General features: G+C 38.9%; 1 long non-coding RNA gene across 3 annotated transcripts; it reads left to right on the top strand.

Moving 5' to 3' along the window:
- Positions 1–23,166: 23,166 nt before the first annotated feature.
- Positions 23,167–127,339, top strand: LOC147995126 (uncharacterized). Of its 3 annotated transcripts, none has more exons than XR_015687129.1 (5): positions 23,167–23,380; positions 28,893–29,038; positions 55,802–55,862; positions 118,391–118,551; positions 126,408–127,339. It is a non-coding gene; the product is annotated as an uncharacterized LOC147995126 (long non-coding RNA). The 3 variants fall into 3 exon arrangements; XR_015687128.1 differs by lacking the exon at positions 55,802–55,862 and adding an exon at positions 26,700–26,845 and having other exon boundaries at positions 23,245–23,380; XR_015687127.1 differs by lacking the exon at positions 55,802–55,862 and having other exon boundaries at positions 23,270–23,380.
- The last annotated feature ends 16,840 nt before the right edge of the window (positions 127,340–144,179 follow it).

Below are 144,179 nucleotides of genomic sequence, written 5' to 3'. Positions count from 1 at the left end.
AGTCATGTAGGAGCCTGAGTGGCCCCAAGAGGGCTGCCTGACTGGGTCTGGGGCAGCAAAGAGGGAATAAGATTTTAGTGAGTGATGACTTGGGAATATCAGAGGGAGGTGGATTAGCCATCTGGAGGTTAGTAAGTGGCCCAACCATTGAGCTGTCCAAGGCATGTACAAATATAAAGCTAGTGGGTATGTGTCTTTCACTTAGGAATCCAGAACATTGGGGCAGGTAGTAAGGAATGCAGTGCTGCTGCCAGAATCAATTAAGTATTTAATAGGGTATAAATAAAAATTCAAGTAATAAAGAGTTATTGCTAAGTGTACACAGTCAATATATTTGGAGTATGGTTCTTTAGCAATCCAAATTGGAGACGATTCAGAGTGAGTGGACAGAACAGGCAATGCTGGTCAGAAAAGCGATGTGCATAAGCTTCTTATTAAATAATCGTGTTGACCAGCAAAGCAGACATTTTCCAGTCAAGGAGTCTGAATCCTGTCACAGGGTATGAGAATAAAATCTCTCAGAGTAACATAGGCACCGAAGGCAACAAAGGCAACAGCACACTTCAGGAATATGAGGAGGCATCTCCATGCCTGCTCTCAACAGGATAAGTCGACAGACAGATGCCTGATGCAATAGTTGAACATTAAACCAGGCCAGGTGTGGTGCAGCTGCAATTAGGGCATTAGAGGAGCTACAGCAGAAGCATTGCTAGGAGAATTGTTTTCTGAAGCCAACCTGGACCATGTAGTGAGTTCCAGGCCTGACTGGGATCCAGAGTAAAACCCTCCAAAGAATAAACAAACAAAGAAACAACAAACAAACAAAACCATAATCACAGCAGCATGGATGAATTTCAGAAACACCAAGTAGAAAACAATAGAGAAATCATTGAAATCGTCCCAGACAGTTGGATTTCATTATATAAGTTTCAGATAAAGGCTAACCTTACCTGTTTAGGAGAATAAAAGAATGGACTTCTATATACTACAAAATATTTGAAATAAACAGATGGACCAGAGTTGCTTCTGGTTTGCAATAAGCCAGCGTCACTGGAATAAATGAAATTCTTCACTTAACACTTGCTACGACCTGATCTTTTAAAGTTGTTTTCAGTACGTTAAGTTGTTTGACCCCGTCAAGCAATATGATACAAGTTGATTAAAAACACCACGTAACACTAACAGATAAAGGACCCAAGTTTGAGCAACTCAGGTTTCAGTCACACATCATCCAGAAGTGAGCAAGCGCCTGGATCCATATCTGCCTGGTGTTACAACAATGAAGCGTTGTATTAATTTAGCTCCTTGTTGTGATAGAGCACTGACTAAAACCAATTTGTGGAGGAAAGGGCTTATTTCATCTTATAATTCCAGGTTACTGTCCAACACTGAGGTATGTCAGGATGGGGCAGGAAGCAGGATTCTGGGTGCAAGGACTGAAACAGTGACCATGGAGAAATGCTCTTCCTTGGACTGTGACCCGATAGCTCAAGAGACCATTCTTACGTGGGTAAGCCCCACCTGTCCCGGAAGAGAACTACAAAGTGGGCTGGGCACTCCTCATACCATCAGTCAGTCATCAAGACAATACATGCCCCTGATCTAACCTTATGAAGGCAATTCCTCACTCGAGGGTCCAACTTTCCAGGTCTCCCTAGTTTGTGTCAAGCTGACCAAAACTAATCAGGGCAGGTTCCTTGCAGAAACACATTGCGGAAATCAGGTGACCTCCCCACACATTCAATTCAAGGACCATTGTATGTGGTGTGGTAATATTCTCCTCTGTGGTGATTAAGCAAGGAAGAAAATGAAACACTTGAATGAGTTAGTTGCATATGACCTCAGCAATGTACTTACTACTAAGTATCATGCTTCACAGCATGCTGCTGTGCCAGCCATGACGACAGCCCCAGTATCTCCCTATTAGCTGAAGTTAAACCTTTAGCTGGCGATAGAAACAAACATAATTTTCTATGCCAATGGAAGATGGTCATGGACCGAAATAATTATATGTAAATTTTATTCCAGTTTGCATATGTATCACTCACTCGTGTATGTGGCATACATGTGCATGCCACAAGTGTGTGGTGGTCAGAGGACAAGAGTCTTTTTTTTCCTTTTCCACCGTGCAGATCCATTGGACCATTGGATGTGGCAATTTAGCACCTACCTTCTGAGCCATCCATCCCCTCAGGCCTTAGATTTCTGTCTAGTGTCTTAGCGTCTGTCTATTCCCCTTCTCTCAATTCTGGATGTAACTGTGTCAACACACATTGTTTTAGCTTCGTATTTTGACCTCAAAATGCTTGATTTTCTTTTGAGGAGTTTAAACTCCTCGGCCTGTTATAAGTGAGTTACAAAAGATTCCTAATTCACTTTTAAGTTCCCCATGATTCCTAGCATGATAAAATACGAATAATTTGGAACTAAGCATAAAGAGCTGGGATAAGTAATCAAATTATTCAGGACTAAGAGACTGGACGTTAAACCGATGCTTAAAAACTTCAGTCATAAAGGGAAGTCTCTGCTATAGTTTTCAAAGTCAGCGTGACAACCACGGGGAAGGCAATGCAGAGGAATTTGAAGACCATCCGCAGTAGTTGGCTTGCAAGCAGGATTCCAGAAAAACTTTCAAACTTCTCAAAGGCCTAAGCTTGAAACGATGCAGATTGAGGGTTTGTTTTCACATAGACTATAATATCAATGGCTCATTATCATAACATTAATATAGATTGAAAGATATATTTATACTGTTTCATGTATTGATGAAAGTCCAAGTAGAACATTTCTTCAGCCTTAGTCTAATAAGGTGGGGCTCTCTGAATCATTTTACATTCATGAAAAAGCTCTTACTGCCTTCTTTAAAATGGCAGTGTCTTTTCTAAGGTCAGACTGAATACCAAATGCATATTCAAAGCTCTCTCATTGTTGTCTTTTATAAAACAGTTGACATTGCACCTTAGAGAAGAAATGATAAGGAAAGATTAAAAAAAAAAAACCGGACATCCTGTGTATTGAAAAGTAGGTGTGCTTTTAAAAAACAACTCCCTAGGTATCATGCTGAAATCTGTGCAGTTAAATATCATTCATGATATTTTAATGAGAAAACAGATTATTGGCACAAAAATATACCAAATATATAGTTAACAGAGAATACTTATAGGCTTCAGGATACCCCTGAGACACAGATAGGGAACTGATCTTGTAGGATTTGACAAAATAGTCAAAACCACAGGACATAATTAAAGTCTCATTATGTAAAGGGAAACTATGCTGTATATAGAACATTAACTGTAAAAGCTATCCCCACAGTTTTTGAGGACAGAGAGAGCATAACAAGCATTTATTTCCAAATGCTGTACTTCAGAGAAAACCTTTAAAATCAGACATTCTGACAATTCTTGTTCTGAGTCACCAGAATCATTGAGATTATGAAACAAACCAAAACAAACAGCCACAATCAATACCTGATGACAGAAATATTTTTTCTCAGATTCTTTATGTGTTATTTATGAGTTGACCCAATGAGACCCAGATGCAAGAGAGTTTACGATGGTTCATGGACTGTTTTAAATCTAGAATTAAAGAAAATTGCCACTTAACAATGAAGCTTCTCACATTTTTGTTTCAAATTTGTTAACATAGAAACTTAAACAAAAAAGCCAGCATTAAACTAAATCAGATAGCAAGGAAAAGGAGAAAAATAAGAAAAAAAGTAGCAGGAGAATCTATAAGAAACAACATTTTCAGAGATGAATAACAACAGTCTTGATGTTTTAGTTTATTTGAAAGTTAGGCAATCTTTTTTTACTGTTCAATTCCAGAGGTTTGTGCTGCCTCATTTAGCACTTCTGTCAATTTAGTCTATATTTTTATAATCTTATTATATGACAGTAGAAATAAATGTGATTAGAAATTTCTACATTGCTTGTTGTCGAGTCCCAAAGCTCGTAATCTCAGCACTCAGGAGGTAGAAGCAGCAGATCAAGGTCAGCCTGGTCTAGAGAGTGAGTTCCAGAACACCTAGTGCAACTAAGAGGAAACCATATATATATATATATATATATATATATATATATATATATATATATATATATATATATATATGGAAAAAACAGTACAAAATGACACCAAGTGATAAGTACAAGGGCAGAAGACCATTCACTTTGTACTTACTACATAATAACATAAACTTTGGGTGGCCAGGAAACTTTGTACCTGCTGGGTGTGTTGCATTGGGCCAGAAGGCATTATATAAGATACTAGGAAAAATGTTCTCAATGGTCTGACCCAGCACTGAACTCTGCATGCTACAATGTTGCCTCCTGGCTCTAGGTATCAACTGGTTCAGTAGTAGCAGAGGGGATATGGACGTTATGGACGTAACCAATCATGCCCTGATTGGATATGAAGCCTGTTCTGCAGAAGAGATTCCATGCCTGGTGCTGCAAACCTGGTCAAAAAGCCATGATGGTCAGTGCCCTCGATATTAAATGACCAGGTTGGTTGCCACATTATCTGTATTTGTGTAGCTTTCAACTTTGATCAGGGAAGCTTCTTTTTGCAGGGAGTAGATGTAAATGCAGAGACTCATAACAGGTCGAAGATCTGTACATAGGAAAGAGTGAGTGCTCAGATCTGGGTGAGTCATTTGTACTAACCTGCAGCTCCATCCAAAGCCCATGGACCATCTGGGAAGACTGCCATGCTGAGAGAATGTAAGAGCTGGCTGAGAATGAGGAAACCTGTGAAACCCTGACTTTTGGCTTTGACAGTGCTGAAATATCAAATAACCCAAGTGTTTGTGGTTCCCTGTACAAGAATAAATCAGTCCAAATTAGAGCATGAATGGAGAGGAGAATCCCGAGGACCCACACTTGTTTGTGTCATTGGTAGTTGATGGCTGGTGAAGGATAGAGTATCAGTCTTTTGAGGTCTTGATTGCTGGTACCCACCCCCCGCCCATTAGATGGGCACAAAACCCATGTGCATCTGAGTAGTGCTGATCAGTCCCAGGCTCTATAACAACAAATCAGAAAAGACATGGATTTTGGAGTGATAGGGAGTAGGAGGCACTATTGTTTTGTGTTTAAAATTTATGAAGCAAAATTCTGTAACTCAATGAGAAATAGAAAGGTGAAACATAAGAAGGGATGAAGACACAAAACAATTGACCAAAATGGATGTGGAAAAGGCCAGTGAGCCCCCAAAATGTGAGCTACATCACAGAGATGAGACCTTACTAAGCAGACTCATGCTGGACGCTTTTGAATTTGCTGATGACAAGATTAGCAAGAAAGCAGAGAAGATGGATCCTCGCTGGCTACACTGGGAGGAAAAGAACCAGATTTGTCTTTTCAGTGGTTGCATTGGGAGGTAAAGGACCAGGTTTGTTTAAAAGATTTTCCGGCACTGTCTACTAATATGGGTCTATGTGTATCCTCTGCTTGAAGAGCACTAACGGTAATATTCTAAAATTCAAAGGGATCCAAATGCACAATACCAATATTATGAGTACCTAAGTGTTTGAATATTTGATCGGAGGACTGCTGAGAGGGGATGAAAATTGATGGAATAGTGGCAAGAAAGGCTATCACACACAGGGCGTGGTTGCAAGCATAAAGAACTGAGACAAAGAACACTCAATAAATATGCCTAACATATAATATTTCTTTTTAATTTTATTTAAAAATATATAAGATAAAAAATCAACACATTGAAGTTGGGCAAGGCAAACCAACAGAAGAAAGTAAGTCCAAAGAGATTTACAGATTCAGGAGTCCCATAAAAAAATACTAAACTGACGTATATTGTGTGTGTGTGTGCATGCATATGCGTGAGCTTGTGCATGTGCATGTGCGTGTGCGTGTGTATTTATGCAGAGGACCTGGTGCTTGCTCCTTCAGTCTTGCTGACTTCTCACGAGCTTTACTCGACTCATCTAAAGGGACTCGTTCTCCTGTTGTCCTCCATTGTCTCCGACTCTTTCAGCCTCCTCTTCAAGGGGGTTGCCCGAGCTCTGAGGGGAGGGATTTGGCAGAGACATGTTATTTAGAGACGTGAGTTCCAATGTCTCCCTCTAATACCTGGCTGTGGGTCTTTGTGTTGGTTTCCATTTCAAGCAGGAGGAAGCTTCTCTGCTGATGGCCGAAGAAGCACTGATCCCCGAGTACAGCACACTGTATTATTCGTGCTTTCAAATTATCATTACCTTTAGACGAGTATTTGGATTACTGTAGGTCTCTGGGCGAAGTGCTCTCTGCGGTGATGGGTGTTCGTGGTTTGATGCCCCTTCCCTGTACTTGATGTCCAGTCTAGCTGTAGAAGGTGGCCACTTCAGTCTCCACATCCCCAGCCGCTAGGGGTCTCAGCAGTTTCACTCCCATAGGCTCCCTGAGCCTCTCCTGTTCTGTCTCTAGCTAGTCCCAGAGATGCCCACCACCACTCTCCGTTCTCGTTCCCAGCCCTCCCATCACCCTCTCCTCACACCTGATCACCATCCTTGTTCTCCTCATTACCCCATCTCGATCCAAGTTCTCCCTCTCTGCTCAATTCCAATGATCTTCTTTTCCTTTCTGAGTGAGGTTCCGGAGTCCTCCCTTGGGTCCTCCCCCAGACCCAGAAAAACGCTCGTAGACTGTACAAGCTTGTAAGTGATCATTAGCCTTTAAGTACAGGAGACCCTTGCTACCACCATCAGACCTAAAGAAACCAACTACTGAGGAGGGCCCAGGGGAGGACGCTTGAATCACTGTGATTCTTAGAAAGAAACTTTTACTCCACAGCTTGGGCTAGCTTCAAACTTACTGTCCTGCCTCCCTCCTCAGAGTGCTGTAATTACATCACCACAGTGGGCTTTGAGATCTGGCTGCCTTAGACTAAGCCCCTTCCTCTGTCACTTCGGACCCAGTTCCTTACACTTCATTCATCCAATAAGAAATTATAGATCGTGTTAGGATGAGTCTTCTACTAGAATATTCTTTAGAGTAGTCCACTTTAATCGATGACTATGGAAAAAAAAACAGATGCAATACCCACTGTATGGTTGGAATATAATCAACTTTTCTTAAACGATTCCCTGGAGTCTTACTACTGAAGAAAATAAGGTAATTGTGGTGAATGCTCCCAGAATTTTTTTTAGGTCGTGTGCTCTCTCATTCACTGATAAGAACAAGAAAACCAGCAAGAGGTAGTTCCAGTAAAAGTCAATGTCACCACAAAGACGTAATATGAGAGATTTAAGAATAAATTTTTTCCAAAATATGGTCCAGGGTCATTTGTTTCTTTGTTTATATGTGTGGAAATATGTTTTGTGTATAGAAATATTTTTACAAAACTATCACTCCTGTGGGGAATATAGATTAATCCTGGAATTGGTCTCTTGTTCTTCCACTGAATTCCTCAGACTTTTATCTATTGCCTCCTCTCTCTCTCTCTCTCTCTCTCTCTCTCTCTCTCTCTCTCTCTCTCTCTCTCTCTATCTGTGTGTGTGTGTGTGTGTGTGTTCTATGTATGTATGGATATACAGGAATACAGGAGTACCCCCCTGTGTATGTGTTCATGTGCAAAAGCCAGAAATTGATATCAGGACTCTTTCTGTATTACTCTCTACCTTGTTTCTCAGTGAAACTGAAGTACACCAGTTTGTCTAGATCAGCTGATCTGCAAGCCCCCAGAATCTCCTTGTATCCACCTCAAGAGAATTGGGGTTGCAGATTCATAGTTTTGTGTTGAGTAGAACGTGGGTACTGGGATTACAAACCCAGGACCTTCTGCTTGCACAACCAGCACCTTCCAGACCCACTTTACTCACTTTGCATTTTTTAACTATCTTTTCTGTTTTTCTTTTTATTTATTTTTTAATCTGTTTTTACAGTCCAGACTTTATCCCCCTTCCGACCCACCTTCCAACTGTTCCACATCCCACACCTCCTCCCCCTCCTCTGTCTCACATCTCCAAGAGGATGACCCACCCACACTCATACCTTACTAGACCTCCCCACTCCCTGGGGCAGCAAGTCTCTCGAGGGTTAGGTGCATCCTCTCTCACTGAGGCTAGACTCGGCAGTCCTCTGCTGTATATGTGTTGGGGGCCTCATATCAGCTGGTGTATGCTGCCTGGTTGGTGGCTCAGTGTCTTAGAGATCTCAGGGGTCCAGGTTAGTTGAGACTGCTGGTCTTCCCATAGGGTTGCCCTTCTCAGCTTCTTCCAGCTTTCCCCTAATTCAGCCACAGCGATCACCACCTTCTGTCCATTGGTTGGGTGTAAACATCTGCATCTGACTCTTTCAGCTGCGTGTTGGGACTTTCAGAGGTAAGTCATGAAAGGCCCCTGTTTGCAAGTAACCTATAGCATCAGTAATGGTGTCAGGCCTTGGAGCCTCCCCTTGAGCTGGATCCCACTTTGGGCCTGTCACTGGACCTCCTTTTCCTCAGGGTCTTCTCCACTTTTGTCCCTGCAGTTCTTTCAGACAGGAACAATTCTGAGTCAGAGGTTTTGACTGTGGGATGCCCACCCCTCCCTCTACATGATGCCCTGTCTTTCTGCTGGAGATGGGCTCTAAAAGTTCCTTCTCCCCACTGTTGGACATTTCATCTAGGGTCCCTCCCTTTGAGTTCTGAGAGTCTATCGCCTACCAGGTCTGTTTCCATTCTTTCTGCTGGCCCTCAGGGCTTCAATCCTGTTCCTCAGCCCACCCCCATACCTAATCATGTTCCCCTTTCCCTCCCTGTTGCCTTACCCACCTAGATCCCTCCCTCTCATGTTTTGATTTTGCAATTCTCTTGCCTCAGCTTCTGAGTGGTTTGACTACAGGACTGCACCACCAAAGAGACCTAGCTATAAATAACATTGATTTATGCTCCCTCCATTGCCCTGTGCTGGGATCAAATCCAGAGCCAGATGGATGCTAGGTAAATGCTGTGTCCCGATCTCTTCACTATTTGGGAAGTACTTCTTTATCAACTGCAGAATATATTTCATCTTTTGAAGTATATGCATTTCTACAGAAGAAACAAGTATGTCCACAAATGTTTAGAATGCATGCTGGGAACCGTCGGACATCCTTCACTGAAACAATGCTGGACAGCCAAAACCTCAATAGCGAAACCAATTTTTCTGTTCTTCTCTCTGCAATACCTTGCCCTATCTCAATGATAATCATATTACCATATTTACATGGTAATTGACTAAAAACTGCTGGTATGCTAATAAAAAGATGAACATTAAAATTAAAAGATGATCACATCCTCTTGTTAATGGTCTTGTAATATTCAGCAACTGTGCTTTCTAGGGTAAATATCAATTTTTGCTTTTAATTATATCATAACCAGTAGTGATTGCGATGGTTCTTTCCCCTGAAAAATAAGTGACTTGAATTGACCTACTTTAATTTTATTCATTATCTCTGATATTGAAACCTGTATTTGACATATTATTTGATCTTTTTAAACCACATTCATCCCCAGAAAGAAAGCCCCAAGACATTTTGTTTTAGAATATTTTAAAACATTCTGAGGTTTTGCTAGTTAGGTAAAATGTGACAGTAATTTCGAATTCTTTATTATGGCTTCCTTCTGCAGCAAGAATCAATTATTTCATGCATATTAGTGCCTGGTTTTCAACTTAGTATTTAAGCAATTAGTATCTGTATCTATAAATTAATACATTTATATTTCTAATGGGACTTTAATCATACAAAATGAGTAGAAACTGTCTTTGGGGTTTATTAATGTTGAAGGTAAAAGCTGTTTATTTGATATTAAAGCTCAATTAAATTTTAGCGTCAGAGAGGGAAGGGGAGTTTTTGACACTTTCCTGGTTGATTCTAGTTTTGAATTCTCCCTGAATGAAGGCAAATAAAGAAGCATTTACAGTACCTTTCAGAGGAAGACTGTCTGTTTCAGACAAATTATACTTGTTTTCATATTTTTATACTCAGTAATTGCTGACATCAATGTTCACATGATGACATCTAACCCACTAAAATTATTTGAAACTTAGTATCAACTCTTTAACTTTGAGTTAGATAATGTATTTGCCTCTAAAAATGTTTATAACCACTGACAAATATTTTATATCTTCCAGTATGGACAGATTCATAATTTCAGATTATGCTGTGGCTGATGTAAAGGTTAACATTTAAAAATGAATTTGTCTGATGTTTTATCAAGATAAGGAAAGTACTTTTGCTGTGCCTTGAGCTATCCATGCTGGTTGAAAAGTAAATGCTTTTCAATTTTAAGTCTATGAAATGATTTTAGCTGAATAATTCATATTCTATACACTTAACCTCTTCTCTGCCTACAGTCCGTGTTTTGGTATGTTCTATAAATATATGCAATGTTCGCCATAGCCAACCATAGAAATATTTTATCTACTCAAAGGTCATCCCCAGTTTATTTCCTTTCTGTACCATGTCATATGCATGAAACACTGTCAATCATCAATGGCATCCTGCCCCTGTCAATTTTCCCACTTAACATATTCATATGGAAAAAATCATATAAGGGTCTTTCTATGATCACTTCACTTCATTTTCTGTAATGTTTTCAAGGCCCAACGTGTATCAATGCATAGTAAAACTTCATTTACTTCTAGAGATGAAAGTGTGGCATAGGTCCATGACAATTGTTATACTCATTTCTTTTCACTGATCAAAATTCAGTCCAACAGAGTGTGGTGGTCATCACTTCTGATCTTAGCATCTAGAGGCAGATACAGTCACATCTTTTGAGTTCGAAGTCAACCCTGTATGCATAGGAAGTTCCAACACAGCAAGGGATGTATAGTGAGTCCCTGCCTTAAAAGTCAAATAAAATATTTACAAAGTTGCTTCTATCTTTTCTTCATCATAAATAATGTCACTATAAACATTTGTGTGCATGTTTCTATATGGCCATATTTTGTTCATATTCATCATATAGGCAGGAAAAAAACTGCTTTTGTAATTTTTTTTTCATTTCAGATTTCAGATTTTTAATTGTATTTGTATATATACATACACACAAAGACATATATCATATATATGATGTATACGTGATATATAAAATATATAATATACATATATCATATATATGTATATATAATCATATATATATAATCATATATATATATATATAATCATAGAAATTGTGAAGAGCTGAAGAGCTGCCTTTTGGGTGTCTGGGTCCTTCTTTTTACTTTTTTGGATTTTTTTTTGATTGTGAATTTTGCCCATAGACTGGAACTCACCAAAGGGTTATATGTGGAACATAGCTTCCAACTCTTACCACCTATTATGTAGGACTATTGGTCATCCTGTGGGGTTTCCATCCCCTTCAGTTCCTCAGTCTTTCCCCTAACTCTTTCATAGTGGTCCCTGACCTCAGTCCAATGATTGGCTGTATGTGTATCTGTCACAGTCAGCTGCTGATAGAGCCTCTCTGAGGACAGACTTGGTAGGCTCCTATCTGCAAGCACAACATAGTGTCAGTAATACTGTCAAGGAATGCTGCCTCCCATGGGATAGATCCCAAGTTGGGCTTGTCACTGGACAGCCATTCCTTCAGTCTCTCCTCCATTTTTGTCCCTGCATTTCTTTTAAACAGGATTAATGTGGGCACAGTTTTTGTAGGTGGGTTGATGTCCCCATTCCTTGACTTGGCGGAGGGATATCTGAGTACTGGAGGTGGTCTCTTCAGGTTCTGTATCTCTACTATTGGACATTTCTGCTAGGGTCACTCGCATTGTGTTCTGGGAGCATCCCGGGTCTCCTGGGACATTCTAGAATGCTCCATTATCAGCAGCTGCATGTTTGCATTCATTCTCCTGGCCCATGGGGCCACTATTTCATCTCTCAGACCCTGGACCTCTTTTCCCTTGCCCAAACCAAATCTCCTTTCCTGCCTCCCATGTTCCCCCTTCTGAGTGGGATTTAAGTGTCTTCTCTTTGGCATTTCTTCTCGTTTAACTTCTTAGAGTTTGTGGGGTATACCATGGGTATTCTATACATTTGACTAAAATCCACTTACCAGTGAATACATCCCATGCATATCGATTTGGGTCTAGGTACCTCACTGAACATGGTATTTTTTTAGTTCCATCCATTTGCCTACAAAATACATGTCTTTGTTTTTAATAGTTGTATAGTATTCCATTGTGTAAATGAACAACATACTCTGTATCCATTCTTCAGTTGATGGACAGCCAAGTTTCTTCCAGTTTCTGGCTGCTATAAATGCAGTGGATCATGTGACCTTGTGATATGGAGGAACATCTGTTGGATATAAGCCCAGGAGTGGGTCTTCGGGTAGAACTATTTCTAGTTTTCTGAGGAACTGTCTGATTTCCAGAGTGTTTGTGCCAGTTTGCAATCCCACCAGCAATGGAGGAGTGTTTTCCTTTCTCCACATCCTCACTAGCATGTGCTGTTGCTTGAGGTTTTGTCTTAGCCATTTTGATTGGTATAAGGTGGAATCTCAGGGTCATTTTGATTCACACTCCCCTGGTGACTAAAGATGTAGAACATTTCTTCAAGTGTTTCTTGGCCATTCAAGATTCTCCTGTTGAGATTTCTCTACCTAGAAGTATATCCTGTTTTTAAATTGGGTGATTTTATTTTGGGGGGGGCTAACTTCTTGAGTTCTTTATATATTTTGGATGTTAGACCTCGATTGGATGTAGGTTAAGGTCTTTCCCCAATCTGTAGGATGTTGTTTTGTGTTTTACTTGTTTTACAGAAGCTTTGCCGTTTCAAAAAGGTCTATTAATCATTTTTTTTATTTTAGATCCTGAGCCATTAGTGTTCTGTTCAGGAATTTTTCTCTTATGCCAGTGCATTTCAGAGTACTTCCCACTTTTTCTCCTGTTAATCTCAGTGGATCTGGTCTGATGTTGATGTCACTGATACAATTGGACTTGAGCTTTGTGCAGAATGATAAATAGGAACCAATCTGCCATCTTCTACATGTAGAGTGCCAGTTAGAGTAGCACCATTAGTTGAAGAAGCTTTCTTATTTCTAGTTTTTTTTTTGCTTTCTTTGTCAAAGTTGAAATCTGTACTAATAACATGCATATTTTTATATCCTTATTTCTCTGTAGTACAGCTTGAGGTCAGGGATGGTGATTCCCTCAGAACTTTTCTTATTGTTAAGAATAGTTTTCATCATGCTGGGTTTTCTGTTTTTCCACATGAAGTTGAGAATTGCTCTTTTCAGGTCTGTGAAGAGTTGTATTGGTATTTTGATGGTAATTGCATTGAATTTCTAGTTTGCTTTTGGTAAGATGGTTATTTTTCACTGTTAATCCTACTGATCCATGAATATGGGAGATCTTTCCATCTGCTGAGGTCTTCAAATACTTTCTTCAACTTGAAGTTCTTGTCATACAGACTTTTTTCTTACTTGATTAGAATTACACCATAGTAATACAATAGTTTATATTATATGTAGCTATTGAGAAGGTGTCATTTCTCCAATTTCTTTCTCAGCCCATTTATCATTTGTGTAAAGGAAGGCTACTGATTTCTTTCAGTTAGTTTTATATCCAGCCAGTTTGCTGAAGTTGTTTATTAGCTGTAGGAGTTCTCAAGTTGAATTCTGGGGGTTGCTTATGTATACTATCTATCATCCCTGAATAGATAAACCTTGGATTCTTCCTTCCAAACCTATATCTCCTTGATCTTCTTTGGCTTTGTTATTTATCTACCTAAAACTTCAAATACCATATTGAACAGATAGGGAAAGAGTGGAAAACTTTGTCTTGCAACCAATTTTAGTGGGATTTCTCCTATTTTCTTTCCATTTATTTTGATGTTGGCTATTGATTTCTTTCATATTGCTTTTTTATTATGTTTAGGTATGGACCTTGAATTTCTGATCTCTGCAAGACTTTTTACATGAAGTGGTGTTGATTTTTGTCAAATGATTTTTCAGAATCTAATGGGATGCTCGTGTGATTTTTTCTCTGAGTTTGTTTATATAGTGTACTGTGTTGGTAGATTTTTATACATTGAGCCATTCCTTCATCCCTGGGATGAAGTCTACTTGATTCTGGTGAATGATGCTTTTGATGTGTTCTCGTATTTGGTTTGCAAGTATTTTATTGAGTACTTTTACATTGATGTTCATAAGTGAAATTTGTCTTATATTCTCTTTCATTGTAGTATCTGTGTGTGACCACAGAGTAACTGTAACCTCATAGACTGACTTAAGTAGTATTCCTTCCATTTCTATTCTGTGGAATGGTTTGAGGAGTAATGGTATTATCTCTTCTTTGAATGTCTGGTAAAATTCTGCAACAAAACCATCTGATCCTGGAAATTTTTTTGGTTGAGAGATTTTTAACAAGTCCTTCTATATCCTTAGGGTTTATGGGATTGTTTAGATGGCTTATCTGATCACAATTTAATTTTGGTACATGTTATCTATCTAGAAAATTATATATTTCATCTAGATTTTCCAGTTTTGTTGAGTATATGCTTGTGTAGTGCCATTTTATAATTTTTTTAATGTCTTCAGTTTCTGTTGTTATGTCTCCCTTTTCTGATTTCATTAATTTGACTACTATATCTGATCCTATTAGTTAGATTGTCTAGCTAAGGATTTTTCTATTTTTTTGATTTTTTCAAAGAACCAGCTCTTGGTTTTGTCGATGTTTTTGTATTTTTCTCTTTGTGTCTAATTGTTTGAATTCAGTCTGGAGTTTGTCTATTTCCTTCTATCTATTCCTCTTAGGTATTCTTGCATCTTTATGTTCTAGAGCTTTCAGGTGTACTGTTAAGTTGTTAGTGTAGAATCTCTCTAATTTCCTTATGAACACACTTAGTGCTACGAATTTTCTTCTTAACAATGCTTTCATTGTTTTTTCTAAATTTGGGTATGATATGCTTTTGTTTTCATTTAATTCTAGAAAGTCTTTCATTTCTTTCTTATTTTCTTCCCTGACCAAATTATCATTGAGTAGAGAGTTGTTCAGTTTCCATGAGTATGTGTACTTGCTGTTGTTTTTGCTTTAATCATGGTCCAGTCTTAGTCCGTGGTGATCCTGATATAATGCAGGGGGTTATTTGAGACTTATTTTTTTATTACCTTTTTTTATTAACTTAAGTATTTCTTATTTACATTTCGAGTGTTATTCCCTTTCTCGGTTTCCGGGCCAACATCCCCCTAACCCCTCCCCCTCCCCTTCTTTATGGGTGTTCCCCTCCCCATCCTCCCCCCATTGCCGCCCTCCCCCCAACAATCACGTTCACTGGGGGTTCAGTCTTAGCAGGACCAAGGGCTTCCCCTTCCACTGGTGATCTTACTAGGATATTCATTGGTACCTATGAGGTCAGAGTCCAGGGTCAGTCCATGTATAGTCTTTAGGTAGTGGCTTAGTCCCTGGAAGCTCTGGTTGCTTGGCATTGTTGTTCATATGGGGTCTCGAGCCCCTTCAAGCTCTTCTATTTGAGACTTATTGTACCTGTTTAGGCATGTTTTGTGTCTGATTACACGGCCAAATTTGGAGAAGGGTCTGTGAGGTGCTGAGAAGAAGGCATATTATTTTGTTTTGGGGTGAAATATTCTCTAGATATCATTGAATGCATTTGGTTCATAACTTCTGTTAGGTTTACTGTGTTCCTGTTTAGTTTCTGTTTTGATAACTTGTCCATTGGTAAGAGTGGGGTGTTGAAGTCTCTTACTATTGTTGTATGGGGTTCAATGCATGTTTTGAGCTTTAGTAAAGTTTCTTTTGTGAATGTGGGTCCCCTTGCATTTTGGGGCATAGATATTAATAACTGAGACTTCATTTTGGTGGAGTTTTTCCTTTGGTAAGTATTTTTTTTTCATTTTTTCGGAGCTGGGGACTGCACCAAGGGCCTTGCGCTTGCAAGGCAAGCACTCTACCACTGAGCTAAATTCCCAACCCCTTGATAAGTTTTAAGTATCCTTCTCTGTGGAGAGCCACAATAACATTCGCCACCACAAGATGGCGCTGGCTTCCACCGCGCCCCACGTGGAAAGCTGGGATAGCTTTTAGCATTACAGGATGGCGCTGGCCTCCGCCGCGCCAGCCAACTTCCTTTCAGGAAGTTAACTGTGTGCGCATGTGCAAGAGTATCTTCGTGCCAGGTCTTTGCCCACTCCGGGGCATGCCTATGAGATCATGGGTGAGTGACCAATCAGGTGTGGATGCGCCGCGCTAGGGTGTATATAAGCTGCGCCATGCTGGCGCCGCGGCGTGCCCTCTCTTTAAAATACAATAAAAACGTTTTGCTACAGAAGGATTCGTGTGTCCGCGCGTGCGTTTCCTGCTGGCGGGACGTTGGGCGCGCGATATCTGGTGCTGAAACCCGGGATAAAAACGCCACACCATCGCCAGGCGCCAAGAGGGGGTCCTCTGCCCGCGGAGAGAATCCAGAACTGCAGTGTTTAGGGTAAGCTCTGAGAGATATGTTTGGTCTTGACTTCTTTCTATTCTCTCCCCCGCTAGAAGATGCTGCGGAGGCTTTTGTTATCGTATTAGCAGCCTTCATGCTTTCTCTTTTGGTTTTTGATTTTATGGCTGCTGCTAGGCACCATCAGAGGTCGTGCCTAGAAGATGGGAGCCGCCCAACTGTAATAGCAGGACAGAGAGTTCTAGGGGAGGTACAAGACAGCATGTCAGAAACAGATCGGGGTAAAAGATTAAAGAGCTCAAAGAGAAAAGGTAAATATAAGGAAACAGACCCTTCCAATGACTTCAGATCTGAGGGAGCGAGAGATTGGGGAAAGAACGCCCGGGGAGAGGAAACAGAGAAAGGAGAAGAAAGCTTTGAAAAGGAGAAGCCTTTATCCGGTAAAGGAGTTAGAGGTTTTGGAGCTTGATAGTTCAGAAACAGACGAGCTTAGCTCCTCTGAAGAAGAGGATTTAGAAGATGAGGCAGCTCACTATGAAGAAGAAAGATATGGGCCTAGGTGGAGAGCCACTGTGAAGAAACCGAAAGTTATAGATCCTTTGTGGGCAAGGCTGGTAAATTTGTTTAAACTTCACAGAGTCATACTGATCAGATTTGATAGAGGTAGACTGCCTGAAAAATTTATTCAGGAGAATCAAACAAAAGGACATCTCAGTGCCCATACACAGCTTGATGGAGTTAATGTAATTGGGTTGTGAGTGGAAATATTCAGGACTGTGTTTCACTTCCATACCATTTGTGAATGTCAGTTGTGCTGCTCAGATATCCCGTAATATATCTCAGTATCTTACAGGAATTTGGTTTCAACACGTTGATAGACTAGTCCAGGAATTGAGACAATCCATCGTCCATATCCACTCCACTCGAGTGGATGGTCACCGTGGAAGTGGTGGGAAAGGGGAAATCCTACCTCTCTGCTGACTCCTATTGGAATCTGGGTTCCTTTCGTGGAACACCATCTAGTTTTTCCTCTTTGTCTATTGTCTGTCCTTGGTGCACCAAGCTCTCCATGTATGTCACTTTATGTCTGTGGTTTTTGTTTCTTGTTGCTTAAATGTTTTATGTTTCATGTTCAAAAGGGAAAATGGTAAAAACTTTATCTGCCAGTCGTTCACACCTTGATTTGGTTTTAACTCGTTTCAAAAAAGGAACAAATGAATAAAAAACAGTTTCAATCAGTCCTTGGAGCCCTGTACCTGTAGCCAGGTGTCTAGGTCAGCTGGAGAAGCTGCCCAGGGGTGAGCGTCTGCATGAGCTGATTATTAGACTCAACAGGTGACAAGGTGCTTCTCTTAAAATCATAGCTAAAAAGGTAAAAATGGTGCTTGGTCTAAATATTAAAGATATGTTTCTGATTGGTTTTAAATGTATAAATATGCTCTACATGCCTTGGTTATGGACTATTGGCTTTTAAGTTATTGGATATGGTTAAAAAGGTATAATATTGGTAACAGAAAGTTGACATAAAACTGGTAATTTGGATAAAGTCATTCTAGACAACATGTGGCATGAGCCAACCTAGGGAAACAGGTCTAAATTGAGATAATATTTTTATAGAATTCTTACTCTAGAAACCAGGCTTCTAAAAGAATTTAGGACAGTGTCTCTTTGTTGAGGTATTGGAGACTACACCATCGTGCGTTCATATGTAGGAATTGGCAGTCAAACTTTGTAACATGAAGGATAGACTTGGTGTTTTAGAGACTGGATTTTGGAGACTAGATCGTTTGTTGGAGGTTGAGTTTTGCTTTCCAAAGTTGTGGTTTTCCCTGAAATTACTGTATTTTAATGCTAATTCTACTGCCCCAAAGACAGTAGTCAGAACTCAGGTGACTTTCCAAAGTTGTGGCTGGGTTCTGGTGTTACAAGGAGAACTTAAAGATTGTGATTAAGGATTGCCAGTGTTACATTGACTAACTCAAACTTATTTGTAATTAAAAAAAATCAAACAGGTAGAGATTGTTACAGGATTTACAAAGGATTGATGAGGTTTTAGAACTTGTGAGAACACTACAGCCAGTTTGTTTACTCCAACTGCCATTTCAAGATAGATTTAGAGGATTGATTTTGAGTTTTCATTTCGTGAGCTTGCTTATAATTTTAGAGAGCCCATAAAGTGATATTATTAAAAATGTTTTACAAAAGAATGGCTAATAGCCTTGTATTATGTAATTTTGTTGCTTCTTCATGTAAGAAATTAGAACTTAAATCTTTCAGTGTATATGGAAATTTTTACTACAAACCTTTGCTCTCAAAATGAGCTTTAATATTTGGGGAGTAGCTGTTGCACTACTCCAAAAAAAAGAATATTTGAAACTAATTTTAAACTTCTAAGGATATGTTAATTGGCTAAGTACCTCACCTTACCAGAGGACTTAGGTCTTTGTTTGTTATCCTCATTGGAGATAAAGCTTCAGTTGTGTTAATACAGAATTGTAGGCTAGAATCATAGAAGTATTTTAGAAAGAAACCTGGTAAAACATATCTTATTCCAAACAACAGTAAATTGGTTATTACAAAATACTGATATTTGATCTATTACATATACAAATTTTTCAGACAAAATTGATAATTTTACTCTTTACATGCTTTTGTACTTCCTGTATATTTGTGCATACAACCCATAGGAAATGTGCTTACTGTATTTATAGGTGGTTCATCTAATGGAAAGGCTACATGTATGATTGGATCACTTGTTTATTCTCTTGAGTTTCTGTTGCTTCAACACAGATTATTAAATTCCATGCTTTAGCCACTGTTTTTAAATCAAGCTTTCAATTCACATACTGATAGCCAATGTGTGGCTTGTGGTTTACAATTGATTTCAATTACTTAATGCTTTACTAGAGACAAGTTTTCTACATGAAATCAGTGAGTGATGATTTCAGTGTGAATTGTCTGACAACTCACTGTCCTTTCAGTGCTCTGGCTCAAACAACTAAACAAAACCATAGACCCAGCTCTTTGAAAATGGTAATAGAGTTAATATAAAAAGAGGAAGACTCCATTTGCTTACTTTCAATTCCCAGCCTCACCCTGCCAGCTCAGGGATTTCTAGTACAACTGAATCTAGACAATATTTACAAGATTTGACATTTCTAATTAATGCTTATGTTTAGGTAAATAAAGTTTGTGAGGTGCTAGAGAGATGGCTTAGTGGTTAAGAACACTAAGTACTGTTCCTTTATAGGACATTTAAGAACTCAAACTAGATTGCCTGGGCTCCTTAACAAGGGAGGACAATGATACCAGACAGATTATAGGCCTTACATAGGAACAGTTAGTCAAAAAATCTCATTCTTTATATATCCAAAACAATAATGCTGGAGACGACAATTTGGTATAAAAGTCAATTTACAAATACAAGGGCTCAGTGTCCTCAATTTAATCCTCAAGGACCTATCTTAATAAATAATATTTTAATATATTTAATTTAATTTATTTAATTTAATAATAATTTAATATATATAAATAATATTTAACAATATTTTAATAAATAAAAAGGGGAGTTATCCCTGTATGCTAAAATATGCTCCTTTTATTTCAATTTTAAAATTTGTATGTCAAGGAAAACTCTGAGTTTATGGCATCCTACAACTAGGCATACTTCTGCCTAGGTGAAATAGAAAGATCCACATATTGATATGATCCTGTCCAGGTATTTTTATGGGGAAGAGGGAATCTTTGTGTTTTTTCTACAGGATGCTGCAGGAGTGTGCCAGCTGCCTGAGTGGCTGGTGAGACTTGCTGATCCTGGGAGCGTGAAGATTCAGCTCTTGTGGTTCGGGTCCCTGGAGTCATTCCTCTGCCCTGAGAGGAAGATGGAAGATTCCCCCTCAAATTTTGTCATCACAGAGATTTTGGTGTTGCTGCAGTCAGTGTTACCGCTGCGTGTGTTCTGTCCCACTGTGGCCTGCTTTCCCACCCTCTGTGCACTGCTGCTTTCTGGAGAAGACTAGACTCCAGCCGTTGCTGCCCCCTTCATTCCCCTGGTGACTCTTGCTGCCTTAACTGGTGTTGTCATTTTACAGTCTATAGCTTCACAGGAATGCCACCTGTGTGAAGCTGCTGTGGACTGGGGAACTCTGCCCTGGTTATGCAGATCTCAGACATAGTTCCATTGCCTGCTGGTTGTTTCAGAGAAGAATGGCTGATCCTGAACTGTCCTGGGAAAGACCTTGTTATTTTCACTGCTATTGTAGCAGCCATTTACTGCTACAGCCATTGGCTCTACAGTGTCTGGAGTTACCCTCCCCCCAATCTATTGTTAGGCAAACACAGTGGGTGAACTTTCTGGAGTAGTTGCTAGAACCAGATGAGGTGCCCACTACTTATCGAGAGTGGCTCTGTTTGGTGCAGCCCTATGCTGTGGATTAGTGTTCATGCTATGGTTGGTTTACAAACTCAGATCTCAACAGAAACGTGACAAGGTTGTTATCACTCAAACATTCGTGGCCATTGAACAAGGGGCCTCCCCTGGAATTTGATTATCTATGCTCAAAAATTAGTCAGTATCTGAGTTCTCTGCTCTTGCACCCCATGGATCTGTGGATCCATTACACTGGGATGAGAGAGACTCAATGATTCTTTGATCAGCCCTTCTACATCGCTGAGGTTTCCTCATTACACATGATAGGGTGATCATGATTTCCCCACTAACTCATTTTCTGGCTGGCCTCTTTTTAGAGTTCGCTCTAGGTCGTTTAACAGTTACTGTCACACAACACTGCGGTATCCAGAGACGGACAACTTTCCTCATGCACAGACCAATCTAAGACACGGGGCCCAGTGGCGATAGGGTTACCCTACGACAGATAAGGCTGTGACATAGAGGAACGACCTAAGACAGGAGCCACAACAGATGGACGTAACTACAGGGACCTAGACCAGCCTCATATTAGTAAAACAATAAGGGGGAGATGTGGAGAGCCGCAATAACATTTGCCACCACAAGATGGCGCTGGCTTTCACTGCGCCCCATGTGGAAAGCCGGGATAGCTTTTGCCATTACAAGATGGCGCTGGCCTCCGCCGCGCCAGCCAACTTCCTTTCAGGAAGTTAACTTTGTGTGCATGTGCAAGAGTATCTTCGTGCCAGGTCTTTGCCCACTCCGGGGCGTGCCTATGAGATCATGGGTAAGTGACCAATCAGGTGTGGATGCACCGCGCTAGGGTGTATATAAGCCACGCCATGCTGGCACCGCGGTGTGCCCTCTCTTTAAGATACAATAAAAACATTTTGCTGCAGAAGGATTCGTGTGTCCGTGCGTGCGTTTCCTGCTGGCGGGAAGTTGGGCGCGCAACACTTCTCCATTTCTTTTGATTACTTTTTGCTGAAAGTCTATTTTATTGGATATTAGAATGTCTCCTCCAGCTTGTTTCTTTGGACCATTTACTTGGAAAAAAATTTCCAGCCCTGTACTCTTAAGTAGCATCTTTGTTACTGAGGTGTGTTTCTTGTATACAGAGAAATGATGGATCCTGTTTATGGTGCAGTCTGTTAGCCTGTGTCTTTTTATTAGGGAACTGAGTCCATTGATGCTAAGAAATATTAATGACCCATAATTGTTAGTTCCTGTTATTTTGTTGTTGGAAGTGGTATTATGTGTGATTCTTTTCTTTGGGGTTTGTTGTGAGATGACTAATTTCTTGTCTTTTCTTGGGTGTAGTTACTCCCCTTTGTTAGAGTTTTTCTTTTTAGTAGAAAGATACCGTTTAAATTTGGTTTGTTTCTCCATTTAAGGTGATTAAGAGTTTTGCTGGGGATAGTAGTATAGTCTTTTATGCATCTGTACAGGATAATCTGGCTTTTAGAGTCTATGTTGATAAGTCAGGTGTGATTCTGATAGGTCTCTCATTGTATGTCACTTGACTATTTTCCCTTACAGCTTTAATATTCCTTCTTTTTTATGCATATTTAGACTTTTGATTATTTTATGGCAGGAGTATTTTCTTTTCTGAACCAATCTATCTGGTAGTCTGTGGGCTTCTTGTATATTCATGGCCATCTCTTTCTTTAAGTTGGGGATATTTACTTCTGTGACTTTGTTAAAGATATTTTCTGGTTCTTTGAACTGGAAAGCTTCATCCTCTTCTATTTCTATTATTCTTAAGTTTATTCCTTTCAGTGTGTCCCAAATTTTCCTAAATGTTTAGGCTAAGGAGGTTTTTACAATTCGTATTTTCATTGACAGATGTATCCATATCTTATATGGTATCTTCTATTCCTGAGTTCCTTGCTTCTATCTCTTGTATTCTGTTGGCGATGCTTTCGTTTGTAGCTCCTGTTCTCTTTCCTAGGTCTTCCATCTTCATTGTTGCCTTTATTAATGATTTCTTTATGTTTTTATTTTCATTCTTAAGTCTTGGATTATTTTGTTCAGTTCCTTCACTTGTTTCATTGTATTTTCTTATATTTCTTTGAGGGATTTTTTTTGTTTCCTCTTTAAGTGCTTCTAACTGTTTGCCTGTGTTTTCCTGTGTGGTGTGTGTGTGTGTGTGTGTGTGTGTGTGTGTGTGTGTGTGTGTGTTTAAGGAAGTTATTTATATCCTCCTTAAAAGCCTCTATTATCTTCATAAGGGGATTTAAGGTCAGAATCTCACTCTTCAGTTGTGTTATGTTATCTAAGCCTTGCTGTAGTAGGAGAGTTAAGTTCTGATGATGCCAAATTGCATTGGCTTTTGTTTACTTTTTTGTGCTTGCCTTTCTCCATCTGTTTGTGTCTGGTATTAACTGGTTTGGGTGTCTAGAATTACAGCAGGCCTCCTGAGGTCAAGTAGAGCTATGTGTTCTGGGTTAGAACAGGCCTCCTGTGTCCCTGTTTAGAGCGGTCCTCCTGGGAGACAGGCAGAGTTGTAGAGTTGTAGAGTGGGTGCTCTGATCTGCCGCAGATGCAGGTGAAGGTGCAGACAAGAAGGGTGATGGAGCTTCAGGAGGACTCTGTGGAAGTCTCAGCTGGTGTGAGTATTGGGGCAGGCATCTCATCTGTGTCCCTGGTTAGAGCACTTCTTCTAGCAGACAGCCAGAGCTACAGGGTCAGGTGCAGGCATAAATATCGGTTACAGGTACAGATGGAGGTTCAGGCATGAAGGGCTTAATTTATTTTTTAGAAGAGGATTTTCTCTGACCCCTGGGAAAGTACTCCAGGCCTTTTCCATATGAGATCATGACACCATGAACACTGTGTCTGGGTAGACAGACTCTCTTTAAACAATCAATTCACTGGGGATTCATCTTGGACATCTCACCCTTCAAAGATGTGAAAAAGAAAACCCAAATAGATGTTGCTTATGAACTGGACGGAGATGTCTGATGTTCTGTCACAGTACCCCAAATGCATGAATGCAGATAACATCTGATACTAAAAAAATGCCTTGAGGAACACTTGATTGTGGAAAGAATATGTGATATATGGCAGCATCATTTTCTAAGTACCAAAACACGGTAGAAAGGGGGAGGGAAACAGAAATAAAATGAAAAGAAAACCTTGGAGATGTTGAGAGTCAAGATGAAGACTGCTGTGACAACCAAACTGCATCCCAGGATAGAGGGGTCTCTCTAAATGCATATTCTACAATTTCTTCTGCATTTTGATTAAAATCCGCTAAGAATGTGGGATAGTCCATCATTCTTACTGTTTTGACTACCCTTTTTCATTCAACATAATCTGTACTACATAATAATATCAGGAATATAGATTTGTATCTCATTTTTCTTTCTTTCTTTTTTTTTTTCCGGAGCTGGGGACCGAACCCAGGGCCTTGCACTTGCTAGGCAAGCGCTCTACCGCTGAGCTAAATCCCCAACCCCTCATTTTTCTTTTTTAAACTGTTGTTATTATATTTAATCTTTTTACTGTCCAGATGCCATCCCCCTCCTGCTCCATCCTTTGAAAGTTCCTTAACCCATTCCTCCTTCCTCTATCCAAGAGGATGTCCCCACCCCTACCCTCACTCTCCTCCACCCCACCAGGCCTTCCCACTCCCTGGGACCTCAAGTCTTTCAAGGGTCAGGTGCATCTTCTCTTACTGAAGCCAGACTAGGCAGTCCTCTGCTGTATATGTGTCAGGGGTCTCGGGTCAGCCAGTGTATGCTGCCTGGTTGTTGGCTCGGTATCTGAGAGACCTCAGGGGTGCAGATTAGTTGAGACTGCTCGTCTTCCTATGGGGTCGCCCTCCTTCTCAACTTCTTCCACCCTTTCCCTAGTTCAACCACAGGAGTCCCCAGCTTCTGCCTATTGGCTCGGTGTAAGTATCTGCTTCTATCTTAGTCAGCTGCTTGTTGGGCCTCTCAGAGACCAGCCATTCTAGGTTCCTTTCTGTAAGCACACCATAGCATCAGTGATAGTGGGGCCTCCCCTTGGGCTGAATCCCAATTTAGGCCAGTTACTGAACCTCCTTTCCCCCAGTCCCTTCTCCATTTTTGTCCCTGCAGTTCTTTTAGACAGGATCAATTCTGGATCAGAGATTTTAACTGTGGGATGGCAACCCCATCTCTCCCCTCTATGCCCTGTTTTTTTAATGGAACTGGATTCTACAACTTCCCTCTCCCTACTACTGGGCATTTCATCTAAGGTCCCCTTCTTTGAGTCCTGAAAGTCTCTCACCTCCCAGATCTCTGCTACATTCTAGAGAGTCTCCCTCACCTTTCACCTCCCAAGTTTGCCTGTTTCCATTCTTTTGACTGGTCCCCAGGGCTTCACTCCTACACCCCAATACCTGATCATGTTCTTCTTTCCCCCTCCATATCACCTCTCCCTCCCAAGTGCCTCCCTCTCCCCACTGAGATTGCTTTCTTCTCCCATCCAAATGGGACTGAGGCTTCCTTACTTGGGTCATGCAGCTTGTTGGCCTTTGTGCGTTCTGTGGACTGTATTCTCTATTTTTTCCTTTCCACTTATTAGTGATAACATATCATACATGTCCTTTTGGGGCCTAATTACCTCACTCTGGATGACATTTTCTAGTTCCATCCATTTGCCTGCAAAACCCATGACAATGTTCTTGCTCTGAATATTAGTCCATCTTGTAAATGAACCACATTTTCTGCATCCATTCTTCCATTATGGGACATCTGGGTTGGTTCTAGCTTCTGACTATTACAAATAAGGCTGCTAAGAACATAGTGGATCAGTGACCCTATGGCCTGGTAGGGCATTTTGGGGTATATGCCCAAGAGTGGCATAACTGGGTCTTTTGGTAGATCTCGTTCCAATTCTCTGAGGAACCTCCACATTGATTTCCAGAATGGTTATACCAGTTTGCAATCCCATTGGCAATGGAAGAGTGTTTGTTTTGTTTCCACATTCTTACCAACATGTGCCATCACCTGTTTTTTGTTTTTTTTTTTGTTTTTTTGTTTGTTTGTTTGTTTTTTTATCTTAGCCATTCTAATTGGTCTAAGGTGCGATCTCTGGGTCATTTTGATTTGCATTCCCCTGATCACAAAAACCTTTGAACATTTCTTTAAGTGCTGCTGGGTCATTTGAGATTCCTGCATTATAAATTTTTTGTTTACTTCTATACCCCATATTTTGATTGGGTTGTTTTGTGTTTTGGAAGTTAGCTAGTGGATCAAGGACCTCAGCATAAAACCAGATACACTGAACCTAATAGTAAAGAAAGTGGGAAAGCCTCAAACTCATTGACATGGAGGGAAGAGGGGTTCCTAAACAGAACTCCATTGGCTCAGGCTGAATAATCAAGAATTGACAAATGGGACCTCAAGAAACTGAAAAGCTTCTGTAAGTCTAAGGACATAGGCATTAGGACAAATCAGCAAACTGCGGTTTGGGATAAAAACACTTCATTAACACCACATCAGGTAGAGGGTTAATATCTAAAATATATAAAGAACTTATTTGTGTTTTTAGAAGAGGATGTTTTCTTGCTTCTTTCCCTTCCCAAACAGCCTGCTAATTTGGCTAAAGGCACGGAAAATGCTCTTGTCACTCATCCCATTTTTGAAGCTTTCATGACAGATTACATGAATGTTAGACAAAATGATCCTTATTGCCCCCTTGCCATTCTCCATTATTAATTCTATTCTCCACCTGTACGACTCCCACCACATTATAATTTCCCTGGGTTTGTGAGTGGAATCATCAAAGGTAATCTGAAAGCGCAGGTGCATAGACTACCTAAAAAGTCAGAACATAAGTGAGATGGTTGGTTTCATTGCCTTCTGCTTCCTAAGTTTTACCAAATAGAGCTTCTGATTGAGGAACTTCCCTCAAAGATCATGGCTTGATCCAAGATAATCGCATGTTCTATTTTTCAGAACTGATTGTTGAAGCTATTCTTATAAGAACATCCTTTCTCCTCCCTTGCAAGTACATGAAGCCTAACAGTAATGAGTAAGGATTCTGAAGTCAACCTGACATACACATAATATTCTCTTCTAAGGCCCAGTATTCATCTACTAATGTAAGGACTTTCTTACTCATGAACAGTTATATTTTCCAGTTAAATTCTTAGTCTCATCCTACTTTTTACTAGGTTACATCAGCCAGGCCCACAAACAGAAAGAAGCACAAAGAAATAAAAGATAAATGGTTCTCAACTTCTCAACAAACTAGTGAAAAGCTTTCAATTTTCTGAAAATAACATCATTTATACACCCACAGAGCTCAAGTCATGTACCTAAAAGGTGTTAGTGACAAGTCAGAACACACGTTTTGTGTGAGGGTTTTGACTTCTGTTTGTACTTTTTAACAAAAATTACCCTAAATACCCTGCATGGCGAGCCTATTCAACTTCCTGACGTTATTCACTCATTTTCATGCTTGACGGGACAAAACAAAAACAAAATCTGATTTTCATGATTTCTTATAAACTGTGGATATTTTACCATGATGGAAATTTCTACTCAACTGTTTGAAAATTGTTTAAAACCTTCTTAGGGGGCATCCACAGTCCAGTATATCAGAACCACTTGGGAGGCACATGAATGCCCACATCAAACAGTGAGACTTCCAGTGTGGAGATGTGGGGTTTAAACCATTCCAAGTGTGGCTAAATCAAGACACTCAACACATGTACTAACTTACAAAAATGTGTTTTCACAACAACTTACAGCATTAGAATTAATAATATAACACTTTGCATGTATAAAATTCAGTGCAAACTAAGTGTTGCTTTTGCACACTAACAACCATTTTAATTTTATTCAAGTGACTCATTTAGATCATCTCAAAATATCCAGAATTAATTTGATTATGAAAACAAAGCATATACATCCAATTAAAAGTGCAATGTGCAGATAAAAGATGTTAACACAATAAATGGAGACAAACCATTTGTTATTCAAATAGAACAAGTTGTATTGCCAAAATGTTCACCATTCACAAACTGTTTAGATTCAAGGCACTAGTACCCAAATGCCGATAGCAATTAATTTATAAGCAAATGTTATAATTCAGTTTGAATTCATGAAATTCAGTGCATTCATTGTATCTTTTATGAATCATGTTTTTGTATAAAACTTAAGAAGGCTTTATTTTGCTCTAGAGCCTTAAATATTTTGTATGCTCTGTTCAAAATATTTTATAGTTTTTCATCTATTTTTTAAGTGTCTGATTTATTTTGAGACAAATGTTGCATCAAATTGAGTTTTAGATCAAATATAATTTTACCACAATGCATAACTACTACCTTTTATTAAATTCTTCTGCAAGGTATTATTTTGGATTTTATGAAAACAGAGTTGGACCCACATGTGTGGCATACCTGTAGTATTTCACTTCCGTGTAATTGTACCCAGCAACAATACTTGGTTATACTTCTGCATGGAAATATATTTTCTTCCTATCTTTTTTCTCTTTTCCAGATTTTTTACCATTATAGTATTTTTTGGACTTTTAAGATAATTCTAAGAATATAATTTTTAATGATTTGTTTGGATAACTATGTGCATATGTGATGCCGACGGTAATGTGCACGAGTGCAGGATTAGCCAAGGCCAGAAGCTGATGAGAGATCCTGTGAAACTGAAGTTCCAAGTGGGTGGGAGACCCTTGAGTTGGAATTTGGGAACCAAACTGGAGTCCTCTTAACAACAATACTCATTCCTAACCAAGGGATCAGCTCGACGACTAGAAATACTTTATCTTGACAAAACTGTTTATCGATGTTTAATTTTCCTCATCTACATAGCTCTCAAGTAGCCAGGAATTAACAGAGATCTTAGCTTTCAGCACCCTGCTCTTTTGCAGGATGCATCTGTATTGACATTATACCTGGCCCAGTTTTTAGTGGTTACGATGGCATAACATTTTAATGATGCCATTTCCGTGTTTACCAGTAGGTTATAAAAACGTTTTTATAATGTTTTTAGTTTTTATGCATCGTGTTTGTCTTGACCTTGCTGAACTGGGTTGGTGTTTAATTCTGTTGGTAGATTCTTTGGGATTTTATGGACGTGTAATCCTGTCACCTGTTCATAAAGAGACCTGTTTTTATTTCCCTTTTCTAGGGTTCGCCTGTTATTCCTTTGTCTCGCATTGCCGGGTTGACTAGAGTTTTCAGGACGATATTAAATAACAGTGATGACTGCTGGTGACCTTTCTTAGTTCCCACTTCTACTGGAGAAGCAGAAAGCATTCAGTCCCTCGTCATCAGGTACATTCTATGCTAGCCATCCCTTGCATTTAGTCATTCTCTATGTGGTTGATGATGTCCTTCCGTTTTCTGCTCTTCTCTCCTTGTTCATTTTTGCCACATGACTTTTCATTGTTTCTTGTGATTCAGTGACTTTTTTTCTCTTATTTAGCCTGTCAATAGATTGGATTGCACTGATCAATCCTTAGCTGTGTAAAGCCTGGGATTCTTTGATAAAGCTGAGCTGTTCAGCTCAACAATTGCTCTTTGCATATTATGGTCTTTCCTGATACTGATACCTACTGATTTTATTTCAGACTCTTTTAGTAATTTCTTCTTCTTATTGATATGTGTAGTAACTCTCTACTAAAGGGTAGATGTTTTCACGGTCTATTTTGAGAATAGAATTTTAATATAAATTTACGAAACAGTAGTTACGAAACAGTAGCTAGTGGCATCATATCAGACTATCAGTGTAGGTGACATTCCAGCTGCCAGGCCCTATCAACAGGAGTGCTGGGGATTGCCTCTCCATGAAGAGATTGTGTAAGAAACGTGGTTCCTGTGGTTAAATGGCTTGTAGTCTGTTTGCTAAAGAGTAATAGCTAACATCCCAAAATAACCAAATACATATCACATTTGTCTTTTGGGGTCTCAGTTACTTCATTCAGGATGTCCTTTTTGTTTGTTTAGTTTATTGGTTGCTTTTGTTTTGTCTTCCTATGTCCATACATTTACCTGTGAATTTCATAATTTAATTTTTTCCCTCCCCCCTAGTTTAATTTTTAACTGCTGAATATATTTCATTGTACAAATGTAACACATTCTCTTTATACGCTCATCTATTGATGGATATCTAGGTTGTTTCTATTTTTTGCCTACTATGAATAGTATAGCAATTAACATGGTGGAGCAAGTTTCTTTATAGAAGAATGTATTTTCCTTCGAGTTATATGAGTGGTATTTCTATAACTTTAGGTAGATCCTAATGATGTCCATATGGCTTGTGGGGTGGCAGGCAATGAAAGGTATCCTGATTCCTGGTCAAGATAGTTTGAATCCCCAGGAGACCCTAAAAGGGACAGCAGGTGCATTCCTATTCTCCCAGGATATCAGGGCCTCATGTAGCTATGCGCCTTACGGACCCCTGTAGAGAGGTTTGAGACAGACAAGTCAAATAGGGCGATGCTCCAAGCCCCTCCTCCATAGGTGAGGACATGACCAAAGGGTCATGTAGGCTCAAGACAGATCAGACAAGGAAGCAGGACCACACCCCCAATTACGTAGATAAGGTCTTCCCAGGCTCTCAGACCAAACCTATAGGAAGTACCTGCTGTCAGACACTGACTCATCCAAAACTGTATTGAAGAGTTGTGTTCAGAATTAAAGGTGCACAGGAATTATTCCATCATCTGAGAGCTTCTGTCATAAGAGCTGTAACACCGCCACTTGGGGAAGAGATCTGCTCTCTCAAAAGCTTCCCTGGACCCTTCACCGGCTAGTCTGTCCCCTAATGGCTCAGCCCAGTAGGCAGCACAAAGGAGGACTAGCAGTGGAGTAGGTAAAGCTGTTCCCTCTCCCTGTCTGAGTTCTCTTCCCATCGCCTGAACCTGAACATGTAGCCAGGTGGGCAAGAGATTGCTGTGGAGAGCCCCATAGTGACTGACAACTTTGTACTCTTCCAAGAAATTGATGACTAATCCCTGAACTCCATATCCTCACCAACACAAGCAGTCGCTTGTTTCAGTGATACTGTCAATTCTGATAGGTGTATGATAGAATCTCAAAGTAGTTTTGACTTGCATTTCCCTGATGACTAAGGATGCTAAGTAATACCTTAGGTGCTTCTCAAAAATTTGTGTTTCCTGTTTGGGGGGGGGGAATTCATTGTTTAAATCTACATCCTATTTTAAATGATTTTCTTTTGGTGTACAGGCCTTCGAGTTCTTTATATATTTTAGATAATAGTCCTCTATTAGAATTATACTTGGTGAAAACCTTTTCCCCATTCTATAGCCCAGATCTTTGTCTGAATGGTGGTGTTCTTTGCCATACAGAATCTTTTTTATTGTATGAGGGCATTTATTAATTGTTGTTTTGGTCTTCGTTGAATGGTCTGTTCAGGAGGTCCTTTCCTGTGTCAATAAATTCCAAACCATTCTTCACTTTCTCTTCTATCAGATTCAGTGCATCTGGCCTTTCATTTATGTCTTTAAGATTTTTAAAATTGAGTTTTGTGCAAGGTGGTAAGTATGGATCATTCTTTTGTCCAGTGTGTATTTTGGGTACTTTATCAAAAAGTGTGCCTAGGCACATGTGGATCTGGTCTGCGTCTTCAGTTAGATTCTATTCATTGACTTATTTGCTGTATTTCAGTACTATACTGTTTTTATTACTATAGCTTTGGTAGTACAATTTGGATAATGATAACTCCATAACTTCGTTTATTATCCAGGACTGCATAAGTTAGTCATTCTCAAAATGTGGATCACAATCTCTTTACATTCAAAGGACCTTTCCACTAGGTTACCTAAGTGACATCCCAGAACACAGATATTCTCCTTACAATTCGTAGTAGTATCAAATTTACAGTTATGAAGCAGCAAAGAAAATTATCTTGTGATTGGAAGTCATCACAATATGAAGAAACTTACCAAGTTGCCCTAACATTAAGAAGATTGACCACCACTGGTTTAAATTATTCTGTCTTTGTTTGTTGTTGTTGTTGTTGTTGTTGTTGTGTGTGAGTTTCCACATGAAGCTGAAAATTGACCTTTCAATTTCTGTGAAGAATTGTGTTAATGTTGATGAAGATTATAGTCAATCTCTATCTGTATATTGCAGTGTATGATAGCATGGTAGAAATGTTGGGCCTCCCTTGGAAAGGAAAATTGAATAGATTGTTTTGTATCAGAGGGAGTGTTATTGGAATGAGAGGATTAAATGGAGAGGGGGATTTATTTGGGTGTTATGGGAACACAGACAGGGAGGGACATCTAAAGCTAAGGACCATTTGAGGGATCATAAGGAAAAGCTCTCTATCTATCTATCTATCTATCTATCTATCTATCTATCTGTATATATATGCATATGTGTGTGACATCACAAAACACAGGTAGTCTCCTTACAATTCATAAGAGTATCAATATTACAGCTATGAAGCAGCAAAGAAAATTATCTTGTGTTTGGGACTCATCACAACATGAAGAAACATAAAATTTCCCTAACATTAAGAAGGTTGATGTGTGTGTGTGTGTGTGTGTGTGTGTGTGTGTGTGTGTGTGTGTGTGTTTATGTGAAGATAATCTAAGTGGACTCAACAAATAATAGGAGACAGAGTCCCAGTTGAACAACTCTTTCTGGGTATGGGTTACATATAACCAAGCTTCTGTCCAAAGGGTCTCGTGTGAACCACAAAACAACCCAGGCTATTTGTTGCTCTATGTAAAGTGATGGTAAATCCTTAAAAAGTAACTTCACCAAACATTGAGCACAAAATGCTTGGGCTGGTGCCCACCTAGAGCTTTTACTACTACTGATTATTATTCTTGGTACTGGAAGATGTTCCACATCCTACCAAGGGAGAAGTGAGTATCAACCCAGCTATCAACCCTGAATCTCCAGCAGTGACCTGCTTTCGAGGAGTGTTAGTGCAGTAGTGGCACAAGACTTTTGGGCATAACCAACTCTTCTTTGATAGCTTATATTTAAGGCCCAGTTTGTGAAATAGACCCCTTTCCAAACACTGGTCAAGTGGCCAAGTGAGACAATAGGGCAGGGATTTAGTGTAAAGGCAAACACTACTCTTTTGATAAAGGAACATAGCAATAAAATGACTCTTATGACACAACCTTGCCAAATCCTATCAAACTTTAGATTCTCCCCCAAAACCTATTCATGCCACCAAAATCATGACCATGTGGGAGATTCTTACACACTGTCTTCCAGGTTCGTCTGCAAGCTTCATGTGTAGGTGTGCCTCCATTTTCTCATTGATTCCATGCACTAACAGTAATAAAATACTTCTTAGAATAATTTTATCTTAAATGGATGGATTGTGATCACACCAAGCATAACTCATTTTCAGTCCCAGCTGATTTTCATTTATTGCTACATGAAGCACACAAATTTTCATTATCGTAGATTCTTAACTCAAATATTTCACAAGTACGGCCTTGACTTGGAGACACTTGCCAACAGTGCTATTAATCTGATAAACCAAATCTCTACTCTTCATTTTCATCAAGCATTTTTATCTTCTATGCTATCACATAACAGACCATTAAACTCTAAGTATTCAGTATGTTTTCAAGTCAAAAGTTCAGAAAGTTTCTCTAATCTTTTCCCAAAGCAGCATGGCCAAGTCCATCACAGAAATGAATCCATTCTTCCAGTACCAATCCCTTCTCAAGTTTGTTTCTCTATTGATCTATAAATACCATAACCAAAGGCAAATTGTGGAGGTAAGGATTTATTAGGCATATACAGCTAAGCCAAGATGCATCATTGGAAGAAGCTAGAGTTAAGAGTTTAAGCGTGAATTGAAACAGAAACCACAGAGTAATACTGCTTAGTGGCTTGGTATCCACCTTTATCTTAGGGTCAGCTAGCTTCTTTTTTTACAGCACAGACCATTTCTTAAGGATGATACTGTGTGTACTAAACCAAACCTCCCTACATCAATTTACAGTCAAGAAAGTGTCTCTACAAATGTGCAGGTACACCACTCTAATGGTGGCAATTCTTCAACTAAGATTCCGTCTTTCCATGTGTGTCAGGTTAACAATCAAGGTTAGACGTTACTATGTGAGTGTTGACGCTCTGACATCAGACTTATGCTTATACCTGAAGACACATTCATAGCTCCCATCCTTTCTATAATTCTTAAAATCTAATTTTATTTATTCTTGATAATTCCATTCATGCCAACAGCTCTCTACTACATGTGAAGTATCTCTCCATCTACTTTAGATTTTTGCTACCTTGGTTGTGTGCAAGTCCTGTATATGCTACCATAGTTCTATGTGTTTATTTATGTAACAGTATTGTCATGCCCCAAGGCCTGGCTGTCATAGAACTTTTTCTACAACTTTGTCTCTTCAATTACTTCTACCTCTCTTCCTTAAAGCTCTTAGAGCATTGCTGGGATGGTTTTGTGTATGTGAAAAAGATGCCATTTATGGTTGGACAGTTACATTGCCTATTAATCTGGTCACTATCTTTGACCAGTAGTGAGTCTCTGCATAAGCCACTAACATTTATAACATGAAACTTCTTTAACTAATCTCCATATCAGCACAAATATATAGATACAACATAAATATTTAGAAGAGAGTTTGATAATATAAACATTTAACAAACACTAATAGGTTTTTAAATAAGATCTATGCTTTTTCTAGCCATGGATTTTGACCTTATTTACAATACCAGACATGAAATATCAGCACTGAAAAATGCTCTTTTTTTTTTCCTGGGTTGTGGTTAGGGAAAAAGTGAATCCCAACACTGGCCAAATTGAACAGTGTCTATACATACAGAAGTAAATATCCTACAGTACGGCAACATTTTTAGATGAGAAGTAGACCATTCAGTTTCCAGTTCTTCTTAGGTATTTACTCTTAATTCTTCACTTTCAACTATTAGGTGAACGTGTGCATGCCGACTCTCCCTTGAAAGTGGCAAAACCCCTACTAATACGCTGAAGCAAATATGGATCATGTTGGTCGAAATAACTGGAAGCTAATGTGATACCACTGATTAATAAATTAAAATTGAAAAGTTGCAAATAACAACTTTTTAATTGTTAATTAATTATAAAGTGCTCCGTACTGTATTTGTTGCTTGAGTTCCTTGCATTAGCCCATCAGATAAATATAAACAGACAAACACACATGCACGCGCGCGCGCGCACACACACACACACACACACACACACACACACACACAGAGCTTGTCTATATCAACAACTGAGCCCTGACATCTTCACATCCTTGTAAGAAACTGGATGAAATACGTTTTGTGTTTAACAGTGATGTTACAGGGTAGGCGAGATTAGTCTGATTCTGTTTTCAGGAGCCCAGGTGAAACTATTCCAGAAGATAGACATGGAGATGGTGATCGTCACAGCAGATCTGTGTAATTAGTGAAGACACTTTCAACAATAAAAATGCTGGGCGTGAGAAGAAATGAACTTTACACTGCACGTTTTATCACCAAGTTCATGCCTTAGTAAATGTAACCAACATTTTTCATTAAAATGAGGTATTTACTCTTTTGTAAATCACTATATATAAACATGCAAATATGTATTGAATTATGAAATCATTTGTAGAACCCTTTAATAACATGAAATGTCAGAACTGACTACATACCTATGTGCACTTATTCATATTCAAGTGGCCGGTCATTATTATCATTATTGAATCAGAATGTCAGCAATGATAACTATGCAAACAACAATGAAACAGAATTACATTTTTGTTTCCAAGATGCTTGATTTTTGAAAACACATTTTAGACACATATTTTCAAGAAATAACTTTTTGTGCAACTTATTCTGTAGTTCTATTAATTTAAAACAGTTACCACCTCCAGAAATTTACACGGAATGAGATGTGTACACTATATACAAAATCACCCACTTATTTGGATCAATATTAAAACCTAAATACAAGATTCATTTTTAACAATTCCAATAGTGCTAAATTAGTATTTTCTCATCGGTTACATATGGGCTATAAAATGCTAATGATGCCAGCAAACTATGTATCACTTTAACTATTCTAATAACTCAAAGAGGTGAGCTAACGCATTCAATTTCTTTCAAAGTACTTTGAATCTAGTCAACATATTTTTCAGTTCTATGCCACGCAGGAAAAAGAATGATGGGCCTTACTTTCAATTCACTCCCTCCATTAAGTCAATCATTTGGACAACACAATATCATTAAAAGTGTGGAAACCCAAATCTCAGCCATAAACCCCAGAAAAGCCTCAGGTGCTGGCAGATTTCCCATCAATTCTTATAAAACCTGATTGTGGCAATTATCTCTAACATCAAAGAGTCTTTTCAGAATTTTTTAAGACCAGAATTATGTCTCAGGACATGAAAACTCCCTTGATCCCATAATCCTTAAAAAAGATGACAAGGTAAGGAACAATTGGGGGATTTTCAATGTCTTTTACTCTTCTGAATAGAGAGTACAAGCTTGTTTCCAAGGTTTCAGTAAGCACCTCGGCAGCGTTATCCTTACTGCCCCCCAGAAACAAAGATTATGAAGGATTCACCTTGGTACTTCTGAGAAGATAATACCTGAAAAATAGTACTATTTAATCTACCAGCCATATCTATCCCAAATCATCATATCAGTGAGTCAGAAACTTCTTTATAAAGAGATAAATAAACTCGATATACACTCATTGGGTGATCCTGTCCAGACCATTAGGTTGATCTGCTCGGAGAAAATATTTAAATCTCTAATTTGCTCATAATGCTTCAATGCTCATCTTACTTCCAGCCAAATTACCGCAGCTCTCTTGCCATCTGGTCATCATTCAACTGTTGTTTTTCTGGTGTCAGGAAAATTTTAAACACATCAGAAAAAGGCCCTAAGGGACCCTGGAATGGCTAGCGTTCATGCTAAACTCATAATTCTTCATGGAAAAGAAAAGGAGGGGGGAGTCTCAGAGTGCTGACCACTGTAATCCTTTTTATCGTGATTATTCACACTACCCTAACAGCATTTGGGGCAAGGTTGTTTACACAGCAGAACCTACATAATAAATGGAAATGATTGATTCAAACTAACGGTGATATATCCGGTGTTCACCCATGTACTTGTTGTTTAATAAGAATTGTGTATTGTCCAATGTGACACAGAGTAAAGCAATAGATCTACACAAGCAAATGCAATGTACTTATGCGTAAGAATTAGGGACTCTCAAGGCCAGTGGGATCACGTGGTTAAAGGATTGCCTGCTCTACATGCCTGGCAATCTGATTTTCATCACTGTAGCCCAAAAAGAAGAATAAAAACAATTTACAAATGCGATTACTGACCTGCACTTGTATTCTGTAACACAGGCTTGGCTGCCTCAAAACATTGTAAGGACACATTCAATAAACAATGAATAAAATAAAATTAAATCAAAGAAAAGGGAGATGAGCTGACTTAAGCCATTATAATAAAATCACAGTAGGTGTTAATAAAAGCCACCATAAGCTAGAGAGGGTTCTTTTAGATTTTCAACCTCAAAACTGAAAGAAGTTGATACTTTGTATCTCGGGGAAAGGTTGAGTTGTCAAACCATACTCTGGTTTCTATGAAGAACATACCTCATGAGCTTAGATGCTGCTAAAATGGTCTCAGCTACAATGTGTTTGCACATTACTTACATTTTAAAATTATTCTTTTTTGTGCTTCCTGTTCACCACTATCTTCTATAACATCTCCCAAAGAAGATATCACTTCCAATGAAGACCAATATTTGCAGAGTCTACTTGGGAAATTTGAGTCTGTGCTCTAAGATGCAGACGTCAAAATTGAAATGCAGTAGCAGTAGCAGTCAACTGGCTGGTGATTACAGAGTTGGTGACAGGAACACTGATGGTGGTCTATGGAATAGCTGAAGTCCTGAAATGAGCCCATAATGATTCAAAGACTCAATTCAATGGTTTGCTTTGTGTTACATATAAGGAGAGGATGTTTCTATACAATAAAAAATATTCCCTAGAATTTGTAGCCTGCAACCAATCAGCAACACATCAAATACTCCAATTATACTCGCTACCCACTTATTCTTTTCCTGAATTATTACTTCCTGAATTTTCCTATATTGTATTTCCTTAAGCCTCCTTTATATTCTTCCCACTCAACATGCTGAATATTTTAGTATGGCTTCTGCTTTTATTTATAATCATGTATGTTGACTCTTGTTATTCTACTTCTTCACTGTAACCTAACAAAACTTTTGGAATGGGCCCTGTGTCTTTGAGATATATCAATTTCCTAATTGTGTGTGTGTGTGTGTGTGTGTGTGTGTGTGTATGTGTGTGTGTGTGTGTTTGTGTGTGTGTGTGTATGTATGTATGTATGTATATATGAAGTTTAGTTAACATCACTTTTTTAAGCATGATAATTAAACTGGGCATTATGGCGAATGCTTTTAATCCCAGCACTTTGGAGGCAAAGACTAGTTGATCTCTGAGTTCAAGGCCATCCTGGTCTACAAAGCTGTTCTAGGATAGATAGGCTCACACATAAAAACTCTGCCTTGACAGGAAAAGAAGCATGGTAATCAAACAGTTGCAGATTTAGAAATCAAAAGATAACCTGAAGATAATAACATTTTTAAAAACATATAAGAAAATAAATAAGTATTTGAGAAGCAACAAAACCAGGAAGTTAAAAAAATATAGCAAATGAAAGAATCTTAAAGTAATTTGAGTTACAGTAAAGTGTAAAAAGTGATAAAATTGATTTTATATAATGAAATATTTATTTAAATAGTTTTTATCATAAGAAGAATAAATTTTTAAGAAGAGTAACTTTTAGCTGATTATCAATGTAAGACAACAGGAGATGCCTGAACTTGAAGCAGGAAGACACTGGGCTTCTATTTTTCCTTTGGAATTAAAACTTATAAAGGCATTTATGGCCAGGTAAGCAATCGGAAGCACATGTATGCATAATAGATCAGTTGACTTTGACAATTCCTTAATTGCAAAGTCAGGGAGAATATAGACAGGAATGGCACTGTGTGACATCAATAGGAGGAAAAGCCCTTGGTCCTGTGAAGGCTTGTTTCCATTATAGGGGAATGCCAGGGCATTGAGGTGGGAGTGGTTGGGTGGGAGGGTGGCATCCTCACAGAAGCAGGGTAGGGGGATAGTAGAGGGAGGGAAGGGGGATAACATTTGAAGTGTAAATTCATAAAATATCTAACAAGAAAATATGTACAAAATAGTTGTTGATTCTAAAGAGTAAAACAGAAGTATGGAGGAAAACTATAAAGAATAATCAATTGGAGACCAACATTGTTTAAGGCTCAACTATCAGGTCTATGCTACTCAAATGTAAATCTTGGGTACATGGGAAGTTTAAGTCATAATGGTTCTTAATAAAAATAATGATGTTCAAATCGGTTTTGTTCTAGAACACTGTGGACTAATTATCAGAAGAAAGACTAGAGTAGAGACTCATTCTTTAGAAGGCAATGAACTCTAAAGTGCCTGGCATAGTGATACTGTGTGGCCAAGATTGGCCAAATCTCAGGAGCAGAGAAAAAATACAATCCAAGGGAAATTGATGAAGATGAAGCTAATGGAGACATTCAGGGATAACCAGTGTATAGGATAAGACATATGTGCTCTTGGAAACTGTCAGCGGAGACATTAGATTGGAAGCCAACCTGTAATACATAATCAATCAGTAAGAACAATACCTTATGTGGTATTTCTCTGGGATAAGCTTAAGTGAGGAAAATTTCAGGCCCATGAATCTTTGCTTTGCAGATTATCTATTCCTCTCGCTCGCTCAGAAAAAAATGCATCCGTTGTACCTTAGAATAATGTTTTGAACTGTAAATTTAGCCAGGTCAATCTTCCTGTCTAAAATCTTTTAATTAATGTCTATTGGGTCACACAAATATGTACAGTCTTTGTAACAGAGTAAAAGAAAGTATTTATTTTCTAATAATCTGAACTTTTTACCATTTGTCACCTGGGAATGTTGTTTAGCCTTGAAGAGCTGTTGATAGTTTCCAAGGCTACCCATGTCCCATTACATTTTGTCTCAGGGCCTTGCCGATGTGAATCCAGATGTGGCTACCATTTTCAGAGTTTTACCTGAAAAACTATAAACCAACCCTCAGTATTCTGTTACAATGTGGTCTTTCAGCAAAACTTTCTGTCTTGACCAAGATGAACCTCTCATATGAGAACAAGCTTGTTGGATACACTTTATATAATAGTTTCTATTTGATGTTCCAAGGTCACCATAGTTTTGTTCCTATATTCATTTGTTATCCCAACAGCATTAGACAACTATTGAATAAGTGAAAGAATACTGAAGATGGACTTCAGATATAAATATAAATTTCAATTCATGATTGCCCTCCAAGGAATCTGAGACATAATAATTAAATATCATGGATATAAAAATTCAGTGCTTATAAGACTATTATAATAACTAACTCAGATTAATAATTACCTATTTAATAATTACTTAACCTCTTAAATATATTTGCATTGAGTTTAGTTATTTTATATTATAAGGTATGTGCCCAACACTGTATTTTTGACACATAAAGTGTAAATACATAAATTTCATGTGTTTACATAAACATTTATAATTATGTTTACAATTCTCTTTCATGGTAATTCTATGACCTGTAAAGCTTTGTGGTATATTTATAATACTTATCTTTCTCTCTCTATTTTTATTTTCATTATTTTTATTTATTTACACTCCAGTTGTTGTCCCCCCCCTTCCCTATTCCCCCTTCCAGAGTTCCTCCTCCCTTTCCTTCTCCCCCTTGACTCTGAGAATGTGCTCCCACCTACCATGCCTCCCCCTACCCTGGGGAGTTAAGTTTCTCAAAGATTAAGCCCATCTTCTCTGAGAGGCCAAACCAGGAAGACATCTGCTATACATGTGCCAGGGACCTCAGACCAACCCCTCTATGCTCCTGGTTGTTGACTCAGTCTCTGGGAACTCGATGGGGTCTGGGTCAGTTGAGACTGCTGGTCTGTCTATGGGGTGGCTCTTCCCTTTGGTTTCTTCAATCCTTCCCCTACTTCAACCATAGTGGTCACCAGCCAATGGTTTGGAATGTCTGCATCTGTCTCAGTGTGCTGCTGGTAGAGCCTCTCAGGGGACAGCCATGCCAGGCTCCTTACTATAAGCACACCACAGTATCAGTAATAGTGTCAGGCCTGGGTGACCCATTGCCGCATAAGATGGATCCCAAGTTGGGCCAGTCATTGGAATACCTTAACCTCAGTCTGTTCTCCATTTTTGTCCTCACAATTATTTTAGAGAGGGACAATTCTGGGACAGAAAATTTGACTGTGGGTTACTAACCATGTCCCTCTGCTTGAGGCTCTATCTACTGGTGGTGGAGTCTTTGATTTACTTCTCCCCAGTGTTGGTAATTTTGGCTAAGGTCGTACCCATTGAGTCCTGAAAATCACCCACTACCCAGGTCTCTGGTACTTTCTAGAGAAACCATCCCCACCTCCCACCCCACCTGAGGCTGCATATTTCATTCACTCTCCTAGTCCTCTTCGCTTCTCTCCTGTTCCTGTCCCATACATGATCCTAGTCTCCTTTCCCCCTCTCCCCCCTTCTCACACAGAGGTCCCTTGCTTTCTATGCCTCTCAGGATTTTTTTCTTCTCCATTCTAAGTGGGATTGAACCATCCTCACTTGGCCTTTTCTGCTTGCTACACTTCTTAAGGTCTGTGGGTTGTGTTCTAGGTCTTCTGTGCATTTTGGCTAATATCCACACATCAGTCAGTGCATACTATTCTTGTCCTTTTGCGGCTGAGATATCACACTCAGGGTGATATTTTCTACTTCCACCCATTTGCCCGCAAATTCAAGATGTCCTCATTTTTAATAGCCGAATAGTATTCCATTGTGTAAAGGAATCACATTTTTTCTTGTATCTACTCTTTGGTTGGGGAACATCTGGTTGCTTCTAGTTTCTGGCTATTATGAATAAGGCTGCTTTGAACATAGTGGAACACATGTCCTCATGGTATGGTGGGGCATCTTTTGGTACATTCCCAAGAGTGGTTTACCAGGGTCCTCAGATAGAACTATTTCCAATTTTATAAGGAACCTTCAGATTGATTCCCAGAGTGATTATACCAGTTTGCAATCCCACCAGCAATGCAAGACTGTTCTTCTTTCTCCACGTCCTCACCAGCATGTCCCATCCCTTGAGTTTTTGATCTTAGCCATGCTGATTGGTTTTCCTGTAGATTTTTCAGTTTGTAGAGTATTGGCTTTTGTAGTATGTTCTGATGACTTTTAAAATTTTTCCTCAGTTTTTCTTGTTATGTCTCCCTCTTCATTTCTGAATCTCAGGGTTGGTTTGATTTGCATTTTTCCCTGATGACTAAGGACTTTGAACATTTCTTTAAATGCTTTGAAATTCTTCCTTTGTGAATTCTCTGTTTAGCTCTGTACCCAATTTTTAATTGGGTTATTTGTTTTTGGAGGGCTTAACTTGTGTTCTTTATATATTTTGGATATTAGCCCTCAATCTGATGTAGTGGTAGTAAAGACATTTTCCCAATCTGTATGTTCCTGATTTCTCCTATTGACTATCCTGGCCTGAAGGAATATCAATGGAGACCCTGGAGAGGGGAGTGGGAATGGATGAGACGAGAGGCATGAGAAATGGAGACAAGACAGTATGCTGATCAAGTCTCATTTAATAAAGCAAAATGCCCTTGCTTATAAGCAGAAAAATCACACAACACACACTGGTTGTCAGGGTAACAATATGTCATATCAAAAACCAATGGCATAAATTTTAGTTTCCCCAAAACTTCTAACCTACAATAAGTTTCAATTTTCCTGAAACTTCTAATTAAAAATAGAGTGAAACTCATTCTAGTGCAGAAGCAAGCTACCAGGAAGTTCCCAGTATTCTTAGCCGGTGGTAACCACCATGTATGTTACTTGGAAACAAGGGCCCGTGAAGTAGAAAACACCTAGCTCAGTCAAAGAAAGGCATAAGTAGGCCAGTGGCCATGGAAAACTGACAATGTCTTTTGCCTTACAGAAGCTTTTCAACTTCATGAGGTCCCATTTATCAATTCTTGATCTTAAAGCCTGAGACTTTAGAGTTCTGGTTAGGAAATCCCTGCCCTTCCCCCTCCATGCCACGTGACAATGAGTTTGAGGCTCTTTCCTAATTTCTCTTCTATTAGATTCAGTGTATCTGGTTTTATGTTGAGGTCTTTGATCTACTTGGACATGAGCTTTGTGCAACGTGATACATATGGATATATTTTCATTCTTCTACATAACAGACTGCCAGTTGAACCAGCACCATTTATTGAAGATGCTTTCTGTTTTTCACTATGTGTTTTTGGCTTCTTTGTCAAAGATCAAGCATCCATAGGTGTGTGGGTTTACTTGTGGATCCTCAATTCAATTCTATCGATTGACCTGTCTGTCTCTGTCCAATATCATGTGGTTTCAAGTCACTATTGCTTTGTAATACAGGTTGAGGTCAAGGATGGTGATTCCCTCAGAAGTTCATCTACTGTTGAGAAGTGTTTTTGGCGATCCTGGGTTTTTTGTTTTACCATATAAAGTTGAGAATTGCCTTTTCCATTTTTGTGAAGGATCATGTTGGAATTTTGTTGGGATTGCACTGAATCTGTAGATCAGTTTTTGGTAAGATAGCCATTTTCACTATGTTAATCCTACCAATCCTTGAGCATGGGAGATTTTCTCATCTTTTAAGGTATTTGTTTTTTCAGGGATTTAAAGTTCTTTTCATACAGATCTTTCACTGTTTGGTAAGACTTACTCCAAGAGATTTTATACTATCTGTGGCTATTGTGAAGGGTGTTTTCCCCCTAATTTCTTTCTCAGCTATCATTTGTATAAAGAAAGGCTACTGATTTGTTTGAGTGAATTTTATATTCTGCCACTTTTCTGAAGTTGTTTATCAGCTCTAGGAGTTCATTGGTAGAATTTTGGGAGTCACATGTATACTGTAATGTCATCTCCAAATAATGATATTTTGACTTTGTCCTAGCCAAATTGTATCCACTTGACTTCCTTTTGTTGTCTAATTACCCTAGCTAGAACTCAGAGTGTTATATTGAATAAATTGTGAGAGAGTAGGCAACTTTGTCTTGTCCCAGATCTTAGTGGGATTACTTCTAGCTTCTCTTCACTTAATTTGATGTGGGTTGTTGGTTTGTTTTATATTGCTTTTATTATGTTTAGTTATGTGCCTTGAATTCCTGATCTGTCTAAGACTTTTAAAATAAAGGGATATTGTATTTTCTTGAATGCTTTTTCAACTTCTAATAAGATAATTATGTCACTTTTTTCCTTGAGTTTATTTATATAATGGATTACATTGATGGATTTTCATATAGTGAACAATCCTTGCATCTTTGGGATGAAGCTTTCTTGATCTTCGGTGAATGATGGTTTTGATGTGTTCTTGGATTCTGTTTATGAGAATTTTATTTATTATTTTTGCATCAATATTCATAAGTGAAATTGGTCTGATGGTTTGTTTCTTTGTTGAGTCTTTGTGTGGTTTAGGTATCAGAGTAACTCTGGCTTAGGAAAATGAATTAGACAATGTTTCTTTTGTTTCTATTTTATTGAATAGTTTGAGGAGTGTTGACATTAGCTCTTCTTGGAAGTCCTGCTAGAATTCTGCACTAAAAAAATCTGGCCCTGGGCTTTTCTTGTTGGGAGGTTTTTAATGATCATTTGTATTCCCTTAGGGATTATGGGACTGTTTTGATAGTTTATCTGATCCTGATTTAACTTTGGTAAGTGGTATCTATCTAGAAAGTCATCCATTTAAACTAGTTTGTAGAGTGTAGGCTTTTGTAGCATGTTTTGATGATTGTTTAAAAATTCCCTTTGTTTCTCTTGTTATATCTGTATCTTCATTCTGATTTTTGTTAATTTAGATACTTTCTGTGTGTCATTTAGTTAGTTTTTCTTGGTTTTTATCTATCTTGTTGATTTTCTCAAAGCTTTTGTTTTGGTGATTCTTTGTATCATGTGCTTTGTTTCTACTTGATTGATTTCTGCCCTGGTGTTTGACTATTTCCTGCCTTCTACTCCTCTTGGGTGTGTTTGCCTCTTTCTGTTCTAGAGCTTTCATGTGCTATTAAGTTGCTTGAATGGATTCTCTCTAATTTTTTATGAAGGCACTTAATTCTATGAATTTTCCTCTTAACACTGCTTTTATTGTGTCCCATAAGTTTGGGTATGATGTGTCTTCATTTTCAGTGAATTCTATAAAGTCTTTGACTTTTTTCTTTATTTCCTCCCTGACCAAGTTATCATTGAGCCAAGAGTTGTTCAGCTTTCATGAGTATGTGAACTTTCTCTTGCTTTTGTTGTTATATAAATAGCTGTAGCCCATGGTGATTTGATAGGATGCATGGGATTATTTCAGTCCTCTTATATCTGTTAAGGGTTGTTCTATGTCCAATTATGTTAGGTTGATGTCTATATGCAAGTGAGCGCTGGCATCAGTTAAGTCAAAGCTATGATTAGATAGTAAAAAAATGTTTGTGTAAGGTGCGAGAGAGGGAGAATCAAGGAGAATCAAGAAATCAAGATTCAGATGGAGAAAGATGACCCAGATCTGCGTGGTCTTCAATCGCCAAGGTAGTTGGGATGGATTTCTATAGGCAAATTTATCTTATCTGGGTGGGTGGTTTATATCCTTATCAATTGGTTATAAGTTTATTGTATAGATGTGTTGTGGATTGGGAATTTAACATATAAATCTGATTGTTGGGTTACAGTTTGTTGTACCTTGATTTTAACAGGTTGTTGGGAGTTTATACCATAAATATTTGGGATCAGATGTTGGGAATATAAACAGAGCAGCTGCAGAGAGTTAAGAGAGGGTAGCTGCCTCTGTGATCAAGGGTGGATGTCGGAAATGTGAACAGAATCCACAGTAAGAGAGCTATGAGATAGGCAGTCTTTGTATGAAACTGGCGTCCAGTGACCTACCTGGGTCAAGAAGTACTTTGAGGGTAGCATGAAGCCACTGAGATAAATTAGTGCTAATTCCAATGGCCCCCTGGAGCCAGAACTAGCAAGAGCACAACCACCAGGGTATGTGTGGGAACCAGTCCGCCCATTTTTTAATTTTACTGCAACACAATTATATGGTCAGTTTTGGAGAAGGTTCTATGAGGTGCCGAGAAGAAGATTTATTCTCTTATTTTAGGGTGAAATATTCTGTAGATATCTGTGAAATCCATTTGGTTTATAACTTCTGTTGGTTTCACTGTGTCTCTGTTTCTATGACCTGTCTATTGGTGAAAGTGGAGTGTTAAAGTCTCCCACTAGTGTTTGGTGAGGTTTAAAGTCTATTTTGAGCATTAGTAAATTTTTTTTATGAATGTGAGTACCCTTGAATTTGGAGCATTGATGTTCAGAATTGAGACTTCTTCCTGGTGAAATTTTCCTTTGATAAATATGAAGTGTCCTTCCCCATCTTGTTTGATAACTTTTGGTTAAAAGTCTATTTTATTGAATATTAGAGTGGCAACTCCATCTTGTTTCTTGTGACCACTTGCTTCAAAAAGGTTTTCCCTGCATTTTACAACTGAGGTATTGTCTGTCTTTTTGTGTGTTTCTTGTATGCAGCAAACCGGTGGATCCTATTTTCATATCCAGTCTGTTAGCCTGTGTGATTTTGTTGTGGAACTGAGGCCATTGATGTTGAGAGATATTCAAGACCAATGATTGTTAGTTCCTGTTACTTTTGTTGTTAGAGGTGGTATTATATGTATATGATTCTCTTCTTTTGGGTTTGTTGTAAAATGTTTAATTTCTTTTGTTTTCTTGTGTATAGTTACACTCCTTGCATTGGAGATTTTCTTGCAGTATTCTCTGCTGGGCTGATCAGCAGAAAGATATTGTTTAGATATGGTTTTGTTATAGAATATCTTGGTTTCTCCATCTACAGTGATTGAGAGTTTTGCTGGTTATAGTATCCAGGTCTGGAATTTGCGTTCTTTCAGGGTCTGGATGACATTTGCTAAGGATCTTCTGGCTTTCACAGTTTCTGGTGAGAAGTTTGGTGTGATTCTGATAGGTCTGCCTTTATATCTTACTTGGGATTTCCCCTTACAGTTTTAAATATTCTTTCTCTCTTGTGTGGGTTTAGTGTTTTGATTATTATGTGGCTAGAAGATTTTCTTTTCTTGTCCAATCTATTTGGTATTCTGTAGGCTTCTTTTACATTTAGAGCCTTCTCTTTCTTTGGGTTAGGGAAGTTTTCTTCTATGATTTTGCTGAAGATGTTTTCCTGGCCCTTTGCATTGGGGATCTTCTATCTCTTCTATTCCTATTATTCTTAAGTATGACTTTTTCATTGAGGTTTGAATTTCCTGGATAATTTGGGTTAAAAGCATTTTATCCTTTGTATTTTTCTTTGACTAATGTGTCTATATTTTCTATGTTATCTTCTATGCCTGATATTTTCTCATCTATCTCTTGTATTCTTTTGGTGATGCTTGCATCTGTACCTCCTGATTTTTTCCTAAGTTGTCAATGTCCAGGGTTGCCTCTTTTTGTGTTTTCTTGGAGAGATATGTTTAGTGCCGGTTTCCTTGGAGGCAACTGGTGTTGTCTCTTGTTAGGATGGGCCTCCTGTGTCCCTTGTAACTGAGGACCTCCTGGGAGGGAGACAGGCTGTAGATTGTTGGGGGATGTCAGTATCAGTCATGATCATCTGGCTCTGTTGGAAAGAGCACTGCAGAGTGGGTAGGTCCCGTGTCAGCTTGACTCTGTAGGTGTCTCAGCTGCTGTGGGTGTTGGACAGATTCTCACCTGTATTCTTAGTTACTGTGGACCTCCTGTGAGGCATGCAGGCTGGAGGGTGTGGGTGGGTATTAGAATCTTTCTCAATGTTTTAAATATAATTTTTCTACTTTTCTTGCAAGTTTTGGAAAGATACAAAGTATTATTTTTATTATTTTTAGAGGTCTGGATTTTATTAGCTCCAGTTAAAATTTTGAAATTTTTTTTTTGTCACACAATGTTGATTTTTAGATTTCTTTTTTTTTTTGGAGAGTGATTTTAAACTCACTTGGAAGTATTCCTAATAATTTTAATCCAGGACTTATTTTTACCTCTCCCTATGCTTAAGTCATATACTAAGGCTTCCCATGGACAGTGTACCTATTAGCAGATGCTTACTCTCCCACTGATGAGCACATTAAACTTGTCTTTTCCCCTCTCATCATAGGAGTCTCTTAGCATAGGGCTCAAGGGAAACATTTCATATTTCTAGAGACCTCTCTTGCTGTTTCCCTTTCTCTGTCTTGTCTGTCTGTCTGTCTCTGTGCATATGTATGAGTGTGCATGCATATTTGCCTGTGTGTGTGTGTGTGTGTGTGTGTGTGTGTGTGTGTGTGTGTGTGTGTGTGTTTTGTTCCTAAGACTGGACCTTGTTGTGCAGCCTTGGCTGTTCTGCAGCTCACTCGGCAGTGGACAGTGTGGTTGGACTGAAGAAAGGCACCCCTAGTCTTAGTCAATGGTCAGTCCACATAGGCCTAACAGGCTTGAGCACTCTGTTTTCACAGCTCTATGACATTCAGGACAACAATCCCAAATTCCAAATCTGGCTATCTGGCAACAGTTGATAGGATGTATTTGGAATCCCTCCTCATCTGTCTTAGCTCATGCCATCTTTCAATTTGGGCCTCTCTAGGACTTAGATCACATAACGCTCTCTCCAATGGATCACTGCTCTGCATTGTCAATATCTATAAGTTTGTGTGTAATAAACAGTATCCATCCAAAAAAGTAAAATTAATACAGTAATATTTAAAAAATACAACAGAACGCATACACACATTAAATCAAAATAAAGTGAGATGTTAATAAATAAAAGTTAAATAGAAAATTCCCGAATGTCTGAAATAAAATTTTTATAATTTATGGCTCAAAATAAATATATATGTAAGTAAAATTATGTGAACTGAATTTGCTAATATCTCTGATACTGCTGTCGTGCTGCCTATGAAGAACCACAGGAGAAATAGACCATGGGTAAACACTTTCCCAATCTATATAGGGCCTGGCTTTCATACCAAGCACTGAAAAAGAAAACAATTTAAATATAGGTTCTAAAAGATTTTCATAAAATATTTGGAAATTTTTAACTTAAAAATTAGGTTTATAAAGCCAGTTGTGGTTGCCACATTCCTTCCTTCAGACCCAGCACTCAGAAGGCAGTGGAAGTGATTCTGTGAGTTCTAGTACAACCTTGTCTACCTAGAAAGACTTCATCAAAAGAAAAAACCACCCATGAAACATTGGAGTGTCTTCCACAATGTTCAAAACAAAGTCAGCAATTTAAGCAAAAGATGAGGTGAATAAAAATAATTCTCTCAGTATAAGGTACTAATAAATACATAGTGGTGATGATAAGATCATGTTTTGTAAAGGTAAGTAAACCTAACAAAATTTTAATACCTACCAGTAAAATGAAAAATAATGGAAAAGATAAAATGAGAAACAATTTTATCACCATCAGAATTGGGAGAAATACAAGATTTATAGATAGCAAACGAACAATCATAAGAAAACAGATTTTATGACTATTAAGCTAGGAAACTTAGAGAATGCTCTAAACTGTGGTCAAAACAACAAAGACTGCTGGGAAAAGGGACCTTTGAGTGTCTACACACAAAAGTGAATGGGGAAAGTGTAATTTTCCATTCATATAGTCCTCAGGGCAAATTCATTTTCTAGAGATTTCACTTAAACATGTAATTGAGAAATAGCATTACTGTGCCTTAACTTTTTCAAGATAACGCTCAGTTTGGAAGATCAGGATTACCTTGATTTAAAAAAAAAGTGACCAGTATATTAGCCATTAAAAATTTTATGTAGCCTTTCCTATTCGTCAAAAAATAATATGCCATAATCAACTTAAGTTTATTTCAGAAATTCTTTACTTTAATTATTGAAATAGAATTATATTTAGTTGTAATTTTAAAGGTAAGATAAGAGGTATGATTATCCTTATTTAAAATAAAAATGCAAATTAAAATGTTAATATCTATTTGCATTAATGAAGAAAAAAGAAATAAAATAAACATATTCAAATCTACTATTGTTACAGTTTTATAACACATATATTATTATTATTATTATTATTATTACTATTATTATTTCTTTTTTACGGTCCACTCATTATTGCCCCCCCTCCTCAATCTTCCTTCATCCCATTCTTCCTGCTCTGTCTCCAAGAGGATGACCCCAGGTCCCGGCCCAATCCCAGGAGACTTCAGCACTCCATGGGTCCTCAAGTCTCTTAAGGGTTAGGTGCCTTTTTCCTCACTGAGGCCAGACTAGGCAGTCCTCTACTGTATATGTGTCAGGGGCCTCAGAATGGCTAGTGTATGCTGCCTGAGACAGTGGCTCACTGTCTGAGAGATCTCAGGTTCGTTGGGACTTTTGGTCTTCCTATGGGGTCACCCTCCTCTTCCTCAGCTTCTTCAGTTCAATGGTTGGATGTAAGTATCTGCTTCTGATGCTTTCAGGTGCTTGTTGGGCCTCTCCTAGGGCAGCCTTGCTAGGCTCCTGTCTATAAGCACACCATAGCATCAGTAATGGTGTCAGGCCTTGGAGCCTCCCCTTAAGCTAGATCCCAATAATTTGGGCCAGTCACTGGACCTCCTTTTTCTCAGTCTCTTTTCTTCTTTTGTCCCCGCAGTTCTTTCTTTCTTTTTTTTTCTATTAACAACATTTTATTGAATATTTTTTATTTACATTTCAAATGTTATTCCCGTTCCCGGTTTCTCATCCATAACCCCCTATCACATCCCCCACCCCTTCTCCTATAAGGATATTCTCCCTCCCCAGCCACCCTCTTCCTACCTCCCACCCTATATCTCCCTACAGTTCGTTTAGGCAGAAACAATTCTGGGTCATAGTTTTTGACGGTGGGATGGCAATCTCATCCCTCCACTTCATGCCCTATTTTTCTATGAGTTGAACTCTACAAGTTTCCCTTCCCCACTATTGGGTATATCATCCAAGGTCCCTCTCTTTGAATCCTAGAGTTTCTCACCGCCCAAGTTTCTGGTAATCCTAGAGGGTGCCCCCATCTTCTTCCTCCTGAGATTGCCTGTTTCCATTCTTTCTACCGGCCCTCAGGGCTTCACTCTCTTCCCCCCATACCTGACCATGTTTCCCCTTTTCCCATCCCTCTCCCCTCTCCCAACCAGGCCCCTCCCTCCCTCTACCCCCTATGATTGCTTTCTTTTCCCTCTCAATTGAGATTAAAGTATCCTAATGGATTAGTAGAATATAAAAAGTATTTTTAATGAAAAATACATTTTATTATAAAATCAAAATATTTATAAAATTATCAACATATTATATACATTGCAGATTTATAATCAGATTGTTATATCATGTTATGTTATGATTCAGTTATTAAAATATTATAGATTTTCGAAATAAATTTTTGGTTCTTATTTTCTCAATTTTTCTATTTCATTCATAAAAGTTGAATGTAAATACAAATCTTTAATCATCCTTTTATAGCTACCACTTTTTCTACTCACTGGATCTATTTTATTATTTGGATAAAAAAGAGAATTGGTGAACAATTAGAAATACATAATTTCAGCAAGAGGAGTGAGGCCAGTTCCCTGCATCCTACCCAGAGCCCTAGTCCTTCACATACTCTTGGTTTAATTAGGCGCCTTTGTTGATCCAAGACAACTGAAACCCATGTGCCTATATGTGGGACACAGTCTTGTTGAGAGTTTGGGATGACTCAAAGTTTCCAAAAAAATTCTTGAGGATCCTCAGCAACATCTCATCACCACAGATCCCAAAACGGTTTGACCAATGTTCTGACCTTCTTACTTACTGGTTGTGCTCATTCATTATATCTCTTAGATTCATATCCCTATGATGGTTTCAGTAAGAAATACAATCCATATTCCACAGTGTTTGGACACTTGCCTTCCAGTTGGTGGTACTCATTGGGGATGTTTATGTAGTACAGCCTTACTAGAGGAAGTATGTTCTATGAGATAAGTTTTGATATTAAAAAGTCTCATGACACTTCTAATTTCTTCTTTCTGTTTTTTCCTTTTTTTATTAGATATATGTCTTTATTTACATTTCAAATGTTATTCCCTTTCCTGGTTTCCTGTCCATAAGCCCCCCCATCCCAATCCCCTCCTTCATACAGATGTTCCCCCCATCCAACCCCCTTACTGCCTCCTCCCCAACATTCCACTTCACTGGGGGTCCAACTTTGACGGGACCAAGGGCTTCCCCTTCCACTGGTGCCCCAACAAGGCTATTCTCTGCTACATACGCAGTTGGAGCCCTGGGTCAGTCCAAGTATAGTCTTTTGGTAGTGGTTTAGTCCCTGGGAGTTCTGGTTGGTTGGCATTGTTGTTCTTATGGGGTAGCAAGCCCCTTCAGCTCTTTCAGTCCTTCCTCTAATTCCCCCAAGGGGGTCCTGTTCTCAGTTTGGTGATTTGCTGCTAGCATTGCCCTCTGTATTGGACATGCTCTGGATGTGTCTCTCAGGAGAGATCTATAGCTGGTCCCTTTCAGCATGCACTTTTTAGCTTCATCAATCTTATTTAGTTTTGGTGGCTGTATAGATATGGGCCACATGAGGGTCAGGCTCTGAATGGCCATTCCTTCAGTTGCTGCTCTAAACTTTGCCTCCATATCCCCTCCTATGGATATTTCCCCCCTTTTAAGAAAAAGTGGGAGCATCTGCATTTTGGTCCTGTGGCCTGTGGATTGCATCTTGGGTAATTTGAGCTTTTGGGCTAATATCCACTTATCAATGAGTGCATACCAAGTGTGTTTTTCTGTGATTGGGTTACGTCACTCAGGATGATATTTTCTAGTTCATTCCATGAAGGCATTGTTTTTGATAGCTGAGTAGTACTCCATTGTGTAGATGTACCACATTTTTTAATCTATTCCTCTGTTGAAGGGCACCTGGGTTCTTTTTTTTTTCTTTTTTCCGGAGCTGGGGACCGAACCCAGGGCCTTGCGCTTGCTAGGCAAGCGCTCTACCACTGAGCTAAATCCCCAACCGGCACCTGGGTTCTTTCCAGCTTCTTTCTGTTTTACATTTTCCCCCGAGGATGTAAATGCTGTGTGCTCTGGCTTCTCTGCTTGTCTGGTTTGAAGGACTCATATGTCTCTGTAAGGGGCCAAGTATATCCTTTCTTCTATAAATTGTTTGGTTGTGGTGTCTTGTCATAGCAATACAAAAGTAACTAAGACACCCTCAATCCCATCTAACTTTCAGTCAGGCCTTCTGCTTCCTGTTCAGGTAGATGGGAAAGATAAAAATTGCCAGCAGAATCTTGGTACCAAGTGGCGCAGTTACGGGTACATCAGGGGAAACTGATGTATTTAGTTCTGGAAATAAAGGGATGGGAGAAACCATTAGAGAGTTTGTGTTAGGGGTGTGTACTTGGCCCATCTGTGGATTCCTAAGACCATCAAATCTCTGAGTATGAATCTGTTCTCTATCCTATATATTTCAATATTTCAGAGCATAAGACTTGGTGAAGAAATGTCCAGTTCTTTGCTCTTCTCTTTGGTCCCCTGCTCTTTCCCTCTTCCCCTTTGTCCCTTCTCCTCCCATTCCCCTCCCCCTTCCCTCCATGTGATCGTGGTCAGCCACTACTCCTCTCCTCTTCTACTCTTCTTCTCTCATTAAACTTCTCCACATGGAACCATGAAAAAAAATAAAAGAAAGAAACTTCTAGATTTTATGAACAAATGATTCCAAAATGATGCTGATCATTCAAACTTAATCTTTTGTGATGCTTATTAACTCTTTTTTAAACTTCAGTGAATTAGAATTTGGTATGTTGGAAGTCCCAAGTCCAATAATCTTGGACCATATTTATTCCCCATAGTTTTCATATACTGCCTTCCACTGTACCTGACAAAACAGCCTTAAGACCAATAGTTAACTCATTTGGAATGCACAAGCAGACAATTAGTATTTCTTTGGGATGAATCAACATAGCAGACAACTGGCTTCAACACAGATGCTAAGGGTGTCATCAGAAGCCATCTGAAGCCTCTAGCAGGTTCCTCTGTGTGCTTTGTTGTAATCAACCTCTCTTCCATGTTTCTATCAATGTCTTCCAAAAGTGTCTTGACTTATGACTTCCTTTTTCTATTATTATTATGTTTTTCTTATTAATTTAATATTTTTACAGTCTACTCATTACTGCATGCCTGGGCTGCCCTCCCACAATTTGTCATCCCATTTCTCCTCCCCCATGTCAAGAAGAGGATACCCCACACACCCATCCCCACCCCCACCAGGCATCCCCACTTCCTAGGGCCTCAAGTCTCACAAGGGTTACATGCATCTTCTCTTACTAAGACTAGACCAGCCAGTCTTCTTCTATATATGTGTTGGGGGCCTCAGACCAGCTAGTATATGCTGCCCAGTGGGTAGCTCCGTATCTGAGAGATCTCAGGGGTCTTAGTTAGTTGAGACTTCTGGTCTTCCAATGGGGTCGCTCAGGGTTCCTTGGGCAGAGCAATGTATATTATGGACCAACATTTAGAAGTTTCAGATCACCTGTAATAAGGACTATATCTGCTTTGGCCTCCCTGTGATGATGAAGAATGACCTCAACAAGACTGTGTGACTCAGGAACTAGACTGAGTTGACACTTCTATGACATGATCATCTCATTTACTCAAGAAAGGAGGAGAGAAGCAGCAGGGACTGTGAAGCACTAAGATACAATCTGCGATAAAAGAGTATTGAGTGATAAGTAATTTTCCACAGCACTTCTCTTCATCTTCTGCCTAAGAAGGCCCTAAATTTCTGACAACTGTTTTCTTGGAGGAGCTCCCCATAAAAGAAGAAGCTGGTGAGAAGCTTTGGAAGGCAGCTGCTAATGTCTGCCTTACATGTACAATTCAGACTAACAATTCATTACTATCCTTCTATATAAGCATTGATAGTCCAGAACTGTGATGTTCTTTATTTTGGATTCTGTTTTGGGGGTTCCTAATACTATTTAATACAGAATTTAAGGATGGACAAAAAAGAAATGTATACTTTCTCTATTTTAAAATTTAAGTATGATTTATATTTGATTTACACGTATGAAAATAAGAGAATTTGTTAGGAATATACTAGAATCAAATTAAATGTTACATAAAAACATGCTGGATAATATATATATATATATATATATATATATATATATATCCATAACTTACATATTTTACAACAGATCTCTTCAATAAAATAGGGTGTGAGATTTTGGCATGGGCTATTATCTCTATCAAAAAGGGTGAGAGAATATTCCAAAAAAATGTCTATTTTTTAGAAGATGAAAGTCCAAAACCCAGCTTCAGTATCTTCTGGACTTCTGTACTAATCAGGTAAACACATGACAGTTTATTTTAGGAAAAAATATCTATGTTTTTACTTTATTCAATTTTGAGTTGGAGAATGGGTCAATGTAAGACTATGTACATAGCCTTTTTAGAGTGTAGCATATAGCAAGATTGCAGAAAAGAAACAAACAAAAACAATAGCAACAACAGCAAAACAAATAGTTCTTGTTACTATTTGTTACTACTATTAAATACACCTCTGAATGGGTCTACTATGGCTTTTGGTAATAAGATCTCTGGTCTTAATTCCTCCATTGACAAGGAAGTGAGTTATGTAATAACATACGTCTAGAAAACATAGTCCATGTTTATACTATACTTGAGATGAAAAGGCATGCCACAGTTTTATGGTAAAGGTAGATTAATACTCTTCCACAGAAGGTCACGTTGAGGAGCATGTCTACAGCTCTACAATAAGGAAGTGGAAGCATACAATGTTACAAAGGACAGAGGGTCAAAGGTTCAAGGCCATTAGCATTCCACTTTGATTTATGACACTAATTTTTCTTGATTCTTGTAAAGATTACCGTCCTATCAAGAAAAAGCTTTAGAGGTTGTAATTCAAGGTCTGAGCCTGCCTTTTCTTTTTTAACCAAGAAGAGCCTTCAAGGATATATTTCCTAGGAGTACGGAAGACTCTTGGAGAGGCAACATCTGAGTGAGTATTGACCGGCTGTTAGCATTGCTTTCTAAGAGCCTTTCCCCCATTTAGCCCTTGTATAGGTCCTTTCTTGCATTTCCTCTCCATCTCTCTTTAATTAAACATTCACACCCTTCAATCGCCATACTTATAAAAATGTAGCTTATGATTTGGCAGGATGATATTATGGTATTGAGCACTGTGTGAATTGGTTTGAAAGTAGCCAGTGTGGAATCACCCATCAATCACGAGTGCAAACACGGGTCACCGAGGCTGTCAATTTCCATCAGTTCTGTAATTAAATACATCACCAATATGGATTTTATGTAAGAATGTCACTTGTTCCTCACATGTCTGCTGTGGGGACAAACCATGTTTTCCTGTCTCTGTGGTGGCATTCTAAATATAGCACTTTTAAGCACAGAACATCTTCATTTATCTTCCTCTGATTTCCTAAAGAGAAATCCATTTACTAATGCTCAGTCTAAAAGCTATGTTGTTAAATATATATTTGAGCTGTTTTCCATTTAATTAAAATGTTGCAGCCTCTCAGTTGGCATTTTAAACTCATCTTTAACACCGTCTGTGTCATTTGTTACGAAATAAATAGATAATGGGTAATAATCACCTTTTAAAAGCCCGAACAATTTGTAATTATGGAAAATTTGTAATTAGAGATCCTTTATTGTGTGTTTCGAAAGCAGAAGATGCTTCTGGATAAGGAGAAATAAATCATTCACTCTCATTTCAGGATAGTACCAAACTATTTCACATTTAGAAAAAAAATCTTTTATTTTTTTTGAAAGAGCTATGAAGTGTCATTGCCGGCTATTACACTTACACTATGTGAAAAAAACTGCATCGAAGCTCTATTACCAAATATATCTCGCCTGCCATTTGATTTAATCTTCAAATAAGCTCCAGGAAGCAGGTCCCTGGACAGTTAATCTTTAGTTTTGTAGCCCATGCACATTTTCAATATATTTACTAGGGAATTAGGTCCAGTAAGGAGAGAAAGCATATTGTCTTATTCTAGACGTAAGCGTTGTGAACCTTGTTAGAAAAGTATAAATTTCTCAATCATTAAATAGCTGACCAGTGAAATGTTAGCATGTCAGTTGTCTTCCAAGCGTAATAGTTTTCTTTATCAGAGAGTTGAATGTTTACAAAGACTGCATTCATTAAAGCTACCTATTTCTGTTTTAAACCATCATCACACAACAAAGGCCTATAGGCCTTTTTACATAATAAAAATATTTCGGGGGACATGATGGAGTAGACTTAAATATTTAAGGATTGAGGAAGAGGAAGCACTGGGGCAGCCACAATTAAGACTGTATGAGTGAGATTCATGAAGAATGAGCTTTTTCCATTTTAGATTACATCTTTGCCCCCTTTAATATTAGCCCCCTATTTATAACTTCTTCACTTGTCGTATTTGCACAGTAACACCAAGAAATAATTTATACTGGTAGATGGATTACATCGGTAATCTGCAGAAAATTCAGAAGCCCTGATATCACCCTGAAATGCATCCGTAAACGAAAGAAAACAAAGGTCAGAAGTAAATGAAGCCAAGGCTTTTTACACTAACTTGTTCAATTGTGTAACGTTTTCAGAGTGTGTTTTTCTTTTTTTATTGGATTTTTAAAATTTACATTTTAAATGTTATCTCCTTTCCCCGACCCCCACCCACCCCTTCCCACCCCCCTGACATTCCCCTACAATGGGGGGTCCAGCCTTGGCAGGACCAAGAGCTTCTCCTCCCATTGGTGCCCAACAAGGCCATTCTTTGCTACATATGCAGTTGGAGCCATGGGTCTGCCCAGGTATACTCTTTGGGTGGCAGTTAAGTCCCTGGGAGTTCTGGTTGTTGGTATTGTTGTTCTTATGGGGTTGAAAACCCCTTCAGCTCCAATGGTCAGCATTGCATGTATTATTTCAGGAGTAGGCTTCAAGGAATTATTATACTTAATTTATTTTGGAGCCATCTTTATAAATTAAGGCAGTTTATGTAAGTACACAAGTTGACGTAGGATAGTCTACGAATAGCGGAAGAACGCTCACTTTTGATTTGTTTCAGTTTCTCAGAGATTTGAGTTTAGTTTGATCGGTTGATCCAGAAATGCGTGACTTCTCATGGAGTCCTTCATTACTGCCTGACTCTAAGTGTAAAGGAGAAAAAGGCTACACTGAGTTTTAAAAGTGGAAAGAGGAAACTAATCAAATTTGCACTGACTTCACGAAAGTGGTACAGCCTACTGGTGTTGTGATAAAGTTTCTACTCTCTCTTTTGAAACAGAAATACGGCCCATACTCTGCGCCCCTCTGTTCTGCATATACACACACACAATAAGTGGCAATACAGGAAGATAAGAAAAGCTGCTGTGTATTGAACATGTGTGCCTGTGTCACTATGCCCTCAACAAAACTGTAATTTTTTTATATAGCACTTAGACTGTAATACATACTTTAAATAATCTGGGATGATTTCAAATATGCAGGACGGCATGCATAGGGGAACAGACAAACACCATGTCATGTGGCATAAGGGAATTTGATGTGTGCAGAAATTTGGAGGTTCTGGACCCCGTCAGAGAGATTCTGAGACAGATCTGAGAAGCCACTCCTTTGATGCTGGCTTTTGAGCTTTGGTTAAGTGCTACCGGTACATGTAACGTCTGCTGTTTCAATTCTCTCGGCAGCTTTGTGCCTTGAGCATCCCAAAGCAGCAGCCCTCAGCTCATATTGTACAGCAAACGGCAGTAAGTAAGTAAGGTGAGCAGTACACCAACCTCATCTCATAAGTAAGGTGAGCAGTAACACCGATCTCATCTCAAACTGTGAGCATCGATAATTCTGTACAGTTCCAATGGAGTAACTCGATGTCTTGTGTATGTATGTGAACATTTCTACCATTGCTGGGTGAGCCAAACTACCAAGTTCTAAAATTATATATATATATATATATATATATATATATATATATATATATATATACTGCAAATTTTTTTGATTGCAGAATGGAGCATTTCACTAGAAATCGAACATTGCTGATCTGAGCTTCAGTGGTTACTTCTCAGAAGACATTGTAATTTCTGTTTAGCACTTCTTTGGGGTTACGAGGGCCATTGTACTAAGAATAACTTATGAATGAACTGCATCAATAGCACTAAGTTGATAATTGTTTGTGGTTCTTGTTCTTTGGAAGCCAGGGAATGTTCTGGAGTCACAGACAGAAATCCAACCCCCATTCTTCAAGTTAACTCATTGTGCAAATGTTAACAATGCGTTTAATTCCAGTACTCTGCAGTTTCAGGTTCAAATTTAGCAATCAAGGAAGATAATATAAACCCAGAGGCATGAAGATTGCCTGCACAGAATAATAGGTAGGGAGAGTGGATCTTACCCTGTAGTATTTGATTGATGTCCAATAACAATTCCTTGTTTTTCCTTAATTTAATAAATTTCTCTGCACTATCGATCATATAAACAAAAATTACCTCACTTTATTTTCCAACAAACTCTAGCAACACACTGGGTTTTGAACCAGGTTCTTGTATAGCCCAGACTAGTGTTAAACTTAGTATACAGCCAAAACTAGACTAGAATTCAGAACCCATTGCTTTAGTTTCCTAATGCTGGGGTGACAGACATGTGCCATTATGTCTAAAACATACATGTCATGTCTGGGTCTCTGGTTTTTCAAATATCGCACATGTTAGAAAAATACTGGTTGGTTTTGAGGACTGTGAAGATTGAGTTCAGTCTTTGTTGTAAGCCAAACTTAGTGCAAGAAAGCATTGCCTCTCTAGGGCACCATCTGGGCAGTTCAAAACTGAATGCAGCAGACTGCAGAGGGGCCTAATGCTCAGCGAGTCTCCTCATAGTCATTTCAATCAAGTTTAAGACTAGGTTTTATATACACCCATGGTATCACTTAACCCCAAAAAGAGAAATCTTTTCTATGAAGTCAGGGACCTAGAGAACCAATACAAATAACACTTTGCTTTTTTCCCTAACTAGGAAGAGGTAAGCAGATAAGAACCCAATGACGGCATGAAAGAAACTAGGATATTTTTATTTTTGATTTGGGTTCTTTTAAAAAATATTTACTTATGGGACATGTACAGGTGTTTATGTGGATGGCACTCATGTGACTGGTGGGATTCTGAGATAGAACACAGGCCTTCACGTCAGTTTGCCATGGTCTCTATTCATTGGGCAACCTTGCCTGGCTGAAATAAACGCTCATTGTTTGTAGCAGGTTTTAAACCGTGCTTTTAACTTCTGGGTTACCACGTCAGATATAAGGCAGCCAACATGTGTGGTGGTGACTGTTACGAAGCTAACTTTCTCTTGTTGGTGAACTCTGCTGCAAGTGGTAGCATTTATTGTTCTTAATGCCATCAAGGGACATCAGGGCAGCTGCTGCCCAAGTCTGCCTAAGTCTCACACAGGAACATTAAGCAAAACCGGAACACCAGTGGAAAAGCAGCCTGGTGACGTACCACATTCAAATTATGGGTGTAAAATCATTATTTTATTTTTCAACTCATTCTTGAATTGGCTTGCTTCTCAGAGTAATAATGTTCTGTGAAAAGAATTAACGATTTGCTTTTATAATTTCACTCAATTATTTAGTAAATACCAGACAATAGTAATGACTTAATTGTAAATTAAAGGCAATAATATATGCTAAAGCAAAAATTAAATTTTATATCACATGCTAGAAAGTAATGTAGATTAGGACCAACATTTGAAAGCATTTATTCACAAATTGTTTAGCATTTTTCATTCTTTTGTTCCAGGATCTTTGTAAAAATACGATGTCTTTATTCTTTTAAAATAGTTTTGAGATCTTAAATGTTAAATAAAAAAATTATTTCATTGGGTATATGGGGACATCCTCATGGAGACAGTGGTGAGAGGAGGTATTGGATATGGAACAGTCAGAGGGTAGGCCGTGAGGGCGATAAAATCTGGACTGTAAAAAAAATGATTAAATAAAATTAAAAAAATTCTAAAGCATTTTAAAATTAAAAAACAGTTACATGGGGTTTTATTTGTAAAGAACCAGGCATAAAAATCTAAATTCTTGAATACTATTGTCAACGCTAATTTTGTTGGTACATTTTAAAAATAATGAAAAATTTAAATACAAAAAATGGGTTTTGAAGCATTTCAAATGCTTTGAGAGACTAACAAAATCCAACCATGTCACAATAGAGTAGATAGAAGAAACGCTGTGGCATGGAGCCGATTGTGACCTTAATACGTTGTATACGGGTAAGATACAGTTGCAGGCTTGAAAAGAAGCGACTGTTTCGTTTGCTTGTAGAGCTCTGTGCTCCTGCATGAGTCTCTCAACTGATCAAGTTGTCTGCTGGGACAAGAAGGAGGCCTCGGCCAAGCGCTCACCTTACCATGTAAAACCCATTCTTAACAAAACTCGGCAGAGAACGAGTCGCACTACACTCAGGCCGCTTTTGTTTTCTCTTCTTTATCTTTTCTGTTTCGAACTCAAGAAGCAAGGTTGCAAGAAAGCATCAAGGTGATTTCATTTGTGGTTTGAAGAACATCCGTATCACGGATGATTAAATTAATGGCAACCTCACCTTGAGAGCCCCTCTATCGGCGGAAAGAGCCGCACTTCATCACCTGTTTTGATTCGTTAGTGTATCATTTAACTTGCTATGACACATGCCCAGCGGTTATAATTGCATTACGGCCTTCCTGTTACATCAGCTCTGCTCCAAGATTCTGCCACTGCTGGCCCAATTTTCAACCCAGAGCACTCCACGGCACTCTTTCCTTTTTACTGTCAACTTTAATGTAGCAGAGAGGCTGAACCATCACTTGGCACTGAGAGTTTAACAGCAATTAACCCCTGCTCTGTCTCCAGGGAGAAGTACATCAGCGACTTGCCAAAACACTGTAAACAAGCTGGTCAGGATCAATGCGCAACCAGGCTGGGGGTAGAGCACCTATGGTATTAATTTAGGGTTGATATATGGGGAAAAGGAGGAAGCCGTCTGCATGAAGTTAGTGGGAGTTACTCCTCCACCCTACATGAGAAATATTGCTTCCTGAAGATGGACACATGATTTAAAACATAAATAAAGGTAAAGGAGGATTTTCATTATTAGCAAGCAGCCTGGATGTTTATTCAGCTGTACTGCCAAAACAAAATAATTAGTTCTTAAATTTATTTTAATTTATTCCATTTAAGATGGCATTATACACTTTAATAGTTCATTCATGGTTTGAAGGTACAAATGGCAAACAACGGAACAAATTCGATTTTGAGATATTCTTTAGAGTTCTAACATACAAATAATTACTTCGAGATTATCTGTAAATTCCAATGTTAGACATGTGGAGCAGGACAGAGGCCAGTCTTCCTAAGGGTATAAGGCAAAAATGTGTAGAGGGGCCGCATATGCCTCCTAAAAGCATAGCTCCATTTTCTGCAGTAATTTGAAAGTGTAGAGAGCCTCAGCCCACTGCTGGACATTTAACTACTACAGTCATGTAAGAGTGGATTGTGACAATGTTGAGAGGGTAAGTGTCTACTATGTGTACATGCAAAGAACTCAAAACAGAGTGAAAATGAGTACATCGACCAAAATGTAGCCAGCCCTATTGAATTTTTTGAAAAAGGAGAGAAAGACATAAGACAGAAGTGCCCTAGTTGACATAGAATTGTTATAAATTCCACATTACATAGAATTGTTATACCAAGAATAATTTCAGGTGAATGGGATGGCCCAGGAGGTAAAGACACTTGATGACACTTGATGCCTGGTGATCAGAGCGTTTCGTCCCTAGCACCCACATGATAGGAGGAGAGAACTGACACCCACAGGTTGTCCCTGGACCTCTACTCATATTACATGGCATATTTGTACACACCCTCACACAAGCATGTGTGCATTTGCATGCATGTACATACATGTGTGCATGCCACACACACAGAGTCAGAGAGATAGAGGAAGAGAGACAGAAACAGATAGACAGAGAGAGAAACAGAGGGAAACAAAGACAGTGAGAGAGATATAAGTAGGATGAAAAGAGATTGTTCTTAAAGAATCAAATTAATTTGCTTACAGTGTATATTTTCATATGACTGTGCTTCCCGTGGAATGGCAACTTGAACATCACCCAAGAGTGAAAGGGGCTCTTGAAGAGACAGTGTGCTTTGCCTATTAATGTCTTCGTTTGCATTTCTTCCTCTCCGGGCTTCTCTGTAGAGAGGGTAGCTTCTAATGCTAATGTCTTATTTCTATTTTTTCTTATGTATTTAGAGACTCGCTTCTCTTGATCAGAAGAAGTTGTAGACTCAAAACATCTGGAACACACAGGAATAAAAATAATTTTACTTAGGGGTGATTTATTTCTGGCATGCTTGAGATATGTCAGAATAAAGGGAGATGACTGCTAAGTTTTATTTCATTGAGCACCTATCTGGATTAAATACAACTTAAGATTCTTGGCACTTGATGCAGTTCCTGGTACATGAAAAGATGTCTACCCCAGCATGCCATTATCTGGAACTGGGGATATGTGGGAACAGCTGATATAAGACAGTTGGATTTATTTTTATTTGTTTGACTAATTGTGTAATAGAAGGACAATAGATATAAGAAGACAATACCTTCTTTGACAAGTTAGAATTGAAGCCCAAAGCCCAGAACAAACACTGCCTAGAACTGAAGTGATGGTGAGTGCCCGTGAGCCTAGCACGTGGGAGTGGAGAAAAGAAGACCAGAAGTTCACGGTCATACTCATCTGTAGTCACATAGTAGTAGCTTACCAGCATGCAAAACATGACACTGTCATTTTTTTAAAAAAATAAATAAAACAAACTACAGCAACAAAAAAAGGAAGGAAGAAGAAAGGAAGACCAGGAAGGAAGGAAGCAAGCAAGGAAGGAAGGAAGGAAGGGAGGGAGGGAGGGAGGGAGGGAGGGAGGGAGGGAGGGAGGGAGAGAGAGAGAGAGAGAAAGAAAGAAAGAAAGAAAGAAAGAAAGAAAGAAAGAAAGAAAGAGAGGGAAGAGAAAATCAGGGTCTAGAGATGTGAATCCGCAGTTGAGAGTAGCTGTCAGTCTTGTAGAGAATTTGAGTTCAGTTCCAAGGGAATTCTGGGTTAAATACAACTTAAGTTTCTTGGCACTTGATGCAGTTCCTGGTACATGAAAAGATGTCTACCCCAGCATGCCATTATCTGGAACTGGGGATATCAGTCCAAGGGAATCCAACCTGGGTGACCCATTGCTATCTTCTGACTTCAGGGAGCACCAGTCCTGGCTGTGGTGTACAGACAGATGCAGGTAGACACGTATAAACAGAAAATAATACTGCCTGAGATTACAGTGCAAGTCAAAGAGACTTAGATCTGATAAATAGATGCAGTTAAACCGTCTTAATGCATCACTTGGAGCTTTCGCCAATTCGTGATAACTTAGAGCATAAAGGACAACGTATTATCTAACAATGAATATATTTTTCCTAGCTTATCCAATGAAAGTAAAACATCACTGCAATGCAACAGCTAGAGAAACTTGGAGACATAGCTGTGCACCTTGAAAGGGTCCTCCCCTTCTTAAAGGGAAAGGGAAGCTGGAATGGAGGGAGATTTGTGTGAAGGGGAGGAGAGGAGGTACAGATATTGGCATGGGAAGTGAATAAATAAATAATTTTAAGCAAAATAAAAATAATAAAATCGGGTATGATATAGTCCTTATGACTTGAGAGAATAGATGAGGCAAGATTTTAAAAGATGGATTCCAAATAAGGATGGACTTGAATTTTCCTTGTAAACACAAAACTTCTTATACTTAGAAAATTCAGGCTCCTAACATTGAAAGGCACACTAATGAGAATTGTAAGATACAAACAACCAGACAGATATGAATTTAATAAAAGCCTTTAGTCCTCTTTATCCAATAGTGTGACTAAAGAGAGTAAAGTCAAGGAAAGTTTCAATTTCTAAACACTATATCTATACCCACAGAGCGTTGCCCAGTATGAGATTCTATTGTGAAGACGTTGCATTATTTACCTTTTGTTTTTGTGATAAAATGACATGCCCTGAAGCAACTAAAGGAAGAATTCATTATTTTGTCTTCTGGTTCCAGAGGACAAAAATCCATGATTTCAGGGAATGCATGGTATGACTTCATGAGCAGGAGCCGGCTTGCACCATTTCACTGAAATAGAGAAAGCAAGGTAAGATCACAAAGTGGAGTGAGGCTGTGAACCCCAAACGCTTTCTCATTAGGGGGTACTCCCTCCAGCAGTGCTGCACATCTTACAGGGCCCATGATTTTCCCTAAGCAGCGCCAGTAACCAGGTCCAAGCCTTCAAAAGAGATCCAAGGATAGACAATTCTCATTTAAGCCATCACAGGTACCTTACTCTTGAAGGAGTTCATTTTCCCAGAGAGTTACTTCAAGTATGGAACCTGGAGCATGTACAAGGAAGAACAGGAGACTCAGGAGTGTTAGGACAGGCAAAGTGTAGAGATTGGAAACGGTATCTTCCAATGTGCCTGCTCTTTCTTAAGTTCTTAACAGAGGCTGAGAAATAAGATGACCCCCAGCCTAAGGTCCCAGGTAGACACCTGCAAACGAAGGATAGGGAATCAGGATTATGAGTCTGTGAAAGTGATCTTCAGAAACCATGTAACACTGACATCAACGGTATGGTTGAGATGCCAAGATTCTCGTTAAAGCTGGCAAAATAAAGCCCTTGTAATGGCTTGTACTGAGTCTGACAAATTACATACTGCTATCAAGGCCAAGTGCTGGGCACCGCAATTGAAACGAGGGCATTAAATACTGAAGAAGCAGCAGGAGAGATATCCCACAGGGGCAAGCATGGATAGGCTATTAAAAAGCCAGCGAGGAGGTGGGAGAGATCATTTGAAGGATATTAGATGATAAAATCAGAAGAGTATTGAAGTGGATACAGCCTTGGGAACCCTGGTGAGGACTCTGGCTCTGGGGCTGAAAATGATTGGATGATTCTGATAAGATGGATGGCATAAATTAGGTTTTCCAAAATGCATTCAGCGTTCTAAGCATTGCAGATCACAGAGCAGAGGAATATACAGTAAGATTATACAGGAAGAGAAATGGTGGTCAACGGAACTGCTCTGATGAAGTCAGAGTCAGCGAAAAGCAATGGATGGAATCAACACTTTGAAGACCGAAATGGAAATTTTGCTTATAGATTCTATCCTGGGTGTGGGGAAAAGGAGTCACAACTCATACTGAGGAGTTCTTGTTCGTTAACTAGAAAATTAAAGCGGCTAGTGACATCACCGGGAAGGTTGCTGGTAAAGTGTGTGTGGATACATTGAAAAATCTACATTTTTTCTAATCCTTAGCTATCTCATGGTAGCTTAGTAATTATATGATATTCTATGGTGCAGCAAAATGACTCCGCGGGGTTACATAAATCTGGGAATTATCAGTTCATGGTTGAAAATTAATGCAATGATATGCATAAGGATGAATATTATATGAGCATAAAGAGTGAACAGAGACAATGATTGAGTGAGCTGTGGTGCACATCTACACAATAGGAAAAAGTCAGGAGAAGAGCGTAGAAAGAGAGACTGGTAGGGGCCAAAAGACACCAGTGAGGACCTAACCTACAAAGGGATGGGGTATGTTCTGTGACTGTGAAAAATCACATGACAAGGAAGAGGGAGTGAAGGAGGGTGAGAGAGAGACAGAGAGACAGAGCCAGAAAGAGACAGGGAGAGAGATACACAGAGAGAAACAGAGAGAGAGAGAGAGAGAGACAGAGAGAGACAGAGACAGAGACAGAGAAACAGAGAAAGAGAGAGCCACACAGAGAGATATAGAGTGAAAGACAGACAGTGAAAGACAGAGAGGGAGAGGGAAGGAATGGAGCAAACAAAGAAACAAAGAAGCAAACCAAGATGGCAGGAATTCATGCTTGAGAGATAGATCTCTTGCCATACACTCAATCCCATGAATTCATTAAACAAACTATGACAATGATGAGAACAATGATGATGACGATGACGACGACGACGACGATGATGATAGACAGTAAGCACAGTGGGACATGATAATTACACGAGCATTAGAGAAGTATAGATAAACAGCCAACCAGCATAGCCTGCTTGAGAATTCCAGGCCAGTGAGACAACATGCCTCACCCAAACGTACAAACAAACAATAAATAAAATAATAAATAAATAAGATGATACCTGATGAGGGACTCCGAAGGGCTCCCTCTACTCTTCAGATGTGCATGCACCCAACTGCAAACACATGAAGCTTTATACAAGCCTGCACCTTCACAGACAGACAAGTAAATGAGAGAGAACAATTGTCTCATGCACTGCCAAGGCATGAGGTGCCCGAGAAGAGTTCATCATGTTAGGAGGACATCTGATTATACTTGGTGCTTTCCTATGTGCTCATGTGCTAGATTATGTAGATGATTCCTCTCAACTGAATGTTGTCTCTGACATCTTGATTGAGATAACATGGTCATTTGTTATAGCAAATTAACATCCCTCTTTATCACTTCATACTGAAAGGGATGAGCCAGTAACATTCAAGATTCTCATGTGGCCCTCCTCCTGCCCAACAGTGTAGAAGTAGATAGCAAACACTGAGGAGAGCAGACTCTGGCGTTGTAGCTTCCCTAAAGTCAACCAAGACTGGTGATAATAGCATTTTCTAAGTACCTTCTGCACATGAGCGTCTTGGTGTAGCTGACCAAAAGTCTCCCAGGGAGCTTTCCTTGTGATACATTTACACTTGAGTCATACCTGTCCCTCTGTTTAAGCTCAATTAAGCTCAATTAAACATTGGTTCACCAAGACATGCTTGACAGAAACTTTTCTTTACCCTTTTATCCTAGGAAGGGGGCATTTTCTGTCGTCTTTCCCCAGAAAAGTCATGAGACATTTAGAGAAAGTTGGTGCTTAGAGTGGACCTCTTATTTAACAATATTTTTTCCAGTAAGTTAAACACAGGAATCAAATACTGAAATCTAGACTCATGTGTCTCCTATGTGGTCCTATCCTTTGTGCGTTGATGAAGAAAATTAAATCGATTTTTCAAGTGATGGTTGGAAGAAGGTCAGCATAACAGGTGAATTTTTGGTACAGATAGGGAGAGGCATTTTTTTTAGATGCAAAGGCTCTCTCTTCTGAATTTACAGGAGAGAAGTAAACTTTGAAGGCAAAGAGACCATTGTGGGTATGTTCACAGTAATGAGAGCTGGAGTAGCCATCTGGTTTCTGACTGCTTAGTTTCTCAGTGACATGGAGATAAAAAGGGTGCCAGGACAAGTCACCAGGATATTGTATGTCTTTAAAAGGATCTGAGGATAGAAGACTTCAAGAGTCATCGATGATTCCAACTTGGAATCTCTTTCCTAAGAATATCTGTTGACACTACAGACTTGCCAAAATGCTATGCTTATGGATTGTAAGTACAATGAACTAAGGGAAGTACAGAACTGATTTTTTTGCTAGGGGCACTACTGGGCTGGTGCAGGCAAGGCCTGGCCTAGACCTGCATTTAACAGCATAAATCCCTGTGACAAAATGAGAATGTTTTGGCTATCTGTTTCTGACACATACTCTATTCTGTCTCACCTACATTCTTTATAGAACTTAAAATTTAGTGCATTTCAAATAAATTTTGTTGTAAAATGTAGATTAATTGACTAGTACATGAATCCATGTTATTCTATTTAAATCAACATAAGAGAAGAAAATTACATATGCTTTAGTGAAGAAAGTTCTCCATATCTAATTTGAAACTTAGGAATAAGAATTGTTATTCTGCCTTCATTTAAGATTTATATTCCAATGTTCAGATACTAAAACCTCTATGGCTTTCCCAAGTAGAGTTACCATTCAAATTACTGCCATTGTATCCATCACTGACCAAAGAAATTAACCCACAGAAGGAAAGTACACATCGTTGAGCTTTGTTTACACATACACAGTCACAAGTTGACAGTGAATTAAATCTCTGTCCTGGGCTCTAGATAAATATCCTCAAGTCAAGAACTATATATAGTTGGGGCGGCATGATGCTGACTTAATTTCTTATTGAACTTGAATTTTCACCAAAAAGAGCTTCATTAGCATGGTACAATACTGACCCAGGAAGAAGCAAAGATCAGAAGAGGGGAGACAGAAAGAAAGAAGTGAAAAGTAGACAAAAAACCATATACACTTAGTTCTTCAGTCACCCTGTCTGTCACCTTGAAAAACAATAGTAGTTTTGCCAATGAAAAATGAAAACATCCTTTGTAATCCTCCATGCTGGCATTGGCCCATCTCTCCAGGGTCTTACAGTCACTGTCAGAGGGAAGGCCAAATTCCAATAGATAGATAGATAGATAGATAGATAGATAGATAGATAGATAGATAGATAGAGAGAGAGAGAGAGAGAGAGAGAGAGTCATATAACAGAATTGCTTCAAGGGAAAATCTCATGGAAAGAAAGAAATGTTGTTAATATGTTTTTTTTGGATGAATTTTTCCTCCATCTTTATTAAATTGGATATTCTTATTTACATTTCAATTGTTATTATCTTTCCCAGTTTCCAGGCCAACATCACTCTAAACCCTCCCCCTACCCTTGTACATGGGTGTTCTCCTCCCCAGCCTCCCACCATTACCACCCTCCCCTCAACAATCCCATTCACTGGGGGTTCAGTCTTGGCAGGACCAAGGGCTTCCCCTTCTAGTGGTGCCCTTCCTAGGCTATTCATTGCTACCTATGAGGTTGGAGCCCAGGGTCAGTCTTTGGGTAGTGGCTTAGTCCCTGGAAGCTCTGGTTGGTTGGCATTGTTGTTCATATGGGGTCTCAAGCCCCTTCAAGCTCTTTCAGTCCTTTCTCTGATTCCTTCAATGGGGGTCCCGTTCTCAATTCAGTGGTTTGCTGCTGGCATTCACCTATGTATTTGCTGTATTCTGTCTGTGTCTCTCAGGAGAGATCTACATCCAGTTCTTGTCAGCCTGCACTTCTTTGCTTCATCCATCTTATCTAGTTGGGTGGCTGTATAAGTATGGGCCACATGTGGGGCAGGTTCTGAATGGGGCATTCCCTTCAGCCTCTGTTCTAAACTTTGCCTCCCTATTTCCGCCCAAGGGTATTCTTTGTCCCCTTTTAAAGAAGGAGTGAAGCATTCGCATTTTGGTCATCCTTCTTGAGTTTCATGTGTTCTGTGCATCTAGGGTAATTCGGGCATTTGGGCTAATATTCACTTGTCAATGAATGCATACCATGTGCGTTTTTCTGATTGGGTTACCTCACTCAGGATGATATTTTCCAGTTTCTTCCATTTGCCTATGAATTTCATAAAGTCATTGTTTTTGATAGCTGAGTAGTATTCCATTGTGTAGATGTACAACATTTTCTGTATCCATTCCTCTGTTGAAGGGCATCTGGGTTCTTTCCAGCTTCTCCTAATATAAATAAGGCTGCTGTAAACATAGTGGAGCATGTGTCTTTGTTATTTGTTGGAGCATCTTTTGTGTATATGCCCAAGAGAGGTATAGCTGGGTCCTCAGGTCGTGCAATGTCTAATTTTCTGAGGAACCTCCAGATTGATTTCCAGAATGGTTGTACCAATCTGCAATCCCACCAACAATGGAGGAGTGTTCCTTTCTCCACATCCTTGCCACCATCTGCTGTCTCCAGAGTTTTTGATTTTAGCCATTCTGACTGGTGTGAGGTGGAATCTCAGGGTTGTTTTGATTTGTATTTCCCTTATGACTAAAGATGTTGAACATTTCTTTAGGTGCTTCTCAGTTATTCAGCATTCCTCAACTATGAATTCTTTGTTTAGCTCTGAACCCTAAAACTATCCTCAATAATAAAAGGACTTCCAGGGGAATCACTATCCCTGAACTCAAGCAGTATTACAGAGCAATAGTGCTAAAAACTGTATGGTATTGGTACAGAGACAGGAAGGTAGACCAGTGGTATAGAATTGAAGACCCAGAAATGAACCCACACACCTATGGTCACTTGATTTTTGACAAAGGAGCCAAAACCATCCAATGGAAAAGAGATAGCATTTTCAGCAAATGGTGCTGGCTCAACTGGAGGTCAGCATGTAGAAGAATGCAGATTGATCCATGCTTATCACCCTGTACAAAGCTTAAGTCCACGTGGATCAAGGACCTCCACATCAAACCAGGTACACTCAAACTAATAGAAGAAAAAGTGGGGAAGCATCTCGAACACATGGGCACTGGAGAAAATTTCCTGAACAAAACACCAATGTCTTATGCTCTAAGATCAAGAATAGACAAATGGGATCTTATAAAACTACAAAGCTTCTCTAAGGCAAAGGACACTGTGGTTAGGACAAAACGGCAACCAACAGATTGGGAAAAGATCTTTACCCATCCTACAACTGATAGAGGACTTATATCAAAAATATACAAAGAACTCAACAAGTTAGACTGCAGGGAGACAAATAATCCTGTTAATATGTTAATATCAGGTAAACACCATTGCTATTGTAGCAAATAGTAGAGCAGAGACTGTTAAATTGGTGTCAAAGTAACATTGCTGAGTATTAACATATATCTCTTTCTTTTAGCTCCAACTTTTAAAGTTTAGCTGCACTGTACATATGTATAAATATTTGTATATGTGAGAATGTTTGGATACAAAACAAAAAAGTAAAATTTTCTTAAAATTCCCTCTTTAACATTTTTGAAATAAGAGGTTGGGGGCTTTCTTTCAGTGTAGCAAAAATAAAGACACAAAAAAAGAAAACATAGATATTGCTGCCAAATGGGTCATCCCTTAATAACTTATTTCAGATCCTTGTTCCTAGGAGAGTCTTTTTAAAGAAAGTGATGTCCCAAAGATGAATTACTGCAATAATATAATACATTATAGTTTCAAAGTATAGAAAGAAATGATTTCTAAATGAAAACTGAAATCTTGCCACTCACTAAAATTTATAGTAAGCACACCTGGGACAGTGTCACCTTAGGTTTTTTTTAATTAAGTTAATTTAATTTTTTACTTCTTCACTTTACAACCTGCTAACTGCTCCCATCCTGGTCACCTTCCCCAACAATCCTTCCCCCATTCCCCTTTCCTTTCTCCTCTGAATGAGTGGGGATGCCCTGGGTATCCCCCTACCTTGGCACTTCAAACTTTTCTGCAAGACTTGATGCTTCCTCTCCTACTGAGACCAGACAAGGCTGTCCAGCTAGAAAAACATATCCCACCTACAGACAAGAGTTTTTGGGATAGCCCCCATTCCAGTTGCTCAGGGCCACATAAAATAAACTCACAGACCTATGGATATTTGATTTTGGATAAAGAGGCCAAAACCATACAATGGGAAAATGAAAGCATCTTCAACAAATGGTGCTGGTCTAACTGGGTATCTACATGTAAAAGAATGAAAATGGATCCATATTTATAACTATTTATAACTGTGTACAAAACTCAAGTCCAAGTAAATCACGGACCTCAACATAAAATCAGGTACACTAAATCTCATAGAAGAGAAAGTGGCAGATAGCATTGGTACAGAAGACAATTTCCTGAACAGAGCACCGATGGATCTGGCTCTATAAAAGATCAACTATTGATATACGGGGCCTCATGGAGCTGCAAAGCTTCTGTAAGACGTAAAACACTGATACCTTAGTTCTTCTTTACTAGAGAACTTAAACCAACTTTGCCTCTTCAAAAGCCATTGGTGTTGTTGAGAATGAAGTCAATTTATAAAACAGAAGAAAATAAATTATGGTCAAGACCCTAAGTATAAAATCTGACTGTCACAAGAAACCTTAAAAAATGCAATTGAAAACATTATAATTCTATTATTATTTCATGGAGCATGTAGTTACAAATCATAAGGAATTATAATTACACCAAGGCATTTCCCCCTCTTTTCTTCTAGACTATAGTACAATATTAAAAGGGAAACTGATGTCTCCTGAGTTTACTGTCTTCACAGTCCCCATGGTGGAGTACAGGGGCCACAGAGAGAAGAGTAAGCTAACAGCCCCTACCTCCCTCTTGGGTTCAGGACTGCCTCAAACTTTTAAAAAAATGATTTAATCTCCTTGTGATTTCTAGCTCCAAGTGATCCTTCTGTGATTCTGAGAGGCTTCATCAAAATAGCAGGGACAAAGTAGGACCTTGCCATTGTACTCCTGGCAAAAGGCAGTAGCTTGGGGAGCCATTCGCTTTCCAGTAATGAGGACGGGATTGCTTCCTGAAGAATGAAATTTACAAAGTGCTAAACAGAGATGTCCCTTGCAGCTTTGCATATGTATAATGGTTTGCAGTTCAAAAAGTAGCTGGGAAAACATATGTGTATACATGTATGTGTAGATGTATGTATGTGTAGACATTTACACGTAGATACATATACATACTGTCTACTCCACCTGATCCATGTTTAGTCATTTCCAAATGACAACACTTACATTAAAACATTGATAAGTTTCTTAAGTTAAATAAAATGATCAATTTTAAAATGTGATGTCTGGAGCAACAGAGGATAATTTCTGAATTGATCCTGCTGATCCTTTTGTGGTTAACCTTGACACTAGATAGAGCACAAAGGAAAAATAATAATGATTAAAAAAAACCAACCTGAGATGTTAACATGTGGGATATGTATTTTGCAGTAAAGGTCCCTGTCATGTAGATATTACTTGAGTAGGTTCCATGGTGAAACATTTCGGGTTTTTTCGGTTTCTTTTGTTTTTGTTTTCAGGAGGCTAGAAGTGCGGTTTACTAGAGAGTGGGAATGAGAACACTGTATTGTGGGAGAAGGAAAATACCTTCCTTTTTCCTTTGTGATGCAGATAGCAGGAGAGTTTGCACCCATCCATCAGCTAAAGGCCTACAGGGCCTTCACAAAACATCCACGTTCATGATGAATTTCCTATGATTCGATCCGGCCTTCTTAAGTTGCATTATGATGATGTCGATAATTTGGATGTCCATGTGTTGTTTCGACATTTTAAAATGGTTATTTTTATGCTACTCAGATGTGATTCATTAAAAAGACTTGCAGATGTAACTTCTGCCTATGTTTTTATTATTTTAGACATCTGCTTTTGAATTAGAACTTTGTACCTTTGTACTGTATCTACCTCACTCTCAGTTCTCCTCTCCCTTTAACTGTTTCCATGCCATCTGCTATCCCAGTTTATGGCCTCTTCTTTAATTATCGTTATGTGTATATGCATATGTATGTATGCATATGTATGTATATATGTATGTGTATACAAATGAGTTCATTCAGTGGTGCAAGTATGTGCACACATCCACTCCAGGGTTGACCCCGTGATTCTTAACATCACATATAAAATCTTTTCCCTAAAGGAAACTAATCCCCTTGTCTCATCTGTCATTAGTGTCCTGCTCTTCATCTATGAATATGGCTGTATAAATTTCCTCTGTCCACACGGGCATGTCAATGTGTGTCATTATTCTGATCTTACTCTTATGGGTACATTTTTTTATGCTCTTTTTGGGTGACATTATCTAGACATCCTAGGCCTCGACTCCTTCCAAATTCTGTGCCTCTTCTTCCTGGATTTCTCTGACCCTGGGTGTGTGGTTGCACTGCAGATTTATCAGGTGTGTCTTGACATCCTACCTTCCCTGATTCTCTGCACGGGTCATTTGTGAATCTTCATAATAATCTCTAGCCATTGAATAAAGGAGCTTGTCTCATAGTACATCTAAACAATGGAATACTGTTCGACTATTAAGAAAAGTGAAGTCATGGAATTCCAAAGTGAATGGAAGGAAATTTAAAAAGATTATGTGGAGTGAGGTAAACCTGACCAAGGCAGGTGGAGGACACATTTTCTCCTTAGTTTGTGGATCCTATCTCCGAATTTTTAGAATTCAGATTATAACTGGAAGCATCCAAAGAATAGAGGACCATGCTGAAGGAAATGCTACAAGATAAAGTTCTTCAAATATTAACAAAACATGTAGAAAAAAATCTTCAGAACTCCTTTAAATTCCCTTAAGTCATACGGAGAACAAACATAGCTGATGTTAGGTTTCTCTGTTTTTTAAACCTGATAATAATACCAGTTTACTTGTTGAAGGATTAATTTTTAAATTCTGCATTATTCTAGGACAGTAACACAAAGTGTTGGAGCCGGGTTCAAAGAAATTTCTAGTTGCACTGAGCTGTCTACTCAAAATTAATTTCTCTGCTGCCTCACACAACTCTTATTTTAGGCAAATCATTTATACCCATCTATTACGTGTTTCTCATTTAAAGCGTAGCAACATGAATGAGAATACCTTAGACTTGTTGAGGTATTAAACCAGATGAATGGAAATTTTAGCATATAACACTCACGACTTGCTGTTTTCCCCTTTACCCCCTCATGATGAAACAATAAAGCTGTACCAACAATTAAAAAGGAACAATTCATATTTGTGGATAATATGAGCACGCCTGGCTCTATGAAGCTCTTATTTTAAATTCTTTTAACTTCTTTCTCCTGTGCTACAGCAAGCAGATTTAGAAGTTACTTGGTAAGAGGGGCTAATATTTCTGGTAAAAATGTTCCCGAATAAAATGTCTCACATATGAGAGAAGATCAGACGCAGAAAGACATCTTGATCAGATGTCGAATATGAGATAATTTAAGTATAGTCTTTTGATTTCCTAATTTGAATGACAGAACCACTCAATTCTGCTTCATAATCATTCAAATGATTGTTAATCCAAGCCGGGATGATCCAGGGGCTTATATGTTAAATCGACATTATCAAGCAAGAAGATATTCTAGATAAGACCCTCCTAACGAGATTGCCTTATAAAGCCTACAGGTTGCCAGCTGCTTCTGAAAAGCAGTGCTTGGATATTAGCATTTCTGCACTTGAGGATAAAGAACAGAGAGTGATCTATTTCCTCAGTTCTGATATTTGTTATTTCAATTGTTTACGCATGGAGGAAAAAAAACCGGCACCGAGATGCCTTCTAACTGTTGAGCAAACACAGAACTTTGAATGACTCCTTATGTCCTCCCAGAAGCCGGATGAGTGGGAGAATAGGAATACGTGAGGCCGCAAAGATGAGCCTTTGTGTCCTTAACACATCCTTCCCCAGGTTAACTTGCCAGGTTAATGCCTCCCTAAGGACTTATTCTGAAACTTCCTTTAATTGGCAATTGAGAGGTATTTCAGCAGACAGGCGAGCCGCGGACACCCTAAAGACAACAAAAGGGGAAAAGTTAACAAGGGGTTCTGAAGCTCTGCGACAAGGGTGACAAGGTTTGTTAAGCAGGAATAAAGGGATGCGCATTGCAGGAGGTACTATGGATTGGCAGCCTCTTCAGAAAGGTCAGGAGCTTCTTTTTATAATTGCTCCCATTCATTTCAATACAGTTCGCTAAAACACTCCAAAGCCAGAAGCCATCTGAAGGAGTACGGTAACCTCCCTCTCTGTTAGCTGCATCTCTTTCATTCGAACGCCTTTTCTTTCAGCTCGCTCCTACAGTCGTGTTGGAAAAAAACTCATCTTTTTATAATAGGTAAAGATTATGCAATCTCTAGCATGTTTAATGTGATTCGTTTGGGGGAAAACCGGAAGCAAGACTGACCGTTTGTTATAGAAGTTTACGTTGATTTTTCAGGAAGATGTTCGGCACTTATAGCGCTTTTAGTACAACTTACCTCAGCTTCCAGGAGGAAAAAAATGACCAAGAATAATTAAGATTGAGCAGCATGGGAGTTCAGGTTGATTTTTCTTTTCAAAATTCGAATTTATTGATGTTTTGTGCATCTCTTTACTTATTTAGCAAATCTGACCTCTACTAAACTCCTTATTATTCTACGGAAAACAAGTCCCACTGAAAGCATTCTTAAATTTTCAAAGATGTGTTTGACATCTGTACAACGTCCACCGATTCCAATATGAGGCAGGATGAAGCATTCATCCTCTTGATCCCAACCAAGGATGATCTTCTTGAAGAAGTCGTCTACCCAATTAGAAAATAATAAATGATACCTGTAGCCAGAAGAAACCAACTTTTAAGAGCGACAGCCATTTTTCTTCCATAATTTCAAAGGCTAATAATATATTTAAGCTGTGCGCATCTTTAATTTTATGTATAGAAAACATCACTTAAGTCATTATAACCCCTGGAAACACCACCCCTAAATATATCTAAGCTGTTATTTAAGGCAGTGTTGTGACAGCTAAGAAAAAAAAAAATACCTGAAACTTTTCAGAATCAAGGATTTTGCCTACTTTAGTGAAATTTTCAATTAAACTAGAAAAAAATATGGTCAGAGGATGACTTGTTGAAGAACCCTGTTCATAAATTACTGTGTTTCATTACTTTTTAATTAATTATTTTATCTGTTTACATTAAATGTTATTCCCTCCCAGTCCTCTTCTTGACCTCAGCCCACCTCCGGTTCGCCTCTGAGACAGTGCTTCCCCTCCACCACAGCATACATTTTCCCTGGGGCATCAAGTTTCTATAGGATTAGTCACATCCTCTCCCTCTGAGGCCAGACAAGGCAGTCCTCTGTTTCACATGTGCCAGGGTTCATCTAACAGCCTGTGGATGCTCTCTGACTGTGGCTTAGTCTCTGAGAGCTCCCAGGGGTCCAGGTTAGTTGTCACTGTTGGTCTTCTTGTGAGGTTGTCATCCCCTTTAGTTCCTTCAATCCTCCCCCTACCTCTTCCATAGGGGACCCTGACCACAGTCCAATGGTTGGCAGTGAGTATCTGCATTTGTTTCAGTCAGGTGCTGATAGAGCCTTTCTGAAGGCAGCCACGCTAGGCTTCTATCTGCAAGCACAACATAGCATCAGTAATAGTGTCAGGGTTTGGTGCCAGCCCATGGGGTTGACCCAAGTTGGCCAGCCACTGGTTGGCCATTCCTTCAGTCTCTGCTCCATTTTCCTCCCTGCACTTTGTTTGTTTAGACAGGAACAATTCTGGTAAAAATTCTGAAGGTAGGAAGGTGTCCACTGGGGGCCCTGTCTGACTACTGGAGGTGGTCTCTTCAGGTTCCCTCTCCCCACTGTTGTTCATTTCAGCTAAGGCCATCCCCATTGAGTCCTGGGAGGCTCTCACATCCCAGGTCTCTGACTTTCTAGAGTTTCCCCACCCCACCCCTGGCAACTGCATATTCCATTCATTTTTCTGACCTGGGCTCCTCTCCTGTCTTGCTGTATAACTGATCCTGTCCTCTTTCCCATCTCCTGCCCAGATCCTTGCCTCCCTCTGCGTCCCATAAGTATTTTGTTCTCCTTTCTAAATGGTATTGAAGCATTCTGACTTGGACCTTCCTTCTTGTTTAACTTCTTAGGGTCTGTGGGGTGTGGTGTATCATGGGTATTTTTGTTCTCTTTGGCTAACATCCACTTATCAGTGAGTACATACCATGTGTGTCCTTTTGGGTTTGGGTTACCTAACTCTGGATGATATTTTCTAGTTCTATCCTTTTGCCTTTGTTTTAATAGCTTAATAGTATTCCATTGTGTAAATTAAACACATTTTCTGTATCCATTTTTCGATTGAGGGACATCTGGGTTGCTTACAGTTTCTGGCTATTACGAATAAGGCTGCTATGAGCATAGTGTAGCACATGTCCTTCTGGTATGGTGGAGCATATTTTGGGTATATGCCCAGGAACGGTATATCTGGGTCTTCGGGTAGAACTATTTCCAATTTTCTGAGGAACTGTCAGCTTGATTTCCAGAGTGGTTGTACAAGTTTGCAATCCCACCAGCAATGGAGGAGTGTTTCTCTTTCCCTACATCCTCGACAGCATCTGCTGTTGCTTGAGTCTTTTATATCTTAGTTATTCTGACTGACTTTTTGATTAGGCTGTGTCTTAGAATGTGTATGAGCATCTACTGTAATGCTTTTATTTCCCATGATATCTTCTTCTTGTCGGCAGCTTGCCTTCTTAAAGCTTTCTCCTGAATGAATTACTCCTGGGCTGAAACTGTCCATTCTGTATTCCTTAATAAGAAGTCCTGAATGAAATGCTTTTTTATTGACATATTATTTACAAAAGCATATCTGGACACAAACATAGCTTTGTATATAGTTTGGACATTATTAATGACCAACATCAGTGCTGTACTGACTTAGAAAGTTAAGCAAATATGCATTGAAGTCAGCATTCCATGGATATTTTAAAAGGAAAAGTGGAATACACAAAAATTATTTTAGGGCTGGAGAGATGTTCATCAGTTAAGAGTGTGGGTTACTCTTCCAGTGTAACCAAGATTGGTTCTCAACAATCACACAGGAAAGATCACAACTGCTTATAATTCAGGCTCCATGGAATCTAAGAGAGGGGTTCTTCTTCTGTGCTTTATGGACACTTTGTGAATATGGATATACCCACACAAAAAATACACACAGATTTCCATAAATGGATAATAAAACAAATTTGAAAAAAATAGAAATTATTTTAGGGTAAATTTCAGATACACAGTTATATCATGTAAGATTATCCACTGATGTTTGACTGGCATGAATTTCTGGGTTATTGAATTTTTAAAGAAGTGATTAAAAATCAAGCCAAGTGATGACCCATAAATGGTCTGGAGGTCAACTGGGTAGACTGAGTAGAAAATCACACATGACACTGACTCTCTACATTCAAATGAGAAGCCCCAGGAAAAAAGCAATTTAACAATGGGAAACACATAGTCTTTACAAAGAATCAGTGGCATATCCATAGGTTAATCATCAGAATTGTAGTATTTTTTAAGTCTTCTGTTCAGAGCTTGAGAAAGAGTAACTTTCAAACTTAATGGCACCCTAAACCAGGGGTAATCACCCTAGTTGCAGGTCTCTGTTTCACTGACCACACAATGCTGGTCAACCCAACAACTAGGACAGGCTAGTTTTATCAGCCATGATTGAGTGAGTGACTAGGCATGAGGATTCTCTTCTGAAATCCTCCTTCAATTAAAGTTACCATCTTGCTATGAGGTGCTACAAACTTTACATGGCTCCTTGATCATAGTTGGCAAGCTAAAGTCATTCATTTAGAATACATTTTGAAAAAAAGACTGATCATAGTTAACTATGAACATAGCAAAGCACGAACATCCCAATAGACTGGATATAGAAAGGTAACTAACCAGAAATGCACTATATTTAATGTGAATGTGGATGGTAAAGGAAGAAGAAGGTTTGGGACACACAACCCAGTAACTTGTTTCCAACTGTTACATTGTAACCTAAAAATACTTTGTATCGGGTTGGGGATTTAGCTCAGTGGTAGAGCACTTGCCTAGCAAGCGCAAGACCCTGGGTTAGGTCCCCAGCTCCGGGAAAAAAAAAAAAAAGAAAAAAAATACTTTGTATCATGCCAGCATATGTTTTGATATCTTCTGATGAAAACCTTTTAATGCAAGTACTCTAATATTTTATTACTGTCATAGCTAAGAAGAGGTTACAAATATACATTGTGATGATGCTTTAGTAAATCTAAATTTCTGGGTATCATATCACACTTGAAACATCAGATTATCCACAGCTAACACTTATAATGAACAAGAATTTTGGTTCCATTTGTAAATTACTACTATAGTATTTACAGTTGTGCTGTATAGTATGTAAATACACAAAATCATATATTAGGTACGACACAACTATACTTCCTGGTATATAAGTTGGACAGTGCTCATGTGAGGAAATTATGAAGATATTAATGCCATGCCTAAAGTTTTATGAACATAATGTTTATTAGTGAATTTCTTAGAAAGTTAATTAAAAACCATGCAATGCTCCCAAGAAAGTGTTCAGTAGTTATTCTAAAGCGTGACAAATTCTAAAGCAAGCACAGACTACATGCTGTGCTCTCCTCAACCAACAGCAGTGCTGTTTCAATAAGTTTTGCCCATTTTCACAAATATGTTTTGCCCCTGACTCATTCACTGGTATATGTGGCTTTTGAACAGAAATATAAGAATAGCATTATTTTATTAAAATGTATTATTAATTTTTTATAAAAGAGCATTATAAACTGTAGTAAGAAATGAGAGAGAGAGAGCAAGGGAGAAAGAGAGAGAGAGGGAGAGAGAGAGAGCAGAGAGGAGAGATTAGTAATATCACTTCACTAGAAAGCACAGAAATTCAGTGAAGTTCACTTCTCTACTGAATATTAATATATAGATTTTGTTTAATTTTTAAATTCTCCCTCCTGCCTCCTCTGTCTGTCTGTCTGTCTCTGTCTCTCTGTCTCTCTGTGTCCGTGTGTGTTTCATTTACGTATGTGAATAAAGACACCTATGAAGGCCAGAAGAGAGCATTTACTACCCTGGAACTGGGGTTTGTTACGCTTGCTTTGGAGGCTAGACCTGAGCTCATGCTCTATAGATGAAGAGAAATTAGCTCTAATTATTAAGCTACCAAGATTGAAAGACTTCCAACAGACAAAACATGTGTGACTTACAGAGAGAAATACATTTTGCTAAACTCTCAAAGAGTTTCCACAAGCAGACCTTAAGGCAGAAATGCACATATCATGAGACAAGAATAGATTTAGCTTCGGAATTATGATGAAAGTGTTGAGGTACATAAAAACAAACAAAAAGGTTCAGAAAATATCTTTCCATTAAAGATTACTTACAACTTTGAATATTGTTTATATTTAAACATTGCTTGAAATAATTGTATGATGTCTGAAACTTTAGAGTCAGAATAATGTTAAAAATCACAGTTTCACTGTGGACTGTCTAGCACGGACTGTATATGTAATCAACTCTTTACATATTGTATCACGTCTTTATAAAAACAGAATGTGATAGACAGTGTTGGAAAGAAAGCGGGCCCTAACAAAATTTGAATAACCGGATCAAGATGACTTGGAATGAGTCAAACCTAGTCTCCCACCAGACACCCTGTAAATTGCCTTCAGTCTGTTTCCACAAGCTGTTTTTGTTTGAACAACTCAAACAACAGAGTACATAGTCTGCAAGTAGCATTTTTCTATCATTAGAAACTGGATATAATGTTTTTGCTTATGGTTAGTCAAATCTGGTCTATCAGGATGCTATACATGAATTGGTAACACTATTCAGTTCATGACTGGTCCCACTATATGTGGAAGATTCAAATGTCTGATTCCATTTAACTCCGAACCTAACCTCTGTGGATGAGCTCTGGAGTTCTTTAGAATGGGTATGACAATTCTTTGACAGGTCCAGAACCATGCTGCTTTGCCTGAGTGCCTTCCGGAGTTGACCTAGAATACATGGTGTAACGATGTACTCTAGACCAAATGTGGTTCATCGGCCCACCAGCTCATGCCTGTTGATGCTAAATCTGAATAGGCTGTTTGATGTTTTCCTAAGCCAATCGTGTTCTTTTCCATTTCAGACAAAAAAGCATAATTTTTTGAAAGCAACAGTGAGGAAGCTAGTGGTGGAAAAGAATACGCCACAACATTAAAACCTGTTTGAGGTTGAGTAGTACTTACCACAGCCTGTCAACTTCAGAATACAGTGTCCCAGGAATCCCTTTGTTGACCACGGTGGTTAGTATCCTGTTCTGCCGATTTTGCTGTCACCCAGAGTCTATTTGTCACCTTCCCGGAAGGAGAATGAAGTCACTGCCATCTTGCAGACTTCACTTCAACACCAATGTCTCTTCCCCAATTAGACAATGTTTAGTCCAGCAATAACGGAACCATCAGAGACGACAGACAGCAAAACGTAATTCTTCATAGGCACATTTTTCCAGGAACGCGATGATTTAGAAATTCAAAGGTAAATGTTAATCATTTAATTATTCTTGTGTTTATTGTCATTTTTCCCCAAAATCATGGTAAGCAAATAAAGTGATACATTCTGCGTTGTTTTACTAAAAAAACTATAATCAATCCCCAGTTCTGGCTTCCTATTAGCCATTTTAAAGGGACATGCTCAGCTTCCTGCAAGATTCCATTTTCTCTTTTCCTTTTCTTATTAAAATATACTCTTACCTCTAGGATCGAAATCATCCAAAAGCTTAGGAGCCCTTGAAAACTGGTGGCATTTTATCATTGCTAACAGTCATTCCCCCGACCAGCAAAACTTGAGGTTGAAAGATGACAGATTTCATCTGGATCACAGTAAGCAGCATATAAATGGGTTGGGGAGCAATCAGAGAGGAAATGGACCTTCTAAAGAACATTGAATGCAACGAGGCTGATCTATACTGCTCATGTCACCAGCATTCCCAAGGGTTTCAGCATATCAGAAGGAAAGCAAAGCAAAGCGGAAGCCAGCTGCAGGGGGTAGCCTCAGCTTTAGGAAAGATGAGGGAAAGAGAACATAGGTTCAGAACCAGCCTGGGCTACGTGCTGAAAACTTTTCTCAAATAAGGAAGTAGTAAGGAAGGAAAGAAGAAGGGAAGGAAGGAAGGAAGGAAGGAAGGAAGGAAGGAAGGAAGGAAGAAAGTAAATAATTCTAAGTTTTACAGTATTAATCTTATGAAGCATATTTATCCAAAATATAGGGATTCTTACACAACAAGCAGCCACAGTTGACCTTGATTGGTGTCACAAAGGAGGCCCTCACACATTGTCTCCATGTCAGCTTTGGTTGTGTATCACTCTCCGTACTTAAGCTTCATAAGTCACTGTGACGTCATGCTTCGTGAGTACCTGAGCCAAAGGGAAGGCCACAGGAAACAGAATTTAAAATAACTAACCTGAATCCTTATCAAACCAGACACCGTGAATGCCCATGCGCTGGTTTCAGACTAAATTTTTCGAACAGAGGCTTAAAATGGATTTTCATTATTTTACTCGTACCAATTATTCTTTACAGTGTGAACATCACTCTAAGCCCTGAGCATTCCTTGTATCAGCCTATCTGATGCCGTTGTCTTTGGATAGTACGAAGTAGCTTTCGTATTTTCTAAGTGTTCTATGGAGAGTGCTTACTATTTCTGAAGCTTGACCAACTGGACATCAGAAGAGGCTCTACATGCCCCAAAGTAAAGTGGCCTAATCATTGTCTGTCAGGCCTCAGAGAATTGGGCACAGCCTCACACTCCTGTTCATGACAGCTCCCAGAGGGCACACTGAGTGACCTCTCACTGCTTAGGGTCGGATTGAGAGCAGCAAATGCAGGGATTCTGACATCCCCAATGCAAGTGGGTGATGTGAGGCACGTAGAGCTAAGAACGCTTACTTTTTTCCATTGGTCACCATCTGGAAGCAGGTAGGTTTTGGCTTGCTTTGTCGTTATGGAGACTGTCCGTAATGGTTATTCCTGCTTGTCACCTTGACTATATCTTGAATGAACTCTAATCCAGAATTGGAAGGCTCACCTTTGATCCTGATCTTGAGGCTGGGAGATACAAGTTTCTGACCTGGATCTTGGTATGGAGATCTTGAAGCAAAGTGGCTCTGAATCCCAGGAGCTTAAGGCAAGGAGATCTCTGAGTTCAAGGTCACCTGGGACAAACCAAGTCCCAGACCCAGGCGTGATGGTACTCACCTTTAATCTGGGACACACCTTCTGCTGGAGATTTAGAAAAGAACATTGGCAGAAGGAAGAGTCTCTCTTTTTTGCCTGCCTGCCTCGTGGGACTGAGATCCTAGGACTTCCATCACAGCTGCTGCTGACCATTGTTGGGGAGTTGGACTACAGACTGTAAGTCATCAACCAATTCTCTTACTATATAGAGACCATGAGTTCTGTGACTCTAGAGAATCCTGACTAAGACACTGTCTATGCGCAGAAGTCAAGATATTTATTTATTTACTTAGGTTGCAGTAGGCTGCGGAAGGTGAATTTGTCTGAAGGTGACAAGAATGTGATTACCTTCTATGGGGGTGAAAAAAAAAAGGACAAATTATGGAAGAACTAGAGCATTTGACGTCTTATGGATGGAAGCTTTCTAAAATATGGAGATGTGTCTATATCCGTGCATGTGCATGTTTGTGTGTGTGTATGCGTTTGCATGTGTATATGTGTGTACATATGTGTGCGCATGTGTGTGTGTTTATGTGTAAGTATGTATGTGTGTATATATGTGTGTGTGTTTATATGTGTATATGTGTGTGTGTTTGTGTATATGTGTGTATGTGTGTATATGTGTGTGTGTGAGTTTGTGTGTATATATGTGTGTGTGAGTTTGTGTATATATATGTGTGTGTGTGTGTATGTGTGTGTGTGTGTATTTATGTATGTGTGTGTGAGAGAGATAGTTGTGCAGGTACAATACACACCAGAAGAGGGAACCAGATTGCTTGTAACTGGGCTACATTCTATAGTGAGCAATTTGACATGGGTACGGGAAGGGAATTCAGTTCTCTTAGCAAATGAACCATATCTCCTGCTCCACAAATGGTGAGATTTTTCTATGATTCTAGCTGGAGGACTTTCTGCCAAACACATAAAATAATTAGAAGCAGAGAGGAAAGGATTACACCATGACTGATGTTTTTAGGATCTACCATTAAGCAGTTAACACTTCCTCATTTTGATCTGTCACAGAATTATATAATAGATCAACTGATAAAAAATAAATATATGACCCTTAATTAATTACATCATTGCTAAGAAAAACAATTACTTTACTAGGTATCCAATTGAGACACAAGCTCCTTAAGCAAGCCATAGTCAAATTATTCAATGCATCTATCAGTCTTCACACAATACTTCTCTGTCTCCAAGGAAATGATTAGCAATGCAGACAACAATAGGAAAGCAGTAACAATTAATTTAGAAAAGTTCAAAGCAAGTCACCTGTCACAGATCCCTAATTTTACAATAGGTAGATTTAGTAAGTAGTCATAATGCCATGACAGTCATGAACGATCCATGATTTTTATGATAGTGTAGGCTTTATCCAACATATGCAATGTCCACCCAGAGATGACATAATTCTCCAGTGCAAACGGCATTGGATTTTAAAAATTTTCCTCTGAAGTTGGATAATCTGTTCGCCATATAAATCCTGTAGAACTCACGGACTTCCCCGTGGTTGTAAGACTGTGGTTCCTGTACCTGCCACAGGCCAGTGCGGACCCTGATTATGGAGTTGATTATCCTACTTTCTTAAGCTTCTCCATTTCAGTCAGTTCTCGGTTATTCATGAGCTGATTATCCAGGTGGTAGATTGCCTCTGCTCCTCCTCCCTTCCCTCTTCCCACTACTGTGTGGCAGAAGCCTATTCCCACCCTCGTTAGCATTTCTACCACTGGGTGAGCGGAACTAGGGAGGGGAATGAAATGCCAATCAGTCAGTTTTATTACTTGTTAGCAGCCCTTCTAAAGGTTTTGGTGGAAGAGGAGAATTTAAAATAGTTGTTAGAATTAGGTTTGGGGATTATCTATGGCTTTTATTTATTCATGCTCTCTCTCTTGTCTATTAACATAATCTATGTCTGTTGCACAGTACAATTATCTTGAATAAAAACGTGCTTTTAGTGGAGAGAGTCACGTTTTATTAATAAAGCTGCATAGAGTCTGGAAAACACATTGGGAGCTTTCATTATGGTGGTATAAATATACATGTAAAATATTATGATTAAAAGTGACTACTTAAATAATGTTGGTAGTATTTAATAATTGATATTTGCAACATAGAAAAGAAACCATCCAATGAAATATGCAAGATTTAGAGTTTTCTCCTGCAGGTTTTCATATTTTCCCGTTTCTTTTGCCACTGAAGCCTTCAGAGCAACGTCATTTCCAACGCGCAACACCAAAAATGCGAATGATGACACTGGCCGTATTATATCCTTTTTCAATGGAAAACTCAACACAACAATTACTTCTAGGGAACACAAATCTATAATGTGTATATCGTATGTGGTATCTGTACTGTTTACTTCTGTGTCAGCTTAACACAAGACAGGTCTCCTGGGAAGAGGGAACCTTACTTTAGAAACGCCTCCAACCGATTCTTGGTAAGCAAGTCTGTAGGGTATATTCTTAATTCATGTAGGAGGGTCGGGGGCATTCAGATGGAGCCATCACTGGGCAGGGGTGTTGTTGTAATAATATAAAAATATGGAGTAGAGTTGTCTTTTACCCCACTAGGTCTGCACCGCAGTGCCCCAAGATATCTGCTAGATATCTTGGTGGAAACTCATCCCAACTCCAAGGCGGACCAGACCAATCGCCATGCACTCCATTACATTTCTTAAATCTACACATTAAAGAACACACAACACAATAATCTTTGACCCAATTGGTAAGATATAATTGCCCACTTAAACATACAAAACCCAGTACCATCCATCCCTTAAGAACATTGATAACAACCTGTAAATATACAGAGCAGAATCTTAACATCACCTGCCATGGCTTCTCCCCGCCCCACTCTCTCTCTCTCTTGCCTCTCCTTTCTCTCCTAGTCTCCTCCTCTTCCTTCAAACTTCTCTCCTGCCCATCCTTCCTTCTCCAATGTCAGGCCTCCTTCTATCCTGTACCTGCCCCTTACCTGTACTTTACAAATTCAATGGGGAGGTGGTTCTGGTGAAGTCACCTGATTCCTGAGTAGTGACTAGGCAGCTGTCCTTGTGGCAGTGGAATTAGCTTCAAAATACAGATAACTTCAGGGCAAACCACAACACAGGTGGACCTGGAATGTCTAAAGAGCAAGCCAAGCAAGCCAGGAAGAGCAAGACAGTAGTAAGCAGGGTTCCACTGTGGCCTATATGAGCTCCTGTAACCAGGACCTTGCCCCATATAGCAAAAAGAAAATAATTGTTAATATCCTTGCCATACGTTGATCAAGTATGGCTCTGTGTTTACAGGCAACCTGAGCTTTGCATTAGTATTAAAATTGTAAGGGCCTTCATTTTTAAATATGTCGATTTTTGTTTGTTTGTTTGTTTTTTAAACTTGATATTTTCTTTATCTACATTTCAAATGTTATCCCTCGTCCTAGTTTCCCCTCCAGAAACCCCCTATCCCATCCCCTCACCCCCTGCTCCATGAGGATGCCTCCCCACCACCTACTCTCTCCAGCTTCCCCATCCTAGCATTCTCCTACACTGGGGCATTGAACCTTCACAGGACCAAGGGTCTCTCCTCACATTGATGCCCTACAAGGCCATCCTCTGCTGCATATGTAGCTGGAGCCATGGGTCGCTCCATGTGTACTCTTTTGTTGGTCTTTTAGTCCCTGGGAACTTAGGGGTAACTGGTTGGTTGACATTTTTATTCTTCCTATGGGCTTGAAAAACCCTTAAGCTCCTTAAGTCCTTCTCTAACTCCTCCATTGGGGACCCTGTGCTCAGTTCAATGTTTGGCTGTGAGACTCTGCCTCTGTATTTGTCATGCTCTGGCAGAGCCTCTCTGGAGACAGCTATATCAGGTTCCTGCCAGCATGCACCTCTTGTCATCCCAAAAGTGAACTCATGGTGACTGCTTGTAGGATGGATCCTCACGTGTGGCAGTCTATGGATGGCCTTTCCTTCAGTCTCTGCTCCACACTTTGTCTCCTTATTTACTCCTGTGAGTATTTTTGTTCCCTTCTAAGAAGGTCTAAAGCATCCACAATTTGGTCTTCCTTCTTCTTGAGCTTCATGTGGTCTGAGGATTGTATCTTGGGTAATTCAAGCTTTTAGGCTAATACCCACTTATCAGTAAGTGCATATCATGTGTGTTTCTTTGTGATTGGGTCATCACTCAGGATGATATTTTCTAGTTCCATCCATTTGCCTATGAATTTCATGAAGTCATTGTTTTTAATAGCTGAGTAGTATTCCATTGTGTAAATGTACCACATTTTTTGTATCCATAAGAAGGCCATCTTCCTGGTGAGGAAGCAACTTCTTGTATGAAATTGTGTTAAGCAGAGTAGAAGTTCTTTTGATAGCCTGTAGTACTGCTGTTTTTATCAGTTACAATTAATATGAAATGAACAGTAATAATTTTCCCAAGTGTTCCAAAATTCATTGTTATCTGTTATAGATAGATAGGTATAAGTGAGAGTAAAACTATACTTTATCTGCATATCTGTGCATGTGTGTATAATAAGGGTGTGTATGTGTGTGTGAGATGAGTATGTGTGTCCATGTGTGTGCTGTGTGTGGGGATGAGTGTATGCGTGTGTATGTGTCCATGTGTAAAAATGGGTGTATGAAAGTATGTAATTGGAGTGAGAGTGTGTGTGCATGTGTGTGTGATGGGTATCTGTGTCCATGTGTGCAATGTTTGTGGTGATGAGTATGTATGTGTCCATGTGTAATAATGGGTATATGAATGTTGTAATTTGAGTGTGTGTGTGTGTATGTGTGTGTTTATGTGTGTGTGTGGTGAAGGATATGTGTATGTTCCTGTGTATATGTGAGTGTGTATGTGTGTGTATGTGTGTATGTGTGTGCTGTGTGTGAGGATATGCGTGGTTATGTCTGTATTAATAGGTGTATGAACATGTGTAATTGGAGTATATGTGGTGATAGATATGTATATGTACATGTGTGTGTGTGAGCATGTATATGTGTATAATGGATATGTGTGTCCATGTGTGTGCTGTGTGTTGTGATAAGTATGTGTATGTATGTGTGTAATGATGGGTGTATGAATGTGTATAATTGGAGTGTGTGTGTGTGTGTGTATGTGTGTGTGTGTGTATGTGTGTGTGTGGTATGTGTGGTGATGAATATGTGTATGTGCATGTGTATGTGCATGTGTGTGTGTGTCTGTGTGTGTAGTGATGGGTGCGTTCATGTATGTGTGTGTGCTCCTGTGTGAGTGTAACAATGGGTGTGTACATATGTATGTATGTGTGTAGTGATATCTGTGTGTGTTGTGGTATGTGTTTGTGTCTGTACCTGTGTGTATATAATAATGCATGTGTCTTAACCCTAACTGCTCTCGTGATTAGGATTAGATTAGAAGCTTAGACTTCAGCCATCATCTAAATACATTTTTGCTTAAAAATTCTTGCCAGAATTTTAAGAAGTAACAATTTAGAGACAAGGTAGAGACTATGGGTAGATGACATCTATTTCACTAAGAAATTTACTATAAACATAAACTCTCTTGTGCTTTTGGAATGTGTGTGTGTATAGTGCTTTTAGAATATATATATTCCAAAAATATGTATACATATACATATATGTGAATATATTCATTCATATATATATATATATAATAAAACCGTGCATTTTATCTGTCATATATCTAAACCCAACTCTATCCCTGATATTCTACCCAAACTATAATCCGGTAATTTTTGCATTAGTCAGGGTAAATACTAGAATGATCCTTGGCCCAATCTAATGGAGTTAGACAGGAACTTAACAGCCTTAAAAGTTACTAATGCAATAGTATTGAGAAGGTGTTGCTTATGGCAAGTTATGCACCCTGAGCTTCTGTATAATGTGAACTTCTACAAGGCCAAGACTGGGCGGCTCTGTCTATCGTCTAATTAAAGAATTAACTCACGACCTAGTTGGTAGGTTTGGGTTCTTTCATTTTTCTCTTGGGCATGTGCTGTATGACTTACAAGTCATTTTTTTGAATAGTAGGTTTTGAAGGTAAAAGAATCCAAAGAAATACATCATTCATTTCCTGAACATGGCTAAGAATGATGTACAAGAAACTCAATTTGGTGAATTTGATGTTAAAATGAGTTACTAGGAGATTTGCTTAGAAGACAACAGTGGTGCCTTGCTAGGAAGAACTTCCTCTAACATAGCTGAAAGATGTGAGGAATGCTCAGTTGGCCTATTAGAGCTGAGTAGAACATACAGTAAGAGGATCTAAATGTTTAATTGCTAGGACTGGTTAGTCGTGAGGCCAATCCCTATATGCAATGCCTCTAACAGGCAGCTCGACAGTCAGGCCAGGATCTGACTACCTTGGCTACCAGAAAGCCTCAGCTTTCGTAGTAGGAAAAGCATAATTCCACCAGTGGGCAAAATGACCCCAGGCAAACAACTATCCAAAAGGAATATCACTAGTGTTCTTAAATAATTCAAACAACATCCTTGCTTTGAAAATCTCCCATCTGCACAACAGATCACACACTAGGAATGTCCCATCTCTGCTTAAATCATTTAAAGATAAGCTGGAGTCAGGACCTAACTCTATTTAAACATGTCAGGGTATGTAAAATACATTAGTTTAAGGTGTATATAGGTCAGTAAAAATCTTCTATTTGAGGTCAGCTTGCAAATACCAGCCAGAGCTAGACAAGCACTGTTAAACAGCTTCTCCTTTGTTAGTTTCTATGTATGCTGAGTGACATCTTAGAGGAAATGTATATTATCTAATAATAATTGTTGGACCCTCAGATTCAACAAACCTAGTTGGTACAGAGGAATTAGGCCTTTTTATGTGCGAAATAATGGACTAGCCAGGTTTGTGGCTCCATTTATAGCCCAAGACTGCATGATCACAACCCACAAAGAGGAATTTAAGACATTTAGAGTGTATCTGGCCAAAGTAAACTTACGCTCATCTACTTGGGAAGATCTCATCAGCTCCTACTGTCCTCGACCACCGTCGGCACTGTAAGGTTCCATTGATTCTGTGGGATGGTGAGATAGTACGAGGAAAAACTGAACACAGAAGTCCCTTGAGCATTCGCAAGGTCCAAAAAGACAAAGTACTTAAAAGAAGATTCAACTTTGACTTGCAAATGCTATTCCTTCTTGTTTTCTAATTGATTGCGAAGCCCCTGCCCAAGAGCTAGGTTATTCTTTTAGTGACCAAATGTTAAAGTCACAAAGGCAATAATAGTGCCTGGTACAGATGTGACCAACTAGGAATGGATAAATGTGGAGGGCACGGTAAGAATACAGTCACGCAGTTGCCTAGGCTGTAGATTTCCCAGGTACATTTCTTACTGCTTTTGAACACGTTGCAGATGTTTGGGAACAAAAACATGTTTTGCTGTTGCTGTTGTATTAAATTCCCACTGAATAAACACTGTGCAGAATGTTTCTGTTGTTAGAAGTCTGGCTTCCATTCGTGTTGCTTGTTTTGCTAGTGCAAGTGTAAGCTTTGTTAGAGTTAGACAAAATAATGTTATGTTAGTGAAAGGGCTGGAGAAATGGCTCAGACATTAAAATCATATAATGCTCCTCCAGAGGACCTGGAACCAGTGTTTGGAAGCTCACATTTACCTGTGAGTCTGTCTCCAGAGGATCTCAAGCCATTGGAGTCTGGCCACCCAGACTCATGTGCACGTGCACACACATGGACATACATACACACAGGTGTGCTCACGCACACACACACACACACACACACACACACACACACACACGTGTAAGCATAGATATATCTTTTCTAAAAAATAAATAAAACAAACCAGGCTTGGAAGCACATGCCTTTAATCCCAGTACTCAGGAGGCAGAGCCAGGAGTGAATTAGAGGACAAAACTGTGTATATGGTGAGTTCCAAGCCATCTGCGGTTATATGGTAAGTCCTATCTCAAAATAAATAAAGCGAATGAATGAGTGAATGAAAATGAAATGATATAATTCCTATACATGAAATCTTATCCATTTCTGAAAAAGACTGTTACTGTAGTTAGAACAAAAGAAAAAACGGAGAGAGAGATCAACAAGATTAGCATAACTTTTTTTTTTTTTATTAACTTGAGTATTTCTTATATACATTTCGAGTGTTATTCCCTTTCCCGGTTTCCGGGCAAACATCCCCCACCCCCTTCCCCTTCCTTATGGGTGTTCCCCTCCCAACCCTCCCCCCATTGCCGCCCTCCCCCCATAGACTAGTTCACTGTGGGTTCAGTCTTAGCAGGACCCAGGGCTTCCCCTTCCACTGGTGCTCTTACTAGGATATTCATTGCTACCTATGGGGTCAGAGTCCAGGGTCAGTCCATGTATAGTCTTTAGGTAGTGGCTTAGTCCCTGGAAGCTCTGGTTGCTTGGCATTGTTGTACTTTTGGGGTCTCGAGCCCCTTCAAGCTCTTCCAGTTCTTTCTCTGATTCCTTCAATAGGGGACCTATTCTCAGTTCAGTGGTTTGCTGCTGGCATTCGCCTCTATATTTGCTGTATTCTGGCTGTGTCTCTCAGGAGCGATCTACATCCGGCTCCTGTCGGTCTGCACTTCTTTGCTTCATCCATCTTGTCTAATTGGGTGGCTGTATATGTATGGGCCACATGTGGGGCAGGCTCTGAATGGGTGTTCCTTCAGTCTCTGTTTTAATCTTTGCCTCTCCCTTCCCTGCCAAGGGTATTCTTTTTCCTCATTTAAAGAAGGAGTGAAGCATTCACATTTTGATCATCCGTCTTGAGTTTCGTTTGTTCTAGGGATCTAGGGTAATTCAAGCATTTGGGCTAATAGCCACTTATCAATGAGTGCATACCATGTATGTCTTTCTGTGATTGGGTTAGCTCACTCAGGATGATATTTTCCAGTTCCAACCATTTGCCTACGAATTTCATAAACTCGTTGTTTTTGATAGCTGAGTAATATTCCATTGTGTAGATGTACCACATTTTCTGTATCCATTCCTCTCTTGAAGGGCATCTGGGTTCTTTCCAGCTTCTGGCTATTATAAATAAGGCTGCGATGAACATAGTGGAGCACGTGTCTCTTTTATATGTTGAGGCATCTTTTGGGTATATGCCCAAGAGAGGTATAGCTGGATCATCAGGCAGTTCAATGTCCAATTTTCTGAGGAACCTCCAGACTGATTTCCAGAATGGTTTTACCAGTCTGCAATCCCACCAACAATGGAGGAGTGTTCCTCTTTCTCCACATCCTCGCCAGCATCTGCTGTCACCTGAGTTTTTGATCTTAGCCAATCGCACTGGTGTGAGGTGAAATCTCAGGGTTGTTTTGATTTGCATTTCCCTTATGACTAAAGATGTTGAACATTTCTTTAGGTGTTTCTCAGCCATTCGGCATTCCTCAGCTGTGAATTCTTTGTTTAGCTCTGAACCCCATTTTTTAATAGGGTTATTTGTTTCCCTGCGGTCTAACTTCTTGAGTTCTTTGTATATTTTGGAAATAAGGCCTCTATCTGTTGTAGGATTGGTAAAGATCTTTTCCCAATCTGTTGGTTGCCGTTTTGTCCTAACCACAGTGTCCTTTGCCTTACAGAAGCTTTGCAGTTTTATGAGATCCCATTTGTCGATTCTTGATCTTAGAGCATAAGCCATTGGTGTTTTGTTCAGGAAATTTTTTCCAGTGCCCATGTGTTCCAGATGCTTCCCTAGTTTTTCTTCTATTAGTTTGAGTGTGTCTGGTTTGATGTGGAGGTCCTTGATCCACTTGGACTTAAGCTTTGTACAGGGTGATAAGGATGGATCGATCTGCATTCTTCTACATGTTGCCCTCCAGTTGAACCAGCACCATTTGCTGAAAATGCTATCTTTTTTCCATTGGATGGTTTTGGCTCCTTTGTCAAAAATCAAGTGACCATAGGTGTGTGGGTTCATTTCTGGGTCTTCAATTCTATTCCATTGGTCTATCTGTCTGTCTCTGTACCAATACCATGCAGTTTTTATCACTATTGCTCTGTAATACTGCTTGAGTTCAGGGATAGTGATTCCCCCTGAAGTCCTTTTATTGTTGAGGATAGCTTTAGCTATCCTGGGTTTTTTGTTATTCCAGATGAATTTGCAAATTGTTCTGTCTAACTCTTTGAAGAATTGGATTGGTATTTTGATGGGGATTGCATTGAATCTGTAGATTGCTTTTGGTAAAATGGCCATTTTTACCATATTAATCCTGCCAATCCATGAGCATGGGAGATCTTTCCATCTTCTGAGGTCTTCTTCAATTTCTTTCCTCAGTGTCTTGAAGTTCTTATTGTACAGATCTTTTACTTGCTTGGTTAAAGTCACACCGAGGTACTTTATATTATTTGGGTCTATTATGAAGGGTGTCGTTTCCCTAATTTCTTTCTCGGCTTGTTTCTCTTTTGTATAGAGGAAGGCAACTGATTTATTTGAGTTAATTTTATACCCAGCCACTTTGCTGAAGTTGTTTATCAGCTTTAGTAGTTCTCTGGTGGAACTTTTGGGATCACTTAAATATACTATCATGTCATCTGCAAATAGTGATATTTTGACCTCTTCTTTTCCGATCTGTATCCCTTTGATCTCCTTTTGTTGTCTGATTACTCTGGCTAGAACTTCAAGAACTATATTGAATAAGTAGGGAGAGAGTGGGCAGCCTTGTCTAGTCCCTGATTTTAGTGGGATTGCTTCAAGTTTCTCTCCATTTAGTTTAATGTTAGCAACTGGTTTGCTGTATATGGCTTTTACTATGTTTAGGTATGGGCCTTGAATTCCTATTCTTTCCAGGACTTTTATCATGAAGGGGTGTTGAATTTTGTCAAATGCTTTCTCAGCATCTAATGAAATGATCATGTGGTTCTGTTCTTTCAGTTTGTTTATATAATGGATCACGTTGATGGTTTTCCGTATATTAAACCATCCCTGCATGCCTGGGATGAAGCCTACTTGATCATGGTGGATGATTGTTTTGATGTGCTCTTGAATTCGGTTTGCCAGAATTTTATTGAGTATTTTTGCGTCGATATTCATAAGGGAAATTGGTCTGAAGTTCTCTTTCTTTGTTGTGTCTTTGTGTGGTTTAGGTATAAGAGTAATTGTGGCTTCGTAGAAGGAATTCGGTAGGGCTCCATCTGTTTCAATTTTGTGGAATAGTTTGGATAATATTGGTATGAGGTCTTCTATGAAGGTTTGATAGAATTCTGCACTAAACCCGTCTGGACCTGGGCTCTTTTTGGTTGGGAGACCTTTAATGACTGCTTCTATTTCCTTAGGAGTTATGGGGTTGTTTAACTGGTTTATCTGTTCCTGATTTAACTTCGATACCTGGTATCTGTCTAGGAAATTGTCCATTTCCTGAAGATTTTCAAATTTTGTTGAATATAGGTTTTTATAGTAAGATCTGATGATTTTTTGAATTTCCTCCGAATCTGTAGTTATGTCTCCCTTTTCATTTCTGATTTTGTTAATTTGGACACACTCTCTGTGTCCTCTCGTTAGTCTGGCTAAGGGTTTATCTATCTTGTTGATTTTCTCAAAGAACCAACTTTTGGTTCTGTTGATTCTTTCTATGGTCCTTTTTGTTTCTACTTGGTTGATTTCAGCTCTGAGTTTGATTATTTCCTGCCTTCTACTCCTCCTGGGTGTATTTGCTTCTTTTTGTTCTAGAGCTTTTAGGTGTGCTGTCAAGCTGCTGACATATGCTCTTTCCTGTTTCTTTCTGCAGGCACTCAGCGCTATGAGTTTTCCTCTTAGCACAGCTTTCATTGTGTCCCATAAGTTTGAGTATGTTGTATCTTCATTTTCATTAAATTCTAAAAAGTTTTTAATTTCTTTCTTTATTTCTTCCTTGACCAGGTTATCATTGAGTAGAGCATTGTTCAATTTCCACGTATATGTGGGCATTCTTCCCTTATTGTTATTGAAGACCAGTTTTAGGCCGTGGTGGTCCGATAGCACGCATGGGATTATTTCTATCTTTCTGTACCTGTTGAGGCCCGTTTTTTGACCAATTATATGGTCAATTTTGGAGAAAGTACCATGAGGAGCTGAGAAGAAGGTATATCCTTTTGCTTTAGGATAGAATGTTCTATAAATATCCGTTAAGTCCATTTGGCTCATGACTTCTCTTAGTCTGTCTACATCACTGTTTAATTTCTGTTTCCATGATCTGTCCATTGATGAGAGTGGGGTGTTGAAATCTCCCACTATTATTGTGTGAGGTGCAATGTGTGTTTTGAGCTTTAGTAAGGTTTCTTTTACATATGTAGGTGCCCTTGTATTTGGGGCATAGATATTTAGGATTCAGAGTTCATCTTGGTTGATTTTTCCTTTGATGAATATGAAGTGTCCTTCCTTATCTTTTTTGATGACTTTTAGTTGGAAATTGATTTTATTTGATATTAGAATGGCTACTCCAGCTTGCTTCTTCTGACCATTTGCTTGGAAAGTTGTTTTCCAGCCTTTCACTCTGAGGTAGTGTCTGTCTTTGTCTCTGAGGTGTGTTTCCTGTAGGCAGCAGAATGCAGGGTCCTCGTTGCGTATCCAGTTTGTTAATCTATGTCTTTTTATTGGGGAGTTGAGGCCATTGATATTGAGAGATATTAAGGAATAGTGATTATTGCTTCCTGTTATATTCATATTTGATGTGAGGTTATGTTTGTGTGCTTTCATTCTCTTTGTTTTGTTGCCAAGACGATTAGTTTCTTGCTTCTTCTAGGGTATAGCTTGCCTCCTTATGTTGGGCTTTACCATTTATTATCCTTTGTAGTGCTGGATTTGTAGAAAGATATTGTGTAAATTTGGTTTTGTCATGGAATATCTTGGTTTCTCCATCAATGTTAATTGAGAGTTTTGCTGGATACAGTAACCTGGGCTGGCATTTGTGTTCTCTTAGGGTCTGTATAACATCAGTCCAGGATCTTCTGGCCTTCATAGTTTCTGGCGAGATGTCTGGTGTGATTCTGATAGGTCTCCCTTTATATGTTACTTGACCTTTCTCCCTTACTGCTTTTAATATTCTTTCTTTATTTTGTGCGTTTGGTGTTTTGACAATTATGTGACGGGAGGTGTTTCTTTTCTGGTCCAATCTATTTGGAGTTCTGTAGGCTTCCTGTATGTCTATGGGTATCTCTTTTTTTAGGTTAGGGAAGTTTTCTTCTATGATTTTGTTGAAGATATTTACTGGTCCTTTGAGCTGGGAGTCTTCACTCTCTTCTATACCTATTATCCTTAGGTTTGATCTTCTCATTGAGTCCTGGATTTCCTGTATGTTTTGGACCAGTAGCTTTTTCCGCTTTACATTATCTTTGACAGTTGAGTCAATGATTTCTATGGAATCTTCTGCTCCTGAGATTCTCTCTTCCATCTCTTGTATTCTGTTGGTGAAGCTTGTATCTACAGCTCCTTGTCTCTTCTTTTGGTTTTCTATATCCAGGGTTGTTTCCATGTGTTCTTTCTTGATTGCTTCTATTTCCATTTTTAATTCCTTCAACTGTTTGATTGTGTTTTCCTGGAATTCTTTCAGGGATTTTTGCGATTTCTCTCTGTAGGCTTTTACTTGTTTATTAATGTTTTCCTGTGCTTCCCTAAGTGTGTTCAGGTCTTTCCTGAAGTCCTCCAGCATCATGATCAAATATGATTTTGAAACTAGATCTTGCTTTTCTGGTGTGTTTGGATATTCCATGTTTGTTTTGGTGGGAGAATTGGGCTCCGATGATGCCATGTAGTCTTGGTTTCTGTTGCTTGGGTTCCTGCGCTTGCCTCTCGCCATCAGATTATCTCTAGTGTTACTTTGTTCTGCTATTTCTGACAGTGGCTAGACTGTCCTATAAGCCTGTGTGTCAGGAGTGCTGTATACCTGTTTTCCTCTCTTTCAGTCAGTTATGGGGACAGAGTGTTCTGCTTTCGGGCGTGTAGTTTTTCCTCTCTACAGGTCTTCAGCTGTTCCTGTGGGCCTGTGTCTTGAGTTCACCAGGCAGCTTTCTTGCAGCAGAAAATTTGGTCTTACCTGTGGTCCCGAGGCTCAGGTTTGCTCGTGGGGTGCTGTCCAGGGGCTCTCTGCAGCGGCAGCAACCAGGAAGACCTGTGCCGCCCCTTCCGGGAGCTTCAGTGCACCAGGGTTCCAGATGGTCTTTGGCTTTTTCCTCTGGCGTCCGAGATGTGTGTGCAGGGAGCAGTCTCTTCTGGTTTCCCAGGCCTGTCTGCCTCTCTGAAGGTTTAGCTCTCCCTCCCACGGGATTTGGGTGCAGAGAACTGTTTATCTGGTCTGTTTCCTTCAGGGTCCAGCGGTGTCTCCGGCAGGGGTCCTGCCGCTCCTGGGCCCTCCCCCACGGGAGCCCAGAGGCCTTATACAGTTTCCTCTTGGACCAGGGATGTGGGCAGGGGTGAGCAGTGTTGGTGGTCTCTTCCGCTCTGCAGCCTCAGGAGTGCCCACCTGACCAGGCGGTTGGGTCTCTCTCTCACCGGGTCTGGAAGCAGAGAGCTGCTGCGGGCCGGGATCCGCGGGTGTGGGACTTCCGGTAAACACAGAACGTGCCCGGTTCTAGAGAAATTCTGCTTCCGTGTGTCCCAAGCTCACCAGGCAGCTTTCTTGCAGCAGAAAATTTGGTCTTACCTGTGGTCCCGAGGCTCAAGTTCGCTCGTGGGGTGCTGTCCAGGGGCTCTCTGCAGTGGCAGCAACCAGGAAGACCTGTGCCGCCCCTTCCGGGAGCTTCAGTGCACCAGGGTTCCAGATGGTCTTTGGCTTTTTCCTCTGGTGTCCGAGATGTGTGTGCAGGGAGCAGTCTCTTCTGGTTTCCCAGGCCTGTCTGCCTCTCTGAAGGTTTAGCTCTCCCTCCCACGGGATTTGGGTGCAGAGAACTGTTTATCCGGTCTGTTTCCTTCAGGGTCCGGCGGTGTCTGTGGCAGGGGTCCTGCCGCTCCTGGGCCCTCCCCCACGGGAGCCCAGAGGCCTTATACAGTTTCCTCTTGGACCAGGGATGTGGGCAGGGGTGAGCAGTGTTGGTGGTCTCTTCCGCTCTGCAGCCTCAGGAGTGCCCACCTGACCAGGCGGTTGGGTCTCTCTCTCACCGGGTCTGGGAGCAGAGACTAGCATAACTTTTTAACCTTTTTTTTTCTTTTCTTTTTTTTTTTCGGAGCTGGGGACCAAACCCAGGGCCTTGTGCTTGCTAGGCAAGTGCTCTACCACTGAGCTAAATCCCCAACCCAGCATAACTTTTTAAACTCTGTGTTGGATCGGGCTTTAAATTTATTTCACCAAAGAAAGGCATCAGACTGCACCGAGCTTCGTTGGTAGCCAGGCCTTCTCTGTGACTGCATCCACTTATCTGTTAGTGGTAATGCCACAGACATCTGTGAGATTTTCCTGGAAGTAATTGTGTCCTCAGTTGATTCACACATTTTTATCATAGTTAGCAAAAAAAAAAAAAATCCCTCCATGTATATCATTGTATGATTGATAGTATTTCTCACGGCTGCTATATTTTAAAACCACTATTAGTAGTCTCTCAGTCTAGCTGTAGAAACAGGTCAGTAAGTGTCTACAGCATTAGCCATACGATGAACACACTAGCAGATGCAAATCACAGGGAAAAGGAGGATGTAACATTTATTTTGGCCTAAGGGCTCATGAGAGGTTTCAATAGGAAAATCATTCCCTTCGGGATGTTCGTGAGAAATTCTTAATGTCGTGGTGGTAGTAAAATGCAATTAGAGAAGGATTTGTGAACGGCTGTTATATCTAGAGCACCGAGTCACCGTGCACCGAAATTGGGAAGCCCAGGGAAGAAAACCACTTCATCAACCGGGAAATACAATGAACGGAAATGGCACGTACAAATGACATTACAGCACGGTTCTGATTAAAAGCTACGTGCGATTTCAAGATGGGAAATTAATTCCCAGATGAAGAGTTCGGAAATTTTTACATATTTGCCGATTCATATTTACCCATCCACTTACTCATGCATTCATTCCATCAATCCATCACACTTACACAGCAGAAGAAGAGATGGGGCTTTCTTTTTTTTTTTATAACTTGAGTATTTCTTATATACATTTCAAGTGTTATTCCCTTTCCCGGTTTCCGGGCAAACATCCCCCTCCCCCCTCCCTTTCCTTATGGGTGTTCCCCTCCCCATCCTCCCCCCATTGCCGCCCTCCCCCCCACAGTCTAGTTCACTGGGGGTTCAGTCTTAGCAGGACCCAGGGCTTCCCCTTCCACTGGTGCTCTTACTAGGATATTCATGGCTACCTATGAGGTCAGAGTCCAGGGTCAGTCCATGTATAGTCTTTAGGTAGTGGCTTAGTCCCTGGAAGCTCTGGTTGCTTGGCATTGTTGTACATATGGGGTCTCGAGCCCCTTCAAGCTCTTCCAGTTCTTTCTCTGATTCCTTCAACGGGGGTCCTGTTCTCAGTTCAGTGGTTTGCTGCTGGCATTCGCCTCTGTATTTGCTGTATTCTGGCTGTGTCTCTCAGGAGCGATCTACATCCGGCTCCTGTCGGCCTGCACTTCTTTGCTTCATGAGATGGGGCTTTCTTTAGATATGCTTAAACCACAACAGCCGTCCTCCTGTGATGGCACAGAGCTGTATCGTCAGCTGGGAGCTATCAATGAACACATGGAGAATAGTCTTGTAAGAGGCTGTGGTAGTGGAAGACACACTACAGTGGGAAGGTGCTCGCCAGTTAGACTTGTGTAGGCCTTACATCTCATTTGAACTCCTCTAGAAATCCAGGGGAGAGAGGTTGGCTTAATGACTCCTACAAAAATCTCTAAGTCTCGTCTCTTGTGGTCTTAGATTAGATGGATGGTTTGCTCCTCACGCAGTTATTGTCGCGGAAGCAACAGAATGATGAGGCTGTCTCAAGCATAATTGTTGTTCCTGCACTGTTGCAGTTTGCTGTTTGCTGTTTAAATACGTTCTTAATCAACCTGGCTCTGCTATCCATCACTTAATAAGCATATTTCTCTTTATAGCCTCTGCTGAAGGTTTATTACTTGCTGCATTTTTTTTAGATTTATTTTATCCTGTGGAAATTATCCTGGGCAAAATGTATCTATAAGCAATTTTCTCTTCTTATTCATATTCCACGTCAATGATAGATCAATACAGACAATGCACAAATAACAACAATGGGTTTGTCATCGGGCCTGTGACAGAACAGGCAATGTACTGGTGGCTCGAGACTATTTGCACAAGAGAGGGAAGCTAAGGATCACAGTAGCTTTCTATCAGAAGTCAACAATGACCCAGCAAGACCCATCACCCGAGCTAACCAATACGAGGTCTTCACTGGAGTCTCTTCCATGACGATTTGGCACTAGAAGCGTTTTTTTCAGGCGTACAAGTCTAGGAAACGATTCCTTATAGGAAAAAAGAAACCAAGTAATTTTGAAGTGTTTTCTTTTCTTATTCTCCAGCAGATCATATCTAGCTCTGACTGTGGTGTGAGGAAAGCGAAGGCACCTGGTGATGCCCAGCTCAGTGGCTGAAGCAAAGCAAAGCACCACAACACTGCCCAAGCCTAAAGTTGCAAAAAAAAATGTCATAGTTGTGGATCGATGGTCTGTAGCCATTATGATCATCTGAGATTCTCCAAGTCTCAATGACCACTAACAAGTCTGCTGTGATCAACAGAGAGGGCCTAGTTCTTCTCCATGACAATATTTAACACCACGTTGAACAACCAAGGCTTTAAAAGTCTTCCCCACAACAGACTGTACTAGTGGGGAGAAACGTTCACTTGGTGCTCTGGCGGTCCTAATATTTGGCAATTTCATTTAGGTTGCTTTTATATATAACTACCTCTTCTGTTTAGTTTTGGAGAGGGAGGCGAGAGAGGAAGGAAAAAAGGGGGGAGAGAGAGAGAGAGAGAGAGAGAGAGAGAGAGAGAGAGAGAGAGAGAGCTCTAGACACAGAGAACTTGAAATGGGGCATAGACAGCCTTCACCCATTAGTGTTCTCCAAGGGAGTCTGACTAAGGAAAAAAAAAGGTCTTAAAGTATGCTATTGTATTTTATATTTTCATTGCACCTTTGGGACTTCATACACTGTAGTTTGGTCAACTCTGTCCCACAAATCCATACTCACCCAATTTATTTCCTTTTTTTTAAACCAATGCTTTAAAACAAAACAAAACAAAAAAACCTTATGTTGTCTAGTCTTGAGTGTGACCTTCCACTCGGGTGTGGCTAACCTTACAGAAAACTAAGAGATTGAGTTAATCTCCTCCTCCTAGCGGCTTTAGTCGCCAACAGACTGATTCTTGGATTTGCTTCACTGGTCATAATTAGGAAGAATAAGTCCCAATTTCTAACTTACAGACTTGAAATGTTAGTCCGCTGGTTTGTAGTTCATGTGAGAAGTGGAGGTCCATCTGCTATGTTTGATTGGCCTTTTGCAATGTCTAGTCAAAACAGTCCTTTGAATATAGAATTCATTTCATAGGCTATCATGAGTAATTAGTACAAAGAGCACAAAAAGTTTTCAGTTTAATGCTTCCTATTTAGAGCACTAAAGATGTATTTCAACCTATCTATAGCGATTCACTATCCCACATTACAGTTCCTTACAGATGAACCTAAGACCTTGATTACTTATGTATATTAAGACTTCAGGTCTTCATAGTTCATGGAAATATGGAAAATTCACCCAAATGTCATCTATGGAAAAGTGTGAAAAAAGTCACTTCCCTCACAATAGCATTGTGGTGTGTCTATCCTAAGGATGTTGATTTTATTCTGTAATATGAAACAATGAACTCTCAGTTCATCTGAACTTCCAAGCTGAGCAAACATCACCATGTGTTTCTTGCTAGCAACAGGCATGGGATTCAATAAATCTCTTTCTCCATAATGTAGAAAAGTAAAATTAAAAATTCCAGTCTTGCTAGAAATTCTCTTTTGTATTCAGTACAGCATGAAAGCTATATGATATTTTATTTTTCCAAGTTATAAAGTGCTACCATGTAATACCAGAAGAATAAGAACCATGTATCAAAATATGGTGTAAAATTTGATGAGAGACGTGATGTTATAGGTCCATAATCTCACTAATGCAGAGCCTGGAACACAAGAGTTTAAGATCATCCGTGGCTGTGTAGGTAGTGTTAGGCCATGCTGGGCTATATAGACCTGTCTCAACACGAAAACTAATTGAAATAACTTAGAGAGTTTGCTAATAAAAATATTGTGTGTATGTGTGTGTGTATACCCATATATTATATATATATAATATATCTATACATATATATTCCTTATGAAAGGAACATAGTAATTTCTATTTTTCTTAAAATGCTGTGCTCCATAACCTGCTTCTATTCACTTAAAGTGTGATAATTTTCACACTCCTTCTGTTTCTGCAGTTAACACTTGGTGACCCTCCTGGAGTCATTTTTCTTTCATATTGCAAACATTATTAGGTAAGATTCTGCAACACCTGTTACTGACAGAAGGAAACCACGAAAACCTCACTGTTGTGGAACTGGAGAGATGGTTCAGTGATTACAGATGTGTATTTGTCCTGAGGAGGGGTAGATTTCAGTTCCCAGGACTCTTGTCCAATATCTCTCAACCATCTGTCTCCCTCTCTGGGCTGCCATAGGTACTGCACTCTTGTGAACGAAGCCACACAGAGAGGAAATGTGCACATACTGAAAAATAAGATCTTTTTTAAAGTTACTGTGGACAAAGACGGTTCCGTTCACAATCATGTTTACCATCCAGAAGCTGACACAGCATCTCTGACATTCTTAAGCAGTAGAGAACTTTTAGATTTATTGATGCTTTTAATGCAAAATCATCCCTGGAAATTCATTTTTTTCTCCTTTATTCTTACAAAAAAATTTCAGCTCTAACTTCTCCTTGCCTGTGGATGTGTGATGTGGGAGCAGCTTGCTCTTTTTTTTTTCCTGCAGGTTCAAATACCCTGCTGTGTGCTTTTGTAAAGTAGCAGACATATTTCCCAATATGGCTGCCTCATTAAGACACAAGGAGTCATCACTGGAGTTTTCTTAATTGAGCATTTGTTGTGCATATCTACCTTGCAGATAGAAAGCATTAAAGTAAGAGAATTTGTGTATACCACAAGCAAGGTGAATGTAGTTAACAATTATGTAATCTACGCTTCAAAAAAGTGTATAGTGTGGAGCATGAGTGCTTTAAAGGTAAAGAAAAGATAAGGATTTGCGGAGACACGTGTTGGACCTGATTTAAACATTGCGCAATTTATATCACTAAAGTGTTTCATGGACCTCCAGTACAATGCATATAATCTTATATTTGTATATAAAGATAAGCGATATAAAATATAAATAATATAGAAATAAAATAAATAGAATAGAAACGTTAAATGTAATCTCATTTGCTTCACTTGATTAAAAGTGAAATGAATTAGTTTACCTTGTGAAAGAATGGTATATAACATTTAAAGAGACTTGATTCATAATTTTTTCTTTAAAATATTTTATTGAACCATATTGCCAATACATAAAACTATAAAATAATTGGGAAACAGATGCTTGCTATTGGAATATGAGGATAATACAGTAGAATGAGACATTGGGGATGCCACACTACTCTTCCTTCCAGATGTAAATATCATTGCTAAAACTTGTACATTTCCAGCTATTCGGGATATGTAAATTTAATTGTGCTACTTCTACACCTTGGTAAAGCTGGGTGTACTGTCTCACACCTTCATCCATTCATTTTGTACCATCTCTGGTTGGGTATCATTTCCCATCACTATTAAATAAATAAAATAAGAACTTATAAAATAAGAAGTCATGGGCATATATCACCACCTACTTATCACACAGTCTGCTGGCTGGCTTAGCCATCGTTCCCAGCTTATTGTCACTCTGCACTAGAAAGCAGTCCCTCTCCTTGTGCTGACCATCCCCAGCCCCATATTGTTGAAGACGCAACACAATAGTGGCTCAGAACTAAGTGTACTTTACATTTTGATAGACAATGCCAAAATAACTCCCAACGACTTTTTACCATTTTGTATTCAATCAATGTATGCATCCCAAGTGTACCGTGGTAGTGCTATCAATGCCATGGCATCCTTTAAATGTAACAAACAAAATGATTAAGAGAATGAACTCTGAATGCAATACCTGGATTTGAATCCTACTGTGGCCACTTTGTGACCTTGAACAATGGAACAATGTACTCTGTCCCATTTGCACCTTAGGTTTTGTTTGTTTGTTTTGTTGTTTTGTTTGTTTGTTTTAATTTGTGAGGCAACACTACACATAATAGACCTGCTCTTTAGGTTGCTGTCAGAATTTGAATTAATAGATATGCTAGGCGTTTGTTAAAGAATGCGTCTTACCCAATAAATACTTAGACAAATCAAGAAGTTCAAGATCTCTGTAAGTAGAAAAATTGGCAGGATATATAAATGAATGAAAGGCAGGCTGGCGACTACAGAGGGAAAACCAAAGTCTCAGGAAGCATTGTCTCTGAGGCTGGAGAGTATTCCCATACATATCATCCTGCGAGGGAAGCCCTCCTCAAAGCTTGAGCATGGACAAGAAACAAACAGGAGGACACAGTCACATGGCACTGTTTCTTTTATGAAACATTGACCTCTCTTGTTGACCAGATACGTCATTGAACTGCAGAACCTAAAGAGTGTGGAGGGAAATGAGACTGTGACCCATGTGCAGGGGAGAGGGCAGGTCAGAAGATAGGTTAGGTTAATAAAGAGAGAGAACGATGGTTTGGACTGAGGGAGAGGCCTCAGATGTAGGGGAATGAATGGATTTGGGGATGAACTGACTGATCTTAGGACAGGTGTTCAGGAAGACCCTTTGGAACCCTGCAAATGGCAAGTGCTCCTTAGTTCTCTCCTTTTCCTGCCCACTTTTCCCTCTCCAGTTTTTTTTTTCTGTACAGTATATTTGAGATAAGTCCAAATGTGTATACAAATATTTGCTTCATTTTCAAATACTAATCTTTTATAGTGACATGACTAATAGTCTAAGTCTATTTATGTTGTGGCTGTATTAGAAATAAAGTATTCCCAACCAGTATACCAAGGCAGGGTCCAAATCAAACAGAAGCCTTATTTCCTGGAAATAGACTAACCTATGAAAAATCCCAAGGAATTGGAATGCCAAATAAAAGTATCATTTGAGTTCTTGAAGTACCATCAAGACACATACTATTATCCCCGTATTTACACAAGGAAACTGTGGCACAATGAGGTCATTGCATGATGTGGGGAAATTGCTTCACTTATAAACATAACTGAGATATAACTCCAGGTCATTAAGATTCCAGAACTTGTCACCCACTGACTAAAAAGGTCATTTCTAAAGTCACTATATGCAATTCTGGTTCTGTCTTTACCACCTCTGTGAAATTGTGATTTACCCCACATAGAATTTCATACAGGGACTGAAATGAAGAAACTGACTGCAATTCCTCTGATAATTCCACAGACTAGTGACAAGCAAAATTAAAATGCTGAGAATTATTATGTTTATTCCTGTTTCGTTTGCTTTATTCACTCAAATTCAAACTTTCCGTGCTTTTTATTATTCCTGCCTTTTTTTTAAATTAATGTGTAGTTCTCCAGTATAAGGGCATTCAGAAACAAGTTTTATTAGAAAATATGTAAATACTCCAAAGTTTATATCATATGATATCTAACTTGCAAACTTTGAACCTTGAATTTGTTATAATTCAAATTAGTGGACTGGCATCTCTCGGTTTGAGGAACTAGATAGAGTTTTTGCGACACCTTCATTCTTGGTGCAGAGTTTGTTCCTATTCAAGGAAAGAATTTGGGTGCTGAGAGAAGAGTGATCCATGCCGCATTTACATGCAGAGCCAGTTCGGTTGTTAGGAGGGTCAAGTCATTCAAAACCCAGCTCTGACAGAATCTAGATTGCTAAGGTAGTCTTCCTTAAGATTAGTATGGCTCAAGACCTTAAATATTCATCATTAATAAAAATTGTATGACATTTTTCAAAAGAACATTTGCCCAGGTCATTTGACCAGATGCCAAGTTAAATCATTAAGCCACCAGCACCTGCCATATCATTTTTCTTTCTTCCCTTAATACTATAGAAAAAAGGTGGTTTTTTTTGTAATTTAAATGAAACTTAGATAGGGCTATATAGACCTGTCTCAACACGAAAACTAATTGAAATAACTTAGAGAGTTTGCTAATAAAAATATTGTGTGTATGTGTGTGTGTATACCCATATATTATATATATATAATATATCTATACATATATATTCCTTATGAAAGGAACATAGTAATTTCTATTTTTCTTAAAATGCTGTGCTCCATAACCTGCTTCTATTCACTTAAAGTGTGATAATTTTCACACTCCTTCTGTTTCTGCAGTTAACACTTGGTGACCCTCCTGGAGTCATTTTTCTTTCATATTGCAAACATTATTAGGTAAGATTCTGCAACACCTGTTACTGACAGAAGGAAACCACGAAAACCTCACTGTTGTGGAACTGGAGAGATGGTTCAGTGATTACAGATGTGTATTTGTCCTGAGGAGGGGTAGATTTCAGTTCCCAGGACTCTTGTCCAATATCTCTCAACCATCTGTCTCCCTCTCTGGGCTGCCATAGGTACTGCACTCTTGTGAACGAAGCCACACAGAGAGGAAATGTGCACATACTGAAAAATAAGATCTTTTTTAAAGTTACTGTGGACAAAGACGGTTCCGTTCACAATCATGTTTACCATCCAGAAGCTGACACAGCATCTCTGACATTCTTAAGCAGTAGAGAACTTTTAGATTTATTGATGCTTTTAATGCAAAATCATCCCTGGAAATTCATTTTTTTCTCCTTTATTCTTACAAAAAAATTTCAGCTCTAACTTCTCCTTGCCTGTGGATGTGTGATGTGGGAGCAGCTTGCTCTTTTTTTTTTCCTGCAGGTTCAAATACCCTGCTGTGTGCTTTTGTAAAGTAGCAGACATATTTCCCAATATGGCTGCCTCATTAAGACACAAGGAGTCATCACTGGAGTTTTCTTAATTGAGCATTTGTTGTGCATATCTACCTTGCAGATAGAAAGCATTAAAGTAAGAGAATTTGTGTATACCACAAGCAAGGTGAATGTAGTTAACAATTATGTAATCTACGCTTCAAAAAAGTGTATAGTGTGGAGCATGAGTGCTTTAAAGGTAAAGAAAAGATAAGGATTTGCGGAGACACGTGTTGGACCTGATTTAAACATTGCGCAATTTATATCACTAAAGTGTTTCATGGACCTCCAGTACAATGCATATAATCTTATATTTGTATATAAAGATAAGCGATATAAAATATAAATAATATAGAAATAAAATAAATAGAATAGAAACGTTAAATGTAATCTCATTTGCTTCACTTGATTAAAAGTGAAATGAATTAGTTTACCTTGTGAAAGAATGGTATATAACATTTAAAGAGACTTGATTCATAATTTTTTCTTTAAAATATTTTATTGAACCATATTGCCAATACATAAAACTATAAAATAATTGGGAAACAGATGCTTGCTATTGGAATATGAGGATAATACAGTAGAATGAGACATTGGGGATGCCACACTACTCTTCCTTCCAGATGTAAATATCATTGCTAAAACTTGTACATTTCCAGCTATTCGGGATATGTAAATTTAATTGTGCTACTTCTACACCTTGGTAAAGCTGGGTGTACTGTCTCACACCTTCATCCATTCATTTTGTACCATCTCTGGTTGGGTATCATTTCCCATCACTATTAAATAAATAAAATAAGAACTTATAAAATAAGAAGTCATGGGCATATATCACCACCTACTTATCACACAGTCTGCTGGCTGGCTTAGCCATCGTTCCCAGCTTATTGTCACTCTGCACTAGAAAGCAGTCCCTCTCCTTGTGCTGACCATCCCCAGCCCCATATTGTTGAAGACGCAACACAATAGTGGCTCAGAACTAAGTGTACTTTACATTTTGATAGACAATGCCAAAATAACTCCCAACGACTTTTTACCATTTTGTATTCAATCAATGTATGCATCCCAAGTGTACCGTGGTAGTGCTATCAATGCCATGGCATCCTTTAAATGTAACAAACAAAATGATTAAGAGAATGAACTCTGAATGCAATACCTGGATTTGAATCCTACTGTGGCCACTTTGTGACCTTGAACAATGGAACAATGTACTCTGTCCCATTTGCACCTTAGGTTTTGTTTGTTTGTTTTGTTGTTTTGTTTGTTTGTTTTAATTTGTGAGGCAACACTACACATAATAGACCTGCTCTTTAGGTTGCTGTCAGAATTTGAATTAATAGATATGCTAGGCGTTTGTTAAAGAATGCGTCTTACCCAATAAATACTTAGACAAATCAAGAAGTTCAAGATCTCTGTAAGTAGAAAAATTGGCAGGATATATAAATGAATGAAAGGCAGGCTGGCGACTACAGAGGGAAAACCAAAGTCTCAGGAAGCATTGTCTCTGAGGCTGGAGAGTATTCCCATACATATCATCCTGCGAGGGAAGCCCTCCTCAAAGCTTGAGCATGGACAAGAAACAAACAGGAGGACACAGTCACATGGCACTGTTTCTTTTATGAAACATTGACCTCTCTTGTTGACCAGATACGTCATTGAACTGCAGAACCTAAAGAGTGTGGAGGGAAATGAGACTGTGACCCATGTGCAGGGGAGAGGGCAGGTCAGAAGATAGGTTAGGTTAATAAAGAGAGAGAACGATGGTTTGGACTGAGGGAGAGGCCTCAGATGTAGGGGAATGAATGGATTTGGGGATGAACTGACTGATCTTAGGACAGGTGTTCAGGAAGACCCTTTGGAACCCTGCAAATGGCAAGTGCTCCTTAGTTCTCTCCTTTTCCTGCCCACTTTTCCCTCTCCAGTTTTTTTTTTCTGTACAGTATATTTGAGATAAGTCCAAATGTGTATACAAATATTTGCTTCATTTTCAAATACTAATCTTTTATAGTGACATGACTAATAGTCTAAGTCTATTTATGTTGTGGCTGTATTAGAAATAAAGTATTCCCAACCAGTATACCAAGGCAGGGTCCAAATCAAACAGAAGCCTTATTTCCTGGAAATAGACTAACCTATGAAAAATCCCAAGGAATTGGAATGCCAAATAAAAGTATCATTTGAGTTCTTGAAGTACCATCAAGACACATACTATTATCCCCGTATTTACACAAGGAAACTGTGGCACAATGAGGTCATTGCATGATGTGGGGAAATTGCTTCACTTATAAACATAACTGAGATATAACTCCAGGTCATTAAGATTCCAGAACTTGTCACCCACTGACTAAAAAGGTCATTTCTAAAGTCACTATATGCAATTCTGGTTCTGTCTTTACCACCTCTGTGAAATTGTGATTTACCCCACATAGAATTTCATACAGGGACTGAAATGAAGAAACTGACTGCAATTCCTCTGATAATTCCACAGACTAGTGACAAGCAAAATTAAAATGCTGAGAATTATTATGTTTATTCCTGTTTCGTTTGCTTTATTCACTCAAATTCAAACTTTCCGTGCTTTTTATTATTCCTGCCTTTTTTTTAAATTAATGTGTAGTTCTCCAGTATAAGGGCATTCAGAAACAAGTTTTATTAGAAAATATGTAAATACTCCAAAGTTTATATCATATGATATCTAACTTGCAAACTTTGAACCTTGAATTTGTTATAATTCAAATTAGTGGACTGGCATCTCTCGGTTTGAGGAACTAGATAGAGTTTTTGCGACACCTTCATTCTTGGTGCAGAGTTTGTTCCTATTCAAGGAAAGAATTTGGGTGCTGAGAGAAGAGTGATCCATGCCGCATTTACATGCAGAGCCAGTTCGGTTGTTAGGAGGGTCAAGTCATTCAAAACCCAGCTCTGACAGAATCTAGATTGCTAAGGTAGTCTTCCTTAAGATTAGTATGGCTCAAGACCTTAAATATTCATCATTAATAAAAATTGTATGACATTTTTCAAAAGAACATTTGCCCAGGTCATTTGACCAGATGCCAAGTTAAATCATTAAGCCACCAGCACCTGCCATATCATTTTTCTTTCTTCCCTTAATACTATAGAAAAAAGGTGGTTTTTTTTGTAATTTAAATGAAACTTAGATACCATTTTCCTTGAGCGCAAAATGTACAAGTGGGCCTCCAAATTTCAAGAAATACCTTTACTGAGCCCAGAACCTTGGAGAAGTCTACAGGCCTCCCCTGGGAATGGCCATGGAGTTTAGAGAGGAGACCACTTAGGAGATTTTTAGTGTGGGAATTCTGAATAAAGCTTGCACTTTAAAATACACGATAGGGATGAAGCCACTTTAGTTTGTCCTGCCATGTCAGTATATGCTGTTGCTGTTTCAGTCTTGTTAATAGAATTATTCTATTAGTTGTTATTTTATCATGATTTCATGGAAACAAGCATGGCGGCTATAATTATTTACATTGCATTTAAAACCATGAAGACTTAAATGTTATAGTTCTGTTTATCACACAATGTGCCATGCATTTGTTAATTACATCGCATGTATCTTTTATAATTAACACCCGTTTCTATTTCTAGTTGTTTCTTCCATCACACATTTGCATAGACTTTGAAATTTTAATACATTTATATTTACATCTAGATAGGTTCATATATAATGCATTTTGATCTTGTCTACACCCCCCCACTACCAAGTTCAGCTCCCTTTGTGATTCAACAGTCATCATTTTTCTTATTTCAACCGTTTTTAAATTTTAATATTATTATTAATAACCCCTGTTTGTCATTAGTGCAGTTGTGTGGGGACAACTGCTAGTGCATGGGCAACCATATCAGTAACTACAGCTCCTAAGCAAAGTGACCCTCGCTCAGCAGCCATCATCTGTTAATAGCTGGACATCTAGAACTAGAGCACCAGGATCTCCTCCTAACAGATGGTGGCATTTTCATGGGCTTAATCTTATAGGATCTTGTACAGTCCTCCTCCGTTGATGTGAGTTGATATGTGTTTCGCTCATGACCAGAAGACATGGTTTCACAGCTATGCTCCCAGTTTAATGATTCTTTCATTCTTCCTACCCAGCACAATGGTCCCTGATCTTTGGGTGAGGGGACCCGTCCACTACTGAGGACTCATGGCCACTTACCCTCAACAGTTCAGTTGAATCCACATTCAATACTATTGGGTCTGAAAGAAGCTTTTCTGATCAATGTTGAGAGCAGCACAAATCCATGATTATAAACACAAACAGAAGGTAGTTTGACAACATAATATTATCAAAAGAGATTCAATTGCTTCCTAATGCAGGGCAGTCTTTTGGTCTCCTCAGGTATGACAAGCTGGTTTGTAGAACCAGACACAAAATACCTCCCATACAACAGGCCTCAAATCCAATAGGAAGTGATCTGTTGACCTTTTGCTCTTCATTCTACTTTTGGTTAAAAAAATTGCTTTGCTAGTCTATTTTATAGCAAGAACTTTCGAGGGCTCTGTAGTCTTTGGAGTTTTGTCTTCCTAAACATGCTATAGATGTAGCATGAATGCTCTAAAGCTACCCAGCATACAAGCCTTTCCTAGCGGATTGGAGCTTGTTCTCTCCTTAGTCAGAAAACAAAGTATGGTGACTTACGAAAACAGAGCCCTGCTACTTAGTTATGGGAGAAAAGAGAGCTACAACAGTAGCTTGTGCTGTTATGGTGTTTGTGATCCGCCCTGGCCAATAATCTGCAGAGAGATATCCTTTGCTGGGAGTGACAGCCTCATCAAATGTCTCCTGTCTGTTGGGAGAATTGTCCATCCATTCAGGGACCTCTCAACAAAGTTCATTTTTTTATGTTACATTCTGTACTTGTCTTACATACTAGTGGGTTTACAGAAAGCACATTCCTAAGGCCTTAGTTTTGGTTAACTCACCCCCACCCCTTGTTCCCTTTATCACTCAGAACAAATCCCCACTTATACCTTTAAGCTGGGTTATTCTGTGCAGCACGCCATGTCATCTATGTTCTATCATCCCCTCTAATTATATTTTTACTTGTGTGGCAACTCATTACATTTCTTGTTTCCTTCTACTCCACCATTCACCCCTTCTCAGCTGTCCTCCATATTTGAACCTTATTGTCACTGACATTCTGTTTCTACTTCTTTTTCCCGATAACTTACTGCTACCTCTCCCTTAGTATGTCTGCTCCGATGGCTTGTTTCTTATTGTCTGGATTTTACATGAACTCAAGTTAAAATTACCACACAAAGGACTTTATATCCTACCGAAGAGACCCTTGTACAGCAATGTTCCAAAATTCACAGAAGCTAAGAAATGGGACCAACCCACGTGTCCCTCACGTGACGAGTGAACAATGAATGTGGAGTATGTAAGCAGAATGAAAGGTTACTCAGATATAAGAAATGCAATCATGAAATCGGCAGGTAATGGGATAGGACAGAGAAATTATGCAGATAGGGGACACCACATGTTCACTCCCAAATGTGGATTCTAACTCTGAATTTGTAGCAATTGTTTTAGTAAACTAAGTTACTTAATGGATCAAAGATTGAATTAATATCCAAAAAGCTTCTAATCTTTACTCCACTTGAGATGGAGTCATTAAAGAACTGTGATTCCTTGTTTATCAATGGCCAGAAATTAGTGAAGCTAAATTGATTTACTATAGAGAAAAGCTTTGTTCAATCTATTCATTGATTGTTTTATGGAACATTCTCTGTTTATTGAATTATATACTAATTATAAAATTATGTTCCTCTTTAAAGCACAAGGTTATTAATGTCACTGGTTACTGTAGGATATGCATGTGATGTGTATTATATATATACACATATATCCCCATACTCTCATGTAGTACATACGCTGTTTATTTGTATCATATAAATGTTATATGTATGGAATATTTAATATAAAGCACACATTGTCCAATGCAAAAAATAATTGTATGATAAAACAGACACAAAATATAGGGGCTGGAGAGAGAGCTCAGGTTGTAATTGCACACACTGCTTTTGCAAAAGATGCAAGCTTATTTCACAGCACCCATATCAGTCTGCTTATATACTCCAGCTTTGGGGGTGCTCAAGTCCTCTTCTGAGCTCGGTATCACTGAGTCATGTGGACACACCTATACACAGTGACACACATGCACACATATTTTAAAAAGGCATCATAACATAAAATATATACAAAGATATTATTGATCTTTGCCTGAATGATTATGTTTTAGTCAAAGAGCCAAACTAGTCTTTGCCCTGAAAATAGTGATGACATATGAACGCCCTTAATCAAAATCTCTGTGAATAACACAGGAATTGTCATCTAAGAATCAAACAAGGAAGAGTTATACCTACATATCATTTTGTAAGTAAGCCTTTAAAACCTGAGCCTTAAAAACTGGGCAGACAGTTTAAAATTTGACTCCTTCTGAGGTTTCATATTGGCAGTTATATAAAAAACTGTGTGTGTATTTAATTATAAAAAAATTTTAATTTGATTCTCCATTCTTTTCTTTTGTACAAATTCTCATGGAGAACCAGATACAGCAATGTCAGTGCTCTTATTATCAATAACTAACATTAATTAAGCATTAATTAACTAACATTATTTGTAGCTAGTGGGACCAAAGATTTGTGAAATCTTTTCTGTGAGAGACAGAACTAAGCGTTTTCCTGAAAGTTTAATATTGACTTATTAAGTTCTCTAGAAATCATTGATGGGTTACGATTAATTGGATTTTCTGATAAAGAATGCACGGTCCAGAATAGAGTGGATTGTGCAAAAGCTCAAACTATTCAGGAGTAGATGTGACGCCATCCATGAGGAAAAAACAAATACACATAAAGTCTAAGTGTTTAGAATTAAATTTACAAAACTCTGACTGTTTTACTCGGCTTCTTTTGTAGTTTCTTGCAACTTTATCTCTGAGGTATATTTTATAAAATGGTCTTGTTTTAAAATAACTATTCACTCATAAATTGCTTTTCTTGAATCCTGGTTAAAAGATGAGGCATCTTTTTATGATGGGCATTAATTTTAAATACGTTTTCATGCAGAAAATGACGTTTTCACAAAAAATACAGGGAGTATGAGTTGGAATTCAGAGTGCACACCAATGTATAAGTGTTATTATGTATTGAAGTGAGATATGAACAGATAAGTGAGATGCTCCCTTTTGAACCAATTCTTAAGTTTCAGTACATTTATATTAGAACACATTATTGTGTCTGTAAGGCTGCACTGCTAAGTATCCTTACCTCAATTTTCATCGAAAGATGCTAATAATTGCACCAGTCTGAATGGATTTGTGTGAGAAATTAAGTTTATTTGGGGAGTATATTTGGTGTTGCCAAGGTTTAAAACAGGAGTCTGAAAAAATGCTTCTTAATTTGTTTCATTCGTAAAATATTTATAGTTTATGTTTGGATAAAGAGTCTGTTCTCTTTAGTAAGTGTCTTTTGGAAGCTCCAGAAGGCAAGTGTGAGAGGATGACATCACTGGGAAGAAGGATATGGCTGGTGACCTGTGGGAAACTCTGTATCTTTGAACGCTGCCCAGCACCTATTCTCAGATATTTTAATTTTATTTCTCTGCATTGTACTGAAGTAGCTGGTGATGGTATAAAGTCAGAAAGAGCCAACTCACTTAGCTCGTAGACAAGAGATTTCTCTCAATGATAATGAAGCTTATAAGCTAGGCAATGGCTAAGGAGTGGGGTCTTGAGTTTGATCATCCTTGATTAATCAGGCTGGTGTTCCACAGCCTTGACAACTGAAATACCAGGATGGGTCCCATAGCATTGACTATCCACCTCCAAATGAAGGGAAACACCCTTGGTTTTCAAAGATACAGGTAAAACATCATTTGACAGTCACATACAACGGCAACTTTTAGGACCATACTAAATTTCAGGTAGATAACTGATCAAGTTAAAATGCAATTGCTTCTTTAACGAAGTCTTTACAGTTTCCCATGTGAGGTATGAATTTTTTATGATTTTCCCCTTTTAATTCTAAAGAAATACCACTGAAATGAGTAATTGCTTTTCTCAATAGATACTTCAAGAAATTTGGTAGATATCAGGTAAACTTTTTTCCCTTGTAGCGAGATATTTTATGTAAGCTCAGGAAGCCCTGTTTTCAATTCAAAGTCTCATTTCCTTGCTTATTGTACTACTTCCTGCATAAAATAAACCTGCCTGTCGATTCCAACCCTCTGAATATTCTTTGGTATAAAGAAAATGAAAAACAGAAACTACTATCCTTCCATGAGATGGCTAAGGCCAGTTGCTGCTTGATTCGCAGATGACAGATTCCTTTCTCTAGATGCTTTGTGTTTGCTGCAGCAACATTATCACATGTAGATTGACTCTGCCCCTAGCAAAATGGAAAAGTTCATGTAAACCTGCAGCGTTTAGCCAAACACCTAAGGTGTCAAGCACAGAGCCATAACCCGAGTGAGATTTTGGACAATTGGAAATGAGAGTCAGGTGACATCATGAAGAAGACATGAAAATAAATCATATTCTCGGAGCCTACATCCACTGCATATTGTTGTGTTTATGTTGTCGAAAATGTGCTAATAGAAATTCACACTTCCAAAGACCAAACCAAGCTAGAAGCTGAATTTTTTATAGAATATCACTCACATGTTGCGCAAGAAAATATAGGAAGAAATTAAGGAGACGCTGACTTCCAGCACTCCCATGAGCTTGTCCTCATGGGGAGTCAAAGTTTACACTTCACAAATACAAATGTAGATATTTTGGACTTATTTCTATTTTTATCAAAGTGTCTATATTAAAAACTATGAGGAAGAACTAAGCCCTGCCAATTTGAGGTATTTTGTTCATGTCCAGCTAATTTTTTTCAAAGTATTTTAATACCCTTAGGTAGTAGTTTAAAGTTGGACCAGGGGATCTTCTGTTTAATGTCAGAGCATGGATATGACAATATATCTATGCATCTACATGTATGTCAGAAGCATGTAATGTTTTTGAACCATTACTATTTTTAATCTCACATGCAAGGCAGAGTATACATAAGTGATCTTAATTTTGCTAATAAGAAAGCAGCATCTCAGGTGGCTATTTCCCAGCACAATGACAGTCTACCTGTTTGTAGCATATAATACGTGAATGACACTTTGTAGATATGTTTATGTATGTGTGCACTTAATCAATAGCATCTTGTGACGCTGAGGTTCATGGCTATCATTGATATGTGCCTGGAGTTGCATGCAGGAAATTAAATGTCTAAGCATCTGTGTTGAGAAAGACACTATATACATAAATTTTCTGTACTCTTTGGTAGATTAACACAGCTATCACAGGAATGGATTTTCTTTTTGTCAAACTACATATTTATTTTATTTAGTGTGTATATGTGAATACACACACACATACATATGTGGAGGTCACAGTACAATTTGTGTAAATCAGTTCTTGCTTTCTACCATATGTATCAGGGGTCAGGCAGGGATCAGGGGGAGTTGGACTCAAATGCAAATCATTCACTTTGGTTGCAGGAACCACTGGCTCCTAAACCATTCCATCCATTAATCCACAAATGATCTTTATTTATTTTTACTTTTTCAGTTTTCCATGTGTACATCTTTTTACACACATGTGGGTAGATGTTTATGTATGTTCATGGGTGTGCACATGGTTAATACTGAGACTCAACAATCTTCTACCTTGTTCCCTGAGGCAGTGTCTCTCAGGTAAAGTCAGAGCTTGTTGATATTGTCTCTCTCATTAACCAGCATGTTCTGGGGAACATCAGCCTCCATCTTCTGGGTCTGGGGTCACACGTGGGCCAGCTTGCATCTTTCCTACCCGGCAGTTATGTGACTCTCTGGGGATCTGAATTCCTATCATCAACTTTGAAGAAAGCACCTTCATTAGTGAGACATCTCTCCAGTACCAAGAGTGAACTTTTAGAGTGACTAAGGCAATGTTTTCTGCAGCCCACAATGATGTCTGATATGCTAATTTTCCAGAAGAGAACACAGCATAGGGAGAATGGGTGCACTGTAGAGCCTGGTTTCCCTGAAAGTTGGTTTTTCCACAGGGATGTTACTTCTGATGGGTGCTCCTCCTCATGGTGTGCTTCTCCTCATGGTGTGCTCCTGCTCATGGTGTGCTCCTCCTCGTGGGGTGTTTCTTCTCATGACTTTCTTCTGGAACCCTCCTGAACACCGAAAACCCCATGAATACCATCGCTGGTCACAGGTAGGATGCCCATCTGCAGATGGCTGTGGCAAGAGAAGGAAACAATGACCAAGGAGAGAATCTATGGGCAGGAATGGGTTTGTTATCTGAGGTGCTTGGTTCTAACTTAAGAAGATTTTCCATTTCTCCTCTGATACATCACAGCATGATACCCTTTGACATGACACACATCAAGAATGCCCCCATTTGGTGCTGGGACTACAAAGCAAGTTCTCAGGCAGGCAGACAGAAATACATTATAAGAACCTCCTTAAAATAATATGTAAACAAGGAGCAACAAAAAGACTTCTTGGTAGAGTTAAAAGGGAAACAGATATTTTGTGTGTAAATTGATCTCATGCTACAGTTTAGTTCTCGCTTACTCCTGATACAGAGGCAATATCACAGAAATAAAGCAAATTTGAGTCTCAGTGCTTCGTTTCTCATGGAAAGTAAATACACAAGGGTTCCATGTGTAAGAGGGGGAAATAGAGTGATGAGAATCATATCAAATATTGTAAAAGATGCTCATCAGAACAACAAAAGCAGCAGTAATGGTACGAGTTGATAGATTCTAGCACTGAATCTTCTGGCAAATATTTTCATCTGCTTTCCATGAAGCCGAATGAAGTCTGTTGGTTCTTCTTTATCCACTTTAATTTCCCCTCCATAAATTGTTCATAGTTGAAGAAAACACTAAAAAAACATTTCATTAGAAATTTGTTTTGAAACCTGAGACTTTAAATTAATCATACACTTGAGTATGCCACCAGACAGTTTTCAAAATTTGGTTTATAAGAAGAACTAGGTGGCTTCACTTTAACAAAGAAACAAAATTAGCTTTTACTGTTTATTTTTGAAATAAAATTTAATTTTCAAGAAAACGTGTAAAGATCACTAGCTATATTTATATAACCTAACTGTTACCACAAGAGCAGGAAGAGAAGCTCAGTGCTTCTCCCTGCTTGTCACCTTTACTTTTGCTCTTCAATTTTCAAATCAAATCCTGTGATTAACCCAACTTTACCTCTTTTTAATTATATTTGTTCATTTTTATCACTAAAATTTGCTACAGTTCCTTTACTACATTAGTTATATTAATCTACATCAAGGACATTAACAGGATTAAATATACGTTTTGCTGAATAAAGTAGTTATTAGTGATTAATGTCATTTTCTATATCACTTTTAGAAAATCTGTTAAATGCTCCACTTTCAGGAGCCTTGGGGTGTTACTCTTGGACACACCCTTTGATGTAAACAGTTCATATATTCACCTTGGTTTAATGAAACTCAAGATGTGATACCCTTCTTGGTGATCTGGACGACGTTGTCTGACAGGAGTGGCCAAGCTGATGCTCTACCAACAAGCACCGCCATGACCTACATTAGTTAGTTTTATTGCCATTGTGATCAAACACCTGACACGAAGCAGTTGAAGCAGGGATGGGTTATTTGGGCTCACTGTTGGCTGGCTCTTGGCAAAGGCGTTATCTTGCCTGGTCTCATGGCTGTAGTTGTTTGAACAGGAGATACCTGTTTCCACGTCTGTGGATCAAGAAAGAGAGCTCAGTGTCAGTGTCTGGCTGGATTCCTCCTTTCCCTTTCATTTTGCTTAGTATAGCATGTCAACTCACATATATACACATATATTAAAGTTATGTATTTTCCCCTCAAACAATTCCCTCTGCAAACACCCTCTCAGACACACCTGAAGACCTGGCATACTAATGCCATACTCATTTCTTAATCAAATTTACTTGACATTCAACTGTTCCCATCACGGGCCATATAAGGAGTTAATGATACACATCTATCCCAGGAAGCCAAATGAAGCAAGGAGCTGCCTGTTTACTTCTTTGGCCGCACACCAATGCTCCCAGACTTTCTAACAGTGCAAGAACTGCAATAGAAATTACTAAGGCACTTCTACATATCTTAAAATGTAAAGTCATCTGTGAATGAGTCTATTAACCTGAGACTTACAGAAAAATAGTAACATGACCACTACTGCCTAGAACTTCAGCCCTCGAGCTCTAGGAAGCCACAGCAGGATAAACATTCGGGTTTGCTGCCCCTTAGGCCCTTGGTTCAGTGAGAGACCATTCCGCTAAGGCATGTTCTATCACATGATAGAACAAGACAAGTTACATCCCCTTCCAACCTCCACATGTGGAGGAAAACACACACACACACACACACACACACACACACACACACACACCACCTGCATAAATGCATGCAAAACAAACAAACGAACAAATAAGAAAAAAAGACATAAAGTGGACTTCACAAGATAAAACTCATTTACATATGGCCATCTATAAATAGTGTATAAATCTCTATGGGATATTTATTATACATTTTGATATGTAAATTTTATACTGATTGTGTAAAATAGAACAATTTATAAGGTCAGAAGAAATTTATGGGTCATGGAGCTCCATTATCTGGCCACTGCTCTGCCAGCTTTTCTGAACAAGGAATATCCAGGCCTACATAACAAGAAACATCTAGGATATCAATATACCACAACCAAAGCAAAAGAAAATGAAATTAAAACCTTACAAAGATAATAGATGCATTTTAAAGAGGAAATGAATGAGTCCCTCAAAGAAATGCAAGAAAATATGATGAAACAGGTAGAGGATTTTGAAGAGGAAACCAGTAAATCCCTGAAAGAAATATATGGAAAATGAAATTAAACAGGTGAAGAAAATGAATAAAAGTGTTTAAGACTTGCAAATGGATGGAAATAGAAGCAGTAAAGAAAACACAAACTGAGAAAATCTTGGAGATAAAAAGCATAGAAAAGTGAACAGGAGCAACAGAAACAAATATCACCAACAGAAGACAAGGAATGAAAGAGAAAAACACAGAAGTAGAAGATAAGCTAGAAGAAACTGATACATCAGCCAAAGAAAATCTTAAATCCAAAAAGTTCCCAACATAAAACAACCAAGAAATCTGGCAATTATGAAAATACTTAGCCTAAGAATAATAGGAAGAGAAGAAGTTAAAGAGTCCCACTTCTAAGGAGTAGAAAATACTTTCAACAAAATCTTAGAAGAAAATTTCTCTAAACTAAAGAAATAGATGTCTATAAACATAAAAAGAATTACAGAACACTTATTAAATTGGACCAGAAAAGAAAATCTTCCTGTACAAAGTGAACAAAACACAAAATCAACAGAACAAAGAAAGAACATCAAAAGCTTCAGGGAATTGTCCATGTAACACACAAAGGCAGACCTATCAGAATTAAATCCAATTTCTCAACAGAGACTCTAAAAGCTACATCTTTTTTATAGGCTCTAAGAAACAACAGAAGCCAATCTAGAATACTACAGCCAGCAAAATTCTCAATCACCGTAGAGGGAGAAAACAAGATATTCTTAGGAAAAAAACAAAACAACAAATTTAAACAATATCTATACGCATCTCCAGTCTTACAGAAAATACTTGAAGGAAAACTCCAACCCCAAAAGGTTAACTGCACACACACACACACACACACACACACACACACACACACACACACACAAAACCCCATAGGAAAAAATACTCTCACAGCAGTGAAAATTGAATAAGGGAAACATGCGCATGCACATATACACACATACGCACAGGCATACTCGTGCACACACACACACACACACACACACACACCACAACCAACATCAAAATAATAGGAATTAAATAATCATTGCAAATTATTATCTCTCAACACCAATGAACTCAATTCCTCATAAAATGACACAGGCTAGCAGAATGGATGCTAAAACAGAATCTATCATTCTTCTTGATACAAGAAATACACCTAGGCAACAAAGATAGACATTACTTCAAAGTAAAGGAAAGTTTACTAAGCAAAGAGACTCAAGAAACAAGCTGGAGTAAACATTTTGATATCCGATAAAATAGACTTAAAGCCAAAATTAATCAAAAAAGATAGGAAAGGACACTTCATACTTATCAAAGGAAAATTTGTAAAGATGACACAATTCCAAACATATATGACTCAAATGCAGAAACACCCATATTGGGAAATGAAATATTACTAAAGCTTAAACCACACATTGATACTATATATTAATAGTGGAAAACTTCAACACCTCACTCACTCCAATTGTCAGGTCATTGAGATAGAAATTAACAGAGAAATAATGAAACTAAACAAAGCTTTGTATCAAATAGACCTAACAGATAGCTATAGAACCTTTCACCCAAATATAAAACAATGTGCCTTCTTCTCAGCGACACACAGAATCTTCTACCAAATTAACCATATAGTTGGTCACAAAACTAGCTGCAACAGATACAAGAAAAAATGGAATAGCTTTTTGTATCTTATCAGACTCCCATGGGTTAAAACTGGACTTCAACAAAGCCAGAATCAACAGAAAGTCTGCATATTCATGGAAACTGAGTAACTCTCTACTCAATGATGACTAGGTCAGGAGAAAAGTCAAGAAAAATAAAGACTTCCTAGAAATTAATGAAAATGGAGGCACAATATACCCAAATTTATGGAATACAATGAAAGTAGGGCTAAGAGGAAAATTTATAACACTAAGAGCCATCATAAAGAAATTAAAGAGTTCTCAATTCAAGCAATTAAATGTACATTTGAAAGCTCTAGACAAAAATAATCACATTCAAGATGAGTAGACCATAGGGCTGAAGTCAATCCTTTAGAAACAAAGAGAATAATACACAGAATCAATGAAACCAAGAGCTGGTTCTTTGAGAAAATCATCAAGATAGACAAATCCTCATCGAAACCAACTACAAGGCAAAAATGGCAGTTTCCAAATAAAGAAAGTCAGAAACGAAAAGGGAGATATAACAAAAGATACTTAGGAAATGTATATAATTACTGGGTCTTACCGCAAAAGTCTATACTCAAAAATTTGGGAATAGTCCTATAACCCCTAACAAAATAGAAGCCGTCATTCAAATCTAACACCAGAAAGCTCAAGGCCAGATGGTTTTAGTGCAGAATTCTACAACAATTTCAAAGTAGAGCTAAGACAAATACTTCTTAACTATTCCACAGACCAGAAACAACTGTTTCCTTGTTTGGCATTGGGGAATATTGCAAAACTCAATTCTATGAGGTCTCACCCTGATACTAAAGAACACAAAGATTCCATAAAGAAAGCAAACTTTAGGGCAACTGTCCTTATGAACATTGATATAAAAGTACTCAGTAAAATACTTGCTAACCAAATCAAAGAACAAATCAAAAGTATCATTCACCTTGATCAAGTAAGTTTTATCCTAAGAATGTAGGGATGGTCCGATATTCCAAAATCCATCAATGTAATCCACCATATAAACAAACTGAAAGGAAAAAAATCACGTGATCATCTCACTAGATGCTACAAAAGCTTTTGAAAAATCCAACACCCCTTCATGTAAAATCCCTGGAGAGATCAGGGAAGCACAGTGCATACCTAAATATAATAAAAGCAATATACAGCAAGCAAAAGGCCACATTAAATTAAATTGAAGAAAACATAAAGCAATTCCACTAAAATCAGGGACAAAACACAGCATCCCACTCTCTCTTTATCTAGTCAACATACTACTTGAAGTTCTATCTAGAGGAATAAAACAACAAATGGAGATCAAGGGGATGCAAATTGGAAAAGAGTCAAATTATCATTATTCAGAAATGATATGACATTGTATACCACTGACCCCCAAAATTCTACCAGAGAACTCCTTCAACTAATCAACACCCTAAGTTGCTGTATACAAAATCAACTAATATAAAGGCTGAGAAAGAAATTAGGGAAACAACACCCTTTAAATAGCCACAAAAAATATAAAAAGCCTTGATGTAACTCTAGCAGGCAATGTAAGACCTGTATGAAAACATCTTCAAGTCTCTGAAGAAAGGAATTGAAGAAGGTATCAGAAGATAGAAACATCTCTACTACTCAATGATCAGTAGGATTAACATAGTAAAAATGGTCATCTTACCAAAAGCAATCTACAGATTCAATACAATTCCCATAAAAATTCCAACACAATTTTTACCGTCCTTGAAAGAGTAATTCTCAACTTCATATAAAAACAAAAACTCAGCATTGGTAAAACACACTGTACAATAAAGTAAATTATGGAGGCAATATCATTTCTGATTTCAAGCTATATTACAGAGCAATAATAATAAAAACTGTGCTGTATTGTTGTAAAAACAGACAGGTTGATCTACAGAATAGAATTGAAGATCCAGAAATAAACACACAGACCTGTGGACACTTGATATTTGATAAAGAATCCAAAACCATAAAATAGAAAAATGAAAGCATCTTCAATAAATGATTCTGGTCCAACAGGATGTAGAAGAATGCAAATAGATCCATATCAATCACCCTGTATAGAACTCAAGTTCAAGTTCATCCAAAACCTCAACATAAAAGGAGACACTCTAAATCTACTAGAAGAGGAATTGGCATGGGAGATAAATTGATGAACAGAACACCATTAGCAAAGACACTAAGAATAACAATTAGTAAATAAGACATCATGAAACTGAAACCGTTTGCAAGGCCAAGGACACCATCAATAGAACAAAATGGCAGCCTACACTATGGAAAAAGATCGTCATCAACTCTACATCTGACTGAGGACAAATCCTCAAAATATATATAGAACTCAAAAATTTGACACCAACAAACCTAATAACCCAGTTAAAAAAAACTGGGGTACATAGATAAACAGAATTCTCAACAGAGGAATCATGAATGGACAAGAAGTACTTAAAGAAATGTTCATAGTCATTATTCATTAGGGAAATACAAATCAAAACATCCTTAAAGTTCCGTCGTATACCCATCAGAATGCCTAAGATCAAAAACTCAAGAGATAGCACATTTTGGCGAGGATGTGGAGCAAGGGGAACACTTCCACATTGCTGGTAGGAGTGCAAACCTGTACAACCACTTTGGAAATCAATTTGCCACTTCCTCAGAAAATTGGGAATGACATGATTCAGCTATACGACTCCTGGGCGTATACCCAAAAGATGCTCCACTCTATCATGGGGTCATTTGCTCAACTATGCTCACAGAAGCTTTATTTGAAATAGGCAAAACCCGGAAGCAACCTAGAAGTTCCTCAACTAAAGAATAGATAAAGAAAATGTGGTACATCAACACAGTGCAATACCATTCAGCTATTAAAAACAGACATTTGCAGGCAAATAGGTGGGATATTATTATGAGTGAGGCAATGTAGACCCAGAAGGACACTTTTGATATGTACTCATAATTGGACATTAGCCATAATGTCAGGGCAACCATGCTACAATCCGTAGACTCAAAGAAACTGTATAATTAAGAGGGCCTAATGAAGGATGCGTGACTTTCCCTCAGAAGGGGAAACAAACATTATACATGGATGGAGAGAGGGAACTGTGAGGGAGAGGAGGTAAGGAGGGATATGGGGATCATGACCAGTAATGGACAGAGGGGTGGGGGAAAGGGTTAGGAGTGAGAACAGAAATCAGGGAGGAGCGTCTCTAGCTGGAGATCCAGGATGGGGGGAGGTTAAAGGGAATCTATGGGGGGGTGTGGCAAAGACCTTCTGCTAATGAATAAATATTTCATGGGACCAATCACTGGGCGAGGAGTAGGTAGGACTTCCAGGTTGGAGGGGGGAAGAGAGGAGGAGAGAAGGGACTTGCAGCTTTTTTTGGGACAGAGTGTGGGGTAGAAGATCTAACGAACTAGAGTCCCCTCCCCTGTTAGATGATGGATCAGTCAGAATCCTCCAATATGGCTTACTAATTAGGATGCTAATAGTTGCACCCAGCCATTGGTTGGATTCTAAACAAAGTATGTGTTCTGTTTTCCTTCACCCAGCAACTCAACTGAGTTCCAGAGAAAGGTACACAGCACCCCAGCCAGCCTTGGAATTTGGATGCGTGGGATTGGCATGGTAGCAACCTGAATGGTGACCCTAGCTGAGACTCCTATCATCAGGCGATACAGAGAGAAGTGGCTACATCCTATAGCCAGGAAGGACACAAACCCGCTCACAAACCAATCGTTCAATTCAAAACTTCCCCTGCCGGCAAGGTGTTCAGGGATAGAGCTGGAACAGAGACTAGGGATTAGGCAACAGATGACTGGCCAATGTGAGTCCTGTCCCACGTGAGAGAGCCAATTTCTGACACTGTTAATGATATTCTGCTATGCTTGCAGACTGGAACCAGGCTTAACTGTTTTCTGGGAGGCTTCATCCAGCAGCCGATGAAAGCAGATGAAAAATAAATATCTATAGGCAAGCGTTGGCTAGAACTCTGCAGAGTCTTATGGAAGAGTGAGGGTCACGGACGCTACCACAGGAAGACCTATAGAGTCAACCTCCAACCAAAAAGCAGGCAGGAGCTGGACCTAGGCCCGCCACATATTGTGGCACATGCGCAGCTCCACCTTTGTGTGGGAACCCTAACAATTAGAGCAGGGTCTGTCTCTGACTCAGTTGCCTGCCATAGGCATTCCCTTCCCCTACGTGGACTGACTGGTTGGGACTCACTGAGAGAGAAGAGGCTTAGTCCTTCTGAGACTAGATGTCCCAAGGTGTGGTGGTACCCAAGTGGTACTTTCTTTCCACTGAGGAGAGGGGGGAGGGGTAATGTGGGAAGAAAGGAGGAAGCAGCTATGAGAAGAGAGAGGAAAGGGGAGTAATAGGGGAAGAGAATTGTTCTGGTGGGAATCAGAGACGAGGGAGGGGTGCTTTGATTGCTATGTAATGTGAAAAAAATGAATAAATTATGAAAAAACAGAAAAAATTACCCAGAGTATTTGATAAATTTTTTTAATAAAGTAATTAAAAAAAAAACCCGAGGATAAAATTATTTCCCCAAACGAGAAACCTAAGTTATAATATCAAGAGAATAAGAATAAAATGTGGCACCAAAAAGGAATATCATTGCTTTAGCGTGCAAAGATATCAAGGCACCATGTTTTATACGTGGTAACCAGAAAGGATAAATCTAACTCCTTTGTGGCAACAGACTCCATTGTGGTTCTCACTGCCTCTGCAAATCAATACTTCTTTGACATTGGTCAGACGTATGATGTAATACCATTCACAATTTCTTATGATCTGGTAATTCTTGATGTCTTTACCAACAAATTTCACTCAAACTCCAGTTTCTTACTGCCTGACCCTGGCCTTCTAATGTCTCTATCTGCTGACATCACACTCTCCTCTGGGCCTGGGGTATCAGCCTCGGAAATCTCCTTCGGATAGACCAATGAAGGTAATCTGTGAAAACTACAAGCGAGAAGGGGTTTGTGTTCTCTGAAACCCGCCCCTGCCCCAGAGGTACAAAGAAGTGCTGAAGCCAGCATTGCTCTGTTCCCTGGTCGCTGAATACTCACCTCCTCACCCTGGCTTCCTTGCTGTCCTTCAAGATTACCATTCATGTTCTCTGTAGAACTTTTTTATGAATTATGTCTTCCATTTAAAACCACTGTTTCTCAGATGTTTTCACAGCCCATCTTTACAAATAGGGTCAGATGTAAACCTTGCAGATTTTTTGTTGAATGTTTCTTCCTAGGAAATCTTTTTATAGCAATTTCTATTAGGCTGCTTATCTATCTCTCTGCTAAGCCATACCTTTTCTTTCCCCTACAAATGTGTGACAAAAACATGACTGCAAAAGTATTTTCATGGGATTTATTACTGTCTCCTCAAGAATGAATGAGGTCCAGTAGGTACCTTGTTAACATATTAGTAAGAAGTGATCTCTTACTTAATTTCATGTTTTCTTTCAATGAAAGAAGGGACACATGCATCAGATTTAAATATCCAATGAGGCAGAGTAAGGATGTAGTTGGTGACTTTTGAAAGATGTTGATGCCTGTCTTTTTGATGACACCATTTTGCTTTTAAAGAACGACCCTGCAGCAGAAAGGCAAGTATAAAACACTCTTTCTTCCTAGAGTCATGCACACTTGAGGAGTGTGCCATTAGCCTCTAAAGGACATCTCAGGGGTCAGAGGAATCATTTTGGTCTGGGAATCATATACAGCTAAAGATTCTTACTAGCCAAAAGGAATGCATCTCGTGGGTTTTGAACACTTTTTCCAGACTCACAGACATTATGGTAGGTAGGCAAAGCAGGAGAAAGGAGAATTAAAAATGCACCTCTCCCACATGTTGACGGTTACTGTTCATAGATTCCCTATCTCAAGATTACAAAAACAAAACTTGAGATCAGTGTTTCATGTTGCTTTCAAGCCTGAGAATGAGCCACTACAGCAATAAAATATTTTATCTCAGAACAGGTTATACATCTAAAAATGCCACCAAACTCTAGTACTGGGAGACCAACATGTCTTCAGGGGCTTAACTTGGGGATATAATTTTGTGTTCTGAGACGTTTGGGTGAAAACTAAAAGATTCAGTTCACTACACCCAGGCTAGAAGAATTGTAATGTTTATATAGCAAAAAAATATATGCCACCTGAATACAATACCATGAGATATAAAATAAGAGTGTGGGGTTTTGTTGTTGTTGTTATTGATACAAGAGGTAGTTCTGATATAGATGATAATGTGTGAGATCCAAGTCAATATAATTAAATTTGCTTTTGCATGTGCCATATCTTAAATGTTCAGCTACAATGACATGCACTTAACCACGGAGAAATATATTCTGTTCTTGATGATTCTCATATTTCAAATCGTAGTAAACCCTTTGCTCTGCGACTGATGGAAAGTCCCCATGTACTCATGTTTCAATTAAAGATCTGAGGAGAGGGAGGGAGGGAGGGAGGGAGGGAGGGAGAGAGAGAGAGAGAGAGAGAGAGAGAGAGAGAGAGAGAGAGGTAGCTCAAAAAATCTTAGTGAGTTGTCTTTTCTAAATGGCTTTGCATTCATTGTCATAGGTTGGAGAGATTTAATTCTTACTGGTGGCAAGAAAACAAAAGGTATGCTAGAAAGTCTGTAGAAAGTAGTGAAAGTCTGACCACCTTAGGGGCAGGAAGGCCAGTGGACAGTGACTGTATGTAAATTAGATCGGAATGCCTCTCCTTGGGGCTACAGCCTGAGCTAGGGTGGTGAGCTTAAAAAAGTTGAAGTTTTAGTTAGGGTTCATTACAAATTTATTCTCAGTTGCGGCTTTCTATGAGCAAGCTGTAATATCCTCAAATCAAAGCTCAAGATATTGAAGCTGTTCTGTTGTCAAATTAACTACAAATTATTCAAATAATCATTCAAATACGTTATGTAGTTAAAAAGGAATTTATTTTATTAACTATACCTTTTCATTTTAGTAGTATTAGAACTGAACATAGAGAATCCCTGTGATTAATGAGCATATCTAAATATATGTGTCTATGTTCCTGGACATTTTGTGTATGTTGGTATCTTTACCAATTTAATGAGTAAAACTCATTGAATCTCAGAATCTGGTCTCATTTTGCAGCATTCTAATCACCCTGATTAGTCATCCAGGATCAGACGCCTCCTGAAAGTGAGATGAATTGCCAAGTCAATGGTATTTTATTATTCCTTGGATTTGAAATATATTTAAATTAAAAATTCCAAGTTTATTTAAACTTTTAGTCAGATTTTTTCTCAAATAACAAAACCTAATATTCCTCTCTATACATTTATCATTATATTTTGATGAGGACAATGCATATTTGAATGTATTCTTTCAGTTTTACTTGGTAACAATTGAATTATATTATTTTTCATTTTCTAGAGAAATTGACTTTCCATTTTTTATATACAATAGGACAGAAGGTAAAAGACAGAAGGCAATAAAAAAATTACAATGTCTGATGTTCAGAAGCATATTTTAGTAATAGTGTGTTCTGCTCCATATAATTTAGTCAACAAAAATTAGTATGTGTTATACTCAAATTATCAATTTCATTTCTTTGAGTATGATAAAATAACTAAATGCAAAGGCAGTTCAGAACATTCAAAGAGTACATTCATTATTTTTGCTGTTCTCAATCTATTATGGGAGTTTGCAGAACACTAAGGCAACATTGATACACATCAATTTTCATTGTCCTATCATGGCTGAGATTTTAATAGATATTTTATTGGCTGCAATATTAGATGTAAGAGCATTGTGCTCAATTTAAATGATAGAAATACTTTGAAGCCAATATACAAATGTCAGTGAAAGTAGTGTGTATATATATTCAGGAATAATATAAAGAATTTTCTTATCATGCATTGATTTGGGCACATTATATGTATAAAACTTGCATAAATGTAGCAAATATAGGCACAAAATATGCATATATCATATGTACTAGCTGCATGTTTGTCAACTTGACACAAGATAGAGTCATTAGAGAGAAAGGAGCCTCAACTGAGGAAATGCCTCCTTGACAAACAGCTGGAAGGCATTTTCTCAATTAGTGATCAATGTGGGAGGGCCCACCACATTGTGGGTGCTGCCATCCCTGGGCTTATGGTCTGGATTTCTATAAGAAAGCACACCAAGCAAGCCATATGGAGCAAGCCAGTCAGCAGCATGGCTTCTGACTTAGTTCTTGCTTCCAGGTTTCTGCCCTACTTGAATTCCTCCTGTACAGGCTTCCCGAACTGATGGATTATGATCTGGAAGTGTAAGCCAAATAAACTCTTTAGTCCCCAAGTTGCTTTTGGTCATGGCTTTTTGGTTTTTTTTTGTTGTTGTTGTTTTTGTTTTTGTTTTTTTGTCACAGTACTAGAGACCCTGACTAAGATACTGCACAGCATTTATTTTGTGTCTGTTTTACCATCAAATCGTTTTATATGTATTCTTAATCATTCTGTATATAGTGCAGTTGCATTGCAGATCAACATCTTCTTCCTGTGTGATGTCACGGTTAGAACTCAGAGTCTCTCACCTGCTAGACAGAAAGTACGACACTGTGCCACCTCTCTAGCCTTCATTCAGAGTGATTATCTTGAGTGGAGTAGGCACTCATCCTTCAGAATTTTCTAAATGTAGACCAGCACCACTGCTGCACCCCTTCATCTCTTTCCAGTTCTCAATGCCATGCTCAGCCTCTATGTTTGCACTCCTGAGCCCCTGACCCTCTTCTGTAACATCAGTAACTTCTTGAAAGTTCTATTTGGTCGATCTGTGCAGCACCAAGCCAAGGCAAAACTCAAACAAACAGACAAATAAACTAACTCAGAGATTGTGCAATTCTCATGATGTTTCCTGGGTTTTGTTGTTAGATCTTGTTTAATAGTTTAAGGATTTTTTGACTTTTTAAATTTAAAACTGTGAAACTGGATTAGGAATCTGTCTTCTTTTATTTTATTATTTCTAAAATTGTGCTCATTCACTGAGAATGAGGTTCAGTTTGTTTTTATTACATTCTTTCTCTTTCTGTAACTCATTCAGGATCCCACTTTCTTACTAATCCAACTCCAAGGTTTTTGTTTGCTATTAAAAAATTCCATTGTTGATTAATATATTTCAAGAAGCTCAAATCAATTTTAAATCATGTATATATATATATGTATATATATGTATATATATATACATATATATATACACACATATATATTCTGAGAGAGAGAGAGAGATAGACAGAGAGAGAGAGAGAGAGAGAGAGAGAGAGAGAAATATCACCCTATCATCTTTTTTTTTTATTTTGGGAACCAAAGTTAAACGGTATCTTGTTTTGTTTCATTTTGTTGTGAAGAATTTAACATGAAGTACATCATGTGATAATGAAATATCTGGCAAATGAAAGACTTAAACAGTACTATCTCTTTGGCTAAGAGCAGCAAGCCCTTCTTTAGGTGCTCTTTAGGGCGAGTTCAAGTTCTGGTGCTTCCAACGAAGGCCTTGAATACCTGCTGCATGTCATGTATCCATCCATTCATCCAAGAAATGGAATTTTAAACTGGAATGAAATATTTCATCCCATTTTCTGTATGCATGATCTGAAAAAATCTGTTTTGTTAATCTGTTGAAAATTCAACATTTACCCAAGAGCCTCATAGACTGTGATGAGGTCTTGGTCCACACCCACATCATTCTAAACATTTACCAAGCACTTACTCAGAGCTCAACCTTGTGCATGCAGTTAGTCTGATAATTAGAGAGGAGAATGTTAAGAAATGAGTTGTTCTACCATTGTCTTGAGGTAAATGTTCAGAACTTTTTTTTTATTATGTGTCTGCTGTTTGCATTTCACATCATGCTTGGTTTTGTATAAACAAGTCACAGCACGTCTTACACATCAGAAGATTGTTAAATGTCTAACAAGAATTTGAAGAACATTATGACGCAAACTTCAGCACTATTCTAGATTTTATGAGTCTCTCAACTACTCATTTTAGATGTCTCTCACACTTGATTATGTAGCAGCTTTTATATGCCTAACTTTATGTAGGCTTCCTCAAATACCCAATTCTGTTTTCATAAAAGTACTCATGTTTACTTGTTCGTGCATCTACCAAGCTGCAATGCTGAGAGAACAGACACAACTGGTGTTGGGTATACAAATAACTTAACTATTGTGGCCAAATGCAGAGTAGAGCCATAGAATCCTGTCGCATATAAATTTCAGTGGGATATGGATCTTATACAGAAGGTTACAAAGAAGGGTTAAGAACATCCTGAATTTGCTGGGGTGATCGCTCAGTCATTACAAACAACTGCTTTTGCAGAAGACAGTGGTTCTGTTGAATAGAATACACACGGGAACTTGTGATCACTTTTATCTCCAGATCCTCCACTGATACCTTCTTCTAGTCTTTTCAGGCAACAGGTACATATACGGCAGACATAAATACATGCAGGTAAGCACTCATACATACATAGAAAAATAAATAATAAGGAAAACTAAGCAAGACCATTGGAAGATGACAAGAAGTTTAAGAGTATATTATCAATCTTCTATCGTATGTTATTTATATGGTTCACTTTTTTTTAGACAGGTCTCATGCATCCCAGGTCTGCTTTTAACTCTCTATGTAGCCAGCAATGGTCTTGCATTCCTATTTCTATCCCATTCATCTCCAGAGATCAGATCTTGGAGTGCAGTTGAGCCCCACTGTATCAGATTTATGTAGTCCCGGCGTCAAACCAATGGCGTCGTACATGCTACCCAGGCACTAATTAACTCAGTCACAAACCCAGGTTTACTTTGCATGTTTGTTACGTATAACATTTGGTTCCTAGTTGCATAGATTCCACATGTGTGGATTTGTATGTGATTAAAAGGTAAACAATCCCAGGTAAGCAGATTACAAGATACTTATATAAAAAAAGTTGGCACTTGCCAATATTCAGTTCTCAGCATTAACCCAGAGACTCTTGATTGATAGAAAAACTCAACCTTTTTAAGCAGGTATCACAAGTGAGTGTCAGACAAATGATCTGTAGGATGCATTCTTAAAAGAATTACCTAGAATGTCTAATCTCACTGTAAGTGGGGACACTGGTTTTTAACACTCCAAGTAACAGTATAGACACTTAAATTGATCTCATTATAGACATAAGAAATCTTTTTAAGAAAATTTAAAATATATTACAAAATGAATTAATTTCATTAAGACATCCAGAAACTCGTTAATATCACATATTTTAAAAAGACCTTTTAATCTATTTATCTTGAGTATTTTGCATTTAATTTCAACCCTTTATTGTATATTTTAGTCAAATTCAACTAAAACAAAGATTAAAACACTCAATATTATAAGTAAGACATATTTTTAGTCATTTGTTGGAAGTTTTAATATCAACTGACAAAATTAAGAATCCCTAGAAACCAAATGAAGTGTTATTTTGGATTATATCTGAGAAGAGCAATAGGGAGGTCCTGCTTTCTTTGGTTGGGCACCATCTATTCAGCTCCAGGTTAGAAAGAACAAATAATATCAGATTGCTTCCTTCCCTGAATGGTGGGACACACCGAAGCCCTGTCATGAATATCATAACTTGAGGTCTAATGACTTTTGGACATTGGTATTTACTTCAGTGATTCATGTCCAGGATTCCAAATCTTCACATTAAAAGTCTTATGTCTCTTTTTGTGGTTCTTAGACCTATAGATAGGAACAGTGTGAAGCAACCGGTATTCTAAGGACTCCAGTGTGAGGTTGACTAAGCTAAACTACAAGAGGAATATTTGTTACGTATTAATATTCACCTCATTTCACATACCTATATATGTATCATATATGTATCTGTCTTTCTAAGGAACCATATCCAATATAGATACAAAGGATACTAAAATATTAGTCAGTGGAAGAAGCATTCATCCTTTATAAAAACAAACAAACAAACAAATAAACAAAATCCTTAGTGTATTCTAGAACACAGGACACACACACACACACACACACACACACACACACACATGCACACACTAAAAATATCACAGGCACTTAGATTTTGAGATATTCCCAGATGTTCTGTTGATGAAGATTTTAAGAATGGTTGGGGCTTTTCCTCTGTCATGGCATAGTTTGTATATACTCCCTGACACATGTTGGACATCAGTTAATAATATTTGCAGATGAAAACTCTATTGGAAAATACTATAGGTTTTGCCTGCACACAAAACTCTCCCTATATTTTCTAATATGATATGAATCTAGACTTCACAAGGGTTTTCTATCTCCACTTCTAACTTAGCTAACCAGAGTAAGCCAAGCAGAGACAGAACTAAGGAAAGAATGAGTGCACAGCCCACCCTTCATTTCCTCAGAGTCCATATTGGTTATGCTCCTCAAAATTGTTAGAAAATTTGCATCAAAAACAGCTTCCTAAAATCAACATTTATCTTAGATCCCAGTTTCAAGCAGGTTGTGGCTGAGCATATCAATACCTATCATTGCTGCCCCAGGAGCAGAGACAAGGAATGCTTACATGCTAGGCTGACTTCTTTTTCTTCACTTATTCTTCTAATACCCCCAGCTCATGGGATAGCTTCACTCATCATCAGGGTGGGGTTTAAGGGGACATACAAGCAATTGTGCTTCATCAGCCTTCTAGGTGAGTCTAAATTTAGTTAAGTCAACAGTAAAGATTGGCCATCAGAACACTGATGTATGTCTAATAGCGTTTAAGGTCTGTGAAACAGCAACCATAGAAAAGGGCTTCCTCTTACTGTATTATGTAGATAACATACAAGCAAAAACAGGTCTATCTTCTACGAAAAACATTATATGCCATATTCTATTTGACACTTTGTCAAAAATTTTCTCCCTACCATTCTATTACCAACTGGATGCAATATTCCCTGATTTTATATATTAAATGAAAAATAACCAACTGAGAACTGGAGGGATGGCTTACTGTTTAAGAACACTTGTGTTCTCCAGAGGACCTAAGCTCAGTTCCCAAGCATCCATATTGGGCAGCTCACGAATGCCTTTAACTCTAGCTCCAAGGACTCTGTTGCCCCCCTCTGGCCTCCACATGCACTGAAATATGTGTACACACACACACACACACACACACACACACACACACACACAAATAAATAATATTTTAATAAATTTCCATTTACATTTCTTAGATAAAATAAGGGAGAAATTGAAATTAGGCAGAGATAAGAACAGGGCTCATATAGTGCATAACAAACAAGGAATAAAAGGTAAGCTACCGTCTCTAAAATCTTATCTTTATTACTAGTTTAAAGAAAGTGAGTGAAATTTATGACACCATACTTCGTCTCTCACTGTATAGTTCTTTTATTTCCCATCTTTTTCACTATGTCTAATAACACTTAGAAGTTTAGAAAATTGGTTTAGAAACTCTTGTAAATGTATGTAAAATTCAACCTGTTCTATCTATGTAGCATCAGTACCAGTTATCCTTGAAAGATTAAACAATTACTATAATAAGTGTGTCTATTATAATCACACTTTGGAAAGTCTCATGGAGTCCAACATATATATCCAGTACCCTGAAAACATAAGCTACCTAAGAGGTGATATCTTGGTGTGAATAATATTTAAATGATTTAATGTCTCTTTAGTATAAGAAAAATACACAGAAAATAGAGCAGTGGACTAGAAGACCAGGCAGCATACTCACCCTTAGACTTCTGTACTCTCTATGCCACATCCTTTGGTAAATACACCCTGGCAATCACAGACTCTGCCTGGCAGAAAAAAAACAGCTGCACAAGGACAAAAACTAGAAAGGAAACACCAAAAAAAACAAAAAAAAAAACAAGAAAACACCCATCCAACAAAGACAAACCCAAAGGCTGACACATAGAACTATCAACAACACAAACTCATTGCCCAGATGATGTCAACATAAGAACACAATCAAAACCACAGGAAAGTATGTCACTACTGGAGCCCAGCTATCCTATTACAGAAAGCTCAAAATATTTCAATACAACAGAAGAAGAAGCAAAAAGACCTTAAAATTTATGAAACAGATAGAAGCACTTAAAAAAGGAAGGGATTAAATCCCTTTAAAGGTTCAAAAAAGACAAACAAAAATATTAGATGAAATGATCAAATACCTTAAATAAAGCAAAGAACTAAATGGAAACAAGCACAGTTCAGGTTAACAAATGAAAATGTTCAAAACCTAAAAATGGAAATACAAGTAATAATAAAACACAAACCGAGGGAATTCTGAAAGAGGAAGGTTACCAGGAGTTAAAGATGCAAGCATCACCAACAAAATAAAAGAGATGGAAGACAGAATCCCAGGTGTTGAAGATATGATGAAAAATTCATGCATCAAAGAAAATTTAATTATAAAAGTTTCTGAAATAAAACAACCAGGGAATCTGGTACACTATGGAAAAACTAAACCTAAGAATAGGAATAGGAAAAAAAAAAGAAAAACACCATCTCGAATGTTCACAAAATATTTCATAAAACACATAGAAGAAAATTCTCCTAACCTGAAGAAGGAGATGCCTATAAAAATACAAGAAACAGGCTTTCTTTTTACCACCTCCCACTAGAGCCATCATAAAAATTCATCGAGGAGCCGGAACCTGAAAGAAACAGACCAGATAAACAGTTCTCTGCACCCAAATCCCGTGGGAGGGAGAGCTAAACCTTCAGAGAGGCAGACAAGCCTGGGAAACCAGAAGAGACTGCTCCCTGCACACACATCTCAGACGCCAGAGGAAAAAGCCAAAGACCATCTGGAACCCTGGTGCACTGAAGCTCCCGGAAGGGGCGGCACAGGTCTTCCTGGTTGCTGCCGCTGCAGAGAGCCCGTGGGGAGCACCCCACGAGCGAACCTGAGCCTCGGGACCACAGGTAAGACCAAATTTTCTGCTGCAAGAAAGCTGCCTGGTGAGCTTGGGACACAGGAAAGCAGAATTTCTGTAGGACCGGGCACGTTCTGTGTTTACCGGAAGTCCCACACCCGCGGATCCCGGCCCGCAGCAGCTCTCTGCTCCCAGAACCGGTGAGAGAGAGACCCAACCGCCTGGTCAGGTGGGCACTCCTGAGGCTGCAGAGCGGAAGAGACCACCAACACTGCTCACCCCTGCCCACATCCCTGGCCCAAGAGGAAACTGTATAAGGCCTCTGGGCTCCCGTGGGGGAGGGCCCAGGAGCGGCAGGACCCCTGCCTGAGACACCTCCGGAACCTGAAAGAAACAGACCAGATAAACAGTTCTCTGCACCCAAATCCCGTGGGAGGGAGAGCTAAACCTTCAGAGAGGCAGACAAGCCTGGGAAACCAGAAGAGACTGCTCCCTGCACACACATCTCGGACGCCAGAGGAAAAAGCCAAAGACCATCTGGAACCCTGGTGCACTGAAGCTCCCGGAAGGGGCGGCACAGGTCTTCCTGGTTGGTGCCGCTGCAGAGAGCTCCTGGGCAGCACCCCACGAGCGAACTTGAGCCTCAGGACCACAGGTAAGACCAAATTTTCTGCAAGAAAGCTGCCTGGTGAACTCAAGACACAGGCCCACAGGAACAGCTGAAGACCTGTAGAGAGGAAAAACTACATGCCCGAAAGCAGAACACTCTGTCCCCATAACTGACTGAAAGAGAGGAAAACAGGTCTACAGCACTCCTGACACACAGGCTTATAGGACAGTCTAGCCACTGTCAGAAATAGCAGAACAAAGTAACACTAGAGATAATCTGATGGCGAGAGGCCAGCGCAGGAACCCAAGCAACAGAAACCAAGACTACATGGCACCATCGGAGCCCAATCTCCCATCAAAACAAACATGGAATATCCAAACACACCAGAAAAGCAAGATCTAGTTTCAAAATCATTTTTGATCATGATGCTGGAGGACTTCAAGAAAGACGTGAAGAACACCCTTAGAGAACAAGTAGAAGCCTACAGAGAGGAATCGCAAAAATGCCTGAAAGAATTCCAGGAAAACATAAATAAACAAGCAGAAGCCCATAGAGAGGAGACACAAAAATCCCTGAAAGAATTCCCGGAAAACACAATCAAACAGTTGAAGGAATTGAGGATGGAAATAGAAGCAATCAAGAAAGAAAACAGGGAAACAGCCCTGGATATAGAAAACCAAAAGAAGAGACAAGGAGCTGTAGATACAAGCTTCACCAACAGAATACAAGAGATGGAAGAGAGAATCTCAGGAGCAGATGATTCCATAGAGATCATTGATTCAACTGTCAAGGATAATGTAAAGCGGAAAAAGCTACTGGTCCAAAACATACAGGAAATCCAGGACTCAATGAGAAGATCAAACCTAAGGATAATAGGTATAGAAGAGAGTGAAGACTCCCAGCTCAAAGGACCAGTAAATATCTTCAACAAAATCATAGAAGAAAACTTCCCTAACCTAAAAAAAGAGATACCCATAGACATACAAGAAGCCTACAGAACTCCAAATAGATTGGACCAGAAAAGAAACACCTCCCGTCACATAATTGTCAAAACACCAAACGCACAAAATAAAGAAAGAATATTAAAAGCAGTAAGGGAAAAAGGTCAAGTAACATATAAAGGCAGACCTATCAGAATCACACCAGACTTCTCGCCAGAAACTATGAAGGCCAGAAGATCCTGGACTGATGTCATACAGACCCTAAGAGAACACAAATGCCAGCCAAGGTTACTGTATCCTGCAAAACTCTCAATTAACATAGATGGAGAAACCAAGATATTCCATGACAAAACCAAATTTACACAATATCTTTCTACAAATCCAGCACTACAAAGGATAATAAATGGTAAAGCCCAACATAAGGAGGCAAGCTATACCCTAGAAGAAGCAAGAAACTAATCGTCTTGGCAACAAAACAAAGAGAATGAAAGCACACAAACATAACCTTACATCCAAATATGAATATAACGGGAAGCAATAATCACTATTCCTTAATATCTCTCAATATCAATGGCCTCAACTCCCCAATAAAAAGACATAGATTAACAATCTGGATACGCAACGAGGACCCTGCATTCTGCTGCCTACAGGAAACACACCTCAGAGACAAAGACAGACACTACCTCAGAGTGAAAGGCTGGAAAACAACTTTCCAAGCAAATGGTCAGAAGAAGCAAGCTGGAGTAGCCATTCTAATATTAAATAAAATCAATTTTCAACTAAAAGTCATCAAAAAAGATAAGGAAGGACACTTCATATTCATCAAAGGAAAAATCCACCAAGATGAACTCTCAATCCTAAATATCTATGCCCCAAATACAAGGGCACCTACATACGTAAAAGAAACCTTACTAAAGCTCAAAACACACATTGCACCTCACACAATAATAGTGGGAGATTTCAACACCCCACTCTCATCAATGGACAGATCATGGAAACAGAAATTAAACAGTGATGTCGACAGACTAAGAGAAGTCATGAGCCAAATGGACTTAACGGATATTTATAGAACATTCTATCCTAAAGCAAAAGGATATACCTTCTTCTCAGCTCCTCAAGGCACTTTCTCCAAAATTGACCATATAATTGGTCAAAAAACGGGCCTCAACAGGTACAGAAGATAGAAATAATCCCATGCGTGCTATCGGACCACCACGGCCTAAAACTGGTGTTCAATAACAATAAGGGAAGAATGCCCACATATACGTGGAAATTGAACAATGCTCTACTCAATGATAACCTGGTCAAGGAAGAAATAAAGAAAGAAATTAAAAACTTTTTAGAATTTAATGAAAATGAAGGTACAACATACCCAAACTTATGGGACACAATGAAAGCTGTGCTAAGAGGAAAACTCATAGCGCTGAGTGCCTGCAGAAAGAAACAGGAAAGAGCATATGTCAGCAGCTTGACAGCACACCTAAAAGCTCTAGAGCAAAAAGAAGCAAATACACCCAGGAGGAGTAGAAGGCAGGAAATAATCAAACTCAGAGCTGAAATCAACCAAGTAGAAACAAAAAGGACCATAGAAAGAATCAACAGAACCAAAAGTTGGTTCTTTGAGAAAATCAACAAGATAGATAAACCCTTAGCCAGACTAACGAGAGGACACAGAGAGTGCGTCCAAATTAACAAAATCAGAAATGAAAAGGGAGACATAACTACAGATTCAGAGGAAATTCAAAAAATCATCAGATCTTACTATAAAAACCTATATTCAACAAAACTTGAAAATCTTCAGGAAATGGACAATTTCCTAGACAGATACCAGGTATCGAAGTTAAATCAGGAACAGATAAACCAGTTAAACAATCCCATAACTCCTAAGGAAATAGAAGCAGTCATTAAAGGTCTCCCAACCAAAAAGAGCCCAGGTCCAGACGGGTTTAGTGCAGAATTCTATCAAACCTTCATGGAAGACCTCATACCAATATTATCCAAACTATTCCACAAAATTGAAACAGATGGAGCACTACCGAATTCCTTCTACGAAGCCACAATTACTCTTATACCTAAACCACACAAAGACACAACAAAGAAAGAGTACTTCAGACCAATTTCCCTTATGAATATCGACGCAAAAATACTCAATAAAATTCTGGCAAACCGAATTCAAGAGCACATCAAAACAATCATCCACCATGATCAAGTAGGCTCCATCCCAGGCATGCAGGGATGGTTTAATATACGGAAAACCATCAACGTGATCCATTATATAAACAAACTGAAAGAACAGAACCACATGATCATTTCATTAGATGCTGAGAAAGCATTTGACAAAATTCAACACCCCTTCATGATAAAAGTCCTGGAAAGAATAGGAATTTAAGGCCCATACCTAAACATAGTAAAAGCCATATACAGCAAACCAGTTGCTAACATTAAACTAAATGAAGAGAAACTTGAAGCAATCCCACTAAAATCCGGGACTAGACAAGGCTGCCCACTCTCTCCCTACTTATTCAATATAGTTCTTGAAGTTCTAGCCAGAGCAATCAGACAACAAAAGGAGATCAAGGGGATACAGATCGGAAAAGAAGAGGTCAAAATATCACTATTTGCAGATGACATGATAGTATATTTAAGTGATCCCAAAAGTTCCACCAGAGAACTACTAAAGCTGATAAACAACTTCAGCAAAGTGGCTGGGTATAAAATTAACTCAAATAAATCAGTTGCCTTCCTCTATACAAAAGAGAAACAAGCCGAGAAAGAAATTAGGGAAACGACACCCTTCATAATAGACCCAAATAATATAAAGTACCTCGGTGTGACTTTAACCAAGCAAGTAAAAGATCTGTACAATAAGAACTTCAAGACACTGAGGAAAGAAATTGAAGAAGACCTCAGAAGATGGAAAGATCTCCCATGCTCATGGATTGGCAGGATTAATATGGTAAAAATGGCCATTTTACCAAAAGCAATCTACAGATTCAATGCAATCCCCATCAAAATACCAATCCAATTCTTCAAAGAGTTAGACAGAACAATTTGCAAATTCATCTGGAATAACAAAAAACCCAGGATAGCTAAAGCTATCCTCAACAATAAAAGGACGTCAGGGGGAATCACTATCCCTGAACTCAAGCAGTATTACAGAGCAATAGTGATAAAAACTGCATGATATTGGTACAGAGACAGACAGATAGACCAATGGAATAGAATTGAAGACCCAGAAATGAACGCACACACCTATGGTCACTTGATTTTTGACAAAGGAGCCAAAACCATCCAATGGAAAAAAGATAGCATTTTCAGCAAATGGTGCTGGTTCAATTGGAGGGCAACATGTAGAAGAATGCAGATCGATCCATGCTTATCACCCTGTACAAAGCTTAAGTCCAAGTGGATCAAGGACCTCCACATCAAAGCAGACACACTCAAACTAATAGAAGAAAAACTAGGGAAGCATCTGGAACACATGGGCACTGGAAAAAATTTCCTGAACAAAACACCAATGGCTTACGCTCTAAGATCAACAATCGACAAATGGGATCTCATAAAACTGCAAAGCTTCTGTAAGGCAAAGGACACTGTGGTTAGGACAAAACGGCAACCAACAGATTGGGAAAAGATCTTTACCAATCCTACAACAGATAGAGGCCTTATATCCAAAATATACAAAGAACTCAAGAAGTTAGACCGCAGGGAAACAAATATCCCTATTAAAAAATGGGGTTCAGAGCTAAACAAAGAATTCACAGCTGAGGAATGCCAAATGGCTGAGAAACACCTAAAGAAATGTTCAACATCTTTAGTCATAAGGGAAATGCAAATCAAAACAACCCTGAGATTTCACCTCACACCAGTGAGAATGGCTAAGATCAAAAACTCAGGTGACAGCAGATGCTGGCGAGGATGTGGAGAAAGAGGAACACTCCTCCATTGTTGGTGGGATTGCAGACTGGTACAACCATTCTGGAAATCAGTCTGGAGGTTCCTCAGAAAATTGGACATTGAACTGCCTGAGGATCCAGCTATACCTCTCTTGGGCATATACCCAAAAGATTCCTCAACATACAAAAGAGACACGTGCTCCACTATGTTCATCGCAGCCTTATCTATAATAGCCAGAAACTGGAAAGAATCCAGATGCCCTTCAACAGAGGAATGGATTCAGAAAATGTGGTACATCTACACAATGGAATATTACTCAGCTATCAAAAACAACGAGTTTATGAAATTCGTAGGCAAATGTTTGGAACTGGAATATATCATCCTGAGTGAGCTAACCCATTCACAAAAAGACATACATGGTATGCACTCATTGATAAGTGGCTATTAGCCCAAATGCTTGAATTACCCTAGATCCCTAGAACAAACGAAACTCAAGACGGATGATCAAAATGTGAATGCTTCACTCCTTCTTTAAATGAGGAAAAAGAATACCCTTGGCAGGGAAGGGAGAGGCAAAGATTAAAACAGAGACTGAAGGAACACCCATTCAGAGCCTGCCCCACATATGACCCATACATATACAGCCACCCAATTAGAGAAGATGGACGAAGCAAAGAAGTGCAGGCCTACAGGAACCGGATGTAGATCGCTCCTGAGAGACACATCCAGAATACAGCAAATACAGAGGCGAATGCCAGCAGCAAACCACTGAACTGAGAATAGGCCCCCATTGAAGTAATCAGAGAAAGAACTGGAAGAGCTTGAAGGGGCTCGAGACCCCAAAAGTACAACAATGTCAAGCAACCAGAGCTTCCAGGGACTAAGCCACTACCTAAAGACTTTACATGGACTGACCCTGGACTCTGACCCCATAGGTAGCAATGAATATCCTAGTAAGAGCACCAGTGGAAGGGGAAGCCCTGGGTCCTGCTAAGACTGAACCCC

The sequence above is a fragment of the Rattus norvegicus genome, chromosome 4, assembly GCF_021556685.1.
Source record: "Rattus norvegicus strain SHRSP/BbbUtx chromosome 4, alternate assembly SHRSP_T2T, whole genome shotgun sequence".
NCBI lineage: Eukaryota > Metazoa > Chordata > Mammalia > Rodentia > Muridae > Rattus > Rattus norvegicus.
Note: the sequence above shows the minus strand (reverse complement) of the source record. Positions and strands in the feature narration are given on the sequence as shown.